The following is a 144179-nucleotide window of genomic DNA, read 5'->3' as shown; positions in this document are numbered from 1 at the left end:
AAAGACTCCCTTCGCTTGTCTATAAAGACTCCCCCCGCTCGTCTATAAAGACTCCCTTTGCTCGTCTATAAGACTCCCTTCGGCTCATCTATAAAGACTCCCTTCGGCTCATCTATAAAGACTCCCTTCGGCTCGTCTATAAAGACTCCCTTCAGCTCGTCTATAAAGACTCCCTTCAGCTCGTCTATAAAGACTCCCTTCAGCTCGTCTATAAAGACTCCCTTCAGCTCGTCTATAAAGACTCCCTTCAGCTCGTCTATAAAGACTCCCTTCAGCTCGTCTATAAAGACTCCCTTCAGCTCGTCTATAAAGACTCCCTTCAGCTCGTCTATAAAGACTCCCTTCAGCTCGTCTATAAAGACTCCCTTCGGCTCGTCTATAAAGACGACCATCAGCTCATCTATAAAGACTCCCTTCGGCTCATCTATAAAGACTCCCTTCGGCTCATCTATAAAGACTCCCTTCAGCTCGTCTATTAAGACTCCCTTCGGCTCATCTATTAAAACTCCCTTTGCTCGTCTATAAGACTCCCTTCGGCTCGTCTATAAAGACTCCCTTCGGCTCGTCTATAAAGACTCCCTTCGGCTCGTCTATAAAGACTCCCTTCGGCTCGTCTATAAAGACTCCCTACGCTCGTCTAAAAAGACTCCCTACGCTGGTCTATAAGGACTCCCTACGCTCGTCTATAAAGACTCCCGCCGCTCGTCCATAAAGACCATAAAGTCTATAATGACTCCCCACGCTCGTCTATAAAGACTCCCTTCAGCTCGTCTATAAAGACTCCCTTCAGCTCGACTACAAAGACTCCCTTCAGCTCGTCTACAAAGACTCCCTTCAGCTCATCTAAAATGACTCCCTTCTTCTCGTCTTAGACTCCTTCTGCTCTTCCATAAAGACTCCCTTCCGCTCATCTATTGGGTTTTGAAAACATCCAATTTAGTTTATTGTTGTATATATTTATCAATGTTGTTGTTGACACTATTTCTGTGGTTTTCATTTTGAAAAAAAAAAATAACTTAAATATTATTCTATATGAACTATAATAATTATTCACTCTCACTGCCACTACCGCTGCCACTTCCACTGCCAGAACCACCACTTTTACTGGCAGCATCATCACCACTACCACTGTGATCACTGCCACTACCACGTTCAACATCCGACTCACTGTCCGAATCACGTAAAGCCTTAACAACTTTAGTTTTATCAACAACTTTCTTACTGCGCCGACCCTCAAAATCAGAACCATCATCATCATCGGATGAATAAATTGCCGAAGCCTTTTGATCACCTCCACCAGCCGATGTTGATGCGGCATTTGTCTTCTTATTGTATTTGTTCTTAATGGCACTCAAGGAGATGGCATTCTCATCATCGCTACCCTCATCCTGATGATAGGCACCATGTGAACCACCACCCAGGGCATCTTGTCCCTTCTTCTTCTTTGGTGGTGGTTTGTGTTGGGCGCGCATTGCTTGCCGCAACTTTTCCTCCTCTTTCTTGAGATTATATAGACGATCTTGGGTGGGATCTTTACCAACTTGAGTGAGGATCTTAATACCGGAGACTTTTTGTGAACGATCGGCCAATGACATGGTCATCTTCTTGTGAGTGAACGATTCGGTAGAATGTGGTCGGAAGGTGAGTTTGGTACGGAATACAGCTTGGCCTTGAAGACCCGTACCCTGGCGAATGAACAAATGATTGTGATCACCATGCAGGGGTTGACGATAGACATCGAATATTTCATTACCCAAATGTAGGGACATACTGCCATCTGACCAGCGAACAAAGCGGGCATTGGACTCTTTAACCATATCGCCATTGTTGTTCATATATTCACGCCACCGTATGGTGTTACTAACTTTCAATTTGATACGTTGACGACCTTCTTCATCCATGGTCTCCTCCTCGTCAATTTCATCTTCATAGGTTTCGGGATCAAAGGGTCTTGTCTCGACGGACAAGAAATTGGGCAATTTTACAAAATGTATTTCTCTACCCAAATCCGTTACAATACGTGGTATTTCAACATCTATACGCGTTTCGGGTATAGGTTCTGGTTCGTCTTCTTTTTGTTGGCCAAACCTTTCCGCGGAACGAGAACGGGCACGAGAACCCGAACGTGAACGAGACCTTGTTCTGGATTTGGAACGTGATTTAGTTCTTGATCTGGCCGAAGCTCTTGATGATGATCGGGATCTTGACCTTTGTGATCCTTTATCCGATTCACTGTCAGATTTTGCCTTGCCACCATCGTCTTCATCTTCAGACATACTAATGTCATCAGCATCACCAAAAATATCCGCGGCATCAACTTTTTTGGTTTGTGCCTCATTGTCACTGTCATCGGAATCTATTATACGAGATTTCTTATTTTTTGAGGGCGATCCCTTGTCACTTCCCTCTGCCTCAGAACCGCTGGAGACTGCTTTGCGTTTCTTTTTTGCCTTATCACCTATGTCGCTGCCCGATTCAGAACCACTACGTGATCTGCGTGACTGTGGTGTACCCGAACGACTACGGGATCCCGATCGGGAACGAGATTTGGATCTTGAGCGGGATCTGGAGGCTGAACGTGACTTTGATGAGCCACCACTTCTGGAACGCGGTGAACCCGATTTAGATCTAGATCTACTGCGAGACTGTCTGTCATCTATTTGAAGATTGGGAGACTGAGACCGCGACTCTTCTTCATTGCCGGCGGCATTTGCATCTTTGGCCGGACTGCCACCACCACCGCCAGATTTCTTTGAAGCTTTTGAATGTTGACTTCCCGCCGAGTTGGAACGCTTGCTGTGCGGTGTTCCCGAACGTGACCGGGAACGGGATTGTGACCTGGATTTATTTCCTGTGTGGCGACTATTTGGTGTGCCAGACCTTGAACGTGATCCTGACCTGGAGCGAGAACGTGAAGAACGTCCCGATGCAGGCGATCCAGACCGTGATCTATCACTGCCACTTCCTCCCGATTTACGTGAAGCTGGTGAGCTAAAATGTGCGCATATTGAGAAAGTGTAAACGTAAGGCTGGAGAGTGTATGCTTACCCGGCATTGCTTTTGGCGTTTGGTGTGTTGCTACGGCTGCTGTGACGACTACTGCTACTAGAATCAGAATCCGAGCCAGACCCTAAAAAATTATGCGAAATTTTATGTGGACTTTATAATAAGCTTCCATCTTGTACTTACCACTATCGTTTTGACTATTATATCCCATGATTCTTTAGAAAATTGAAAAATTAAGCCAACATGCGAAGAAAACACAGAGAAAATAAATTGTTAGAGCGGGCACTGAATCGATGTTATTACCGATAACACTGTTGAACAACTCTTTTATCGAGTTCAACCAAATAAAAAAACGTTCCTCTCATCTCATCAAGAATATATTTATGTCATGTTCACACGAGCCGCAATTAAGAGAAACATATGCTCTGTACCAGAACCTGCAAGAAGCTACTTTTGGTCTGTTCCAGTACTGCAAGAATCTACTAATTTTTACAATTTTGTCCGATAAGATAAAGGAAAAAATGTTATCGTAGTATCATGCAGGTTCTGGAACATAGCATTTATTTTACTACGATAACATTTTTTCCTTTATGTTATCGGAAAAAATAGAAAAAATTAGTAGATTCTTGCAGTTCTGGAAAAGACCAATTATTTATTTTTCACTTTTAGTTTCGTCGTTTTCATGGGAATTTGAACACATAACACGTGTAGCATATGGCCTGTTCCCGTACATTATAAAGTGGTAAAAGTCGTAAACGATTTTCATATAAATTTTGTGTACGGGAACGCAAAATGTGTAAAGCATGGCATAGACTATCAAATTTGATTGCCAAGCCGATGAACCCCTTACGTACGTGTGTGCTTGATAAGTGTGTAGCAAAGCATTCAATCAGCCTTCAATCTGCAATCGAAATCTTCATATTTTCCTCTAAAAATTAATGAAATTAATTTTTTTTATTTCTTCACAAACATAACGTTCTTTTTTACCAGAATTGCTTTTTGACAATTTGAAAATAAACCATATTCATCGGATTGACTGGGTTTAATTTTGAAAATCAAAACTATTTTGATTTTCCTCAATCCATAAAATTCACACACACATTCTCATGTTTTGGAAAATTTACACATACTACTACAAATGTTGACATCAAATGCTCTGTTCCAGAACCTGCAAGAAGCTACTATTTTTTACTACGATAACATTTTTTCCTTTATGTTATCGGAAAAAATAGTAAAAATTAGTAGATTCTTGCAGTTCTGGAACGGACCAAAAATTTGATAGTGTATGGGGCGCTTAAAAGTGGTACAAATTTTAAAAACTTTTTAGTTCTGGGACAGAGTTATATATTAAATGAGCAGGAAAAACACTAACATTTCCTGCGAATGTATATTTTACATTTAATTGCACACTTTTCATTCATGGTAGAACAAATATAAGGTAAAGTTAATACTACAACAAATACAACTCGAACAACAACCACAAAGGAATTTGTTTTTGTTTGTAAACCTTAGTGTCAACGTAAATGTAAACAAAAAAAGGAAAAGGGGTTCGAACCCACGTCCTTGAAAAACACATGGAAAAAAGTGTTGTCACGGCGTGTTAGTGTTCAGAACCAAACTCATAACTTTCAAAGGCTACGCTAAGCGTTTGTCATGAAAGCCATACAAAGATTTGAACAAAAAATTCAACTTTGTAAAAAAACAACTTGCATTTGAAAGAGGAAATAAGTTAGAGGATAGCGAAGCCGCCCCACAGTCGATGTGTCTGAGGAGCCTTCCTAAACCAAAGGCGAAACATGCATGTCACACAGTGGTGATTGTGTGGGTTCGTATCGTCGGCTTTCCTTTTTCAAAAAGCATCTTGGTCAGTAAGCTCGTCTCTAACGAGAAATTAATTAAAAAAAAAATTAATAAAATATGACCTTCGCCTAAATAGGCAAAATTTTCAAATAAAAAAAAAAAAAAAAAAAGGAAATGTCTATAAATTATTGGAATTTAAAAAACTAATAATTTTTCACATTTGATTGAATATTTTGGAAAACATGAATGAAAACTGGTTAGATTTTCAATTTGAATGTTTCCATATCATTCCACTAAATGCATAATTTCTCGCAGAAAGTAGAATACTTGCAAAAATGTTTCGGGTCGCTGGTAATTCATTGAAAAAAGAGCTGTTTCAATCATTTGCTTTTGAAAACAAAAAAACACATGTTTATTAGGGCTTTATTCTTTTCAAGTTTAACAAAATACCACACATATTAACAAATATTGTACCGCCTCTATAAGCGGTGTTTTAGTGTGCGGCATGTCGTTCGGACCTGGAGGAGGTTACATGTCAATGATATGAAGCCGTCTTTATGGGAAATAGTTTTTTTTCTGATGAATAAATTTGTTCTTCAAAAATATATATCCCTAATATACAGTCAGGGACAAAAGTTTACATACACCCCCTAAATCTCGGGTATTAGGGTTAGTAGTGATTTTCATGAAATTCCAAGTATGCAGTTTTATTTCTTCTCAATAATAAACAATATTTAATAGAAGAAAAGTATATTCCATAAAAAAAATTACGGTAAATTTTACAAAAACCTAAAAATGATGGGGACAAAAGTTTACATACACCCCAAGGAAATATGCGTATTGCCGTGCAATTTATAGAATTAACAGCAAAATTTATACATTTTATTGTTTTGGCGAATGCCTCTGGGTGTTTGAGATATATTTTAGAGAAAAGAAAATAATTTTTGGGGGTCAAATGCCGTTATTTAAGGTCAAACTTCTTGTACAGCTTGTTAAAGCCGACCCTCGCTTAATTCTTTGCGTTTTTAGGTAATGTACTTAAAAAAAAAAAAAAAACACACACAAAATTAGTGTCAGTTTGCAAATTTTGAGACCCTATCAAGCTTTGGAGTTGTTCTTGTGCAAAATATTGCTTCTTGGCCGTCGATAAATGCCCGCTTTTCATCAGATTTCTCAGGAAATTAATAGATTCCGCGGAATTCTTGGTGCAAATTACATATAGAAGGCCTTGAAATGCCTTGTAATATGGTCTGATACAATCCTCTGGCATCAATTGAATCAGAAATGTGAAATATTCTGTTACAAACCTGTTCCCGAAGCTTCCAAAGCATCAAAATGTAAGCACTACCAAAAAAGCATGAAATTTGTACTGTAAACAACGTCGTTTTCGTATTATGATCATTACCCTACATTTCTGAGTTAATTGATGCCAGAGGATTGTATCAGACCATATAACAAGACAATTCAAGGCCTTCTATATGTAATTTGCACCAAGAATTCCGCGGAATCTATTTACTTCCTGAGAAATCTGATGAAAAGCGGGCATTTATCGACGTCCAAGAAGTAATATTTTGCACAAGAACAACTCCAAAGCTTTCTAGGGTCTCAAAATTTGTAATCTGACACTAATTTTGTGGTTTTTTTTTAAGTACATTACCTAAAAACGCAAAGAATTAAGCAAGGGTGAGCTTTAACAAGCTATACAAGAAGTTTGACCTTAAATAACGGCATTTGGCCCCCAAAAATTATTTTCTTTTCGCTAAAATATATCTCAGACACCCAGAGGCATTCGCCAAAACAATAAAATGTATAAATTTTGCTGTTAATTCTATAAATTGCACGGCAATACGCATATTTCCTTGGGGTGTATGTAAACTTTTGTCCCCATCATTTTTAGGTATTTGTAAAATTTACCGTTATTTGTTTTATGGAATACACTTTTGTTCTATTAAATATTGTTTATTAGTGAGACGAAATAAAACTGCTTACTTGGAATTGGAATAAAAATCACTACTAATACCCGGGATTTAGGGGTGTATGTAAACTTTTGTCCCTGACTGTACATCGAACATAGAAATAAATACATAAAATGTCGAATGGAATTTGACACTAACACTACAACCCAGTTCAGTCAGCTGGGTATTGCTGCTACCTTTTCTTGTTCTACCATGCTTTTCATTCATATTTTCCATTAATTCTGAAAATATTGGTATTTTCTGTACATTTTTATAATGATTCTATTTTCAAAATTTATGAGAGAGACATGTCAAAACAATATTTGTGTGTACAGAATTTCTAGATTTATACGCGAATTTGAAACAATGGGCAAAAAATGTAACAATTTTGTTTTTGTATTTTTGAACGCACACGCAACACGCAGAGCTATAGGTTTGGCCCTTTAAGAGAATTTGTTAAATTACTTCGAAACAAGACGTGATAAATTTCCTTCCAATAATTTGATTCCTCTAAGGTCTGCGTAATAAATTCACCTGACTGAATATACCCAAGATCTATTTACCAGGTCAAGTAAGTAGCGCGACAACTCTATTTTGACCGAAAATTCTTCAATATGCCAATATGTTTGTTTACGTTTTCATATAATTTATTCACAATAACAAACAAATTGACAGATTTAAACCACGAAGCTGGCGTTTTACGCCAACTTATAATTTCATAATGAATATAACAGGGGAAAGTAATAGCCCGGGGGAAAGTAATACACCAGACAGTTTGTCTTCAAATACAACTCTGATTTACTAACACATACATACATTTGTCGCTTGTCTTCCAGCTGTCCATCATTTTTTCACAGACAGTCGGGTCGACAAATTTTTGACAGTTTAGTGAAAAAGAAGTGAGATGATAATTCAAATGTGCTGAAAACAGAAGAATATGTACAAAAACAAAATATTAATTAATTAATATTAATCCATTAATTTGGAAATGAAAATGGCGGAAATGTCAGTGCTTTTCTTGACATATTCTACAATTAGTTCACAGAAATGTAAAGGAGAATAAACAATTGCTTTTATTTTATAAAAATAATAACAAAATGCATTTTATAGCCCGTTTCCACGGTACGTCGTTTGTTCTCTATTCGTTGTTCGACCCATAACTACGAATAAATTACTTATTTCCCCACACAAAATTCTATGGACGAACGACGATTTTTCTACGTTGTTCGATTAGAAATACTATCTGAACGACGAATAAGTATGTCCCATCCCTAACAAATGAGAAAATTTATCGAAAAAATAATTATGACATGTCTAAATTCAAAATTGATAAATTTGTTGAAAACACAAAAATTTTTAGAAAAAAGGAAAAAGATGAATGAAAATTAATGAACTAAACATTTTATATAGATGCAGAAGGAAGATGGTTGTGTTTCCTTCTTAATTCCACACACATTTCTTGTCCATTAGTTCAAAATCGCGTAAAAAATCAGAAACAAAAAGTAAACAAATAACTGAAAGTCTGTATACACAAACATTGTTTTGACATGTCTCTCTCTCTCTTTTGTTTATGTTTCTGTTAATTACGAATGGTGTCGTGGAAACGGGTTAATTCGTGTACGTCGTTCGACAGGCGAACAACGTAATTCAAACGCTCGTGTGAACGTGACATTACTTTTCCGAAAAATATGTACGTGTGGCTACGGACTTACTTTCTCACACACACAAAACCGAAAAGCAGCGAAATTTCTATTTATTTCAATGAATTTTAGGTTGTGGGTTTTTGTTCCGATAATATCGATAGGCAAAACTATCTATCGATATTTAATTTTTTAAAAACAATCGATTTTATCGATAATGCCATCGATTTTTTGCCAGCTCTAAGGCAAAGCCCTACAAGTGTAAAGGCCCCCACTCATTTATCAGTCTGTGCCGTCAGTCCGATGAACCCTTTCTGTATGTGTGACTGACAAGTGTGTAGCACGAACCATCAGTCAAGTCCACAAATCTTGAATTTCTCCTCCAAAAATGAATGAATTCCACATTTTTTGTGTTCCTACACCAATATTATGTTCTGTTTTTCAAAATTGTATATTGACAATTTGAAAATAAATACAATTCACCCAGACTGATGGGGGTTCATTTTGAAATCAAAACTATTTTGATTTTCTTCAGTCTTGAAAAACTCGTACATACATTCTCAAATTTTCGAAAATTTACACATACTACCATAAATGCTGGCAGTCCCCAGTCAGCATTTTTTGAAAATTTTAATCAAATTCGAGTTTTTTTTGATCCGACTGCACGATTAAAAAGCTAGAATATGAGCTCATTTTCTGATCATAAATGACTCCTTTGTCGGTAGGAAAACATAACCTCAGGCGACTCTTCTAAACAAATCACAAATGAGTCTTTTTCGAGTCGTATTTCAATCATTTATTGGTGTTTTGTTGATTAATTTCGGACCCTTTTTCGAGTCTTTTTAGAGTCATGTTTATAATCATTTATAAGTCTTTAGGGAGTCATTTATGAGTCTTTTTGTTAGACGAAATAATTAAAAAAAAATTTTCTTTTTATTCTTCTTTGTTTCTTTCCTTTGTTTTATAGTCTTTTCCGCTTTGTTATGTCTTTTAATTATCCTTTATGTTGCTTGCTTATTATACTGCTTCTTCATTTCACTTGGCAAAACCTGTTGTGTTGTGTTTGTCTGTACCTTTAACATTAGGTGTGTCTTTTTACGTGATAATTTGTAATAATTATTACGAAATGTTACTAAATGCTGTCTTTTTACACAAAAGTTCAGTAAATGAGAGAAAAATTTTGACAGTAGTTTGCTGAGAACTTGCTAAAGGTTGCTAGAAGATTTTTTCCCAGCAACATTTAGCAAGGTCGATCAGCTGATTTTCAATCACCTGTTAATGGTCAGATGTTCAATGTTTATGTGATATTTGTGGAAAAATACTGGAAACAATGCGTTTCAGATATATTTATTAATTATTTTATTAATCTTGTAACTATTTCTTATTTATTTTACTTAGAATTGAAGAAGTTTTTTTCTGATTTAGATTTAGTTTTTCTTTCATACATTGTAGAAAGTGTATATGAGAATTTTATTTTTTATTCACAACCAAATAAAAATAAAACAAAGCAATCAGTTTTTAATCACCTAACTGTTCAAAATATGATCAGAGTATACATAATTATAATCACTTTTCAAACACCTGTATGACCCTTTTTTGATTAAGCATTTTTCAATCTTCCAGATGATCAAAACGTGACAATAAATAACAAAAAATTGTCACATTTTAAACACCTCAATGATTTATTTGTGATTGCTACACATTTGTTGTTGTATTTTAAATTGAACTCTTTTTAATCATTACAGGGAGTCACTTCCGAGTCCCTTTCTGATCACACAAGCGACTTAATCAATTTTTGATCACCAAAAGGACTCTAAAAAGACTCCTCAATGTGATTTTGGAAAAAACAGTCTTCTAAATGCTATCTGGGTCAGACTGACTAATGAGTGGGGGCCTTAAATCAAAATTCTTAACGGTTTGAAAAAATTATCCCTTTTGACATAAAGGTTTCAAGTAACCTTATCCAAAAAAGTGTATGTTAAGGGGCAATACGCTATTTTGGTCTTCTGTCACGTTGCGGTGTTAAAATATCGTTAATTTTCCATAACTCAAAAAATTACAAAGAGTGTTACCGGTCAGTAATTATGGTAATTTGGTATTTCAAGTCAAATTCGGAAAATTGTAAATATACTCGTCCGTCGGTTTTTAGGTAGAGGAACCTTGTAACGATACCGTCCGATTGCAGTTGCTTTGAAGGGTTTTGCTACATGTTCTGAAGTGTGAAGTATGCTGAAGTGCTTGTTACTTTGTATTCCGTATTGTCAACGAGAAAAAAAAACGAACAATATAGGTATATGTTTTGGTATCCTCCCAATGTAATGTATCTTGAAAGTTGAAACTGAAATGACCGTAATTTAAGTTGTGAATTTAATTTTAGCTCTGTTCCAGAACTAAAAAGTTTTTACAATTTTTACCACTTTTACACATTTTGCGTTCCCGTACACAAAATTTATATGAAAATCGTTTACGACTTTTACATGTTTTACGACTTTTACCACTTTATAAAGTACGGGAACAGGCCATTTATCTATTTTAATGGCTCGACTCCGAAGCCCTGGTTTCCAGCTTATACTATGTTTAGAGGTAGTTTACACTATCTATCAGTGTCATATGACACGAAATAAAAACATTCCATATTTACCCACGGAGGCAATGTGGAGACGTAGTTTTTTTACATTTTTGCTGGTGTGGGCGCACAGAGTAAATGGCGTAAGGAAAATCTCCAATATTACACATATTATCGAATATATAACGATGGAAAATTTCATGTGATATGACATTTACATATAGTGTAAACTACCCCTTACATTTACGAAATCCACTCGATTTCATCTGTCAATTCCTTTGTGTATACGTCAAATGAAAACTCATTTGAAATCGATTGGATTTCATTTGACGTTCGAGCAATGGAATTGACAGTTGAAATCGAGTGGATTTCGTAAATGTAAACATAGTATTAAGATATTTTCAGGGAGTTTTGTGTAAAAAATAAAGGGCCTGTTTCACTCAGCCAAATCATGAATATTCTTGCGGAATGCAGGACATTCCTCCAATCATGAATAGTTAGAGAAAAATAATCGTTGAATTTGCCAGCACTGAAGGTTCTTTTTCATACCTTGTGTGCCCTAGTTGTTGTGAAAACAAAGAGAAAATGTTAAAGCCCTCGGCACATACGGTCCGTTTAGTGACACGTTGGGACACGCCTTGTCCCAAAACAGTTAAATAATAGATTTGTTCCTTTACTTTTTAAATGGTAAGAGTGGTAAAAGAGACAAGTGTCAAAATTGCTCTCTCATGAACATTTTTACCAGAAAAGTAAAGGAACGGGAAAAATTGTAGATCTGGCAGCAATGTCAAAAAGAAACATAAAAAATAAATTTTCGTCTTTTATTTCACAGTTTTTAATTTAGTTTTGTCAGCGTATGACTTTTTCTTCTGTTTTTCGTCCATTTTCTTCTTCATTGTGAAATAATCGTCAAACAAAAGTCGAAAAATCAATTCTGCCATTTTTACCTGCAGAAATTTGTCTGGTAGCCTGTGGTAGAAGAGAAAGCCATTTTCGACTCTCTCCTCTCTCACTCTCTTAAAAATTGCTTCCAGTTTTGCCACTTTTCGGGGTTAAGGAACGCTTTGCAGTTTAAAAATGGTAACAAATGGTAACCTCAGGTAAGTAAAGGAACACAGCTTTTATGTTTGCTTTAAAAAAAAGTACAAAATATAAAAATCATACACGAGTTTAGTTGTTTTCTTTCGTTCGATGTAGTGAAACAGCCTGTAAATGCTCTCTCATCATAGGCAAAAACACCACATTACGACTTTACTAATTGCACTACTACCTTCATTGAAAAGTGTGACATAGACTGAACATACCCGCACATATATTTTGCTAATTGATGTACATCAACTGAACATACCCGCATGACTTGTGTTTGTTATTTCAATTTATTTATAATTTTGTCAATTCGAAACAGGTTGTAGCCAAAAGATTTAATAAATATTTAAACGAAATGGGTTGTCCAATGGGTTTTGGTGAACTTAACATTCCTTCCTCTAGAGCTTTTTGGGATGATTGTGATGAAGATGAGTGTCCAAAGGTAGAAGCAAAAAAGTAAGTTAAAATCAAAACCCTACATTCCAGTGAATTAATAACAAATTCCCTCACAGATTACAATTAGCGTATGAAACATATCCGGAAGAGGCTGAATGGAAAAATAAATGCAAACGAATGCTGATTTTTGAAGGACCCTCAATTAGTAGTTTTGCTGAAGCCACATTACTTGTAAATGGTAGTAAAAAAATTGCTGCAATACCTAGTAAAAAATCCTCATTGCATTACGTGCCGGCTAAGGAACTAGTGATTGCAATAGTGGATGAAGATTTAACGCCTAGTGGAGAGATATGTCAACTTTTGTTGGAGCTTTGTAAACCGGAAGAGGTGATTACTATAACAATCAAGGCCAAAGTGGAGTATAAAACAGAAAATGTTGCTGCTGTAAGGGATGAGATTACATTTCTAAGATCTATTGATGGCTCCCTAAATCACATTGAGGCCCTGGAGGCTCCCAATTTTATTGCTGGTGTGGCAGCTGGAAGTAAGTTTTGCACTTGTAACCATATCGACCTATATTTGTTTTTATTTTTATTCCTTCCCTAGTATCCTCTTGGCGTTGTAATGAGGGCCTCAAGACTCAATCCTATGTGGCCTATACCGACAACTTGGCATTGGATCCTTTGGCCGCCAAGCCAATATTGGCTCTTCTAAAAGACTTGAATATTGAATATTCATCATCATATAAACCTAAGAAACGTGATGACTCCCATTTGTATATGTAACAGAAATGTCTTTTTAAGCATTCAACTATAATTTTATGTAACTTGGTAAAATGTTAAGGTTTAGGGTAGTCTTTTTTGCATTTTGTATATAAATTTCAACTTAATGCTGCGGTTTTTATTAAATAAAGAAAATCATCAAAAAACTTACTTTTCTAAATCGAAAATACTTAAATTGAGACCCTTGGATCTTTGTTCCAAATGCGCCTTTGATATGGCTATAAATTGAGGACGTTGTAAAAGCGAATATGCCTGGACCAAAAGGCTACTGATAAGCATATGTAATTGAGTATAACCGCTACAAAACAGATCTATACCCAATTCTAGGGCTGTACCAAAATCACATTCATCAACCGCAATACTGGCGGCTGTGGCAATGGGTTGTAATTTCTCCATTACTGCAGTCTTTACCTCATCATTTTTGTCTTGGGCATCAGAACCGGCAGTATCGAATAGTTTCAGAATTCTTTTTAGCTCAGCATCACTTTCCAGCAAAGGTCTATAACCTAATTGCGTCTTCGATTCATAGGGTACAACTATGCCAGCACGATGAAAGGTTTTACACACAACCTTGGAACTGCGAGCACGACGTATCTTATCCAAAGGATCCAACTGTACCTCACATGTGCCAATGAATTTTTGCAAGGACTTTTTCGTGCTGGCCACATTGGCTGCGGTGAATGGAGTGCCTTGAAAATCCTTTTCCAAATAATGTAGAAAAGCGTCGAATATATTTGCAGCAATGAATTCAAATTCACAGCTCTTTGTTGAATCATTGCGTGCCACCAACAACGACTCCTTGTCATGGGGATCATCCCGCCAATAACCATAATGTATACCGCTACCCTTGCGCACAAAAACCGTTTGAAATTCGGGTGGATCATAAAAGAAACGCCAATGTCTCAAATAGTCCCCAGGTTCATGAAGTTTGGCTTGATTAAATTTTCCCGCCAAAAATTCAAATGGTCCAACTGCCAGCAGCTGAAATTGATTTTCAATATATTTGAGAATTTCCTCGCCTTTTAGATTGGGTTTCAATTGTTCTAAAAATTTCCAAAATGCATAAAAGTCAGGCGGCATTTCAACAAGAAATTTATGACGTATAAATTCATGACTCTTCAACAAGTTGTCATATTCTTGTTGTTCAGATAATTTGATGCGTTTTTGAAGCAAGGCCATATAATCTTTACCACTGATATTCGATAAGGCTTCCTTCCTTAGCTCTTCAGTTTCATATTTATCTTTTTCATCATGGTTGGTGGTATCCTTTGATGTAGTTTCGCTTGGTGTGGCGGTTTCCATTTCAGATGATCGGCGTTTTGCTGGGTTCTTTTTGGGTGATTTATCTTTTTCTTCATCGGTTGTATTTACCGTCGTTTTTTCAGGATGATTATATTTTTGTAAATGCAATTCATTTTTCTGATAGCACTTATCCCAATATTTGCAGTCTTCCTTGGGCATTTCTGCTTTACTTTATTCCTTTTCAGAGAGTGTCAAACTGATGAAATAAAAATTCGCACAAAAATGCAATTGCATTGCAAAAAACAGCTGATTGTTTTTATAAGAAGAAGACATATACTATGTTTACATCATGGTACAATAATACAGGTAGCATTATCATGCCAGCTGATGGTAACATAATGTGTCAACTGCATTGAATTGATGTCAAATTTTGACACCTTATGTTACCAACAATTGCCGATGCGGCTACCTGTGTATTTGTACCATGATCAGAAGCAAGCAAGAGGTCTGTACCAAGGCGAATTTAACAAGGTGATCCAATAGTTGACGTTAGGTTGTAGTCTTCATTTGCTGTCAAATTTTTTTTGCGCGAAATATCCACAAAAGTTAGAAGAAAACGTTAAAATATTATTCGCGAAGCTTAAACAAAGATGTTGTACACAGATATTTTTTATAGAAGCGAAATATTTGTTATTTATTTTTGATTAAAAATATGTTTTGACAGCAAATGAAGACATAGGTTGCTATTATTGTGTCACCTTCTTTCTTACACCATGGTCTGTACGATAACTTCGCAAGTGAAAAGTACTTGTATTTGTGTATTTGTACCATGGTTTACATCAAGGCAAATTTATATAAGGTATATGCATGAATTACAACAACTAACAAATTTACAAAAACAACATTGTTGTTATTGAAAATTAATTGTCAAAAAAATATTGAATAATAGGGTCGTTCCAAAAATTTTCTCAGGAAAAACACAAATACATTTTGAAAATCCTTTAAAATAGAATAAATTTGAATCCGTTGCGCGTCGCGTCACGCGTTAAAAACAACAACCACATTAAAAAAGGGTAAGTGATGCCAAGTTTGTTGTTGACGCTCAACGCGCCGTATGTGCAGAGACCTTAAAGCATTCAGAACTGTCATAGGGCATTTTTATTACATGTTTAGGATGAAAAGCAGTATTTTATGGTAGCAAATTTAGAAATTTCAAATTTCATGAGTAGACCCTATACATTTTGAAAACTAAATTTACAAAAAAAAGTAAGAGTACAGCTGATTGTCACTTCTACCTTATATAAATATGCCTTGGTTTACATTTACGAAATCCACTCGATTTCAACTGTCAATTCCATTGCTTAAACGTCAATTGAAATCCAATCGATTTAAGATGAGTTTTCATTTGACGTATACACAAAGGAATTGACAGATGAAATCGAGTGGATTTTGTAAATGTAAACATAGCATTAAACGCATATTACGTTTAACATGTTTTATAAAACATGCATAATTAGGTTGTCAATTCCATACAATATCTGTCAAATAAATGACGTAAACTCCCAAAACACATGTTTTGAGTACAAGTGTAAAATGCATTTTAAGATAGACTTACTAAAATGGAGGGAATACGGACGAGGAATAAACATACAATTGTTTTTAAGTTTTAAGCCTTTACCTAACTGCGTGTTGCGTGTGCGTTCAAAAAAACAAAATACATGTATTTGTTTTTTTTTTCAATTTGAAATACATGTATTTTGTTTTTGTATTTTTAATAGAAACAAAATAAAAACAATAAATAAAAGAGAATATTAAGACAAATAGAAATAAGTCCCAATTTACATTAGGCGAGTTTACTTGCGGCAATTGTCAGTTTGTAGGTGAGAGAGGGTGCTGAGAGGCAAAGGGTTACCATATGCCTCACCTCTCTCTCCTACAAAATGACAATTGCCGCAAGTAAACTCGCCCAATGTAAATTGGGACTAACCCGTTCACTTTTCTATGTCCCTGTTTATACTGGGAAAGTTGATGGGAAAGAAAATTGAGTTTATGGGCGAGGGAGTAGAGAGGAATAAGAGGGGGTATAGACACCTCTGTACTGGCAAATTCTGTTTTGTTTCGTTTTTCTTCGTATACAACCTGAAGTTGGCTGCAGATTTGTTTTTGCATTTTCTTTCATTTTATTTTCTCTGTCGAGAAACAAACAACAGCGGAGACAATTGAAAAAAAAAACCATTTGGAGGAAAAACTATTTTTTAAGCAAAAACTATTCGAAATAAGTGGAAATATCAAAATTAAAATGCAATTCAAGGGTTCCTTCAATAATTAATGGCCTGTTCCCGTACTTTAAAAAGTGGTAAAAGTCGTAAAAGTTGTAAAAGTCGTAAACGATTTTCATATAAATTTTGTGTACGGGAACGCAAAATGTGTAAAAGTGGTAAAAATTGTAAAAACTTTTTAGTTCTGGAACAGAGCTTAATTGTTTATCACACACGTCCATTTTTACTTTTCATTACAATTTTTGCCTTGGCTTTGTTTTTGAACGGCGCACTGAGAAAATGAGTGTGAAGAAGAATAAGAAAAATTATAAAATTGACACAAACATGATTTCCGTGTCTAAACAACAAGGAAATTTTAAAAGAAATTGAGAAGAAAAATTTTCTTTCCAGTTTGAATGTCTAATAGGGCGTTTATACTATTAAAGGTTAACCCTGTGGGATTTAAAGATCCAGTGGGTTAATCTTAACCGTTTATATATGCCTTCATGAGGATATAAATGACAGCTGATTTTTGTTTGTGTATACATACAAAACAGCAAATCAACAAACAAATATCTAATTATTTAAATTTAAAAAAAAAACTGGAAAATAAATATGTCTATATCGCGAAACGCGTCTCAACGGAATTAGGATGTGAAAGTATTGCCAGTTTCCTGAATACTGTGTGTAGAGGATCGTAATAAAAACAAACGGAAACGTGTTAACTGCAGAAACATGGTAGAAATATTCATTTTATTTTGTGTATTAATACGCTCGATATTGGGGCAGTTATTCATTATAATATGCTAAGGAATTTGCAGGAGGTTGGTCGTGCTGGTCGCGACAATAAGGTGTCGATCGTATTGTCATTTAAAATTGTGGTGATAAGCCAATTCATTGGATAACGTTCATGAATGTGATAAATGTGTTTTCTGATAAAAACCTCAAGGAGTGAGTATAGAATCCAAAAGCATTTCGTTATTAATGCTGGCTGGATTTTTTAGTTGTGTTGAAATAATATTGTAAAGAATCCAGCTCAGAAGATGTAAATACAGATGCCATATGTCCTGGTGATGATATTGGGGTTGCTATTGAGCAGACCATTGAAGATTTGGATATAATAACGGAAAGTATTTCCACCTTATTGTGTTACATGAAATTGGAAATCGCTGATGTATGAATGTCCTTAGCAATGGCTTTATTAAGGCGAAAATTTTATATTATGGTGGAGTATCTGAAGTAAGTGAAAATATTTCCAACATATCTATTAATGAGACTAATCAACTCTTCTATAATGTTCTATACAAGTTGCCAAAGATATGCACCCTTGTAAAGTTGCAACGGCGGAAAGACAAATTCACGGGAAATTTCATTCATGATAGCCCCCAATATATTTTTACAAGGCAGTGAGAACATTCCTCATGATAGATCGGATCAACTGAAGGCCATTATACGTGACTGATGATTATTCCAAAGATTTGAAATTGCGAGTTGAGGTATGTGGACTCAACATAGGCTCTTTTTTACAATTGTCATAATGTATTTTTTTCAGGAATCAAATGTCTCGGATGGTGGTATTAAATCAGATGTTAAATATCTTTTCTAATATGTACCCCGAAAATAATTTCACTGGAAGTAATATGGCTGGCGATAATCATGGCGCATTTGAAGTCCCAACTATTCAGTTATTATTTAATTGAATGTCATCTATTATATTGGGTCGTTGTACATTTTGGCGGTAAATCGTATTGTATGATTGGATAATAGTGTGATTGTAAAAAGGGCGCATGTAATATGTGTCTGTGTGTTTTTTTTTGTTTTTTGAAAATGTAATATCGCTGCTAATTGTACCCTCGCACTATTTATTTGCGATTCAAATTGTAATATAAAAGCGTGCAAAGTTGACCAATGATTTTAGCGCAATTGTGTGTGTGTTTGTTTATTCATAATATAATATATAATTTATGCGCTCAGATATCTGTGTTTCATATTTCTTGAATTTTGCAGGTCTACTGGTATAGTCTCCATCAGAATTCAAATTTGCACTTACTCAATATACTGCTCGTATCAATCGGTTAATGTTGTACTTACCATAGCAACGCAAATATTTTTGTTCGTTTATTATTTCGGTTATCAGATTCGTACAACGTACATGTGTTGGTTATCGTGCATCAACTTGGGCCCAATAGGAATTGAGGCGGCAGCATCGTCTGGATCTTAACTGCCTAACACCACTCGTGTTAATACCCAAGCAGGTACTTCATCGACAACATCCTGTGGTGCTGATGCACCGGTAAAACCTTCGTTTCTTCATGAATATGGTTCACTGGTTTCATAAGAAAGCACACTGATGCAGACCTCACAGCGGCATTCTAGCAAGTCTGTCCATCTAAACCTTTTTTATTACGCTACAGGTCTCAATTTGTGGGTTATTTTGTCATTATTAGATAATCGGGTATGTGATGGAAAACGATCCCACTCGTTTTGCCATAAATCGAAATCGTATATCTCTAATTTTTGTGAATATTTTAATGAAATTGAAAATGGATTTTACAAATATTATTCAAATAAGGGGCTTTTGCGAAGAAAAACTATATATATCATCAACGGCACTCCGATTATATACCATTTCGATTCTGCAAATCGAGTCGATTCGGTTTTCATCACATACCCGAATATGTAGAAGTCGAAATGGGCAAAAACTTCTGTGAGGAAATACTCAAGTTTTTATTCTAATGCGAATATCTCCGTCTTTAGTAAGGGGTATACCAAACAAAAGCCTGACAATGATGCAAAGTTGGTGGGCATAGGTGGTCAGACAACGAAGATGTTGGAATAATCGTTCGCATTTTTTGGATTTTAATTGCAACGATGAATATTCCAGCTTTGGATGGAGACATTTCAACAAAAGTGGCCAGTATTAAATAAACTTTCTGGGCTTTAAATTGGTCCCGATTGTGTTACTTAAAGTGGTCAAATACTAGAAAGTAAGAAAGTATCAGTCAACTGTGCCGACAGAGATATAACTCGGACCTAATGAAAAGAGGTGAAGGTGTTCTTTGAGTTTGGGCCAATTTCTCAGGAAGTATGGACTTGCCCCCGTAAAAAATTGTACCGTCCTAACTAGGGCCGCATATGTTGCGAGTCCTTAAACTGCACTCTTTACAAATTTTGTGTGGGAGGTTCCCGAAGGAGTGGATCGATCTCCCAACTTTAACTAAATTTGCACAAAATATTACGATACTAAAAATTTGAACCAAATCGTGCGCACTAGTAAGACAGAGGAATATGACTAATTCAACTCCAATTTGTCGTCCCAACATACGAGGGGCACAACTTTGGCCGTAAAGACAATTTCTAATTTGTGGAATTGTTTCAATAGTTGTTGTTGTAGCAACGCGTGTATGTTCGCTGGTTTATTTAATTTCAGTACATTATTATTTTATTCAGTTATCTGGTCCAGATTCAAAAATTCTACAAATTCTACTCGCTGCCGTCATAAAGAATCAGGAGACACGTGAGTGGTCGTACCATCAATTCGGGCCCAGTATGGAATGAGGTGGCGGCATCGTTCGGATTATAACAAGGCTAAAAGCACTCGTTCTCGCTTGTAACTTTGGACCTCTCTTTCCAGATCCTGACGTGCCTGACCACTATATCGTGACAATATCTTGTTGTGTAAAATCTGTTGCAGTCCTCAGATTGACATTCTGGCAGGTTTGAATATTTTTCCACAGCGTAGCGTTAGCTTTTGCATTCCACACTGGCGCTACATTGCTCACCACAGACCGGCCTATTGCAGATATCAACAAGGTTTCTTTGTCAGCCGGCCAGCTACTTGAGAACCTTCTTCCTACTTCGCATACAGCTGTTGCTTGCAGCTGTTGACGTTACACCCAATGTCTTGAAGGAGTTAGTGGTCGGAATCAGGGCACCATCGACCAGTATGTTCTGGCTCCCTGCTCCCATTTCTGACGAGCCTGGGTGGGGAAGCCTTTCCACTAGATCACGACGGTAACACACAAGCAGGTATTGCATCGCCAACATTTTGTTGTTAGTGGTCAAAATCAGGACACCATCGTGTTCGTATATGGGTCCTTGATCGAATTTTTCAGCAAGCCTTTAGCTTTTGTGATCTGCGAATGGCGTTTCCTTCTTGCTTTAGATTTATACTTTTCCTGTGAAAAATAGAAGCGCTAATTTATTTGTTACTCAAATAAATATTTATTTACTTACGTCTTTTCGAATTCATCACATAATTTTCTCTTTTTGGAAATTTTCTTTTTGGCAAATAAAATGTAAACAAAACAAATGAAAACAAACGATTGCAACTTTTCGTAAGAGGGGAAATGAGTTGCATTTTTCAGTACAAAAGCAGTGTTGTATTATGTTAGTATGCAGATTTCGTGCAGGATCTCAAACAAATCCAGTCATGAAAAGATTTAAATTTGTGTGGTAAATCTTCATAAATTTGATGAGATTAGGCAAACAAATCCTGATAATGAAGGTTAACCCTGCAAAAAGCTATAATATAAACAGCATATAAACACGGTCTATCAAGAGAAAACAAATGATGTGCTCGTGTCAACAATCCACTTTGTGTGCCATGATGAAGAAGAATTTGCTTTGCATAATCAATTGTATGGTTTTTAAAGTAAAGAAACGCTTTTGAGTAAAAAGTGGCGAAACTTGCAGGCTTTTACGGTTGAATTCAACCTAGGGGTCGATTATGAATAGCAACCCAACTCCAGTTGCGTTGCTGACAGCAAATTTTATAATAGAAATTTTTATTTCCGCATTGAAATTCATACTTTTTTTTACAATTAAATTAATAGCTGAAGGTTCAAAATACTGATATTGAATGAATTTAACAAAAATTATGTCGTTTCCGTTATTTTAATTGTATGATTTTCTCATCTGGCAACGCAACTACACTTAAGTTGCTATCCATAATCGACCCCCTATTCAGATTATTTGCGACCAATACATCCGAAGAAATTCTGGCTATAGGCTGACTTCCGTATTGTCAGTTGCTTTGTATTCGTGCATGAAACTAGGGGTTCTTAAATCGAGTTCCATACTAGAGTAATACTATGTTTACATTTACGAAATCCACTCGATTTCAACTGTCAATTCCATTGCCCAAACGTCAAATGAAATCCAATCGATTTCAGATGACTTTTCATTTGACGTATACACAAAGGAATTGACAGATGAAATCGAGTGGATTTCGTAAATGTAAACATACAGGTATGTGATGAATTTCGAATCGATTTGGTATGAAAACGATTTGTCCAAAACGAGTGAATTGTATTTAGATGTGATGGGAACCTCATCGAATTTCAATTTCACGTTGTTTCAATTTCATTAAATTCCCCCATACAAAAAACGGACTAGTGATCCCGAATCTCCAGCTGAAAGCGACATAAAATACTTTTTGGCAAAAGCCCATGGTACAATTACTTAGGTAGATGCCTCAGAACAGCTGATCGAATCTAAAACGTCAAAAAACTATAAATTCGCCATGAAAAATCAAAACAAAAAACCATATGATTCGGTAAGTAAGAGATAGCATGTGTTCACTTCACTGTACAAACACAAGCGATAAAAAGAGACAACAAGAAACCATTTGGCGAAAATTTTGACAGTTTACATTACAAAAAAAGTTGCTTTGTTGTAGCAATTCGCCGATGTTTCTACCTAAGTAATTGTACCATGCAAAAGCCGAAATAAAATTTAATGGCTGCCTTCAGCTTTTGCATTATTAAGTAAATAAAATGAAATGAAATAAATAGCTGTGTCTGGTTACCCTAAAATTTGTAACAATTTGTACCAATTGTTGCTGGAAGTCGTCTGTTAACACAAAAAACCAGCAAAAGAGAGCGATTCGAGAGAGACATTTTGACAGTTCTTTCACTGAGAGCTTGCAAATTCTTGCTGGACAAATTTCTTCTAGCAAGCACTTGCAAGCTCTTCTTCTTCCTGAAAACAATCAATCAGCTGTTGTTAGTTTTTTTGTTGATTTATGTTTGTGAACATTAAAAACAATTTTATTGTGGAAATAACATAGTCTAATTGTATTGTTTTATGGAGAACAAATTTGTAAAGTGGAAAAATACATTTTTGTTTCATTTTCTTTTTTATTTTTAATAAAATACAACGTGTTTGCTTCCTTTGTTGGCGGACAAATTGTTCTGTTTTGGCAAGTCAGCTGATTGCTTGCTGGTTTTTGCTGGGAAGGTGTCTGTTTACTTTTTAAAATTTTCTAGCAAAAGAGAATAAAAACCCCTTACTCTCTGAGAAAGTTCTTGCTGGACAATTCTTGCTGGGAAAGTAACCAGACAGACTTAATGTGTGTTCTTATTTAAATTGGCCTATATGAGCGTTTAGTGAGGAAATGTTTGTGCTATTACATGATGAGAACTACAAACAGCGCATAACAACATATTAAGCGGGTGTCTTCACCAATTTGAAGATGTTACAAGTAGATTTTTTGTTCTGTGCTTTTTTTTTATCAAAATCTCAAATATTTTGTTAACAAAATATTCCAAAAATAAGGAAAATAAATGTTAATTTATCATTTTAGTCCTGTAGGCCTATTCTGTAACTTTTTAACAACTTTACTCATTGTTTATTTTACAACAATTTCATTTGTTTGTTTTGTAGTTGTTACAAAAACAAAAGAAATTTTAACCACTTTTCAATCGATAAAAGTTACAGAATAGACCTACTGTTCTTACATTTTAAACTCTCATAAAAAATCTAACCAAATTTATTACATCGTTTTTCAATCGACCACAAAAATATGGCCGTTTTCAAAACGAGGAAAATAAACGATTATCGGATTGCATCACACGTCTCTTTGATCAATTTTACCCATAGAACAAAATGGAATATGAAACCGATATCGAAAACAATTCGATGTCGGAAATGTACATGCATCACACCTACAGTCGTTTTTTACTCGTTTTGAGATCGAAATCGATTTTCATCACATACCTGGGGCCTAATTATGTGATTCGATATCGAGTTGTTTCGACCTGAGTACTCAAAGTTGGGATGACAACATTCGTTATCGAGTAAAATTATGGAGTAATTGAGCATAAATTTGCGAGTAATTTATCGAGGCCAAATTGCCTATCGTAAACAAATAAAATTAAAGATTTCTTATTGTCTTTTTGTTTAAAATGTAAAAATTGTTGTTTGTTGTCGTTTTATAGAAGAAAAACGATGTTAGTAAATAATTGGCAGCATTTTTTAGACAATATAACAAGAGAAATTGGGAAAAGTCCTTTGCAGTCGTTTTTAGAAATTGTGATAAATTTAGAATCAAAATGCAAGCAATCATTAAACAAAAACTAGTTTTGCAGTCGTTAAAAAATAAGTTGAAAAATAAGCATTTCTGCAAAACAGAAAAAAATATTTAATATTAATAGCCTTTATTTTATAAGTGAAGTACATTTTAAACATTTCATCCCCCGTTGTTTACCAAAGGAAATATTCTCTCAGAGAGGCTAATGCAAAACACCCACCAAACTCTCTCTCATTTATTTTGAGAGAGGATTATTAAGGTAGATGTATTAGCAATCCCTTACAACAATAACAAAAAGATTTTGCAAGAATTAATAATTTTCTTAGCACAACTTCATACCGAAATTATTATTCAATGTATTGTTCAAAAAATTCCACAAATATTTACATTTTTCATTCATAATTTTGTTTTTTTTTTTGGTTCTTGCTTTCAAAAAAAAAACACCTTTTTTACATCTACCTTCATAATATTCCCTATAGTATACATAGGTTTTCATAGTTCGACTACCGGTTACTCTCGAAACATTCGATCAATGATTTCGATCGAATCTCGTCATGCCGCTTTTTTATCGTGTCGAAATCTTTTTCACGAGCAAATACTCGATCGAATCGAATCACGTAATTAGGCCCCTGGGGCCTAATTATGTGATTCGATATCGAGTTGTTTCGACCTGAGTACTCAAAGTTGGGATGACAACATTCGTTATCGAGTAATTGAGCATAAATTTGCGAGTAATTTCTCGAGTCCAAATTACCTATCGTAAACAAATAAAATGAAAGATTTTCTTATTGTCTTTTTGTTTCAAATGTAAAAATTGTTGTTTGTTGTCGTTTTATAGAAGAAAAACGATGTTAGTAAATAATTGGCAGCATTTTTTAGACAATATAACAAGAGAAATTGGGAAAAGTCCTTTGCAGTCGTTTTGAGAAATTGTGATAAATTTAGAATTAAAATGCATGCAATCATTAACCAAAAATTACTTCTGCAGTCGTTAAAAAATAAGTTGAAAAATAAGCATTTCTGGAAAAAAGAAAAAAAAATATTTAATATTAATAGCCTTTATTGTATAAGGGAAGTACATTTTAAACATTTCATCCCCCGTTGTTTACCAAGGAAATATTCTCTCAGAGAGGCTAATGCAAAACATCCACCAAACTCTCCCTCATTTATTTTGAGAGAGGATTATTAAGGTAGATGTATCAGCAATCCGTTACAACAATGTCAAAAAGATTTTGCAAGAATTAATAATTTTCTTATTTTCATAGCACAACTTCATTCCTAAATTATTATTGAATGTATTGTTCAACAAATTCCACAAATATTTACATTTTTCATTCATAATTTTGTTTTTTTTTTTTGTTCTTGCTTTCAAAAAACATCTTTTTTACATCTACCTTCATAATATTCCCTATAGTATACATAGGTTTTCATAGTTCGATTACCGGTTACTCTCGAAACATTCGATCAACGATTTCGATCGAATCTCGTCATGCCGCTTTTTTATCGTGTCGAAATCTTTTTCACGAGCAAATACTCGATCGAATCGAATCACGTAATTAGGCCCCTGATAGTATAATATTATAAAATTGCAGTAGTGGTAGTATATCAGTCATGCTATCGGGCCGATGAACACTTTTTGTATGTGTGTGCATGACAAGTGTGTAGCAAAGGCTTCAGTCCATTCTCGAAATCTTGAAATTTTCTTTCACAAACATATTATGCCTGTCTGCGTACTCGATAATTTGTAATAATTATTACAAATGTTTCAAATTTTGACAGTTGTATAAAGGAAAAGTTGCTGAAAAATGTGTTTCTGCAACATTTAGTAAGTAAAAACCCAGCAAACCAAAATCGGAAAAAACATCAGAGTTCGGACCGAATTCGGTCCGAAAGTCGGATGAAACGTCCGAATTCGGTCCGAACTCTGATGAACTATCGTATAACTTTCTGATTTATTTACCGACTTTCGGACAGCTATCGGTCCGAATTCGGAAGTAAAATCTTATGAAATTCGAAAGTGTTTTAGTTAAGAAATATCCAAATCCTATAAAAGTTTATCTACTATAAACATATTAAAGGTTTTAATATCATCTTATGCTGTGTTAAATGCGGAAAACAAACTGTGGAGAACAACAAATTCGTCAACACGATCTGTGGAAATACATGTCTTCACATGCAAAAAATGTTCATACACATAAAAGTGTTAAGAAACTTAACTTTGGCCATATACAAATATAAAACATAGTGTTGAAGTTTGACGAAGAAAATCTTTACTTTTATGAACTTCACAAAAATAAAGAAATATGTATATGAATAACATTTAAACACTATCATGCATCAACAAGCATAACAAAAATAAACCAAATTTGTTCTCCGATACAGAAATTAAAACCCGAGCACACAATTGTTCTTCGTACTGCATCAATGTCGGCACATCAACAATTACACATTTACAATGTGCGAGCGAAACATGTACAATTCTTTTCTCTCTGCTTATTTACACTTAATTTTGCCAAAGCAGCACAAGAGAAAATAGAAAAATTTCCTTCAGAGAGGGAGATAGAGGACAGGAAAAAGTTCGTCAGACTAGTCGGACAGGGTTCGGACCGAAGTCGGTCAGACGCCTCGGAAAAAACTTCCGACTTTGAGCAGACGCGTCGGACGCCCGACATTGTGTTTGCTGGGAAGACACACCAATTATATTATTACTTTTATATTAGATTTTTATACGTGATAATTTGTAATAATTATTACTAATGTTGCAGATTTTGACAGTTGTATAAAGGAAAAGTTGCTGAAAAAATTGTTTCAACAACATTTAGTAAGAAAAAGACACCCCTATTATTTGTTTTTGAAAATTGTATATTGACAATAGGGGTGTCTTTTTACTTACTAAATGTTGCTGAAACATTTTTTTCAGCTACTTTTCCTTTATACAACTGTCAAAATCTGCGACATTAGTAATAATTATTACAAATTATCACGTAAAAAGACACAGCTAAATTGAAAATAAACACAATTCACCAAGTCTGATGGGGGTTCATTTTGAAATCAAAACTATTTTGATTTTCATCAGTCTTGAAAAACTCACACACACACATTCTCAAATTTTCGAAAATTTACACATCCTATCACAAATGCTGAGTGGAGGCCTTAACCCAGCCAGCATTTGGAAGACTATTTTTTCAAAAATCACATTGAGGAGTCTTTTTAGAGTCCTTTTGGTGATCAAAAACTGATTGTCGCTTGTATGATCAGAAAGGGACTCGAAAGTGACTCCCTGTAGTGATTAAAAAGAGTTCAATTTAAAATACAACAATAAATGTGTAGCAATCACAAATTAGTCATTGACGTGTTTAAAATGTGACCATTTTTTGTTATTTATTGTCACATTTTGATCATCTGGAAGATTGAAAAGTGCTTAATCAAAAAAGGGTCATGCTGGTGTTTGAAAAGTGATTATAATTATGTATCTTCTGATCATATTTTGAACAGTTAGGTGATTAAAAACGGATTGCTTTGTTTTATTTTTGTTTGGTTGTAAATAAAAAAATAAAATTCTCATATACACTTTCTACAAAACTTTGATATAAATGTAACGTATAATATTAAGTGTATAGACAAACACATGGTCAGGTTTTGCCAAGTGAAATGAAGAAGCAGTCCAACATAAAGGATAATTAAAAATCATAATAAAGCAGAAAATAAAACAAAACAAAGGAAAGAAAAAGAGAATAACGGGAAAATTCTTTTAATTAATTTCGTTTAAAAAAAGACTCATAAATGACTCCCTAAAGACTCAAAAACGATTATTAACATGACCCAAAAAAGACTCGAAAACGAGTCCCAAATTATTCAACAAATCACCAATAAATGATTGAAATGCGAATCGAAAAAGACTTTATATATTATCAGAAAATGGGCAAAAATAACTCGAAACTAATGCAGAGGAAGACTCATTTGTGATTTGCTTAGACGAGTCGCCTGAGGTTGTGTTTTTCTACCGACAAAGGAGTCATTTATGATCAGAAAATGAGCTCATATTCTAGCTTTTTAATCGTGCAGTCGGATCAAAAAAGACTCGAATTTGATTAAAATTTTCAAAAAATGCTGGCTGGGAAGAACCCCTAGTTTCATGCACGAATACAAAGCAACTGACAATACGGAAGTCGGCCATATTTTTAAATTTTAAAAGAATTTGTTGTTGTTGTATATCATTCAATGAATACGACGTTTATGTTGCAAAAAAACATTAGAAAAAAATTTTACGACAATTTAAATTACATTTGAAACTTTGAAATGTGTGATTTGTTTTGTATGGTAGTTGTTTTTGTTATTGATAAGAACTAAACAGAGCTTAATGATACTAGGAGAGAGATAGATACATAGCTTATAAAAAGGCCCATGCGGGGGCAAAATGATAATGCTGCTGCAAAAAGCCATATAGACTCTCTAATCCTCCACTGTTATTCCCTTGACGGAATGAACACATTCTTCTTTGTTTATCAAATGACATGTTTTGTTAACCAATGACATTAGCTGGCTAACATCTTTGGACCAGGCATTCAATATATCCGATGGACTCTTCTTAACGGTGAAGTATATTATCTCGGCAGGTCGGTCAATTTTAACACGTATAGTATCGCTGTTTGCCAATTTCGAGAGATATTCCTCACAACGATTTGTGGGTAAATTCAACAATTCACTCATACGGGTTAAATGCAAACGGGAATAGTACATGGCAATAATGCGTATGTTCTGGAATAAGGAGATAAATATTACATAATATTTTTAAGAATTTAAAAACAAAATCAGGCATTATCTTACATGTTCTATCAAACGATCCTTCAGTTCGGCAATGCATTTTTTACCATGCTTGGTGTTCTCCTGGAACATTTCATTTTCGGCCAAAACGGTACCAAAATCAGTGTTAAATGAATCGAAATTTATCAATTCGTTTGACATGAATAAGCGTAAAATTTCCCTACAATAAAAAACAAATTGATTAATACCTTTCCACGGTCTGGGATAAACCTTCATCATACTTATACACTGGTATCTCCTCCAACTTTTTGTTCTTTGACAAATGAGCCATCATATCGCTTTGTTCATTGTCATAGGGAGCCAAAATACAATACAAAACAGCGCAGATTAATTTCTCCTTAAGTTCCTTCTCTTGTTCCGGTGTTAGCTCTACTGGTGGCAAGGGTTCTGGTTTCTTCACTTCTTCTTCTTTGTCCTTTTTCTTTTTATCTTCGTCACCCTTCTTTTTGTCTTCATCCATTGGCTCCGGTTTGGCTACCACAGGCTTTGGTGGCTCTGCAATGGCCTGGTAATGTCTTGAAGTTTTCAAATATGAGGTATCGCGATCCAAACTAATCATTAAATTATAAAATTTCAATTTAAGATCATGTTGGGCAGGATCATCGAAGAATTTGATACTGATTTTCTTAGCAATAATTTGTGTGGAAACAAAATCTTCTTTAAGCAGGCAGAGGCGCATTTGTTCCAATATCAATTCCACCTAAGAGACAACATAAAGACACACATTTGTAAACAAATGATTAAGGGTTCCCGGAAACATCATCCTTACCTTTTCTCTCTTATCCATGGAACCATATGTTTCCACTTGCAGTTCCTCCATTACGGAAGCAGCACCAGCTATATCACCATCTGCCTCCTTGATGTCAGCCAAAATCTTGGTCAATCTGGCCCTTTCAATTTCAACATAAATTTTACCCTCAGTCACTGACCTCAAGGTATCAATCAATTTCAATTTTGTCTCTTTATCTGGTGTCTTATCGACATAAGTGCAACATTCTTGGATCATTTTTGACACAGCCTGTTTCAATTGGGAACGTCTACGCACCAACAAGCTAACATATTCATTTAGGGCATTCCAATTACCGGCCTCAAAACATATTTGACAAATGGCTACCAACACCCTTGAACAAGATACCATATCGGCGCCCAAGCGGGTTTGTTTTTCTAAAGACAACAGCATTTCAATTGCCTCATGAAAGGAGTCGGGATTCTTTTTTGCCAACTCCTTGGCAATGGGAATTTTTTCATCACAAGCCGGAGCATAGTCGACCTCCATTTTCTGGATACGACCTCCATCAAATAAGTAATTATCCATTCTGTATCTGTAAATTGGAATTATAAGGTTGTAAATAATGTCAAATGAGTTGCAATTTTATTAATTTTCTATACATACTTGTTTTTTAAAAGTTAAATACAATTTGCAAGTTTGCGATGCGGTTCGGGCCTTATTTTTGCTTTAATCATTCCACAGTTGTATATTTTGGGCAGAGTACACTTTGTTGTGAGTGTTGCCAATGTGATTCGTGTTGCATCTTTTGTAATGCCGTATGGCGTTTGTCAATATTTTCACTGTATCTTTTTTGCTAACTCAAAAGTTATACGTTGAAGCTTTCATACGAAACTTTCAAAGTTTTCGGGAGAGGGCGGAGGTGAAAGAGCTCCTTCATCTCTCTCCCAAAGGCTGTGAAAGTTTGGTATGAAAGTTTCAATGTGTGGCTTAAGAGTAACTACAGGTTTTTTCGGCAGTTTGGCTAGAATGAGTCATAATTTTTTAACTCTATTTGTCCCGGTCTACACTAAAGTGATATCATTCAAAAATTTCTATGAAATTAGAGGTTCTTAGATCGGGTTCCCCACTACAGAAATTTAAGCTTTGTTCCTGTACTTTTTAATAGTAAAACTCGTAAAAGAGAGAAAGAGAGAAAAAATGTTGCCACACAAAAGTTTTTTCAAAAAGTTCGGGAACGCAAAAATGGAAAAAACGTCAAAAAAGCTGGAACAAATGTCAAAGTCGGCGCACCAGCCAATCAGACGCCGGCATCCATGTTACTATATTTTACACGCTTAAATTTGTCGACTAAAAAGTTTTTAAAGAGAGCGTCATTCAGCGCCATTTTTGTTCAAAGAGAAGTGAACATTTTACAACTTTTTTGTGTACGGGAACGGGTTTTCGGGTAAAAATGTGTACAAGTGGTAAAAATTTTAAAAATTTTTTGGTCTTGAACAAAGCTTTAATGACATTTCTCTACTATGGAACTCGATCTAGGGACGCATAATTTCATAATTTTTTTCAATGAAATCGCTCTAGTGTGGACTGGGACTTTTTTTAGCTTTGTTCCTTTACTTTTTTAATGGTAAAATTGGTAAAAGTGAAAAGTGTCAAAATTGTTCAAAATAGCTCTCTCATGAACATTTTTACCAGAAAAGTAAAGGACGGAAAAATGGTAGATCTTCTGTTTTTCGTCCATTTTTTTCTTCATTGTGAAATAATCGTCAAACAAAAGTCGAAAAATCAGTTCTGCAATTTTTTACCTACAGAAATTTGTCTGGTAGCCTGTGGTAGAAGAGAAAGGCATATGTGCTCTCTCTCCTCTCCTACTCTCTTAAAAATTGCTACCAGTTTTACCACTTTTTGGGGTTAAGGAACGCTTTGCAGGTTAAAAATGGTATCAAATGCTAATGCCCGCAATTTCTAGCTCTAGGTAAACGGGTAGGTAGCTATCTATTAGTTATCTTTACCTACGCGTTTGGTAATTTCTACGTGTCATTTACCGAGGCGAGTAAATTTTGAAAGCATGTGGTAACATTGGTAATTTTCATTCATGATTTCGTAAAAACATTGCCACATATAAGTGTTTTACAATTTTTAAGACATTGGCAACGATCAACCAGGCAAAATCCTTGGTGTAAGTAACGCGGCCGTTTTCGACCCGGTAACGTTACCTATGGATTGAAATTATGAAATTTTGCTTACACGGGGATATCTATGAACTCATAGATAACTAGGCGTAGAAATTACGGTCATAAAAACGGTAACCTCAGGTAAGTAAAGGAACACAGCTTTTATAAGTATAACCATTAAACTTTCCATTTCGGACACTGTTAAAGCCCTCGGCGCTTAAGCTGTAAACAGATAAAACGTTTGATTAAAGTTTTGCGTTGGGCGTCGAGAACAAAACAACAACAACAGGGCGACGACGATACCAAAGTCCAGCGTTTATCTGTTTGTCGGCATATATTTCAAATGAATTTGAATTTTTCGGCATCATGCCCAACAGTGTAAAAACGGCCAAAACGACACAAAACTTTACCCAAACGTTGTATCTGTTTACAGCTTTAAGCGCTCGGCACATACGATGCGTTGAGCGTCGCGGTCCGTTTAGTGACACGTTGGGACACGCGTTGTCCCAAAACAGTTAAATTATGTTTAACTTTAATGCGTCAGCCACATTGTTGTTTTTCAAAAAACTTGGCATAACTTACACTTTTTTCATGTGGTTGTTGTACCGCGACGCTCAACGCATCGTATGTGCCGAGCGCTTAAGGCCTCTGCACATACGGCGCTTTGAGCGTCGCGATACAACAACCACATGAAAACTTCAAGAACAAACTTGGCATCACTTACACATTTTTCATATGTTTGTTGTTTTCAACGCGCAACGCGTCACACAACGGACCGTATGTGCCGCGGCCTTTACATGTTTACATTAAAGCTTTCACCGGGATATCTGTTTTATGAGGATTTATGTGACGTGTACGCAATTGAATTGACATTTGCTCTGTTCCTTTACTTTAGTAAATGGTAAAACCGGCATAACTAGTAAAAGTTGTAAACAGCTCACATATGAATTGTATGGTGTCTTAAGTAAAGGAACGCTTTTCAAGTAAAAAGTAGTAAAACTTGGAGATTCTTGCACGTAAAGGAACAAAGCTATTTAAAATCCAGTGGGTTTATTTAATCCTGTTATATTTGTTTTGTTGTTACGACAATCCTATTGTCAACTCAAAGTAACACTGGCCAGTTTGAACTTAATCGAAAAACATCATTTAATTAAATTACAAAATCTTTTTTGAACATTTGTTTCCGATTCTCAAGAAAAATTCTCCTAAAAATGTATCAAAAATTATCACAAAATCCTCTCAGAGCGACAACTCAGGCAACTCTGTGCTAACAGTTGATTTTGCATTGCCACTCTGTGTTATCAAGTCCCCGTGAATGACATTTGCAAACTTTTTTTGGCACACAAATTATTGTTTTCGTTAGTCGCAGAATAGTTTATGCTCGTTTTTTACATTGTAAATTAAGGAAAAATAATTTTAAATTATCGTTGCTGTTTTTTGAAGTGTGTCTTTAGCATTAATAGACTGTGACAGTTTACAAAACGTTTCATAGGGAAAAATAATTGCCGGAAAATAAAACATTTTTTCGCGCCAATTTTTCATAGCTTTCTAGCTTTCTTTCTTTGCGTCGTGTCCAACGAAAACAACTAGGAAATTATGGCTCATATTCAAGAATATCAGGATTTGGTATTGGATGCCGTGGAAGTTGTGGAATTTAAGTTGAGTAAGTATTATGTGGGAGGGATATGGACGATTGGAAAGGGCCTGCAATTAAAAGAAAAATGTTTGATATCCAGTAGAAGCAATTCCAAGTGACTCTTCTTTGTGTCTGTCATATAGAAAAAACAAGGAAAACCTAACTAGCCTGCTTTTCTGAAACATACGCAAGATTTCATTTCTAAGTAGGTAGATAAGGAAGTAGGTAGATTTGTAATCTTAAGGCCTCGGCACATACGGCGCGTTGAGCGTTGTGTTACAACAACCACATGAAAACTTCAAGAACAAACTTGGCATCACTTACACATTTTTCATGTGGTTGTTGTTTTCAACGCGCAACGCGTCGCACAACGTACCGTATGTGCCGGGGGCTTTAGTCTTTGGACTGAATTTGTTTGTCCTTTAACTAACCTATAAGTGTGCCTACTGCATCTTAATGGACGAATAGAAATGAAGTGTAGTATTTGTAAAGACGATGATAATGGCGTCTTTATATGTAACTAGAATGGCGTCCTTATAGACGACAAGAAAGCGTCGTTTAAGATGGACAGATGAAAGACTTTACAGACGACCAGAAAGCCGTCTAAATAGAAGATCAGAAGGGAGTCTTTGTAGACGACTAGAAGGGCGTTTTTATAGGTAACAAGAATGACGTCCTTATAGACGACAAGAGGGCGTCGTTATAGATTGTCAGATGGAAGTCTACAGACGACCAGAAGGTCATCTTTATAGACGTCCAGTTGTGCGTCTTTATTACCGTCTTTGTAAACGATTTCTAGACAACAATAAGGATCCATCCATTCAGAATGTCATCCTTTACTAATCCTTTTTTCTTTATAGTACGCTCAAAAAACGACTTGGAAAAAGATGATATGGCTTTTCATCCCTTGATGGCACATCAAATATTTGGTGAATCGGAAAGTATATTTGGTTATCGTGGTTTGAAGGTGCGAATTTTATATACGGCCGGCCCGTTACATATATATCTGGGTCTCGAATATGACAAGAAAGTCGATGAGTTGTCAAATGGTGAAATTAAAGCCGATGATGTGGTTGCAACCATTGCCGAGAAATTACCAGATGGTTGTTATTTTGTAAATATGGATGAGTTCCTCAAGACCCTCGATAAGGCTGATAAATTTCAACCGTTTGGTGAAAAACTGACAGAATACAAGACCAAAGATGAAGAGAGCGGAAATGAACGGCATTTTGAAGTTTATTATTGCAATTATAAATGTCCATCATTTTTGAAATTCTTTTCACGTTTACAAACATTTGTTTTGTGGTTTGTTGATGCTGCCTCGTACATAGATGTTGATGATCCACAGTGGTCGTATTTTATATGGTAAGTTCTCAACGCTTTCAAATGGTAATTGAAAATAATCTAATTTCTTTGTTTTTCTTTTTAGTTATGAAAAATATAAAAATGATAATGGTGAAGAACTCTTTGCCACCGTTGGCTATTCCACCATCTATGAGTATTATGCCTACCCGCAAAATATAAGGCCACGCATTAGTCAAATGTTAATATTGCCTCCATTCCAAAAACTGGGTATTGGTACCAAAATGATTGAGACCATCTACAAGTATTATCATACCCAAAAAAATGTCATCGATATTACGGTGGAAGATCCTTCCGAAGAGTTTCAACGTATGCGTAATTTTGTTGATTGTCGTTTGTGCATGGAATTGAAAACCTTTCACAAGGATGAAATTAAAAAAGGTTTCACCAAAGATATGATCAAAGAGGCCAGGGAAACGTATAAGGTAATTAGTACGCTTTCATTACTTGACCCTTGTTCATTTTCAATAAATAATATATTTGTTGTTTCCCCTAGTTAAATCCTCGTCAATGTCGCAAGGTATATGAAATTTTACGTCTTTATCACACCAATATCCATGATAAGGACGATTACACCGCCTATCGTTTGGATGTCAAGAAACGTCTCAATGCTGTCTATCACAAGCAGTTATGTGATATCAAGAAAATGGAAAAGGCCAAAATGGATACGGAATGGTTGAGAGCTCGTTTGCCTACAATTAAACAACGCATTGAACAATTGAAAGAAGAATACGAACAGGTGGAAAAGGAGTATAAACAAATAATACAAAAATTACGTGATGCCTAAATGTTGTACTTGTTTTGAGTCGAGTCGTCTTCGTATTATTTTTTCTTCTATTCGAAATATAATTGTACTTTTTAGAATTTTTATTGTTCTTTATTTTTTCATATTTTTAATTATTCTAAATAAAATAGAGATTTATTTATTGCCTTTTTCACGAAAATGGGAGAGTTGTAATTTGATGAATGGTCATAATGCTGATGCAAATCATAAGTCATGCAGGCGTTTGAAGTCTCAACAAGTTAATATGTAAACATGTGTAAATTATTTTGTATTTTCAACTTTCTGGAACTAAATGCAATGTATTTTCAAAGCCTTTATGGAGCAAATCTTCAATTGATTTTGTCAAAGGAAACTGACGAGATATATTTATTTAAAACAGTAGAGCAAAAAGCATTCAATTTATATACGGTCGAACGGAGAATGTCACGGCGTTTTATTGGGTAAATAGGGTCATAAATATTTAAAACGGTTGTGTTATTTGGTGTGTCTTTTTACTTACTAAAGTCCCAATTTACATTAGGCGAGTTTACTTGCGGCAATTGTCAGTTTGTTGGTGAGAGGGTGCTGAGAGGCAAAGGGTTGTCATATGCCTCACCTCTCTCTCCTACAAAATGACAATTGCAGCAAGTAAACTCGCCCAATGTAAATTGGGACAAATGTTGCTGAAACAATTTTTTCAGCAACTTTTCCTTTATACAACTGTCAAAATTTGAAACATTTGTAATAATTTGGTGTGTCTTTTTACTTACTAAATGTTTATGAAACATTATTTTCAGCAACTTTTCCTTTATACAACTGTCAAAATCTGCAACATTAGTAATAATTATGACTAATTATCACGTAAAAAGACACACCTATTATAGGTTTGTCCTTTTACGTACTGAACTTTACTGAACATTGTTTCTTCAGTAATGTTTAGCAACATTTCAATTATACAATTGTCAAAACTTTACTGAAGAAAAAATGTTCAGTAAAGTTCAGTACGTAAAAAGACAAACCATATTACAAATTATCGAGTACGCAGACAGGCATATTGTATCACAGACCTTGTCATTTCCTATGTAAAGGCCCCCACTCATTAGTCAGTCTTACTGCCAGCATTTATGGTAGTATGTGTAAATTTTTGAAATTTTGAGAATGTATGTGTGAGTTTTCCAAGACTGATGAAAATCAAAATAGTTTTGATTTCAAAATGAACCCCCATCAGTCTGGGTGAATTGTGTTTATTTTCAAATTGTCAATAAATAATTTTGAAAAACAGAAAATAATGTTGGTGTTGGAACACAAAAAACGTAGAATTCATTCATTTTTGGAGGAGAAATTCAAGATTTTTAGACTTGACTGATGGTTCGTGCTACACACTTGTCAGTCACACATACAGAAAGGGTTCATCGGACTGACGGCACAGACTGATAAATGAGTGGGGGCTTTAAGTCAATAATGCGTGCACAGAGAACAAAACAACAACAGTCCCGGCCCTCACAGCAGTCGGATTTATGTTCCTGAACCGATACAAGAATCAACTTGCTCAAGGACTGCTACCTCCTTACACCACTATTCTATCGTTTTTCTCCTAACTGAGCAGGTAACACCCATAATATTACCCAAAATCCCCAACCACTTGCACGCTCCAGAGCTGAAAGAAGTACGGGCACAACACTTAGGAGTGAACATCCAGCATAATGGGGGGACTCAACAGTCTACTACCTCACAAAAGAACAATCCTTGTGACACTGGATCTGTCGAAAGCATTCGATACGGTTTTTCATACCACTCTTTAAAGAGATATTGTGCCGAGAACACTCTCAAACAATCATAAGAGATGGTTGACTAACTATATGGCTGGTAGACAATCCAATTAAGGACACATCGCCCCCAAAGGAAAAACAAACAATGATTGCCCCAAGGAAGTGTTCTTTCTGTCCTATAGTACGTATCCCAAGTCCCCTCCCCACACCCTCACATAAACCTAGTGTCATACGCAGATGACTGTCAACTGTCAGAGACATCAAGGTATTAGAGAACAATCTCAATAAATACATCCTTTTGCCAAATGATTTATTCTCAAACAGACAACAAATATATGGCTACCATAATAATGTCTTGGACAAAGGAAGCACCAAAACAACTAACAAAACCAAAATTTAGGTGTCACATTTGACAATCTTCACTTCTTCAGCAAACACGCTGAGGCGGTAGCTGAAAATACGGGGAAACGTAATAAAATCCTCAATGCCGGGTAGCACTTGGAAACTATCCTCACCATTTACAAAGAGCCATTGGGAGTCCCCTAATGAACTATACGACACCAATCTGGACCACTAGCATTAACGATACACAATGGAGGAATCTCCAAATAATATAAAATAGCCATAGCTTGCCACTCGAATGCACCAGGAACACTCCACGACCAGACTAAGGGCTCGATTATCGACAGCAATTGTCGTTGAGTGGCGTTGCCAGTTGCCAAAATTACTTTTTGTATTGCAATCAAAATACGCCTTAAACCTAAAATAATTTACTGATTATACAGATAAACGAGCATCACCTTACAGTGCAGATGGCAATTCCAGTGGAATCGACTTGCCCTTCAAATTTCTTCTAATAGATGCAATGTCTTGTACATTTTCTTCATCATCAAAAAATAATTCCACTGAACTTTTTTTTCCTTTATTATTCCACTTGGGAACATAGGGCTTCTACAAGATTGTTCCAACTTATTCTATCGTTACATAATATTTTGATATCATCTAAAGTTGTGTTTGCTTTCATCAGCTCATTGAGTATGGTTCTGCGCCACGTAATTTTTGGGCGGCCAGGGCGTCTGCTTCCTTGTGGGTTCCATTCCAAAGCCATCCTGGAAATGCTATTGTGGGGTTTTCGCAACGTATGCCCTATCCATTTCCATTTTCTCCTTGCAATCTGCCGGGCGATTGGTTCTTCATTTGCCATCTGGTATAGTGCAGGGTTTGAGATTTTGTTGGGCCAAAATATTTTGCTTATTAGCCGGAGGCATTTGTTGACGCATACCTGGAGTTTTTGTGTTATGGCGTTTGTTACGGGCCAAGTTTCGCTTCCGTAAAGCTATGTGGATTTCACACATGCATTAAACAAACGCAGTTTTGTTTTATACGATATTCGGTTTGATCGCCAAGTTTTGCTGAGTCTGCCGAATGCGGATCTAGCTTTCTTAAGTCTATTGTCAACATCCTCTTCTACACCATTTTCTGATGACAGAGTAAACCCGAGGTAGCAAAAATTGTCTACATATTTTAAGGTTTTGTTTTTGATATTAAATGCGTTGTTGTTGTAGCAGCACGAAACCTACATTGAAGCATAGGTTTGATGCTGGGTTGGCAGCCGCTGGCCGAAACACTATGGTTTCGGGTCAATCCGGTACGTAAGAACCCGCTGCCGTGGGATTGATTAAATGCGTTGTCGCTGGTGGTGTTTATTCGCATTGCCTCTGTTTTATCAATGTTTATTTCCAGTCCAGCTTTGTTTGCGAGCACAGTCAGGTCGTCCAGTTTACTTTGCATATCGCTGAATTTATGGGACAAGAGACATATGCGAAGTCCAGGTCTTCAAGGCGATTGTTGAAACCCCATACAATGCCACGTTTCTTTTCGCATATTTTAATCATAATTTCATCGAGAACTACTGCAACTAAGAGTGGTGAGAGAGGGCATCCTTGTTTAACCCCTGCATTGGTATAAAAGGATTCGCTTTTTCTGCCTCTGTGTAGAACGCAAGTTTCTGCATTATTGTATAGGCCTTGGATTATATTAATTAATTTCATAGGCACGCCTTTCGCTTTTAGTGCGTTCCATATTTCAGACCTTCTTATCGAGTCAAAGGCTTTTTTGAAGTCTACCAAAACTAAATAAAGAGGTGTTCTCCATTCTAGCGTCTGTTGAATAATTATTCATAGAGTGTTTGTTTGGTCCAGGCAGCTTCTATGGGGGCGAAATCCGGCTTGTTCGTCTCTGAGCGTTTTTTCGATGACATGCAGTCTATCGTTTAATATGATTGCCATTATTTTGTAGATGGTGTTGAGTAGTGTGATACGTCTCCAGTTGTCACATTCAGATAGGTAATTTTTCTTGGGCAGTTTAGTTATAAGGCCTTTGTTCCACGAGTTGGGTAGTTGCTCGTTTATCCATGCGTTTCGAATATCTCTATCTCTGCTGAAGTTGCTGGATTAGCTTGTAGCAGTTCTGGTGGGATTCCATCTTCACCTGGTGCCTTGTTTCTTTTCAGTCTTAAAATGGCTTGTTTTATTTCGTTCGGATTTGGTGTTTCTGTGGATATTGAAATGGTTAATTTGGTGCTCCATTAACGGTTCTGGGTTCGATAGATTATCTTCGTTTACGTTGCTTATAAACAAAGTGTTGTTTCTATCGGTACGTTTGTTCCTCAATTTGGGTGATGGGTTGGCTATTTTTATCTTTCACAATGTGATCGCAATTTCTATTTTTTTAGTGCCCTGTTAAACCCACAAACCTTACACCTGAATCACAATGGACACACCTAGTCGAGGCAGCCCGCTTCCTTGGGCTGGCTGTGGATGCTTAAATGTCCTTTAATTTATCTTTTTCTCTTTTATATTTTTCTTTCTCTTCCACTCAACGTTACATACCAAACTGTAGGGGACAGAACAAGAGTAGACGACAGAACAATTCCTACCGTTCAGGCATTGTAAAAGGAAAATAAAGAAAGAGCAAGGGAGTCTTTATAGACGTGCCCAAGATAGTCTTTATATACTGTCTGGAGAGAGTCATTAAAGACGAGCGAAAGGGTGTCTTTATAGACGGGCCGAAGTGAGTCTTTATGGACGATCCAAAGTGAGTCTTTATAGACGATCCAAAGTGATTCTTTATAGACGAGGTAAAGGGAGTTTTTATTGACGAGCTCAAGGGAGTATTTTATGGACGAGCAAAAGGGAGTCTCTATAGACGAGCTTAAGGTCGTTATTATAGACGAGAGAAAGGGAGTCTTCATAGACGAGCTGAAGGTAGTATTTATCGACGAGCAAAAGGGAGTCTCTATAGACGAGCTTAAGGTCGTTATTATAGACGAGAGAAAGGGAGTCTTCATAGACGAGCTGAAGGTCGTCTTTATGGTCGAGCTGAAGGTCATCTTTATAGACGAACTGAAGGTCGTCTCTATAGACGAGCTGAAGGTCATCTTCATGGACGAACTGAAGGTCGTCTCTATAGACGAGCTGAAGGTCGTCTCTATAGACGAGCTGAAGGTCGTTGTACAAATTATTTGTACATGATTTAGTAATGGTTGTGTTATTGGGGAACTTCGTGTAATATTTTAATCAGTCAGTTTTCCAGCAGCAACATTTTCTATTAATATGTTCGATCATAAAATATTTAAGTACAATGGGCATTAAAAAATCTATGTATTTTAGATAAGTAGATCATAAGAGATAGCAGTTTATGTGAACAGCTGGGGTGCATTGATAATAAAGGCATCGCCCAAGAGATAATGCCCTCAGCAAGGGAGCAGGTTCTTGTAGTGATAAGAGCATAGAATAAGAGAAGATAGGCTAAGAATTATTTTGTAACTTAGTTCTTAAGATTCATTTTATCATGAATAAAATAGAATAGAATTTACAACCCAACGAGACGGTTGTAGTTTTATTACTCAAACAGTCGTCTCTATAGACGAGCTGAAGGTCGTCTCTATAGACGAACTGAAGGTCATCTCTATAGACGAGCTGAAGGTCGTCTCTATAGACGAGCTGAAGGTCGTCTCTATAGACGAGCTGAAGGTCGTCTCTATAGACGAGCTGAAGGTCGTCTCTATAGACGAGCTGAATGTCGTCTCTATAGACGAGCTGAATGTCGTCTCTATAGACGAGCTGAAGGTCGTCTCTATAGACGAGCTGAAGGTCGTCTCTATAGACGAGCTGAAGGTCGTCTCTATAGACGAGCTGAATGTCGTCTCTATAGACGAGCTGAAGGTCGTCTCTATAGACGAGCTGAAGGTCGTCTCTATAGACGAGCGAAAGGTAGACTTTATAAATAGATGAGCGAAAGGGAGACTTTATAGACGAGCGAAAGGCAGACTTTATAGACAAGCGAAAGGGAGACTTTATAGACGAGCTGAAGGTCGTCTCTATAGACTAGCTGAAGGTCGTCTCTATAGACGAGCTGAAGGCGGTCTGGTTTGGATGTAGGATCAACAAATATTTTTTTAAAAAATCCATGTTTCGATTATAGACAAAAAATATTTTTTAAAAACTCCACGTTTGGATGTAGTATCAAAAAATATTTTTTAAAATATTCACGTTTGGATGTAGGGTCAAAAAATATATATTTTTTAAATCCATGTTTGGATGTAGGATGAAAAAATATATATTTTTAAAAAATCCACGTTTGGATGTAGGGTCGAAAAAGATTTTTTTTAATCCACGTTTGGATGTAGTGTCAAAAAAATATTTTTTTTAAATCCACGTTTGGATGTAGGGTCAAGAAATATTTTTTAAACAATCCACGTTTGAATGTAGTGTTAAAAAATATTTTTTTAAAAATCCACATTTACATGTAGGGTCAAAAAATATTTTTTTAAAAAAACCACGTTTGAATGTAGGGTCAAAAAATATTTTTTTTAAAAAATCCACTTTTGGATGTAGGTAGGGTCAAAAAATATTTTTTAAAATATTCACGTTTAGAAGAGGGGCAAAAAATATATATTTTTTTAAATCCACGTTTAGATTTGGGATAAAAAAATATATATTTTTTCTAAATCCACGTTTAGATTTGGGATAAAAAAATATTTATTTAAAGATCCACGTTTGGATGTAGGGTTAAAAATGTTTTTTTAAAAATCCACATTTACATGTAGGGTCAAAAACTATTTTTTTAAAAAATGCACTTTTGGATGTAGGGTCAAAAAATATTTTTTAAAATATTCACGTTTAGAAGAGGGGCAAAAAAAATATTTTTTTTTTAAATCCACGTTTAGATTTTGGGTAAAAAATATTTATTTAAAGATCCACGTTTGGATGTAGGGTTAAAAATATTTTTTTAAAAATCCACATTTACATGTAGGGTCAAAAAATAATTTTTAAAAGATCCACGTTTGGATGTAGGTTCAAACAATTATTTTTAAAAGATCCACTTTTGGAGTTAGGGTCAAAAAATATTTCTTAAAATATTCACGTTTAGACGTAGGGTCAAATAATATTTTTTAAACAATCAACGATTGAATGTAGGATTAAAAAATATTTTTTTAAAAATCCACGTATGGATGTAGGGTCAAAAAATATTTTTTTAAAAAATCCACATTACATGTAGGGTCAAAAAAAAAATATATTTTTTTTAAATCCACGTCTGGATGTAGGGTCAAAAAATAATTTTTAAAAGATCCACGTTTGGAGTGAAGACCAAAAAATATTTTTTAAAATATTCATATTTGGATGTAGGGTAAAAAATATTTTTTTAAAAATCCACTTTTGAATGTAGGGTAAAAAAATATTTATTTAAAGATCCACTTTGGATGTAGGATCAAAAAATATATATTACAAAATCCATGTTCGGATGTAGGGTCAAAAAATGTTTTATTTAAAAAATCCACTTTTGTGATCGATGGGAGGCAAGCGACAGTTTGAGAACTTTAGAGAGATACTCGCATCCTGCTGTTTCAGCATTTCCATAGAGATTCAATCAGGGCCCAACCAGGCAATTCCTGATGGCATGTCAACAGCCTGAACGGCCTAATTATTCCATTCTACAGGAAGCCTCTCCACCTTGACACATCCGAAGAGACTTCAGACGCTACCTAATGGCAATTCATCACGCTATACCACCGGACTTGTCAAATCGTTCGCTGAAGGTAGCCATAATACAGTTGGACACAGAGGTAGAACTCTTAGCTCGAAAAAGGTCTTGAATGAACATCCACCGGAGATTTCGGTCAATGTGGCATTCCAAACTAGGCACACAAGAACGATTTAGGGGGCACCCACTCCTATTAGGTGGGTCAAACATGAAGACCTTGTAGAACTTACAACAACAATCCGGTCTACATTACTTATCATCTATAGATGTATACAAAAACAACAAAATATTGGGTTTTAATATAAAATGATTTATTTCTTAATAGAGGCTGCTTATATATTCTCTAAAGGGGTTTACAGGATATTGTGCAAAAAAATACAAGTTAATATTAGAGAGGATCGATCATATGTTGTCTTATATAGCACTATGGAAGTCTAATAAGAAATTATTTAATAGAAAATTCACAAAAATACAAACGTTTCAAAACGACAACCAAAACAAGCAACAAAAATCACAACTTATTTTCTAAATTTGAATTCAGTAGCGGTTGAGCAACTCCTCAAATAAAATGTTTATAAGAGTGGGTGGTAAGATCTTGAATTCAAATTATCTTAGAGAGATATAGATTTTAAAACCATCTTTTAAATTTTCAATATCTTTAATTATTTGAAACTTTAAACACGCCTTTCTTTTTGAGATTTCTTTTCGAATATTTCAGCTGAGTTATTAATGAGTAGGAGTTGTAACAATGGCTTTCCGCGCTACCATAATTTCGTAATCATTTTATAAAACGCAACATTTCTAATGTTCCAAAATTGCAATAGTAAGTTAGAAAAATTCCAGCATTTCAAAATTCAAACAAACTAAACATAACCTTTTGGTCTTGTTATATAAACGTATGTATGTATCTATGTGTGTGTATATGTGTGAGCAATATTCTTTTCCATGTTGATATATGTATGTGTATTTGACGTTTATCATCCTTTTAACATGAACCATATTCTTCCATCCATTTTTCAAAACGATTAACATCATCTATGGACACGGTTTTCTTGGTACGCTGCATGGCATCCTGGAAATCTTGTAAAGTGATTGGGAGATCAACATCTTCACGGCGTATTTGACGTATTTCATCAGGGGTGCGGCCAAATATTTGACGGCGCATAGGCATCATGGCAGCATCACGACAAACATTGCTGATATCAAAACCCGAATAACCCTTCATTTGATCGGCAATCATATTGGTGTCCAGGGAGGGACTTAGATTGACATCTTTCAGGCATAGTTTCAACAAAGCCGAGCGAGTGTCCTCTACAAAACAAGAAGAAGAAAAAAAAATCAAATTTTAGAATCCACGCCTTAACGAAAAATTCTTAAAAAATCCACGCCTTAGGGCCTTGGTTATATTGACAAAAAATTCTTAAAAAATCCACGCCTTAAGGCCTTGGTTATATTGACAAAAAATTCTTAAAAAATCCACGCCTTAAGGCCTTGGTTATATTGACAAAAAATTCTTAAAAAATCCACGCCTTAAGGCCTTGGTTATATTGACAAAAAATTCTTAAAAAATCCACGCCTTAAGGCCTTGGTTATATTGACAAAAAATTCTTAAAAAATCCACGCCTTAAGGCCTTGGTTATATTGACAAAAAATTCTTAAAAAATCCACGCCTTAAGGCCTTGGTTATATTGACAAAAAATTCTTAAAAAATCCAAGCCTTAAGGCCTTGGTTATATTGACAAAAAATTCTTAAAAAATCTACGCCTTAAGGCCTTGGTTATATTGACAAAAAATTCTTAAAAAATCCACGCCTTAAGGCCTTGGTTATATTGACAAAAAATTCTTAAAAAATCCACGCCTTAAGGCCTTGGTTATATTGACAAAAAATTCTTAAAAAATCCACGCCTTAAGGCCTTGGTTATATTGACAAAAAATTCTTAAAAAATCCACGTCTTAAGGCCTTGGTTATATTGACAAAAAATTCTTAAAAAATCCACGCCTTAAGGCCTTGGTTATATTGACAAAAAATTCTTAAAAAATCCACGCCTTAAGGCCTTGGTTATATTGAAAAAAAATTCTTAAAAAATCCACGCCTTAAGGCCTTGGTTATATTGACAAAAAATTCTTAAAAAATCCACGCCTTAAGGCCTTGGTTATATTGACAAAAAATTCTTAAAAAATCCACGCCTTAAGGCCTTGGTTATATTGACAAAAAATTCTTAAAAAATCCAAGCCTTAAGGCCTTGGTTATATTGACAAAAAATTCTTAAAAAATCCACGCCTTAAGGCCTTGGTTATATTGACAAAAAATTCTTAAAAAATCCACGCCTTAAGGCCTTGGTTATATTGATAAAAAATTCTTAAAAAATCCACGCCTTAAGGCCTTGGTTATATTGACAAAAAATTCTTAAAAAATCCACGCCTTAAGGCCTTGGTTATATTGAGAAAAAATTCTTAAAAAATCCACGCCTTAAGGCCTTGGTTATATTGACAAAAAATTCTTAAAAAATCCACGCCTTAAGGCCTTGGTTATATTGAGAAAAAACAATCCAAGCTTTAAGGCCTTGGTTATTCTTAAAAAATCCACGCCCTTAGGCCTTGGCTATATTGACAAAAAATTCTTAAAAAATCCACGCCTTAAGGCCTTGGCTATATTGACAAAAAACTCTTAAAAAATCCACGCATTAAGGCCTTGGTTATATTGACAAAAAATTCTTAAACAATCCAAGCTTTAAGGCCTTGGTTATTCTTAAAAAATCCACGCCTTAATGCCTTGGCTATATTGACAAAAAATTCTTAAAAAATCCACGCCTTAAGGCCTTGGTTATATTGACAAAAAATTCTTAAAAAATCCACGCCTTAAGACCTTGGTTATATTGACAAAAAAATTCTTAAAAAATCCACGCCTTAAGGCCTTGGTTATATTGACAAAAAATTCTTAAAAAATCCACGCCTTAAGGCCTTGGTTATATTGACAAAAAATTCTTAAAAAATCCACGCCTTAAGACCTTGGTTATATTGACAAAAAAATTCTTAAAAAATCCACGCCTTAAGGCCTTGGTTATATTGACAAAAATTTTTAAAAAATCCACGCCTTAAGGCCTTGGTTATATTGACAAAAATTTTTAAAAAATCCACGCCTTAAGGCCTTGGTTATATTGACAAAAAATCCTTAAAAAATCCACGACTTAAGGCCTTGGTTATATTGACAAAAAATTCTTAAAAAATCCACGCCTTAAGGCCTTGGTTATATTGACAAAAAATTCTTAAAAAATCCACGCCTTAAGGCCTTGGTTATATTGACAAAAAATTCTTAAAAAATCCACGCTTTAAGGCCTTGGTTATATTGAAAAAAATGCTTAAAAAATCCACGCCTTAAGGCCTTGGTTATATTGACAAAAAAATTCTTAAAAAATCCACGCCTTAAGGCCTTGGTTATATTGACAAAAAATTCTTAAAAAATCCACGCCTTAAGGCCTTGGTTATATTGAAAAAAAAAATCTTAAAAAATCCACGCCTTAAGGCCTTGGTTATATTGACAAAAATTTCTTATTGCTCCACCCCAACTCACCATTAGGCAATGAAATATAAATCCTTTTCTCAAATCTCCTGCGAAATGCCTCATCAATATCCCATGGATGATTGGTGGCTGCCAAGACCATTATAATCTTTTCCTCCTGCATGGTGACATTTAAGCCATCCATTTGTATCAACAGTTCCGCCTTGAAACGTCGACTTGCCTCATGCTCTGAATCACTGCGTCTTGCCGAGCACAGGGCATCAATTTCATCAATGAATATTGTACTGGGAGCATAAAATCGTGCCATCTCAAAGAGTAACCTCACCAATTTCTCACTCTCCCCACGATACTTGGAAGTCAATGTGGAGGAGGATACATTAAAGAATGTCGTACCACATTCCGTGGCCACAGCCTTTGCCAACATGGTTTTACCCGTTCCCGGGGGACCAACCATCAACACTCCACGCCATGGTCTACGTATACCCTTAAAGAAATCCGGCATTATAATGGGCAATACCACAGCCTCTTGTAATATTGATTTTGCCTCATTCAGCCCAGCCACATCGGTCCACTTCACCCCCGGATTCTTTTGTAAAATATCCTTTTCCAAGGTGTCCACCAAATGTGGTTCATAACCAGCCGGGGAAAATGTTTTCGCTTTTGTGGAAGTTTTCGGTGAATTCTTGGGAGTACTTTGTGATGTGGAATTCTCTTCTAATGAGGTAGCTTCTTGATCATCCGAATTTGAGTTTTCATCAATGGAATTCTTCTTGATTTTCTCCTTGGGTTTTATTTGAGAGCTAACCATAAGTTTGCGTGCTCGTACCCGCTCCACTGATCTGCTTTTACGATTTGGCATAGTGGCAGTTTTCAATGAACGTGAATTGCGCTTCTCCGCACGATCGGTTAGGCCAGCTGTGGCCACATTATGGGAGCTGCCATGGTGGCTGAGATTTATTGAGGGCAACGTGGGCTGTAATTCGGGATCACGGCGCCGCAACGAAGATATCCAGCGATTATCGTTGTGTGTATTAAATGTTGTGGAATTTGCATGTTGCAAAGGATTCGGGTTGCCTGCCGCTGCCGCCGCACCATTAGCTGGAGGCAGATTTGTATTTGTTCTCGGTTGTGGTGATACTTCTGAGAGAAAGGGAGAAAGAGAGAGTGACTATGTGTCAGCCATTAAAGAAGACAGTGAATGAGTTGTTACCTTGTGTGGGTATACGACTCTTGAGTCGCATTGTTCCAATACTTGTTGAAGACTGAGACGGCACCAATCCACTCATAGATGTTGTCCTTGTAGTTTCGGTTTTCTTGCCTGTTTTTGTCGGCCGGTGTGTGGTAGTGATTTTCGTAAAGGCAAATGGAGGATATTGATCCAATATCAGAGAATCCATCATGCGTGCCATGTGTGAGAGGCCAGTGGGAGGGGCTGAAGAGGTGCTGGAATAAAATAGGGGAAAAATACTTTATTATTGGAGAGGTAAATAAAGAGAACAATAGCATTGTTAAAGGAGAATAAAGAGAGAGCAAGGGAGTCTTTATAGACGTGCCCAAGATAGTCTTTATAGACGAGCTGGAGGGAGTCTTTAAAGATGAGCGAAAGAGAGCCTTTATAGACGAGCGAAAGGGTGTCTTTATAGACAGGTCGAGGTAAAGGGAGTTTATTGACGAGCTGAAGGTCGTCTCTATAGACGAACTGAAGATCGTCTTTATAGACGAGCTAAATGTCGTCTTTATAGACGAGCTAATGAAGGTCGTCTTCATAGACGAGCTGATGAAGGTCGTCTTTATAGACGAGCTGATGAAGGTCGTCTTTATAGACGAGCTAATGAAGGTCGTCATTTTAGACGAGCTAATGAAGGTCGTCTTTATAGACGAGCTGAAGAAGGTCGTCTTTATAGACGAGCTGATGAAGGCCGTCTTTATAGACGAGCTGATGAAGGTCATCTTTATAGACGAGCTGATGAAGGTCGTCTTTATAGACGAGCTGATGAAGGTCGTCTTTATGACGAGCTGAAGGTCGCCTTCAAATTCGAGCTGGAGGTCGTCTTTATAGACGAGCTGAAGGTCTTCTTTATAGACGAGCGAAAGGGAGTTTTTACAGACGAACTGAAGGTTGTCTTTATAGACAATCTGAAGGTTGTCTTTATAGGCAAGCTGAAGATCGTTTTATAGACGAGCTGAAAGTCGTCTTTATAGACGAACTGAAGGTCGTCTTTATAGACGAGCTGATGAAGGTCGTCTTTATAGACGAGCTGATGAAGGTCGTCTTTATAGACGAGCTGATGAAGATCGTCTTTATAGACAAGCTGATGAAGGTCGTCTTTATAGACAAGCTGATGAAGGTCGTCTTTATAGACGAGCTGATGAAGGTCATCTTTATAGACGAGCTGATGAAGGTCGTCTTTATAGACGAGCTGATGAAGGTCGTCTTTATAGACGAGCTGATGAAGGTCGTCTTTATAGACCAGCTGAAGATCGTCTTTATAGACGAGCTGAAGATCGTCTTTATAGACGAGCTGAAGATCGTCTTTATAGACGAGCTGAAGATCGTCTTTATAGACGAGCTGATGAAGGTCGTCTTTATAGACGAGCTGATGAAGGTCGTCTTTATAGACGAGCTTCCGTTAATGCTTCATTAAGCTAACCTAAAATGTTCCCAACTTTACGTTAAAAAATTGATAAATATTTTCTAATAGTAGAAGTCATTCAACCATAGTGGAATTAAAGTTCATTGGCTGTTCTCTCATTTTCGTAATATTGCATGATGACTTGTTGACATTCTTTCATAATCTGTTGGTGGAGGTTTTGTGTTATCTAAAATACCATTTGAGCTAACAAAAACGAGTTGATTAAAAGTGATATTTTTATGTGGCTTATGTATAATAAGACAAAAGTTAGGTTACATGTTGATATGTAGTATCCTTGACAGCTGCTTCCCAGCAATTTGTTACAATAATGCTCAAGAATGATAGGCGCAATCAATAAGTATTACATTACGTCCTTAAAAGAAAATATATTATTGTTTTTATTTTTTGTCCTAGACTCTCTACACCAAGGTTTTGCCAAGTATTTCCTTTAATAAAGTTATGGCTTTTAACCTAAAAATTAAAATTTGTTAGGTTATAAATCATGGTTATATTCTTTATTCCATTTTGCTTTTTAGAATACCGCTACATGACATGAACATACATTCATGTCATACATACTCGTGTGAACAATCATTCTATCAGACATTAGAAAAAAATCATACACACAGTTTGCATTTTGGTTTGTAGCAAAACACCCTAAGGACCCCAAACGCTCCTGTTACAATTTAGCTAACGACCACATATTAAGTGGCCATATTATATGGAGCTTAAAGGGTTTGGGGAATGGCCCATCGTTATTGCTTGTGTTGCAGACAACAACCTACCGCAAAGGATAATAAAAACAAAATAAGAAAGAAAAAAATAACAACAACTAACATTTTCCTAATAGACAAAGTCAAAGCCAACGACATTAAAACACGAAATGGCGACCTTATACTCCCGTCTTCACTGATGAAATATGAATATTCCTGCCATTTCAATTACATACAGACATTTGTATGCCTTTGGCTGCCAAATGCCCCTTCGGATATACATATGTATGTGATTTAATTGAATTCACTGTGGGTTTAAATATTTTTTAAACTTATTTTTAGTACTTTCCCTCCGTTATTAAAACGAATGAATGTTGTTGGTGTTCATTGTTAAGAGCTAAAGTGTTGCCTATTGTTAGGCGCCGCTGTTGTTATAGTTCAATGAACTTGTCACCGAGTGTCGTGGTATATTTTGTTGTTGTTTTTCTTATAGTTGGCAAAAATTGATTATTATTACATTATAGGTAGTATAAAATAATTTGAACTATAGAGAGGATATACGAGTAAAATATAAATACATATGTAGGTATGTGCGAAGCTAATGAGATTTTAATACAATATAATTGATTTAGACAGGTAAATTTGTATGCACACATTGAGTGAATTTGTTTATAAATATCAATTCAGTATTAAATTAATAAATATTTATATTGACGAAATTAAGATATACACACTAATTAAGTAAACGGCATAAAGTATACACTAAGGGGAGTTTATATAGATGATCAATGGAGAGAGACCACTGAAGACCGGGAGTCCTTTTAGACGACCAGAAGGTGGTCTTTATAGACGGCCGAAAGGAGCTTAAATATACGACAAGAAGGCAGTTTTAATATACAATCAAAAGGGAGTCTTTATAGACGGCAAGAAGGGAGTTTTTATAGACGAGCTGAGAAGTCTTTATAGGCGAGCGAAAGGGAGACTTTATAGAAGAACGAAAGGGAGACTTTATAGAAGAACGAAAGGGACTCTTTTAGACGAGCGAAATGGATTCTTAATAGACGAGCAAAAGGTATTCTTTATAGACGTGCAGAATGAAGTATTTATATACGTGCCGAAGGGAGTCTTTATAGACGAGCTTTAAAGACGATCGAAAGGGAGCTTTAAAGACGAACAAAGTGAGTCTTTATGGAGGTGGTAAAGGGAGTTTTTATTAACGAGCTGAAGGGAGTATTTTATGGAAGACCTGAAGGGAGTCTTTAAAAACGAACTGAAGGTCGTCTTTATAGACGAGCTGAAGGGAGTCTTTATCGAAGAGAGGAAATGAGTCTTTATAGACGACCAAAAGGGAGTCTTTATAGACGACCACAAGGGAGTCTTTATAGACGACCACAAGGGAGTCTTTATAGGCGACCAAAAGGGGGTCTTTATAGACGACTATAGATGACCAGAAGGGAGTGTTTAGCAACGACAAGAAGAGAGCCTAGCGACGACGAGAAGGGAGTCTTAATAGACGAGCGAAGGATAGTATTTATAGTCGATCGAAAGGGAGTCCTTATAGTCGATCAGGAGTCTTTATAGACGACCAAAAGACTGTCTTTATAGACTACCAGAAGGCGGTTTTTATAGACGAACAGAAATAAGTCTTTATATACGGCCAGAAGGCAGTCATAATAGACGACCAGAAGGAATGCCGCAGGGGCAACGTAAACGGAGGTTGCTTGCAGGCCTGATAAGTCGAAGCACAAAAAACATATTATCAACGAAACAGCGCAAATAATTAGAAATGGATTAGTAAATTGGATTTCACACACGGCCACAATTCGGATCATGGAATGTAAGGACGCTACTGGAACCATCTCGGCTGGCTCAAACATGTCGCGAAATGAGTCGATATAGATTAGACCTCCTAGGCTTATGTGAAGTGAGATGGAAGAACAATGGTGAAATGAGAACATCAACGGGCCATCACTTTCTTTTCAGTGGAAATCAGAACAACCACGTTAACGGAGTCGCTCTGCTGCTCACTGATAAAATGCGAAAGGCTATGCTGGACTTCAGACCAATTTCGGAACGATTAATGGCAGTTCGTTTGCGCACTAAATATCGAAACCTTACCATAATCCAGTGTTACGCTCCCACAAAAGTATCGGACAATGAAGACAAAAAATACCTTTTATGAGCAACTCAATGCCGAAATGAAGAACATACCGAAAAGCGATATTAAGATAGTAATGGGAGACTTCAATGCTAAGGTTGGGTCTGACAACACAAACTTACTAGCAATCATGGGTAACCCTGCGTTTACAAATGCCAGTATTGGCAAGACAATAGCAAAAATACAAACCTTTTTCACAAATACATTTATAAAAATTTTAAATATGTATAGAGAAAAGTATGAATGTATTGGTGAAAATGGTTTGTAACTTTGCTATTGTCTTGCCAATACTGTCTGTGTGTAAACGCCTAGTAAAGAAGGCCTAGGCAATGCTATTAATGACAATGGTAACCGTCTTCTAGATCTGTGTATGGGCAATCAACTCTACGTCGGTGGAACTAGATTCCCTCATCGAGACATCCATAAGTACACGTGGGAATCACCAGACGGTGTCACTAGAAACCAAATAGACCACATACTGATTAGCAGAAAATTCTTAGGGTGCCTATTAGACGTAAAGACCATAAGGGGCGCTGATATATACTCTGACCACCAACTACTGGTCGGTATTATAAAATTTCGGCCCATGGCGAACTATAAGCATTCGAATGCAAGGAAAAGATTTAATGTACATCGCCTACAACATCCTACAACTGCAAATGAATTCAGTGCCACATTGAATACAAAACTGAACCAGTCAGACCACCTCAATTGGAGAAACATAAAAGATACCTTTATCCAAGTGGTACATGAGACATTAGATGTTAGTAAACACCACACAACACCGTGGATCAGAGACTCCACCTGGTTAATAATTGAAGAACGGCAAAAAGCCAAAGTAGACCTTCTTTCAGCAAAATCTGTCGAACAAATCAGACAAATAAAAAACAACTACAACAATCTCGAAACACAGATTAAAAAATGGTTCGCTCTGAGACATCGCGAGACAGGCTGAGAATGCGGCAGCTCTTGGCAAAACACGTGAAGCATATGCAGCGATCAAAAAATTGAACGGTACAAAGCTAACAATTAAAGCAAATATCAAAGACAGCAATGGTAATTTGATAACAAATACCGACGCCCAATTGGAAAGATGGAAAGAGTTTTTAAAACTTAGGGGGCGTTTAGTCCGCTTTCGATTTCAACCAGAAGAAATCCCAGGCGGGATATAAGGACGTCACCACCTACACTCACTGAGATTATACACGCTATGTCAAAGTTAAAAAATGGTAAAGCATCTGGATCAGACATGCTCCCACCCGAAATCTTTAAGAATATTCCATCCATAGCCAACCCTGTTCTACCCCTTATAGTTGAGGCATGGAACTCATGCAGATTCCCAGATGAGTGGAAAGAAGGAACTATCATAACTCTACCGAAGAAAGGCGACCTGACAGAATGCCGCAATTGGAGAGGCATCACCCTTCTTAACACCATTAACAAAGTGGTCGCATTGGTTTTACTGAACAGGATATCTCCAACCATCGGGTCATCCCTCCGCAACGAACAAAGCGGCTTTCGACCGAACCGCTCATGTATAGACCACATAAACACCTTACGTATAATTATAGAGCAGTCATCCGAGTTCAACTCTCCACTTTTTCTACTCTTTGTTGACTTCGAGAGAGCATTTGACACTATAAACAGGCACGCCATCTGGTCAGCATTACATAACATCGGCATCCCGGCGCAGCTAATATCGCTAATAAAGGAATTATACCGCGGTGCACCATGCAAAGTCCGCTTCAACGGACAAGAGAGCAAGCCATTTACTATAAAAACCGGCGTTAGACAGGGCTGCACCCTCTCACCTGTTCTTTTTTTAATCGTACTGGATATGGTCCTAAAGCTTACAAACGAGGAAGCGTCATCAGGCATACAATGGCATCTTAACCAAAGACTTCACGATTTGGACTACGCCGATGACATCTGCTTAATGTCACACTCGCTTGAAGGGCTTCAGCGCAAACTGGACAGGCTGTATGAAAATGGTCGTAGAGTCGGCCTAAAAATAAATGCCTCAAAGACGAGATCAATGCGAATCAGAACGTCGAACATATCTCCTTTAATCCTAAATGGGCCTGAAATTGCTGACGTCAATAGCTTTTTATACCTTGGTAGCAACATTTCAACTGACGGTGGTACGGATGCAGACGTGGCAAATCGTATAAACAAAGCACACGGCGCATATGCTTCCCTTGCTAAAGTATGGGATTCATCGCAAATTTCAAAGCGGCATAAAATGCAAATATTCAATTCTAGCGTTAAATCTGTTCTTTTATATGGCTGCGAATCATGGAAGGTAACAACTGCAGTAACAACGAAGCTCCAAGTACTCGTAAACAAATGCCTTAGAAAAATAAACAGAATATTTTGGCCCGACCGCATTACCAACAGCGACTTGCTTACGATAAGTAACCAGAGGCCAATAGCACAAGAAATTCGACAGCGGAAGTGGTCATGGATCGGACACACTCTACGTAAAAGTGTCAACGACATCGATCACAATCCCACGGCAGCGGGTTCTTTCGTACCGGATTGACCCGAAACCATTGTGTTTCGGCCAGCGGCTGCCAACCCAGCAAAAAACCTATGCTTATACGTAGGTTTCTAGCTGCTACAACAACAACAACGACATCGCTAAAACCAGTCTGCAATGGAACCCGCAAGGTAAACGAAATGTAGGCAGACAAAAAAGCACTTGGCATAGATCAGTGGAAACTGAACACCGAAACCGTGGTCTATCCTGGTCCCAAATACGGCACATGGCGCAGGATAGAGTCAATTGGAGATTTTTTGTAGATTCCTTATAATGAAGTATGAAAAATGTAATGTAAACTAAATGTATTATAATATTTGTGTTTGCTAGAAGCTCCATCTATGGAGTAGCACGACCGTAGTGCAACTAAATAAAAAAAGAAGGAATTTTTTATAGGTAACCAGAAGGAGTCTGTATAAACGACAAGAAGGGAGTTTTCATAGTCGATCAGAAGGGAGTATTTATAAACGAGCGGAATTGAGATTTTCTAGTCTTTATAGACAACCAGAAGAGAGAATTCATAGACTAGCGGAAATAGGCTTTACTGACGAGCGGAATAAGTCCTTATAGACGACCAAAAAGTGGTATCAATAAAAAAAAAGCAGATGGGAGTCTTTATAGACGAGCTGAAGGGAGACTTAATATAGACGACCACGAAAGAGTATTCCTGGACGACTTAAAGGTGATTTTGTAGACGTGCTGAAATTTATCTTTTTAGGCCACTCCCATTATAGATGAACTTCCCTGCTGTTCCTGGGCTTTATAGATTGTTAGAAGATAGACTATATAGACATGCTTCACTGAGGCTGGCTATAATGACCCGTACATGGAATGTATGGGGATTGCAGTCAGGTGTGGAACTGTCGAGATAGAGTTACTGAACGTGTACGTACCAGAGATCAGATTGAGATGATTCGTCTTTTGTATGCATTCATTCTTTCGTTGCTATTGACATGCATTCATTCGCAAATATCAACTGATGTTATTGCTTAACGTGCATTCATTATTTTTGATGATTGCCTTCTTTCGACACTATTTTTCTAGTGCCGTTACATGTCAAGCAACAAAATTGCAGTACATATAACAAATCATTCACTGTATTCGCTATACTTTCGTTGCCTTTTTATTGCACTATAATGCAATGTGCGTATCTAATTAATAGACTGGTCAACACAAATTGTCTTTCATGTGATTTTATAGTGTTTCTAACACATATTGGCGAGTAATTTTATACCCTCCTCTATACTATATACTCCTCGAAATAATCATTTTGGTTCCAACAAAGTATATATATTTTTGATCAGCGAACAATTCTACGTCCGCCCATCTGTGTTAATCACTTTAGATGGATACAATTTTTATTGAAATCTATTGTAGGTATGTCTGCAGAACTTTTTGTAATGAAACAGGGCTATAAAGATCAACGTTTTCGTATAGTTCCCTTACAAAGACACGCGTCGACGCTTTAATGAAATTTGAAGGTATTAGCCCCATATGCCCCGAAATTTATTTGAAATTTGGTATTTTGTGTTTATTAAGAGCTAAGAAAACATTCTCATAAAAAATCGGTGTATATAGGTCCACGTTTGTGTATAGCCCCCATATAACAGTACCAGCAGATTTCATTTATTTTAAAGTTTTTATTTACATTTTCGATCTAAATTGGCTGTAATAAGGTTATGGGGTTCCGTTGAAGTTGAAAAGGGCAAGTTGATAGGAGGAAGTTCGGAAGAGGATGTTAGGAAATTCGGAAATTGTTTTTCGGAGGTTCGGTGGATGTTGTTCGGAAATTTGATGGAGTATGTTCTGAAGTTCGGGGTAGGTTGTTCGGAAGTTCGGAGGGGTTGTTCAAATGTTCGGAGGAGGTTGTTCGAAATAGTAAGATCTATTTACTAAACATTTAGAAATAAACAAATAATTTAAATAATTAAGTTAATTAACTGCAATAAAAACTTGAAAATAATTTTTCTCTTAGACTCAATAACTATATTCTTCTTCATGATGGGATCTCTCAAATAACAATATATTCTGCGGAAACCTTTTCCAACATTATTTATGGTGGAGGGTATATAAAGTTCGGTCCGACCAAACTTGACGCCATTTTCACTTATTAAATCTGACAATAGTTTTTATCTATCAGTTTTTGGTTTCGAATACAAGTATTTTTTAAGTGGCCTGTTTCACTGAGGCTATTGGAATTTAAATTCGTTCGAATTACTACCAAATTTCTGGTTTTTGAAAAATATATGAATCATTTCATCAAAAGGAAAAAATTGAAATATCCTTGCTCACAACTGTATTTAAGAGAAATCTATATTTTCGTCTTTCATGAGTTTACGTTAGATATTTTATATTTTTTTTTGTAAATAATAGTAATTCTAAAAATTTTCTAAGATAAATGAATTCAAAGATTACAACAAACTTCGGTGTGTAGCTGTATTAACAACACTTAAAATAATCTTGCATTTACGGCAGCGTAAAGACGCGAGCAACAATGTCTTAGATAAACTGGTCATTAAATCGTAAATTTTTGTCTTATACTATATCTAAAAAAAGCTATATCCTAGTTACTTCAGTTATTTTTTTTGTAACATGTTAAGTAAATACTTTCTATTAAACAGAATATCGTTCATTTACTCAAAAAGTGCCACATCTCAAAAATGGAGTTTCGAAAAAAACGCATTTTAAGTTACCGATTGAAATTTGGCTTTCCAATTTAGGAAGACTATTACACAAAAAATAAAAAAACTACTTGCACCATATTTTGCAAGCATCTAGCCAGATATCAGATATAAACTTCAGTGCAAGATCGACCATGATTTGAAGTCTTTTAGTGCTTCATAAACTCAAGACAATGTTTGTTGAATTATGCCAAACTCGTAGTAAATGAGCTGTATCTCGTTGAGTTTTAGAGATATAGGCATGGAAATTTGTAAAGTAAAGTCTTACAAAAAATAGAAATTGTTAACTCAGAAACCGCATTTTTTAGTTATGTCACTTTTTGAGTAAATGAGCGATATGGTTTAACGTTTTTATTATATGCATTAATACTATTTTTTCTTAAATAATCTTGAATTACATATCAGTCCCCATATTATGCAATACAAGAAAAACCTGTAATAAAATAATCGATAAGAAAGTCTCCTATGTTTCTTTCAATCAACAATGTTGACCATTCACACCATTCGCTGCCATTTAGGTGTGTTAGGTGTGATTGAGAGAAGGCAAGCAATGCAGTGCACTGTTTTCGTCTTACACTCTTGTGATGAATGGTGTAGTGTGCTGTTGTTTTAAAGTGATGTGAACTGTCGACAATAGGCAATGGTTTCTGTGAATGCATTCAAAGGCAATGAAATCGCCATTCAAACCGTACTCTGGTACGTACCGCCAATAAATAGCTGTACTCCAGGTTATAGCCCCAACATTAGCCCGATTTTGGAAGGTTATGAGTTATGGTTATGGTATTCGGTCCTCGGAAACGACCAGAGGGGTATAGTACTGGCTGAGCAGATTGATAGCTCTACGTTCAGACTTAGCGAAGAGTGTCACAGTTCGCCAGACATAACTATCGTATCACCTGGTCTGACAAATGACCTAACCTGGCAATGCATATTTTCTCTTGGATCAGATCATCTACCCACAATTGCTGACGGAGAGCAGACCTCTTGATTTCATCACATCTGAACACCGCACTTTCATCAATTATGGAAAAGATAATTGGCCGAGTTTCAGAGAATTCACTAATCACCGCTTTAGAGATCTGCCCAACCCTTCTGATGTTCGGATAGCAGAAAGGAGGTTCTGCTACACTGCTACAGCTTCTCGCCATATAGCTGCTGATGGAATACCCGAATTGAGACCAATCTTCCCAGTGGAGACGACGGGATTAATAAATAAACGTGATGACCTTTGTCGTGCCAACCCCGGTGACCGCAGAGTAAGGGAGCTGACACTAAAAGTTAACAGGTTGATCGGTGAGCATAAGCGGAACAAGTGGTTAAATCATTTGTAGAGTTCCAACACTGGAGCCGGAACAAGTGAATTTTGGGCAACGGTTAAGTCACTCTCGCACCCCGGAAAGTAGGAAGATACGACCACAGTCACGTTTGGCGACGTTACGCTGACTTATCCGAAGAGGTGTGCAATTTATTTCAACTGACAGTTTGTCGAGCACCCCGGGAGTGATAGGGCGAAGGGAAGAGAACTACGTCGCGTTATATCTCTTCCTGTCGAAGATGAACCACCACAATTTACAATGGATGATGTTGCGAATGTTGTCATCAGGAACGCTAAATCATCCAAAGAATTTCAATGGTAGTGCTGAAACAGCTGGATATTCGCCGGGAGTTGAGTATCTCACTAAAATTATCAAACTGTCGCTAGCCACCCACATCGTTCCCGATGTCTGGAAAATGGGCAGAGTGGTCTCGCTACTGAAGCTAGGCAAGAATGCCAGCAAAGGTGAATCGTTCAGACCGATTTCGACCTTTGAGGATTTAGTTATCCTCAGGGTCAGAGCATTGGTTCCGTAAGCGGCACAACACGACAACAGCGCTGCACGCCGTCTCCACGAGGACTCAACCAGAGCAAGCCGTGTGATAGAACAGAGATGGTGGCGCTTGACTTACTAAAAGCCTTTGATCAGGTCAAAAACTCCATGCTGTTTGAGGACATCGAGCAGACAACCTTCCGGTCAAGTTTGAAACGGAATTCAGGAACAAGGTTTCCCCAAGGGTGAAATCTTAGGAACAGTTTAACCTCTACCTCTTCTGTATTCTGCCCCCACCATGCGGCATTGAGATTGTAACGTTCTGCGGATGACTGTACGATCTTGGTGTCAGGTACCTTCCCAAATGTCATTTGTGAAAGGCTGAAATCCTATTTGACTGATATTACCACCTTTTCCAGGCGAGGAATATACAAATATCCGCCACTAAATCTACGGCCACTCTGTTCACCTCATGGAGGGCAGAGATGAGAACTGAGTTGAATGTCATTGTTGATGGTAACAGAATTCCTATCACAAACTACCCCAAAATTCTAGAGGTCACATTCGATAGTATGTTGATGTCGTCCGCTCATGCAACATATCTGCGAGTAGCTGAGATGTAGATGTAGGAACAAGAGCCTCAAATCTCTAGCCTGTAGCACTTGTGATGCAGATAAAGAGGCTTTGTTTACCACATACATATAACGCGATAGATCAGTCTGTGGTAAGATATGCGGCGCCAGTTTGCCCCGCGAATATAACTACAACGCGATGGAAGAATATTGAAACCTGTCGAAATGCCGCCTTAAGAACTGCAATTGGGTGCCTCCTCATGTCTTCAGTGGACCATGCCTTCGTTGCAGTACTGCCTCGGGTGTTATCGTGAGAGCCATCCTAATCACTATGCTCGGCATGGATAAGCCGTCTGAATTACTATAGGGCAAGGGTCGATGATACCGTGTAAAACATCTGTCCGGCTTATGGCACGGGCCCACACGATATACCGCTCCTGTTCGACTGTCCTGCTAAACCTACACAACTAACTCTAGCAGATCTGTGGTTACATCCCATCGAAGTAGTCACATTCCTAGAACTGACGATAGCCCCAGAGCTATATTAAGCAGAAAATGAACTTACAGACATAAAATAAAAGCACTGTTACAACAACAACACTTGGTGAGAGTATTTTTTTGACTACGCGTTCATTTGCCTATGGTAGCGTATACTTAACGATAACTTTTCTTCATATTGTAATATTTATACATCCAATCCGAAGAGAGTCTGAAAAAGCTTTGAGAATTCTGTTTATTTTTAGTGGGTCGTTGTAGCATTTTTTGGAAAATTGTCCCAACTTCCAAAAAATCGAAAAAAGTTATTTTTAAAGTAAATCTGAAAAATTAATCTGAAATATTAAGATGAAATCATTTTTTCGGATCCACCTTACAGACTAATTGAAAATTTTCTTGACATACATATTCAAATTCAATATTCCCCCTTGTTTTCTTAGTTTCAGATCCCGGCATTTTTAATGTGTTTGTTTATTCACATTAAAAATACATTATCAAAAAAAAAGTATTTCAAATTATAGAAAATAGATTTAGATTATGTGAAATTGGCCTTCATGGCTAATGTTATGACTTCTCAGACTCACGTTCTGTACCTTTTGAAGAACATCAAAAATATCGCATTGAATTTAGGTTAATTAACTAATTATTGACCTCAATTTTCCATTCCATTGCTGCCGCTATGTGTTTCAGGGTCATTTGCCTAATAATTTAGTCATATTTATTTATGAAATATAGTTCAGCGGCCCCTCTTTAGATCTCTCCCCTTCATGCTGAGCTGTCTTTTTTATTTCATGTTCTCTCTCCTCACTTTCTCGTTAAAGGAGGCAAAAAATAAAGGTAATTGATGGTATTTTGAATTGAGTTCATCGTTCAATACTTTAGCTAAAACACATTGCTGTTGTTTTTCTAATAGACTTGTTATAGTTATTTTGTCGTTTGTTGTTGTTCTTAGTATTTTTTGTATTTGGTTCGGTATTGCCTCTGCTTCTTCTATTCAATTTTAATTTATTCTTAGTAAAAACGGATACCCTACTTTTGTTTAATAATCGAGTACACATGTTATGACTTGTCCACAATTAAAGAGAATGAGAATGAAAAACAACAGCAACAAGAAAACTAGAGTGGAATAATAACAACAATGACATCCTTCCTTTAGAAAAGAAGGAGGTGAATGCCTTATAGGCTGTTTATTTATTATGTGTTAAAGACACACACACATAGATGTGTGTGGCGGCCGGCCGGCCGCATGAAAAGGATGTCAGTTTAAAGTCGAAACATAAAATTGAGGTAAAGTATCACCATACTGGTGATAGATTGTTTGGGGAAATCAATTAATTTGCACGTGAAAAATAGTGTGGGTCTTATATGAGAAAAAAGATTCAACAAAAGAAACGGCTTATGGACTTTGTACGGTAAAACCCAATAAAACGTTGAAGAAGGGCATCTTTACAGACGACCAGAAGAGAGTTTTTAAAGTCGTCAAGAAGAGAGTCTTTAGAGACGACCCGAAGGAAATTTTTATAGACGATCGGAAGGATGTCTTTATAGAAGAGCGGAAGACGAGCGGAAGGATACCTTTATAGAAGAGTGGAACGGAGTTTTTATAGACGAGCGAAATGGACTCTTTATAGACGAGTGGAGGGGAGTATTTATAGACCAGTGGAGGGCAGTCTGTATATACGAGTGAAATGGAGTCTTTATAGACAAGCAGAAGGGAGTCTTTATAGATGCGTGGAAGGGAGTTTTTATAGACGAGTTTAAGGGAGTCTTTATAGACCAGTGGAAGTGTGTCTTTATAGACAAGTGGAAGGGAGTATTTATATACTAATGGAAGGGATTCTTTATAGGCGATTGGAAGGCAGTCATTATAGACGAGTGGAGGATAGTCTTTATAGACGAGTAGAAGGCAGTCTTTATAGACCAGTGGAGGGCAGTCTTTATAGACGAGTGAAAGGTAGTCTTTATAGACAAGTGGAAGGAAATATTTATAGACGAGTGGAAGGCAGTCTTTATAGACGAGTGGTGAGGAGTCTTTATAGATGAGTAGAAGGCAGTCTCTATAGATCAGTGGAGGGCAGTCTTTATAGACGTGTGGAAGGGAGTCTTTATAGACGAGTGGAAGGGGGCATTTTAGACGAGTGGAAGGGAAACTATAGAAAAGTGGAAGGGAATATTTATAGACGAGTGGAAGGGAAAAGGACGAGTGGAAGGGAAAAAGACGAGTGAAAGGCAGTCTTTATAGACGAGTGGAAGGGTGCTTTTTAGACGAGTGGAAGGGAGACTTTATAGAAAAGTGGAAGGGAATATTTATAGACGAGTGGAAGGGAAAAAGACGAGTGGAAGGCAGTCTTAATAGACGAATGGAAGGCAGTCTTTATAGACGAGTGGTGGGAAGTCTTTATAGATGAGTAGAAGGCAGTCTTTATAGAACAGTGGAGGGTAGTCTTTATAGACGAGTGAAAGGGTGTCTTTATAGACGAGTGGAAGGGAATCTTTACAGACGAGTGGAAGGGAGTCTTTATAGACGAGCAGATGTAGTCTTTATAGGCGAGTGAAAGGGAATCTTTATAGAAGGGAAGGGACTCTTTATAGACGAGTGGAAGGGAGTCTTTATAGATGACCAGAAGGGAGTTTTCATAGTCAACCAGAGTGAGTTTTCAGAGACGACCAGAAGGGAGTCTTTATAGATGGTCAGAAGGAATTTTTATGTACGATCAGATGGGAGTCTTTATAGACGACCAGAAGGGACTTTTTATAGACGAAGTTTTTATAGAACACCATAAGAGAGTCTTTATAGAAAACCAGGAGGGAGTTTTTATGAACGACTGGTATGGGATAGTTATGGCTTCATGAAAGGGGGGGATCCGTGGTGGCCGTCGATCCTCAGGCCAGGCAACATAATATTTTTTTAACGGTGACAAAATAGGCTTCTCAGTGTAATGTTATTCCAGCCATGTATAACTTCTTTACAAGTGGTATCGTCACCTTCATATTGCACCATTATCTTCACTAAAATCTCTCACTCCCATTAGACTTGTTCACTTTTAACAGTTTTTCATGTAGACGGTAGGGTGATCCGCAAATGTTTTGAGAATCACCGTACCTTGCAAAAGATTTCGAGACCTTGTTCAACTTCGTCATATTGGTCTTTTCAGGTAAAAAATAAGGACGGCAGACCTAAATTCTTTTTTAGTATTTTAGCAGATATAACGTAAGCAATAATTTTATGCATATTGTGTACCGAGGCCTTTAAAGTCTAAATTCGACATCTGTGTCAGCTTCGCAAATTTGCCTTGGTAAAGTTCATTACGTTCATTGGGAGCCACCGTGGTGCAGTGGTCCGGCACATCCGCCTTGCTCTCAGAAGATCTGAGGTTCAATTTCTGACCAGACCATAAAACAATTTCGGCGGTGCAAATCCCCTCAATGTAATGTTGGCCTAAATTTCTTGAGTATTTCGTGCCATGAAAACTTTCTCTACAAGTGGTTTTGTAAGACACGACGTTTGGACTCAACGATAAAAAGTAGGTTTCATATCACTGAACCAATTTGAACCGATGTGAATAAGAGTCTTTCCCCTCTCTCTTCTGGAATGTTCATGGAAAATAGTTTTGTTTCGTTAGTTGTTCAACAACATGTTTGTCTAAAATATTCCCAAAACTTGCAGTTCTACGATCTATAATCTAAATGCCTGAATCTACTGCGGCTACAATGAGATTTTTAGGGAAGTTGTTGTTGTTGTTGTAACACTATTTTATATGTTTGTAAGTTCGTTTTCTGCTCAATCTGGCTCTGGGTCTATCTCCAGTTCTATTATTCTATTAACAACAAATCTACTTAAGTTAGTTGAGTAGGTTTGGCAGAACAGTTGCAGTGTGTCGTGCCGTATGCTGGGCAGATGTGTTGCACGGTGTCATCGATATTTTACCTATAGGAAGTCTGACTGCTGCACCATCTCAAGCGTAGTTGAGCCAAAACTACTCTGAGTTGTCGTGTCAGCTGGCGCTCCTCAGTTGCGATAGATGGGGGATGGACCGCATTCACACGATAGTTGTTTACATCATCTGCTACTGCATCCGTTTGAATGCTACTTAAATCAACTTGATAGGCTTTTTAATCTAGAGGTTCTCTATCGTAACGTTGGACCTCTATTTCTATATCATGAAAATCCCTCCTGACATTCCACCATATGGTGATTAGTTAGGATGGCTCTCACGATAACACCCAAAAGTACCGCAACGAAAGCTTGCCATTGTGTTGCTGTAACGGAAGAATCTATGTCTCCTCATGTAGATGGTCCACTGAAGACATCAGTAGGCACTTGGTTGCAGTTAGCAGGTCGGCAGTCTGCCAGGTTTGACCATTTTTCCATAGCGTTGCACTTATATTCGCGGACCATACTGGAGCCGCATAGTTACCATAAATCGACATATCGCGTTATATGTGATCAACAATGTTTCTTTATCTCGATCCCTAGGGCTTCCGGCTAGGGCTGACGACATGAACATGCTGTCGAATATGACACCTAGAATTATGGGGTAATTTGTAGTCGGAATTCTGTAAACATCGATCATGACATTTAACTCAGTTCTCACCTCTGCCGTCTATGTGGTGAACAGAGTGGCCGTAGATATAGTGGCGGATATTTGCATATTCCTCGCGTGGAATATCAGTCAAATAGGAGTTCAGCCTTTCACAAATGACATCAGGGAAGGTACCTGAGGCCAAGATCGTACAATCAAACCGCAAACGTTATGATCCCATTGTCGTCTAGAGTGGGCGGAATACAGAAGAGGTTGGGGTTAAACAGTTCGGGAGATATCACCCCCCCCCCCCCCCCCACCATCCCCCTTGGGGTACTCCGTGTTTCACTCAACGAGAATTGGATTTTTCTTCAGGAATTCCACTTACGACTGGCATCCACACTTATAACTGATTATACAACGTTTCAAACTTGGCCAGAGTGTTGTCTGCTCGATGTCCCTCAAACAGCGTATAAAAAGGATTTTGATAAGTCAAGCGCCACCATCACACGGCTTGGCTTGGTTGAGTCCTCGACTAATATGTGTGGAGATGGCGTGCAGCGCTCTTGTCGTCCTGTGCTGATGATCGGCAACTGGATAGCTGGTGTGGACTAAAGGCCTCAACACATAAGAAGCATGGCATTCTTGCTGAAGTCATGTCTGATAAAAGACTAAAGACCAAGTTCGACCTAATAAAAAGATTTCAGAAGCACATTATAATTAGGTCGAACTTGGTCTTTAGTCATTTACCAGATATGACTTAAGCAGAAATACCATGCTACTTATGTGTCGAGGCCTTAAGGCCTGCGTACATAAGCTGCCTCACCTGGTTGCCTTGCTTGCTTCTGATAAAAGAATAAAAAAGAAAAGGGCAAACCAGTTCGAAATTTGCTCTGCCTCCTTTATTCTTTTATTTTTATTATGTCAAAAATGAAGCAGGAAAGCAAGGCAACCAGGCAAAGCAGCTTATGTACGCAGGCCTTTAAAGCCTCAAAGGTTTTTTCTACGGGCGACAAAAGCGAAATCGGTCTGTAGCGGGAACACCCTGGCCATTTTCCAGACTTCGTGAACGATGTGGGTAGCTAACGACAGGTTGAGAACTTTAGTGAGATACTCAACTCCCGGCGCACATTCTGCTGTTTCAGCATTACCATGGAGATTCAATCAGGGTCCAACGCTTTGGATGATTTAGCGTTCCTGATGACATTCGCAACATCATCCATTGGAAATTGTGGTGTTTACTCCTCAGTAGGAAGAGATATAATGTGACATTAAACTCTTCTGTTCGCCCTGCCACACCCGGAGTACTCAAAAAACTGTCGTTTAAAATTGATTGAGGTTCTATCTTACTTCTTTCCAGGGTGCAAGAGTGACTTAACCGTTGCCCCAACTTCACTTAGTCCAGCTCCAATGTTACAACTCTTCAGCTGATTTAACCACTTGTTCCGTTTGTGCTCACCGACAAAACTGTTAATTTCCAGTGTCAGCTCATTAACTCACTGCAGTTGGCACGACGAACCTTATCTCGCTCATTTGCTAGACCCGTCGTCTCTGCTTGGAAGTTTGGTTTCACATCGAGTGTTCGACTGCCAGGTATGTGACGATGTCTCGGAACGTGCTTTCCTCTACCCGAAAGAAGGATTAGGCAGATCTCTGAAGCGGTGATTAGAGAACTCTCTGAAACTCGGCCAATTAGCTTTCCCATGATTGACGAATGTGCGGCGTTCAGAGATGACGAAATCGGGTGGTCTGCTAATGGAGACAATTATTGGGAGATGGTCTGATCCAAGCGAAATGAGGGGTTACCAGGTGACGTCATTTGTCAGACCAGGTGACACGATGGTTATGTTTGGCGAACTGTGAAACTCCTCTAATTCTGGTAGGGGGTCCACATTGACCGGGTGGTCTGCTAATGGAGACAATTATGTGGAGATGGTCTGATCCAAGGGATCCAGGTGACGTCATTTGTCAGACCAGGTGACACGATGGTTATGTCTGGCGAACTGTGACACTCCTCTAATTCTGGTAGGGGCGTCCTCATTGACCGTGCAAAACTTAGAACTATCAATCTGTTCAGCTAGCACTATAACCCTCTAGTCATTGCCGAGGACCGAATGCCACAACTCATGATGAGCATTTAAGTCCCCTAAGACCAAACGGTTTCATAACCTTTTAGAAGCGGGCTAATGTTAGGCTCGAAACCTGAGATACAGCGATTTATCTTCGGTATGCGAGGTAGGTCTGCATTGAACAGACTGCTGCAAAAGGAATTATAATCCCCCACCTCCACTTCTTGTGCGATCCTTCCTCAGCACGTTGTAACCATCATAACGCTGTAAGCTGCAGTTGTTGTTGAGCCTGATTTCTTGCACCACCGCGACCTTGATATTCTTCCGACTCATGATGTCCACTATTTCCTCGGAGTTCATTGCAATTAAATTGCAAAAAGGATGCATTGTCTTGGATTGGAATGACAACGGCTGGTGTTAAATGCTGCGTGTGCGGTTGCTGTTGAAGGGACTGCGGGGGAGTTTCGTAATCCGACGACAAGGGAGTTTCGTAATCAGACGACAACGACTCACTGGGTGCAGTGTTCACGCAGCATGCAGCAACATAGTCCCTGTCGTAGTCCCTCACGTGGACAAGTCCAGCGCAACCCCTTAGATGCACCCACTCCTGACATCTGTTGCATTTTACGGAAGGTTGGATGTGGTTGAAGATGCGAATGTGACAAACCGAGCACAAATATACAAACATATGTACACGAAAAAAATAACGGGTATTTTTTTACAGGTTTGTTTTTCGAATAGAGATAAAACTGGCATTTTGTGGTCAAATCTGGCAACTCTAATGTCATTTATGTTCAGTTTGTTTGCCATTTCATCATGAACAGGTTGACAAGAGAACAACGCTTGCAAATCGTGCAAATTTATTTCGAAAATAATGGTTCAGTTCGCGAAGTTTACCGCAAGCTCCGTCCATTTTATGGTCGACATAATCGTCCATCGGAGCAATTAATTCGGTTAACCATGGATCGTTTTCGCACTACGTTTACTCTATATGATAATACGCATCCGCAGAGACGTCGAACAGTGCACACCGAAGAAACAATTGCCGCTGCAGAGCAAAGTGTTGAAGAGGACCCGAATGAATCGATTCGCCACCGTGCACAGCAATTGGAGCTTTGTCCATCAACTTTATGGAAGATTTTGCGCAAAGATCTTGGCTTGCGACCTTACAAGATCCAGCTTGTGCAAGAATTAAAGCCGCGAGACCATGCAATGCGTCATGATTTTGGTGTATGGGCCGAAAATAAGATTGATCTCGATGCTGATTTTCATCGCAAAATTTTGTTCAGTGATGAGGCTCATTTTTGGTTGAATGGCTACGTCAACAAGCAAAATTGCCGCATTTGGAGTGAAGAGAATCCACATAAGACCCTTGAGACACCATTACATCCACAAAAACTGACTGTTTGGTGTGCTCTATGGGCTGGTGGAGTCCATACTTCTGGGCCATACTTCTTCCGAAATAATGCTGGAGAGGCAGTTACCATTAATGGAGACCGGTATAGAGCCATGATAACCGACTATTTTGTTCCCGAATTGGATGGCATGAATGTGGATGAGTTGTGGTTCCAACAAGACGACGCTACATGCCACACAGCGCACGTCACAATCGATTTATTGAAGGAAACATTCGATGAGCGCATAATTTCGCGGAATGGACCTGTCAATTGGCCACCAAGATCGTGTGATTTGACACCATTGGATTATTTTCTTTGGGGATATGTGAAATGGGGATTTGTCGCTCGTCTACGCCAACAAACCAGAAACGTTAGGGGAATTCGAATCCAACATTCGTGGCGTTATTGCCGACATACGGCCGAAAAAGTGGTTGAAAATTGGACCTCTAGAATTTGCTTTATTCGAGCCAGCCGCGGCGGCCACATGCCCGAAATCATATTTAAACATTAATGACATAAAATTATCCTTCCAATAAATCCAAAATGATGGACATTAAAACGATTTTCTTGTGTTTTATTTCAATTCGAAGTTCTATACCACTAAAAAAAACACCCGATACAAACATAATTGTACTAATGGTGTGTGGTTCTGGGTCAATCCGGTACTAGAGAACCCGCTGCCGTGGGAAAGACTTTCTTTAGCTCGTCTATAAAGACGACCTTCCGTTCGTCTATAAAGACGGCCTTTAACACGTCTATAAAAACGACCTCCGGCACGTCTATAAAGACGACTTTCCGTTCGTCTAAAAAAACGACCTTCGACACGTCTATAAAAACGACCTTCGGCACGTCTGTAAAGACGACCATCAACCCGTCTACAAAGACGACATTTAACTCGTCTATAAAGACGACCTCTTCAACTCGCCTATAAAGACGACCTCTTCAGCTCGTCTATAAAGACGACCTCTTCAGCTCGTCTATAAAGACGACCTCTTCAGCTCGTCTATAAAGACGACCTCTTCAGCTCGTCTATAAAGACGACCTCTTCAGCTCGTCTATAAAGACGACCTCTTCAGCTCGTCTATAAAGACGACCTCTTCAGCTCGTCTATAAAGACGACCTCTTCAGCTCGTCTATAAAGACGACCTCTTCAGCTCGTCTATAAAGACGACCTCTTCAGCTCGTCTATAAAGACGACCTCTTCAGCTCGTCTATAAAGACGACCTCTTCAGCTCGTCTATAAAGACGACCTCTTCAGCTCGTCTATAAAGACGACCTCTTCAGCTCATCTATAAAGACGACCTCTACAGCTCGTCTATAAAGACGACCTTCGGGATGTATAAAAACTACATTCGGCACGACTATAAAGAACACCTTCGGCAGGCCTCTAAAGACGACATTCGTCATGTCTATAAAAACGACCTTCAGATCGTTTATAAAGACCCCCTTCATCTTGTCTATAAACACTCCCTTCAGCTCGTCTATAAAGACGACCATAAGCTCGCCTATAAATACTCCCTTCACCTCGTTTATAAAGTCTTTATAGACGAGATAAAGGGTATCTCGTCTAGAAAGACTCCCTTCACCTCGTCTATAAAGACGCCCTTTAGGTCCTCTATAAAGACTCCCCTCAGTTCATCTATAAAGATTCACTTCAATTCGGTTTTTAAGATTCCCTTCGTCTCGTCTATGTATGTATGTGTATGTTGGGGCGTTACCATCCATAAACTTTCCATGTGAAAGAAAGTTCTTTTCCAACTAAGTTTTTTTCTTTCTCAAATAGTTTTTCCTAACGTTTATAATTTATTAACAGCAACAACATGTAACTTATAAGACGTCTACAATTTTTCTTTAGAATTCTTGTCGTGTCGGTACATGAGAAAGAAGCCACTTCTTTATAAAGATGTGTCGGTGTGTGTGTGTGTGTGTGCGTGTATGTGTTGTTATGCCGGCAAATGTAATATTAAATGCTGACTTCACACGCTAATTACCTTACCATTCATGTAAATCCCACAGCGAGTGATATGGGGTATGACGATATGCCGAAACCAATGGCACCGCCACTTCATATTCCACTTGAAAATCCGATGGAGCTGAAGCTCCTGCTGCTGCTGCTCCTGAATTGGTGTTTGTGGCTGCTGCCATTGCATTAGAAGGTGGTATACGATCCAAGGCAGGATTAGAATTTGAAACTAAGGAACGTTTGCGTAAATACATATTTGAAGATTGTTGGGATGTAAGTGGCTGGTGGGCAGGTGGTGCATGCATTTGCTGCTGTTGTGCAGGATGATGATGGTAGCCATGCTGCTGCTGATATTGTGTATGTGGATGGACATGATTGCCATTGAGTTGATGTAAATTATTTGTAGCTGTCAAATTGCCGCCGCCGCCACCGCCATGACTGACCAATGCCGTGTCATGATGATTCAAACCGAACCAATTTTGGGTATTGGCATTGAACATTTTTATTTTTTTAATAATTCTTTTTTCTTCAAACACTTTTCACATTGATATAATTTTATTTTGTTTTATTTAATTGTATTTTATTTCCCTTTTGTAGCACCCGTTTTAAACTTTTTGTTGTGCCGTTTTGCACTAAACGTCCGTTATTTGTGAGGGTAGTTTCTAAACTGACCAGCGACTGCTGACTGATGTTTGAAGTCCAACGCATAAGTCTAGGATGTTTTGGCTGTTGCCTTTGTTCTCAGCTGCAGAGAGTGTGTGTTTTGTTTCAATATTATTTCTATATTATCGCGAGTGGTAACATGAGAATTATTTAGGGTTGACAGAGGAGGGTGGCAATCCACGTTACTAGCCACGATAGTTTAACTTTAGTTGGCTTACAATATCCTTTTGTGGTCATCGTGGAAACCAAAGCCAACAGTGGGAAAATAAAAAAGAGCTCTTTAAAAGAGACAAAGGGTGTAAAAGAGATTCTTTATAGACGACCGGAGACAGTTTTTATAGATCACCTGAAAGAGTATTTAAAAACGACATGAATTTAAATAGGTGATCTATAAAACATCAAAGAGTCTTAATAGACCACCAGAGGGAAGAGAGTTTTATAGATGACACAAGAGAGTCTTTATAAACAAACCCTTTAGCTTTATAGATCACCTTAGGAAGTCTTTATATACGACCTGAAGGGAGTCTTTATACACGAGCTGATGGTTGTCTTTATAGAAGAGGTGAATGGAGTCTTTATAGATGAGAGGAAGCGAGTTTTATAGGCGAACTGAAGGTCGTCTTTATAGACGAGCTGAAGGGAGTCTTTTTAGACGAGCTGAAGGTCGTCTTTATAGACGAGCCGAAGGTCGTCTTTATAAACGTGCCGAAGGTCGTCTTTAATGACGTGCCGAAGGTCGTCTTTATAGACGTGCCGAAGGTCGTCTTTATAGACGTGCCGAAGGTCGTCTTTATAGACGTGCCGAAGGTCGTCTTTATAGACGTGCCGAAGGTCGTCTTTATAGACGTGCCGAAGGTCGTCTTTATAGACGTGCCGAAGGTCGTCTTTATAGACGTGCCGAAGGTCGTCTTTATAGACGTGCCGAAGGTCGTCTTTACAGACGAGCTGAAGATCGTCTTTATCGACGAGCTGAAGGTCGTCTTTATAGACGTGCAGAAGGTCGTCTTTATAGACGTGCCGAAGGTCGTCTTTATAGACGTGCCGAAGGTCGTCTCTATAGACGAGCTGAAGGTCGTCTCTATAGACGAGCTGAAGGTCGTCTCTATAGACGAGCTAAAGGTCGTCTCTATAGACGAGCTGAAGGTCGTCTCTATAGACGATCTGAAGGTCGCCTCTATAAACGAGCTGAAGGTCGTCCTCGTGCCGAATGACGTCTTTATAGACGTGCCGAAGGTCGTCTTTATAGACGTGCCGAAGGTCGTCTTTATAGACGTGCCGAAGGTCGTCTTTATAGACGAGCTGAAGGTCGTCTCTATAGACGAGCTGAAGGTCGTCTTTATAGACGAGCTGAAGGTCGTCTTTATAGACGTGCCGAAGGTCGTCTTTATAGACGTGCCGAAGGTCGTCTTTATAGACGTACCGAAGGACGTCTTTATAGACGTGCCGAAGGACGTCTTTATAGACGAGCTGATGGCCGTCTTTATAGACGAGCTGATGGTCGTCCTTATAGACGAGCTGATGGTCGTCCTTATAGACGTAAGGAAGTCGTCTTTATAGACGAGCTGAAGTTCGTCTTTATAGACGAGCTGAAGGACGTGGCGAAGCTTCTCTTTATAGACGTGCCGAAGGTCGTCTTTATAGACGTGCTGAAGGGCGTCTTTATATACGACCTGAAGGTCGTCTTTATAGACGAGCTGAAGGTCGTCCTCGTGCCGAAGGACGTCTTTATAGACGTGCCGAAGGACGTCTTTATAGACGTGCCGAAGGACGTCTTTATAGACGTGCCGAAGGACGTCTTTTATAGACGTGCCGAAGGACGTCTTTATAGACGTGCCGAAGGTCGTCTTTATAGACGTGCCGAAGGTCGTCTTTATAGACGTGCCGAAGGACGTCTTTATAGACGTGCTGAAGGACGTCTTTATAGACGAGCTGAAGGTCGTCTTTATAGACGAGCTGATGGCCGTCTTTATAGACGTAAGGAAGTCGTCTTTATAGACGAGCTGAAGTTCGTCTTTATAGACGAGCTGAAGGACGTTGCGAAGCTTCTCTTTATAGACGCGCCGAAGGTCGTCTTTATAGACGTGCTGAAGGTCGTCTTTATATACGACTTGAAGGTCGTCTTTATAGACGTGCTGAAGATCGTCCTCGTGCCGAAGGACGTCTTTATAGCGTGCCGAAGGACGTCTTTATAGACGTGCCGAAGGACGTCTTTATAGACGTGCCGAAGGACGTCTTTATAGACGTGCCGAAGGTCGTCTTTATAGACGTGCCGAAGGTCGTCTTTATAGACGTGCCGAAGGACGTCTTTATAGACGTGCCGAAGGACGTCTTTATAGACGTGCCGAAGGACGTCTTTATAGACGAGCTGATGGTCGTCTTTATAGACGTAAGGAAGTCGTCTTTATAGACGAGCTGAAGGACGTGGCGAAGCTTCTCTTTATAGACGTGCCGAAGGTCGTCTTTATAGGCGTGCTGAAGGTCGTCTTTATATACGACCTGAAGGTCGTCTTTATAGACGAGCTGATGGTCGTCTTTATAGACGAGCTGATGGTCGTCTTTATAGACGTAAGGATGTCGTCTTTATAGACGAGCTGAAGTTCGTCTTTATAGACGAGCTGAAGGACGTGGCGAAGCTTCTCTTTATAGACGAGCCGAAGGTCGTCTTTATAGACGTGGCGAAGGTCGTCATTATAGACGAGCTGAAGGTCGTCATTATAGACGAGCTGAAGGTCGTCATTATAGACGAGCTGAAGGTCGTCATTATAGACGAGCTGAAGGTCGTCATTATAGACGAGCTGAATGTCGTCATTATAGACGAGCTGAAGGTCGTCATTATAGACGAGCTGAAGGTCGTCATTATAGACGAGCTGAAGGTCGTCATTATAGACGAGCTGAAGGTCGTCATTATAGACGAGCTGAAGGTCGTCATTATAGACGAGCTGAAGGTCGTCATTATAGACGAGCTGAAGGTCGTCATTATAGACGAGCTGAAGGTCGTCATTATAGACGAGCTGATGGTCGTCTTTATAGACGTAAGGATGTCGTCTTTATAGACGAGCTGAAGTTCGTCTTTATAGACGAGCTGAAGGACGTGGCGAAGCTTCTCTTTATAGACGAGCCGAAGGTCGTCTTTATAGACGTGGCGAAGGTCGTCATTATAGACGAGCTGAAGGTCGTCATTATAGACGAGCTGAAGGTAGTCATTATAGACGAGCTGAAGGTAGTCATTATAGACGAGCTGAAGGTCGTCATTATAGACGAGCTGAAGGTCGTCATTATAGACGAGCTGAAGGTCGTCATTATAGACGAGCTGAAGGTCGTCATTATAGACGAGCTGAAGGTCGTCATTATAGACGAGCTGAAGGTCGTCATTATAGACGAGCTGAAGGTCGTCATTATAGACGAGCTGAAGGTCGTCATTATAGACGAGCTGAAGGTCGTCATTATAGACGAGCTGAAGGTCGTCATTATAGACGAGCTGAAGGTCGTCATTATAGACGAGCTGAAGGTCGTCATTATAGACGAGCTGAAGGTCGTCATTATAGACGAGCTGAAGGTCGTCATTATAGACGAGCTGAAAGTCGTCATTATAGACGAGCTGAAGGTCGTCATTATAGACGAGCTGAAGGTCGTCATTATAGACGAGCTGAAGGTCGTCATTATAGACGAACTGAAGGTCGTCATTATAGACGAACTGAAGGTCGTCTTTATAGACGAGCTGAAGGTCGTCATTATAGACGAGCTGAAGGTCGTCATTATAGACGAGCTGAAGGTCGTCATTATAGACGAGCTGAAGGTCGTCTTTATAGACGAGCTGAAGGTCGTCTTTATAGACGAGCTGAAGGTCGTCTTTATAGACGAGCTGAAGGTCGTCTTTATAGACGAGCTGAAGGTCGTCTTTATAGACGAGCTGAAGGTCGTCTTTATAGACGAGCTGAAGGTCGTCTTTATAGACGAGCTGAAGGTCGTCATTATAGACGAGCTGAAGGTCGTCATTATAGACGAGCTGAAGGTCGTCATTATAGACGAGCTGAAGGTCGTCATTATAGACGAGCTGAAGGTCGTCATTATAGACGAACTGAAGGTCGTCATTATAGACGAACTGAAGGTCGTCATTATAGACGAACTGAAGGTCGTCTTTATAGACGAGCTGAAGGTCGTCATTATAGACGAGCTGAAGGTCGTCATTATAGACGAGCTGAAGGTCGTCATTATAGACGAGCTGAAGGTCGTCATTATAGACGAGCTGAAGGTCGTCATTATAGACGAGCTGAAGGTCGTCATTATAGACGAGCTGAAGGTCGTCATTATAGACGAGCTGAAGGTCGTCATTATAGACGAGCTGAAGGTCGTCATTATAGACGAGCTGAAGGTCGTCATTATAGACGAGCTGAAGGTCGTCATTATAGACGAGCTGAAGGTCGTCATTATAGACGAGCTGAAGGTCGTCATTATAGACGAGCTGAAGGTCGTCATTATAGACGAGCTGAAGGTCGTCATTATAGACGAGCTGAAGGTCGTCATTATAGACGAGCTGAAGGTCGTCATTATAGACGAGCTGAAGGTCGTCATTATAGACGAGCTGAAGGTCGTCATTATAGACGAGCTGAAGGTCGTCATTATAGACGAGCTGAAGGTCGTCATTATAGACGAGCTGAAGGTCGTCATTATAGACGAGCTGAAGGTCGTCATTATAGACGAGCTGAAGGTCGTCATTATAGACGAGCTGAAGGTCGTCATTATAGACGAGCTGAAGGTCGTCATTATAGACGAGCTGAAGGTCGTCATTATAGACGAGCTGAAGGTCGTCATTATAGACGAGCTGAAGGTCGTCATTATAGACGAGCTGAAGGTCGTCATTATAGACGAGCTGAAGGTCGTCATTATAGACGAGCTGAAGGTCGTCATTATAGACGAGCTGAAGGTCGTCATTATAGACGAGCTGAAGGTCGTCATTATAGACGAGCTGAAGGTCGTCATTATAGACGAGCTGAAGGTCGTCATTATAGACGAGCTGAAGGTCGTCATTATAGACGAGCTGAAGGTCGTCATTATAGACGAGCTGAAGGTCGTCATTATAGACGAGCTGAAGGTCGTCATTATAGACGAGCTGAAGGTCGTCATTATAGACGAGCTGAAGGTCGTCATTATAGACGAGCTGAAGGTCGTCATTATAGACGAGCTGAAGGTCGTCATTATAGACGAGCTGAAGGTCGTCATTATAGACGAGCTGAAGGTCGTCATTATAGACGAGCTGAAGGTCGTCATTATAGACGAGCTGAAGGTCGTCATTATAGACGAGCTGAAGGTCGTCATTATAGACGAGCTGAAGGTCGTCATTATAGACGAGCTGAAGGTCGTCATTATAGACGAGCTGAAGGTCGTCATTATAGACGAGCTGAAGGTCGTCATTATAGACGAACTGAAGGTCGTCATTATAGACGAACTGAAGGTCGTCTTTATAGACGAGCTGAAGGTCGTCATTATAGACGAGCTGAAGGTCGTCATTATAGACGAGCTGAAGGTCGTCATTATAGACGAGCTGAAGGTCGTCTTTATAGACGAGCTGAAGGTCGTCTTTATAGACGAGCTGAAGGTCGTCTTTATAGACGAGCTGAAGGTCGTCTTTATAGACGAGCTGAAGGTCGTCATTATAGACGAGCTGAAGGTCGTCATTATAGACGAGCTGAAGGTCGTCATTATAGACGAGCTGAAGGTCGTCATTATAGACGAACTGAAGGTCGTCATTATAGACGAACTGAAGGTCGTCATTATAGACGAACTGAAGGTCGTCTTTATAGACGAGCTGAAGGTCGTCATTATAGACGAGCTGAAGGTCGTCATTATAGACGAGCTGAAGGTCGTCATTATAGACGAGCTGAAGGTCGTCATTATAGACGAGCTGAAGGTCGTCATTATAGACGAGCTGAAGGTCGTCATTATAGACGAGCTGAAGGTCGTCATTATAGACGAGCTGAAGGTCGTCATTATAGACGAGCTGAAGGTCGTCATTATAGACGAGCTGAAGGTCGTCATTATAGACGAGCTGAAGGTCGTCATTATAGACGAGCTGAAGGTCGTCATTATAGACGAGCTGAAGGTCGTCATTATAGACGAGCTGAAGGTCGTCATTATAGACGAGCTGAAGGTCGTCATTATAGACGAGCTGAAGGTCGTCATTATAGACGAGCTGAAGGTCGTCATTATAGACGAGCTGAAGGTCGTCATTATAGACGAGCTGAAGGTCGTCATTATAGACGAGCTGAAGGTCGTCATTATAGACGAGCTGAAGGTCGTCATTATAGACGAGCTGAAGGTCGTCATTATAGACGAGCTGAAGGTCGTCATTATAGACGAGCTGAAGGTCGTCATTATAGACGAGCTGAAGGTCGTCATTATAGACGAGCTGAAGGTCGTCATTATAGACGAGCTGAAGGTCGTCATTATAGACGAGCTGAAGGTCGTCTTTATAGACGAGCTGAAGGTCGTCTTTATAGACGAGCTGAAGGTCGTCTTTATAGACGAGCTGAAGGTCGTGTTTATAGACGAACTGACGCTGGGGAGGACTAAAGCCTCAAGAGTCGTTGTTACGGGCGACAAAAGCAAAATGGGTTTGTACGATTCACATTTGCTAGCATCCTTGCATGGATTCAGTAGCGGGACCACCCTGTCCATTTTCCAGTCGATTTCCATCGATATGGTTGGCTAGCGAAATGTGGAGAACGTTAGTGAGATAGTTGACTCACGGCTCATCCAACTGTTTCAGCATTACCATGGAGATTTCATCAGGGCCCGACGATTTGGTTGATTTAGCGTTCCCGATATTTCCATTGTAAGTAGAAGCGGTTCATCATCAGGAAGCAGGAAGATCTCTAATCCGACGTAGTATTCGTCACTACGCCCTGTCACTCCAGGGGTCCTCAATAAATTGTCGATTGAAATAACTTGCACACCTCTTCCGATCAGTCAGTCAGTGACAGAGGTTCTATCTTCCTCTTTTCCAAGCTCCGAAAGTGACTTAACCGTTGTCTACATTTCACTTATTCCGGCACCAATGTTCCAACTCTTCAGATGATTTAACCACTTGCTCCGTTTATGCTCACCAACCCACCTGTTAATTTCCAGTGTCAGCTTCCTGACTCTGGGGTCACTAGGGTTGGTATGACGAAGCTCATCACGCTCGTTTGCTAATCCCGTCGCCTCTGTTGGGAAGTTTGGTCTCACTTCGGGTATTCGACCAACAGATATATGGCGAGCGGATACAGCAGTGATGTTGTCTCGGTACGTCATTTCTGCTACCCGAACATCAGAAGGGTTGGGCAGATCTCTGAAGCGGTGATAAGTGAACTCTCTGAAACTAGGCCAATTAGCTTTTCAATGATCGATAATGAACCGCTGATGAATACATTTATGGGGAGATGGTCTGAGCCAAGAGAAACTACGGGTTGCCAGGCGATATCATTTGTCACACCAGGTAACATGATGGCTATGTCTGGCGAACTGTGACACTTTCTCCTAATTCTGGTAGGGGCGTCCTCTTTGATTGTGCAAATCGTAGAGCTATCAATCTGCTCAGCCGAGGACCGAATGCCACAACTAATGATAAGCATTAAAGTCACCCAAAACCAGACGTTTATGACCTTCAAAAAGGAGTCTAATGTTGGGAGTACAGCTATTTATCGGCGGGATGTATACGTTAAGCAACTCTATCTCGCACTCTAGTTTCGCACCTGACTGATACCAGCATACATTCGTATACAAGACTCTCATATGGTCGTCTATGAAGACTTCCCTTGGTTCGTCTATAAAGACCCTTTTCTATGTGTCTTTGAAGACTCTCTTCTACTTATGTTTTACTACATATCCTCGCGTCACCGTGGTGCAATGGTTAGCACGTCCGCCTTGCACTCAGAAGGTCTGCGGTTCGAATCCCAGGCCAAGCAAACATCAAAATCTTCAACGGTGGCAAAATTCCCCCTCAGTAATGCTGGCGACATTTCCTGAGTATTTAAGCCATGAAAAACTTCTCTACAAGTGGTGTCGTAAGACACGCCGTTCGGACTCGGCAATAAAAAGTAGGTCCCATATCATTGAGCCAATATGAATCGGCGTGCACTCATTGATATGAGAGAAGTCTCCCTTGTCCCATCTGGGATGTTTGTGGAACAATTATTACATATCCTCGCGTCTGCTAGTCCCCTTTTTTGCCCCACTGTATTTTTTTATTTTTATTTTTTTTTTTTGTAGTCATTCATAACTTACTCACTTACTATTTGACCACTACTCGCATTCCCCTCCCCTTCCCACTGCTCGTTGCCTTGGTACTTTGCTGACATTTCGTGGTGGTCAAGTATTTGGTGTGTTTGTGTGTATGTCGGAGAATTATAGGTATGTTGTATTGGGAGAAACCACTTGTTCATTTGTTTGTTGCATTCATTGGCTTTTGTTCTCTTCGGAGGCCAAATAGTAAAAAAGCAACAATAACAATAAGAACATCATCATTATCCGTCGCTATTAATATGAAATGAGGTTAAAGGAAGTTGGGTTTTGGTACGCTACTCATGTTACACACACACCAACACATACATAATATAAACACATAGATGTAGCGGCATATACCGGGTTTTTCTCACTACTCTTTCTTGACGTTTACGTTATTTGTTTGAGCTATAATCCTTTGACAGGTCGTACTAGTTCATTGAAGGTTTTGTTACGTAGAATGGACCTTATTTAGAGTAAGTTTTTACATTTACATGGGGGCCACCGTGGTGCAATGGTTAGCACGTCCGCCTTGCACTCAGAAGGTCTGCAGTTCGAATCCCAGGCCAAGCAACATCAAATTTTCAACGGTGGCAAAATTCCCCCTCAGTAATGCTGGCGACATTTCCTTAGTATTTAAGCCATGAAAAACTTCTCTAAATGTGGTGTCGTAAGACACGCCGTTCGGACTCGGCAATAAAAAGTAGGTCCCATATCATTGAGCCAATATGAATCGGCGTGATATGAGAGAAGTCTCCCTTGTCCCATCTGGGATGTTTGTGGAAAAATTATATTTTACATTTACGAAATGCAGTGGACTTCAATTGTCAGTTGATTATACTTCAAATGAAATCCACTGGATTTCAGATTTGTTTTTTTGGACGAATGTAACTGACAGTTGAAATCCGATGAATTTCATAAATATAAACATGTGTTTATAGTAGAATTAGGTATTTCATAAAGGGGTTTATTCTGAACGTAAATTTCCCGTGAGTTTTCTCACTTTCTCCTTTTACTTGAAACGGCGAAAAAATGGGGAGTTTTCGTTCAGAGTAACCCCCAAAAAGTCATGTTCTGATCAATGGCGTAAATTAGCGGGTGATATTTAATGAGATATTTTAGGGATCAACGCAGATTCTTTATAAAATCTTCATAAAGGGTTTCTTCTAAGTGCTCGTTTATAAAGAGTATCTTTTGGTCGCTTAATGTTTGTCTTTCTAGTTCAATTATGCATTTTTAGTTGTCTTTAACGCCATCTTACTGTTGTAGTATTCTTTCCCCTTATCAATATTTTCTGTCCCATCCACCTTTCAGCTCAATGAGGCCTTAAGGTCTTTGTACTGTACTTTGAATGGTATTCCTGTACTGCGATTAATTTGTTGAGTTACCGACAATTGTCGGAAAAAATAAAATGCTTATAATTTCGGTAATTACCGATGTTTATGGGTAAGTTAGCGTCGAATAAAAAGCAGTCGTAAAGTCCCGCCGATAGCAATAGTGTTGTCAACTTTTATTTGAACTTTTCATTCATAATTTTGCGTTTTAATTTTACCAATTTTACTCAAAAAAATGTGTTAGAGAATCGCATTACTGATTCGACTTTGCCTTCCATAGAGCAGAGGCTTCCTTTCTTCATCGTTTTTTGTTTTTTTTTTCATTTATGCTCCTGTGTTAAACAATTATTTTTCACGTCTTTTTTTCTCCTTGCCTTTTCTTGGTGGTGGTGGTGCTTAGAATGGAACGCACAACATGGCACGCCATCTCTTAAGCATGAATCGATTTTATCAAAACTTCATTTTATTTAACTAAATAAATCGGGGGTAATGATAATAAATTAAAACGAAAACAGTTTTAGTTTTTTTCTCTCCTTTGGCAAAGTGGATACCGAAGAAAAATTGGTTACAAAGTAATAAACCTATATTAGCAAAACTGTAGTGCTTCTCATTAGCCTAGATGGGTAGAAAGCAAAACACGTGAGCTCTTCATATTGCGCAATTAAATTATAGTGGACTTAAGGGGTCGTCTTCGGGTCGATTCATTATTAAGACACTCTTCTGTTTGTCTATAAATAATCAATTTAGCTCTCTTCTATATAAACACTGTTCTATGGTCATCCAATAGAACTCCCTTTTGATCATCTATAAAGACTCCATTTTGGTAATCTGAAAAGATTCCCTTTTGGTCGTGTATAAACCCTCTCTTTAGGTCATCGATAAAACTCCTTTTGGTCATCTATAAATACACGCTTTTGACTCCCTTTTGGTCGTATATAAAGACTCCCTTTTGGTCGTCTTTTAAAACTCCCTTTTGGTCGACTATAAAGGCTCTCTTTGGTCGCCTATAAAGGCACCCTTTTGTTCATCGATAACGATTCCCATTTGGTCGTCTTTTAAAACTACCTTTTGGTCGTGTATAAACCCTCTCTTTAGGTCATCGATAAAACTCCTTTTGGTCATCTACAAAGACTCCCTTTTGGTCGTCTTTTAAAACTACCGTTTGGTCGTCTATAAAGACTCCCTTTTGGTCGTCTATAAAGATCCCCTTTTGAGCATCTATAAAGACTCCGTTTTGTTCGTCGATAAAGAATCCCTTTTGGTCGTCTTTTAAAACTACCTTTTGGTCGTCTATAAAGACTCCCTTTTGGTCGTCTTTTAAAACTACCTTCTGGTCGTCCATAAAAACTCCCTTTTGGTCGTCTTTTAAAACTCCCTTTTGGTCGCCTATAAAGACTCCCTTTTGGTCGTCCATAATGACTCCCTTTTGGTCGTCCATAATGACTCCCTTTTGGTCGTCTATAAAGACTCCCTTTTGGTCGCCCTTAAAACTCCCTTTTGGTCGTCTAAAAAACTTCCTTTTGGTCGTCTTTTAAAACTCTCTTTTGGTCGCCTATAAAGACTCCCTTTTGGTCGTTTTTTAAAACTCCCTTTTGGTCGTCTTTTAAAACTCCCTTTTGGTCGCCTATAAAGACTCCCTTTTGGTCGTCTTTTAAAACTCCCTTTTGGTCGCCTATAAAGACTCCCTCTTGGTCGCCTATAAAGACTCCCTTTTGGTCGTCTATAAAGACTCCCTTTTGGTCATCTATAAAGACTCCATTTTGGTCTTCTTTTAAAACTTCCTTTTGTTCGTCGATAAAGATACCCTTTTGGTCGTCGATAAAACTCCTTTTGGCCGTCTATAAGTACCCGCTTTTGGTAATCTGTAAATAATCCCTTTTGGTCGTCTTTTAAAACTCCCTTTTGGTCGTCTATAAAGACTCCCTTTTGTTTGTCGATAAAGATTTCTTTTTGGTCGTCGATAAAACTTCTTTTGGTCGTCTATAAGTATCCGATTTTGGTAATCTATAAAGACTCCCTTTTGGTCGTCTTTTAAAACTCCCGTTTGGTCGCCTATAAAGACTCCCTTTTGGTCGGCTATAAAGACTATCTTTGGTCGTCTTTTAAAACTCCCTTTTGGTCGCCTATAAAGATTCCCTTTTGGTCGTCTATAAAGACTATCTTTGGTCGTCTTTTAAAACTACCTTTTGGTCGTCTATAAAGACTGCCTTTTGGTCGTCTATAAATATCCCCTTTTGGGCATCTATAAAGACTCCCTTGTGGTCGTCTTTAAAACTACCTTCTGGTCGTCTATAAAAACTCCCTTTTGGTCGTCTTTTAAAACTACCTTTTGGTCGTCTATAAAGACTCCCTTTTGGTCGTCTTTTAAAACTCCCTTTTGGTCGCCTATAAAGACTTCCATTTGGTAGTTTTTTAAAACTACCTTTTGGTCGTCTTTTAAAACTCCCATTTGGTCGTCTTTAAAGACTCCTTTTGGCCGCCTATAAAGACTCCCTTTTGGTCGTCTTTTAAAACTCCCTTTTGGTCGCCTATAAAGACTCTCTCTTGGTCGCCTATAAAGACTCCCTTTTGGTCATCTATAAAGACTCCATTTTGGTCATCTATAAAGACTCCATTTTGGTCGTCTTTTAAAACTTCCTTTTGTTCGTCGATAAAGATTCCCTTTTGGTCGTCGATAAAACTCCTTTTGGCCGTCTATAAGTACCCGCTTTTGGTAATCTGTAAATACTCCCTTTTGGTCGTCTTTTAAAACTCCCTTTTGGTCGTCTATAAAGACTCCCTTTTGGTCATCTATAAAGACTCCCTTTTGTTTGTCGATAAAGATTTCCCTATGGTCGTCGATAAAACTCCTTTTGGTCGTCTATAAGTATCCGATTTTGGTAATCTATAAAGACTCCCTTTTGGTCGTCTTTTAAAACTCCCGTTTGGTCGGCTATAAAGACTCCCTTTTGGTCGTCTATAAAGACTTTCTTTGGTCGTCTTTTAAAACTCCCTTTTGGTCGCCTATAAAGACTCCCTTTTGGTCGTCTATAAAGACTCCATTTTGGTCGTCTTTTAAAACTTCCTTTTGTTCGTCGATAAAGATTCCCTTTTGGTCGTCGATAGAACTCCTTTTGGCCGTCTATAAGTACCCGCTTTTGGTAATCTGTAAATACTCCCTTTTGGTCGTCTTTCAAAACTCCCTTTTGGTCGCCTATAAAGACTCCCTTTTGGTCGTCTATAAAGACTCCATTTTGGTCGTATTTTAAAACTTCCTTTTGTTCGTCGATAAAGATTCCCTTTTGGTCGTCGATAAAACTCCTTTTGGCCGTCTATAAGTACCCGCTTTTGGTAATCTGTAAATACTCCCTTTTGGTCGTCTTTTAAAACTCCCTTTTGGTCGTCTATAAAGACTCCCTTTTGGTCATCTATAAAGACTCCCTTTTGTTTGTCGATAAAGATTTCCTTTTGGTCGTCGATAAAACTCCTTTTGGTCGTCTATAAGTATCCGATTTTGGTAATCTATAAAGACTCCCTTTTGGTCGTATTTTAAAACTCCCGTTTGGTCGCCTATAAAGACTCCCTTTTGCTCGTCTTTTAAAACTCCCTTTTGGTCATCTATAAAGACTCCCTTTTGGTCGTCGTTTAAAATTCCCATTTGGACGTCTTTAAAGACTCCCTTTTGGTCGTCTTTTAAAACTTCTTTTGGTCGCATATAAAGACTCTCTTTGGTCGTCTTTTAAAACTCCCGTTTGATCGCCTATAAAGACTCCCTTTTGGTCATCGATAAATACTAGGTTTTGGTCGTCGATAAAACTTTTTTTGGTCGTCTATAAGTACCCGCTTTTGGTAATCTGTAAATACTCCCTTTTGGTCGTCTTTTAAAACTCCCTTTTGATCGTCTAAAAATACTCACTTTTGGTCATCTATAAATACTCCCTTTTGATCATCTATAAAATCTCCCTATTGGTCGTCTTTTGGTGACCTATAAAGACTCCCTTTCGGTCGTCTTTTAAAACTCCCTTTTGTTCGTCGATAAAGATTCCCTTTTGGTCTGCATTCTGCTCATCGTCTTTAAAAACTTCCTTCCCCTCTTCTATAATGACTGACTTCCGCTCGTCTATCAACATTCCAAAAAAGAATTGCAGCTGTTTATACATTCTTATAGTATGTTTAGACTATGGTGGGTTTAACAAATCCAGTCGATTTAAGTTGTCATTTTCATACAATATATGTCAAATAAATCGAGATAATGGTCTTAAACATGTTATAAGTGTATAGACTAACTATGCACGTGTCATCATTGACCTTTACATTAGGGCCTGAATTGTTTGTGAGTAGTTACATCCTCATGTAATTTTGACAAGGTCATGTTTATCAAAAATAAAAACCAAAATCTCAAAATAGTTTCCGGCAATATCAACACATACAATTACAAAAATCTAAATCCTTCATTATAACCTTCACATCAGTAGATGATGACCCTTTCGCAATTTACTTTAAACTGGCATCGATTTTTCACCAAAGTCCAACGAATTGCTTGGCTAGACAAACCAAAAAAATTATGATTTTTTTCTACATAAATATTCAACTTACCCTGGCATAACAGGTAGATATGAAGTGGTCGAATCCAATGTCCGAATGGTGGTATTACCACGCACCACCAACTTTTCACGCGTAACACGGCGAAAGGTTTCTTCTTGACGCATTTTGTTGTTTTATTAGAAAAATATTAAAAATCACAATTTTTAAACTTAATTTTTTCTAAGCTTTTATTTCATCATTTGCACTCGTCTTTGTTTTATTTCTTATTTTTTGTTATTCTTCCGTTTTCTGCGGTGTTTTCTTCTCCGCAACTTATTTCACACTATACCCATAGATGGGCATGGATGGGGTTGGATGCTGTGTATAGCATTGGTGTTGTTGCAAAATTTGTAGGAGGATAACAGATGCTTTGGGGGTTTTTTAGGCTGCTGCCACCGTACCAGTGCGCAGGATTGTAATTTTTTGTCTCAAGTCGTCTTTAAGATTTCGTTTTGATGCTAACACTTTTCCATTTGTTTTATTTTGTTAATTATTTGAAAATGTGTAGAACGAACAATTTTCCACTTTTATTACACAACTGCATTCTATCAAGGATATTTTTGCATTGTTTGGTATTGCCCGGTGGCTAGTTTTGTCTCTTGTATGCTTCGTGTCGTGTGGAAACGTCATCATCATTTTGACCACTAGCCAGTATCTAATGGGTATTAGGTGGAAACGAAGTTTAATGTCAATATACGATCGGTCACATTGCCGTGCAAGAAGCGTCAGATGTGTGTGCCTATAAAGTTTATCTTTCGTTCCATAAGGACTCTCTTTTGCTTCAGTTCGTCTATATAGATTACCATCATGTATCGAGTGTTCCCTGTCACAATTGCACCATCGTCCACATACACACATATGGGGTTCTTGCATGGTCCTTATTATTTTTATGGGCGACTTCAAACTTCCTGTAATTTATTTCCATTCCACACTAATACTAGATTCTATAGCTTTGGTCAATATTCTAATGCGGCACGTTTTTTTCGTATTGTTTCTTGTTTTTGTTTTTACCGTTTAACTGTTAGGGGTGGATATGGTGCACTTTTTTGTCAGCTTTTTTACTAACCGAATGGAATGTAACGGATAATGACACGATAGAAATAGGTGAAATGGCAGAGAATTTTAGCATAAAAACGCCGTGCAACCAAATCAAATCAACAATAGTTTGCTTCTCTAGTCCTACTTAACATTGAGGTTAGTTTTGGCAAAAGTTTCAATCGTTCAAATGCCCAATGATGCATTATTCTTCAATAAAATCTTCTAGACATTCAGCTCGTCTATTAAGACGACCTTCAGCTCGTCGATAAAGTCTCCTTTCAGCTCGTCTACAAAGACTGCCTTCAGCTCATCGATAAAGCCTGTCTTCAGCTTGTCTAAAAATACTCCCTTCAGCTAGTGTATAAAGACGACACTCAGCTCGTCTATAAAGACGACCTTCAGCTAGTCTATAAAGACGACCTTCAGCTAGTCTATAAAGACGACCTTCAGCTAGTCTATAAAGACGACCTTCAGCTCGTCTATAAAGACGACCTTCAGCTCGTCTATAAAGACGACTTTCAGCTCGTCTATAAAGACTATAAAGACGACCTTCAGCTCGTCTATAAAGACTATAAAGACGACCTTCAGCTCGTCTATAAAGACGACCTTCAGCTCGTCTATAAAGACGACCTTCAGCTCGTCTATAAAGACGACCTTCAGCTCGTCTATAAAGACGACCTTCAGCTCGACTATAAAGACGACCTTCAGCTCGTCAATAAAGACGACCTTCAGCTCGTCTATAAAGACGACCTTCAGCTCGTCTATAAAGACTATAAAGACGACCTTCAGCTCGTCAATAAAGACGACCTTCAGCTCGTCTATAAAGACGACCTTCAGCTCGTCTATAAAGACGACCTACAGCTCGTCTATAAAGACGACCTTCAGCTCGTCTATAAAGACGACCTTCAGCTCGTCTATAAAGACGACCTTCAGCTCGTCTATAAAGACGACCTTCAGCTCGTCTATAAAGACGACCTTCAGCTCGTCTATAAAGACGACCTTCAGCTCGTCTATAAAGACGACCTTCAGCTCGTCTATAAAGACGACCTTCAGCTCGTCTATAAAGACGACCTTCAGCTCGTCTATAAAGACGACCTTCAGCTCGTCTATAAAGACTATAAAGACGACCTTCAGCTCGTCTATAAAGACTATAAAGACGACCTTCAGCTCGTCTATAAAGACGACCTTCAGCTCGTCTATAAAGACGACCTTCAGCTCGTCTATAAAGACGACTTTCAGCTCGTCTATAAAGACTATAAAGACGACCTTCAGCTCGTCTATAAAGACTATAAAGACGACCTTCAGCTCGTCTATAAAGACGACCTTCAGCTCGTCTATAAAGACGACCTTCAGCTCGTCTATAAAGACGACCTTCAGCTCGTCTATAAAGACGACCTTCAGCTCGTCTATAAAGACGACCTTCAGCTCGTCTATAAAGACGACCTTCAGCTCGTCTATAAAGACGACCTTCAGCTCGTCTATAAAGACGACCTTCAGCTCGTCTATAAAGACGACCTTCAGCTCGTCTATAAAGACGACCTTCAGCTCGTCTATAAAGACTATAAAGACGACCTTCAGCTCGTCAATAAAGACGACCTTCAGCTCGTCAATAAAGACGACCTTCAGCTCGTCTATAAAGACGACCTTCAGCTCGTCTATAAAGACGACCTTCAGCTCGTCTATAAAGACTATAAAGACGACCTTCAGCTCGTCTATAAAGACTATAGAGACGACCTTCAGCTCGTCTATAAAGACGACCTTCAGCTCGTCTATAAAGACGACCTTCAGCTCGTCTATAAAGACTATAAAGACGACCTTCAGCTCGTCTATAAAGACTATAAAGACAACCTTCAGCTCGTCTATAAAGACGACCTTCAGCTCGTCTATAAAGACGACCTTCAGCTCGTCTATAAAGACGACCTTCAGCTCGTCTATAAAGACGACCTTCAGCTCGTCTATAAAGACGACCTTCAGCTCGTCTATAAAGACTATAAAGACGACCTTCAGCTCGTTTATAAAGACGACCTTCAGCTCGTCTATAAAGACGACCACCTTCAGCTCGTCTATAAAGACGACCTTCAGCTCGTCTATAAAGACGACCTTCAGCTCGTCTATAAAGACGACCTTCAGCTCGTCTATAAAGACGACCTTCAGCTCGTCTATAAAGACGACCTTCAGCTCGTCTATAAAGACGACCTTCAGCTCGTCTATAAAGACGACCTTCAGCTCGTCTATAAAGACGACCTTCAGCTCGTCTATAAAGACGACCTTCAGCTCGTCTATAAAGACGACCTTCAGCTCGTCTATAAAGACGACCTTCAGCTCGTCTATAAAGACGACCTTCAGCTCGTCTATAAAGACGACCTTTAGAGCTCGTCTATAAAGACTATAAAGACGACCTTCAGCTCGTCTATAAAGACTATAAAGACGACCTTCAGCTCGTTTATGAAGACGACCTTCAACTCGTCTATAAAGTCGACCTTCAGCTCGTTTATAAAGACGACTTTCAGCTCGTCTATAAAGACTATAAAGACGACCTTCAGCTCGTCTATAAAGACGACCCTTAGAGCTCGTCTATAAAGACGACCTTCAGCTCGTCTATAAAGACGACCTTTAGAGCTCGTCTATAAAGACTATAAAGACTATAAAGACGACCTTCACCTCGTCTATAAAGACGACCTTTAGAGCTCGTCTATAAAGACGACCTTTAGAGCTCGTCTATAAAGACGACCTTCAGCTCGTTTATAAAGACGACCTTCAGCTTGTTTATAAAGACGACCTTCAGCTCGTCTATAAAGACGACCTTCAGCTCGTCTATAAAGACGACCTTCAGCTCGTCTATAAAGACGACCTTCAGCTCGTCTATAAAGACGACCTTCAGCTCGTCTATAAAGACGACCTTCAGCTCGTCTATATAAAGACGACCTTCAGCTCGTCTATATAAAGACGACCTTCAGCTCGTCTATATAAAGACGACCTTCAGCTCGTCTATATAAAGACGACCTTCAGCTCGTCTATATAAAGACGACCTTCAGCTCGTCTATATAAAGACGACCTTCAGCTCGTCTATATAAAGACGACCTTCAGCTCGTCTATATAAAGACGACCTTCAGCTCGTCTATATAAAGACGACCTTCAGCTCGTCTATAAAGACTATAAAGACGACCTTCAGCTCGTTTATAAAGACGACCTTCAGCTCGTCTGTAAAGACGACCTTCAACTCGTCTATAAAGACGACCTTCAGCTTGTCTATAAAGACGACCTTCAGCTCGTCTATAAAGACGACCTTCAGCTCGTCTATAAAGACGACCTTTTGAGCTCGTCTATAAAGACGACCTTTTGAGCTCGTCTATAAAGACGACCTTTTGAGCTCGTCTATAAAGACGACCTTTTGAGCTCGTCTATAAAGACGGCCTTTAGACCTCGTCTATAAAAACGACCTTTAGAGCTCTTCTATAAAGACGACCTTTAGAGCTCGTCTATAAAGACGACCTTTAGAGCTCGTCTATAAAGACGACCTTTTGAGCTCGTCTATAAAGACGGCCTTTAGACCTCGTCTATAAAAACGACCTTTAGAGCTCTTCTATAAAGACGACCTTTAGAGCTCGTCTATAAAGACGACCTTTGGAGCTCGTCTATAAAGACGACCTTCAGAGCTTGTCTATAATGACGACCTTTAGAGCTGTCTATAAAGACGACCTTTAGAGCTCGTCTATAAAGACGACCTTTAGAGCTCGTCTATAAAGACGACCTTTAGAGCTGTCTATAAAGACGACCTTTAGAGCTCGACTATAAAGACGACCTTTAGAGCTCGACTATAAAGACGAACTTTTAGAGCTCGTCTATAAAGACGACTGTTGTGTATTTAAATTGAAAGTAAGCACGCGTTGATTAATGTTTAAATAATAATGCTTTATTTAATAAATAAGTAACAACAAAGAATTAAGGTTGATTATAAAAATGGAGTCGAACGTTTGATGAGTTAGATGGTTGAAATCGAAGTGAACAAGCTAATCATAACTAGTAAGTAAAATGGCTGTTACTAAAAATGTAGCGAATAGTTAATTAGTACAAAAGATACATTGATAGAATAGAAAAAGCATAACATAGAATCAGTGTTGCCATGTCTTTGAAATAACTATTGAAATACACCACAACGACCTTTAGAGCTCGTCTATAAAGACGACCTTTAGAGCTCGTCTATAAAGACGACCTTTAGAGCTCGTCTATAAAGACGACCTTTAGAGCTCGTCTATAAAGACGACCTTTAGAGCTCGTCTATAAAGACGACCTTTAGAGCTCGTCTATAAAGACGACCTTTAGAGCTCGTCTATAAAGACGACCTTTAGAGCTCGTCAATAAAGACGACCTTTAGAGCTCGTCTATAAAGACGACCTTTAGAGCTCGTCTATAAAGACGACCTTTAGAGCTCGTCTATAAAGACGACCTTTAGAGCTCGTCTATAAAGACGACCTTTAGAGCTCGTCTATAAAGACGACCTTCAGCTCGTCTATAAAGACGACGTTCAGCTTGTCTATAAAGACGACCTTCAGCTCGTCTATAAAGACGACCTTCAGCTCGTCTATAAAGACGACCTTCAGCTCGTCTATACAGACGACCTTCAGTTCGTCTATAAAGACAACCTTCAGCTCGACTATAAGGACGATCTTCAGCTCGTCTATAAAGAAGACCTTCAGCTAATCTTTAAAGACGACCTTCAGTTCGTCTATAAAGACGACCTTCAGCTCGTCTATAAAGACGATCTTCAGCTCGTCTATAAAGACGACCTTCAGCTCATCTATAAAAAATCTAACTATGACCATCAGATTTTTGGAATAAAACCACTGTATTGTAAATTTCTAACCCACTGAGAGCAATAATTAATTTATTTAACATTTAAAAATTTACAATTTATTAATAAAAAATATTTTATATTTGTCTTCTAATAAAAATAAGAATAAAACGAAACTAATTTATTTAAAACTACACCATTTTCACATGTAATTCGAATAATTTCAGTTGTAATTCGAAGAATTTCAGTTGTTATTTGATTATTTCATTTGAAATTCGAAACATTTCACTTGTTATTTGAGAATTCCAATTGAATTTCGAATTATTTCATTTGTAATTTGAGAATTCCAATTGAAATTCGAATTATTTCATTTGTAATTTGAGAATTCCAATTGAAATTCGAATTATTTCATTTGTAATTCGAATTATTTCATTTGTAATTCGAAATTTTCCATTTGTAATTCGAATTATTACATTTGAAATTCGAATTATTACATTTGAAAATCAAAGCATCTGAAATATTTTTAAATTAAGGGTGGTGGCAACGATGATCCATTTTTAAGTTTTTTTAAGGTTGTGGATCATCCCAGATGGTTGAGAGGGTGTTGGAAGCGTACACTTAAAACGTCGACACAATGATGTGGAAAAGTATTATAAATAATAATAATTTAAATATGCGATAAAAATTTAATAATTTGTTAGGAATATAGTAAGAGTATTTTCCCAATCAAAAACCAAGGGATTGGCATGTAAGGATACACCTATATTACCCTTCAAAGTTTTTGGAACTTTTAAAAGAATACCCGATTGCAGGAAAACTATACGTTTTAGAGAAAAAAGTTAATTATTACAAAATGCTTAAAAAGTCTCAAAAATATAATTTTCATAAAAAATTTTAAGTTAAGATGAATACGATCCTTTATTGATTTAAGCGTTATGGTTGGATTATCTTCACCTTAGTATAAAGAAGAAATGAGAGTATTTTTGTTTTTATTACAAATAAAATAATTCGATTTTCAAATGGAAATATTCAAATTACAAATGTAATAATTCGAATTTCAAATGTAATAATACGAATTTCAAATGACAAAATTTAAATTACAAATGGAATAATTCGAATTACAAATGGAAAAATTCGAATTACAAATCAAATAATTCGAATTTCAATTGGAATTCTCAAATTACAAATGAAATAATTCGAATTTCAATTGGAATTCTCAAATTACAAATGAAATAATTCGAAATTCAATTGGAATTCTCAAATTACAAGTGAAATGTTTCGAATTTCAAATGAAATAATCAAATTACAACTGAAATTCTTCGAATTACATGTGAAAATGGTGTAGGTATTAATAGTTTCTCTTTATTTCTTGCTTAGCATCCGTCCATCATTCATAAAAGGGGGCATTTGAGAATTGTGTCATTATCCTCTCTAAGGAGGAAAATGACATCAAGCTCAGCTAACCCTAAGGCAAAGAAAATAAATACGAAAACCAAACTTAAGAACAGGGCAGTTTTTTTTTAAAGATTAGTTAACTTTTTTGCTTTTCGTTTAGGAAAATTGTCACTTTAAAAAGGACCACAACAAGGGTCCTTTTACTTTATAAGAGTTAGGCACAGCTTATGAAACATAAAAGTAATAGCGCTTAAGTACATATGTTTTTAAAATACACTAACAAAATATATTTATTTATATGTATGTAATTTGAAAAATCTTTGTAAGTTTATTTTTTCATTTTGTTTTTGTTACAACAATATGCATAAACATTTAGGAAAGTAAATTTGTGTCCACTGTGACAACAGGTAGTAGTTTTTTGTTGTTCTTCTTCCGATGTACAAATCAATTATATTGATACATATCTGTATCTGTATGATGTTGTTGTTTTTTTTATTTAACCTCTAACTTTAAACAAAATAATTGTGCAATTATGAAAAGTTTGCAAATTTTTGGGTAATAGTGTGTCAATTTAAAACAGAATAATGAATTTATTTATTTTCTCCGTATTGTATAGAAACATCAAAAAATAGTCGTAACAATTCATTCTCTTAGGTGTTAATTCGTAATTTGTATATTGTTTGTTTGGTTTACAACAAAGAGAGTATTTCAAAAATATGTTGATATATAGGTAGTATAGAGTATAAATATGCATGTTTTGCACATATTTATTGATATTTACGGGCAGAACGTGCCTTCCAGGCTTTTATCAAATTATAGGAGAAATACAAAGTGAAACCATGAATTTGGAAACCCACAAAACAGAAGGCATACCACAGGAGACCATAAGGCAAACCCTAAAAAGAAAAAAAAAGAACATTAACCAAAATTTCTCAAACCTTGATATGAACTTACCCTCCACAGGAAAATATCGGTACCATCTAAATCAGATTTATCCTCCAGACTGAGATAATCCAAAACATCACCAAAATAGTACACGAAACAATAGAGCAGAGGTAAAACACCAAACAAACCCAAGCTGATCATGTATTTTTGCATGTCCCGTATTTTATTGCCACGGGCCGCTGACAGGCCCACAAATGATGTCAAAAGCGAAGCCAGCCATATATATTCCCACCATAGTGGTGCTGGTACTTCCAACTCTTCAATTTCTAACACAAAAATATCCAAACGGTCCAAAATATCTGATGTTAGCTTAGCCAACATTACAAAGAATAGCAATGCATGAAAGAAAATGCAATATTTCAGTCGGGATTTGTTTAACAAGCTGCAAGGAAAGAAAAAAAATAATATTAGTTATTAATATTTATATATAACGTGTCTTTATAGACTTTAAAAACCACCAAAAATTGGAATCTTAAAAACGACCAAAAAGGAGTATTTATGGACAACCAAAAGAGGGTGTTTGTTTACCAACAGAGGCCAAAATCGAGTCTTATATAGTCCTTATAAACGCCCAAAATCGAAGTTTTATGAACGACCAAAATTAAGTCAATTTAGGCGACCAAAAAAGAGTCTTAATAGAGTTGAAGGGGGTCTTTCTAGACGAGCTGAAGGGAGTCTTTATAGACGAGCTGAGAGGAGTTTTTATAGACGACCAAAAATGAATCTTTATAGGACACCAAAACGGAGACATTACAAGCGACCAAAACGGAGTCATTATAAGCGACCAAAACGAAGTCTTTGTGAACGAATACAAGAGGGTTATATACGACCAGAAAGGAGTCATTATTGAGGACTACAAGGGAGATTTTAAAGGCGACCAGAACGGAATCTTTATAGGCGACCAAAAGATACCAAATCGAGTCTCGTATAGTCGACTTTATGGACGAGCTGAAGGGAGTCTTTATAGACGAGCTGAAGGGAGTCTTTATAGACGAGCTGAAGGGAGTCTTTATAGACAAGCTGAAGGGAGTCTTTATAGACGAGCTGAAGGGAGTCTTTATAGACGAGCTGAAGGGAGTTTTTATAGACGAGCTGAAGGGAGTCTTCATAGACGAGCTGAAGGGAGTCTTAATAGGCGAACTGAAGGGAGTCTTTATAGACGAACTGAGGGAGTCTTTATAGACGAGCTGAAGGGAGTCTTTATGGACGAGCTGAAGGTCGTCTTTATGGACGAGCTGAAGGTCGTCTTTATAGACGAGCTGAAGGGAGTCTTTATAGACGAGCCGAAGGGAGTCTTTATAGACGAGCCGAAGGAAGGCTTTATAGACGAGCTGAAGGTCGTCTTTATAGACGAGCTGAAGGTCGTCTTTATAGACAAGCTGAAGGTCGTCTTTATAGACGAGCTTAAGGTCGTCTTTATAGACGAGCTGAAGGTCGTCTTTATAGACGAGCTGAAGGTCGTCTTTATAGACGAGTCGAAGGGAGTCTTTATAGACGAGACGAAGGAAGACTTTATAGAAGAGCTGAAGGGAGCCTTTAAAGACGAGCTGAAGGGAGTCTTTATAGACGAGCTGAAGGGGGTCTTTATAGACGAGCCGAAGGGAGTCTTTATAGACGAGCTGAAGGGAGTATTTAAAGAGAGCTGAAGGGAGTATTTATAGAGAGCTGAAGGGAGTCTTTATAGACGAGCTGAAGGGAGTCTTTATAGACGATCTGAAGGGAGTCTTTATAGACGAGCTGAAGGGAGTACTAATAGACCAGCTGAAGGGGGTTTTATAGACGAGCCGAAGGGAGTCTTTATAGACGAGACGAAGGGATACTTTATAGACTAGCTGAACAGATTCTTTATAGACGAGCTGAAGGGATTCTTTATAGACGATCTGAACGGAGTCTTTTTAGACGATCTGAAGGGAGTCTTTATAGACGAGCTGAAGGGAGTCTTTATAGACGAGCTGAAGGGAGTATTAATAGACGAGCTGAAGGGATTTTTTATAGACGAGACGAAGAAAGACTTTATAGACTAGACGAAGGAAGACTTTATAGACGAGCTGAAGGGAGTCTTTATAGACGATCTGAAGGGAGTCTTTATAGACGAGCAGAAGGGAGTCTTTATAGACGAGCAGAAGGGAGTCTTTATAGACGAGCAGAAGGGAGTCTTTATAGAAGAGCTGAAGGGGGTCTTTATAGACGAGCTGAAGGGAGTATTAATAGACGAGCTGAAGGGATTTTTTATAGACTAGACGAAGAAAGACTTTATAGACTAGACGAAGGAAGACTTTATAGACGAGCTGAAGGGAGTCTTTATAGACGATCTGAAGGGAGTCTTTATAGACGAGCTGAAGGGAGTCTTTATAGACGAGCTGAAGGGAGTCTTTATAGACGATCTGAATGGAGTCTTTATAGACGAGCTGAAGGGAGTCTTTATAGACGAGCTGAAGGGAGTCTTTATTGACGTGCTGAAGGGAGTCTCTATAGACGCGTTGAAGAGAGTCTTATAAGGAGCTGAAGGGAGTATTTATAGAAGTGCTAAAGGGAGTATTTATAGAAGTGCTGAAGGGAGACATTATAGCTGAAGAGTCGTTTTAGACGACTTAAAGGTGGTTTATAGGGGACTTGAAAGGAGTCACTATTGCAGACTACAAGTGAGTTTTTAAGGGCGACCAAAAGGGAGTCTTTGTAGACGTACAAAAGGGCGCCTTTGTAGACGTCCAAAAGGGGGTCTTTATAAACGACCCAAAGGGAGTCTTTGTGGACGTACAAAAGGGAGTCATTGTAGACGTCCAAAAGGGTTTTAATAGACGACCAAAAGGTAATCTTTATTGACGTCCAAAAGGGGCCCTTTAAAGACGCCCAAAAGAAGGCTCTTTCTAGACGAACACAAGGGAGTCTTTCGCGTCTTTTTAGAAGACAAAATGAGAGTCTTTATACAAGATCAAAATCGGGTATTTATAGACGACCAAAAGGGGGCCTTTCTAGACTACTAAAAGGGAGTCTTTATAGCCGACCAAAAGGGAGTTTTTATAGACGACCAAAAACGAAGTCGTTCATTCTAATTATTTCTAGTCGACCAAAACGCGAGTTCTTATAGATGACTAAAAGGGATTTCTTATAATCGGCCAAAAGAATATTCTTATAGACTACCAAAATCGTATTTATACACGACCAAAATCGGATAAGTGGTTCTTTCTAGACGACCAAAAGGCAATCTTTATATTCGAGCAAAAGGGAGTCTTTATATTCGAGCAAAAGGGACTTCTCACAGACAAACACGATCAAGTCTTTATAGACGACGTAAGTCTTAATACATGACAAAAATCGGGTATTTATAGCCAAACAAAAGGAAATCTATAAACAACCAAAGAGTCTTTATAGACCAACAGACCACTAAAAATCCTGACAGACGATCAAAGGGAGTCATTATTGAGAACCCCAAGGGAGTATTTATAGACAAAATGAAGACTTTATATACGACTAAAATAGAGTTTCTATATACGATCAAACGACCAAATTTGAAAATTTGGGTATTAAATAGACGGCCAAAAATTGAGTTTTTATGGACGACCAAAATGAAGCCTTTATATGTATATGACCAAAGGAGGTCTTTCTAGAAGACCAAAAGTCTTTATAGGTCATCAAAAGGTGGTCTTTATAGATGACAAAAAATCGGGTATTTATAGACGACCAAAATGAAAGTCATTATAGGGCCTCCTATACGACCAAAAGTGAACATAGACGATAAAATGAGACTAAATGGGAGACGTTATACGGGATCAAAATCGGGTATTTATGGACAACCAAAATAGAGCCTTTATAGAGAACCAAAATGAATACTTTTCGAATTAATTATTCATTTACTAACCATTCGTTATAATGCCAATAAGTCTTTTAGTACACATTCAGAAAGACTTACTGTTCGCCTATATCGAGATGCTTGGACTTCTCCCCCGAAAAAGGACTACCTTTGGTAAAATTTTCAATTTTCATTTAAAACAATTATAAAAGGTTTATAGCCACCGAATTCGAAACAATTTCCTAGCAAACCAACAAAACTTGTCCCGAGTAGCGGGTCTTGAGCAAACAATAGAGACGCCCCAATGGAATATAATATCATAATAATGTTCTTACAACAGCAAAAGAAGATTCTTTACCCACTTACTAAAAGTGTAGAAAGTTTCAAATATACATCAAAAGATTAGTTTGAAGTGCACAATTCCGGCACGATTTCGAAAACACCAGCCAATGAAATGTGCCAGGAAATATCTATGTTCTATAGAAAATTAGACAACAAATAGTTTTTTTTTACAATAACATGCTTCTGCTTGCCATTGATCTTTGTTACCTTCTCAACTAAACATCACATTACATTGTTTATTTATGTTCAAATTTGAACTGATTACCTTTTGGCTACTAAACGCCTAAGCCTCGTTATCTCAAAAAGAACACGTTGCACATGCCACGTCTTCACACGATTGTGTGGTGAAACATTAACATTTGTTTTTCATGTTGCTGTTGTTGCATTTAAAATGCATCAGGTCGATGATACTGCCAGCCAAATACAATTATTTTGGTCACCCACCATCATAGGCAGAACTTTTCTTGTTTCTGCAGTAATAAAAATAATGGGAAAACAACATAATCGCAAAAACAAAACACACTGACCACATAGCGCAAAAAACAACAATTGTAAACAAATTCTGGCATATTGCCCAGAGTTCGGCGGTGTCGCGTCGGCAGAGGCTACAACAATATACATATTGTATTTGTTAGCTAGGTACAAAGTATAGTAGATGAAGGAAAAGAAGGAAAAAAAACAGCAACCAGCTCAACAATATATTGGTAAAAATGAAATAAATTGTGGAGCCCTAAAAAAACAAAAAAGCAAGAAATATTTAGAGACAGTAATTTATCTACGACAACAATAACAATCATAGCTACACATAAATCCACAAGACACAGAGAAATGCAAATGATTTTTTGGATTATACACTTTGAGATGCGTGTTGTTGTTGTTCTTCAATTGGTGGTCAAACACAATTATGCAAAACACCACTCACTCATCCCTCATCTTCGTCTAGAAAAAAGGCCAAATGACAATTGTCTAATTGGAAAAATATTTCTCCTCAATGCAAGCAAAAAAGAGAGTACATCTTATAAAAAATCATTAAATACATTCAATAAATATATTATATCTATTAACCTAATTTGATGCGGTGCAGCTACTCGCTGTCTATATTCGAAATCAGTGCCATCCGTCCCAGCTACCACTGGCCCAACGCCTCGAGATGCCATTTTTTGTTGTAGTTTTTTTCGTTTTTTAGTTTAGTTTTAGTGGTTTTGTTTAATTCAATTTTATTCTTTTTCTTAATTTTATCAATCACAAAAACATTGCACTTTTGTTTGTTTTTTACGTTCACACGTTAATTGAACGGTCGTAGATTTTTCGTTAAAAAATAATAAATTTTCAAAAAAGTTGGCCGTAATCGGTGGTTATATCCAAAAAAAGAAAAATAAATTTGACTGAAGGAATGTCAAAAAATAGAAAATGACATTTCTTCATTACCGGCGTTACCAACTCTGCAATGAGGTGACAATAGAAAGTTGTTAAGTGATTCGGCAATATGTTAATTTGTGAGACACGAAACCCTGCGTTTACACACGACAGGACAGTTGAGTTCAGAGGCTAGATTCTTGTTCTATGAAAATTTGAAATAAAAAATATTTCCTTTATAATTTTTTTCATTTGACAGTTTTCTCCTTTATAAAAGTTTTCATTTCAAATTTTCATAGAAACAGAATTGAGCCCCTGGTATTGATTGTCAAAAACCGAAAACTTGCCTGTGTGACGTAGGCGTCCGGCAACTGCAAAAATAGTTGTAAAATTATGAATGAAAATCATCGATTTCTTTTCGTTTTCCGTTCGCATATTATGTTTTTGTACATATTCTTTTGTTTTCAGCACATTTGAATTACCATCTCACTTCTTTTTCACAAAAATGTCAAAAATTTGTTAACCAGACTGTCTGTGAAAAAATTGGTCTGTTCCTTTACTTTTAAAAATGGTAACAGTGGCAGAAAATGGTAAAAGTGGTAAACTGCTATCATAAAAATTGTATGCTATTAAAAGTAAGGGAACACTTTACAGGTTAAAAATGGTAACCTCAGGCACGTAAAGGAACAGAGCAAATGATGGACAGCTGGAAGACAGGCGACAAAAGTATGTATGCGTTAGTAAATCAGAGTTGTATTTTAAGACAAACTGTCTGGTGTAAACGCCAAGAAACATATGAGGTAGTGATGCCAGTCGTAACGCCTGGGAACTAGAGTTGTATAGTTCATGAACGAACTAGTTTTCTATGAATGGAATAAAAATATCTAAGGGCAAAACCTAAAACTTTGCGTGTTGCGTGTGCGTATAAAAAAACAAAATACATATATTTCAATTTGAAATACATGTATTTTGTTTTTGTTATTTTGAACGCACACGCAACACGCAAAGTTTTAGGTTTTGGCCTAAATGTAATATTTTTGTAGTTTAATTAGTCCCAATTTACATTGGGCGAGTTTACTTGCGGCAATTGTCATTTTGTAGGAGAGAGAGGTGAGGCATATGGTAACCCTTTGCCTCTCAGCACCCTCTCTCACCTACAATCTGACAATTGCCGCAAGTAAACTCGCCTAATGTAAATTGGGACTTACAAACAAAAACAAAAAGACAAAAAACTAAAAAGACAATAATAACCCTGTAGGAAATGTCAATAGTGAATCTATACTGACTTACTACTGACATTGTCAACAGTACTACTGACAAACTGTAGACAACTAATGTAATTTCCTATAGACATTTTGTATGAACGTGTCATTCGAAAGTCAGTACTGACAATGGAACTAGTATGTCAATAGTAAGTCAGTAGTTCCTGCGGAACCATGTGTTGACATTGGAGGTAGTGAGTCAGTATAGACATTGGAGGTAGTAAGTCAGTAGAGACATTGGAAGTAGTGAGTCAATAGAGACATTGGAGGTAGTGAGTCAATAGTACATAAAGGGTCATATGGTACCAAATTGTTCACTATTAAGTTTTTTGGCGTATTTGAAACTTTTTATAGATTAAAAAGCTATATAACGTGTTTTATAAGACGAACTTATACTTTTGTTTAAGTAGTATATTTTATTAAAGAAAAACATATAATTATGAAAATACTAAAAAGTACAAATTGCGTATTACAGACTTTTTATCTTTATAAACGCAAGATTCCACATAAGCACAAAATTAGTAAATAAAGCCAATGTTTTCAAGGTTGACTAACCAATAATAAAAAAATCGTTTTCATTGTCAGAAATAGCATCGCCTAAGAAATGGTGTTTCTTGGCCATAAGAATTGGTGTGATTTATCTGCTTAAAATATTTCTTCTTCTGCTGCACTTAGCTTTTTATCAGGCGATTCGCTGAATATTGATATAACATCTAGGAATTGAAGAATAAACATGTATAAATAAGCACAAATAAACAAAATGTCCTTAAATTTTCTTACAATACAGCTGTATAAACATTGCAAAAATCTCGCAATCAATTTTTGCCAAATAACCCTTCAACATTCTAACCCATTATTATGCCATGCCCAAATATCAGATGAAAGTTGCGTTCATCACTTCCAGCGAGACGGGATAATATTCGTCATCTTCTCTAAAGATTCCATAAAATTTCTAATAGTCGAAGTTTCACCACAAATTTTGTCAGCCGCCTCAGAACCTGCATTTTGATATAGAATTGTCTATTTTTTTCACTTTTCTGTTATTTTCCTTTCCTAATTTCCTTTGCTCATACTTGTTGTTATTAAAATTATATATATTATTGATTTTTCACAAAAACACAGTACTTTATGCCAAACAATTAAGAAAATGAAGAAAAACTAAGAAGATGCTTCGTTGGGCTATCAGTTTTTACTATAAACAATGCTTCTTCTTATTAAGGTAAAAGTATCAATTGTTGACAACCTGTTGACAAAGTGTTGACTTTGTCACCATAATAGTAGACAAAGTGGTGACATGTCGACACATGTCCCCATGCTTCCTACAGGGAAATAAAAAACAAATTCCTTTGTGGTTGTTGTTCGAGTTGTATTTGTTGTAGTATTAACTTTACCTTGTATTTGTTCTACCATGACAATAGGTGTGTACGATAACTTTCCCAGCAATAATTACTCAGTCAGTTCCAGCAACCTCTCTCAGTGAATTTTACTCTCACAAGCAAGAAAAATTGCAGAAAGTTATCGAACAGCATTTTGCAAAAACTTGCAAGAAAGTCAGCTGTTTCCGAAAATGTATGAAATTTGTTTTTGTTTCTTTTGATATTTTAAACCAAACGGAACAAAAACATAAATTTTAACATTGCAGTTGACTTATTTAATGCTATAATCCTATCCAGAACGCTTTAGAATAGGTCTGTACGATAACCCAAAAGTTTGTGCAAATTTGCACAAACTTTTACAAAATGCTGTTCGATAACAAATTTGCAAAGTAAAAGAGACTTTTGTTACTGAGAACACAAACATTTGGTTATTAAAATAATTACAAGAAAAAAGGAGAAGAGAACTAAATAAATTATGGAAAACGACTTATTTTGTAAAATATCTTATTTTGTAGTTTGTGATGATTGTTTTATTTCTAATAAGTCCTTGGTCACACTAGATGGTTTCATTGAAACAATTTCATGAAATCCAGGGTTCCTAGGTACCGGACCACACTAGCGTGAGTTTCATTAAAAAATTTCATGAAAGTAGGTGTTCTTAAATCGATTTCCCCACTACAGCAATTTTATGATTTTACTCTACTATGGACGTCGATCTAGAGACGCATAAATTCATATCAAAATTTCAATGAAATTACTGTAGTGTGGCCCGGGACTAGGTCGATTTCCATACTAGAGTAAAATCATGAAGTTACTGTAGTGGGGAACTCGATTTAAGAAACCCTAAAAGTTTCAATGAAACCACTCTAGTGTGACCTTCGACTAAGGTATAAAATCCCACCCAAAAGCGGCGCATCCATGGAGTAGGAGGAACACTAACTGGACGGCAAGCCGTTAATTTATGATATGGAAAGAGAATTATTTTTGTAGCAATGGTTAATCAAATAATTTTCGTAAACAACCTTCGATTCTTAAATTAAATCTTATCCGCCAAACTTTTTGTTTGTCAAATCAGCTGATTTCTTACAAGTTTTTGCAAATTGTTGTTCGATAACATTCTGCAAAATTTTAGCTTCGAGAAAGTAAAATTAGTGGAGAGAAGTTACTGAGAACTTGTTGAGTACTTGCAAGTACTCTTTACTTGCGAAGTTATCGTACAGACCTCTTATACTATGCTGTTCCTATTTGGTGTATGTATGTGTTTTCATAAAGCGAACTATGAACTAGATTATTGAAATATTTCAGTTAAAAAATCTGAGCTATTGAACTAGATCTTTCGAATGAACTGGCTTCATTTCTGACATAATGAAAATAATAGAATAAAGAAGACCGAGCCAATTTCGAACTACGTTGCCCTTTTCTTCTTTATTATTTTATTTTTGTTATGTCAGAAATGAAGCAGGAAAGCTAGGCCATCTGCTTGTCTGCTTCATTTCTGACATAATTTATTTCTTTATTCTTTTAATTTTATTATGTCAGAAATGAAGCAGGCGACCTAGCTTTCCTGCTTCATTTCTGACATAAGAAAAATAAAAGAATAAAGTAGAAAAGGGCAAACTAGACTCGGACTTCTTTATTCTTTTATTTTATGCTACGTCAGAAATGAAACAGGAAAGCAAGGCAACAAGGCGAAGCAGCTTATGTATCTAGGCCTTTGCTTGGCGTTTACACAAGACAGACTGTCTGCAAATACAACTCTGATTTACTAATACATACAAACATGTGGCTAGTTGCCTCGATACTGTCTGGTAATTTTCGTAGACAGTAAACATGGACATTTTTGAATAAATGAACACAAAACTGTTTCAAATAAGAAAAAACATAGGCCTATAAGGCTTCCTTTGTATTGACGTTAATAAAAAAAAAAAAAAAAAAAACAGCAGGACTGGGATGAAACAACAAACACAAAATATGTGAACGGAAAACAAAAAGAAATCGACGATTTTCATTCATAATTTTACAACCGTTTTTACAGTTGTCTGGACGCCTACGTCACACAGGCAAGTTTTGGGTTTTTGACAATCAATACATGAACTCAACTGTCCTGTCATGTGTAAACGCAGGGTTAATGCAGAAAACAACAGTAGTGAAGGCCGAGACACAATGGCTCATATTCAGTGCGCGTTACAACAACAAAATTTCATGAAATTAGGCGTCCTTAGATCGAATTCCCACTACAGCAATGTCATGATTTTACTCTACTATGTTCCGGTTCACACTAGAGTGATTTCATTGAAAAAATTTAATGAAATTGCTCGTTCTTAGATCGAGTTTCCCACTACAGCAATTTCACGATATTACTCTACTATGTCCCGGTCCACACTAGAGTAAATTTCATTAAAAATTTTCATGAAATTAGGTGTTCTTAGGCCGAATTCCCCATTACAGAAATTTCATGATTTTACTCTACTATGGAACTCAATCTATAGACTCATAATTTCATGTTAAAATTACAGTGAAATTTTTCTAGTGTGGCCCGGGACTAAGGATGCATAATTTCATGAAATTATTTCATTGAAATCAGATTAGTGTAGAGCGGGACTAGAGTAAAAATTATTAAGATCGATGTATTGGAGGACTCGATCCAAGTACGCATAAATTAACACAACTTGCTTCAGGAAGCCACTACCTTCGACATACAAAATGCTCATCCCGAACTTTAAATTTCAACGAAATTGCATTTGTTTGTCGACACTAACAAGCTATCGACAGGATGAGAACTTTAGTGAGATGATCGACATGGAGATTTCATCAGGGCCCAACACTTTGGATGATTTAAGCTGAAAACACATCCAACATTTGAATAAAGTTTTGTGTCATTTCTGGTAGAAGAATAAAGAAAAATTGAAACTTGGTAGCACTTTGTCTTGTATTCTTCTACCAGAAATGACACAAAACTTTAAGGGGTGTTTACACTATCTATCAATGTCATATGAGCTGTCACTTCTTTTATCCATTCTACATCCTTTATGTTTGTCAAAGTCCATACCACTTTTAGCTTTTGCGTTCACACTAGCATACAATTTTATATGACCACAAAATATAAATCACGCAAATAACACAATTTATAGCTATGTTCCAGAACTAAAATGTTTTTACAATTTTTACCACTTTTACACATTTTGCGTTCCCGTACACAAAATTTATATGAAAATCGTTTACGACTTTTACAACTTTTACGACTTTTACCACTTTATAAAGTACGGAAACAGCCCATATATTGTTAAAAACTTTAATCGCACTTACATTTTCGTTTTCTTTAACTATTTCCTGCATTTTTTGGTAAAATTGTTTTCTTCTAACAATTAATTTCTCAACTGCATACGAAAATACTTGGCCGAATAGAACGCTCCCTAAATGAAAAATGTACATATGAGTTGCCACATCATTTTGATAGATGAAAATTTTCATAGTGGTCACACATGGCAGAACTACCAGGTAGTGGTATCACACCAGCTGATCGAATATGAAAAGTCAAATCCCTTTATAAAAAAAATTATTTTTGTTGTAATTTCCCCAACAACATAAAGGAAGTTTTGACATAACATATTCAAAATTTTACGATGCCACTACCTGGGTAATTGTGCCATGGTGGTCACACTATGTGTACAACATTCACAGGTAGCATATTTTACATTTCATATGACATTCATAGATAGTGTAAACACCCCTTTACTCAAACATTGGATGTGTTTTCAGCTTTAAAGCGCTCGGCACATACGGTCCGTTTAATGACACGTTGGGACACGTGACATTTTTTTCATGTGGTTGTTGTAACGCGACGCTTAAATGCGAGGGCTTAAATTCCTGGGTACATAAGCTGCCTAGCCTGCTTACCTTGCTTGCTTCTGATAAAAGAATAAAAAAGGGCAACCCAGTTCGAAATTTGCTCGGCCTTCTTTATTCTTTTATTTTTTTATGTCAGAAATGAAGCAGAAAAGCAAGGCAAGGCAACTTATGTACCTAGGCCTTAAGGTAGAGCTGGCAAAAAATCGATGGCACTATCGATAATATCGATTGTTATTTAAAAATGCAATATCGATAGTTTTGCCTATCGATATTATCGGAATAAAAACCCCTAACCTGAAATCCATTGAAATAAATAGAAATTTCACTGCTTTTCGGTTATGTGTATGTAAGAAAGTAGGTCCGTAGTCACACGTACACATTTTTCGGTAAAATAAAATGTATTTTTTTACATTTTTTATAAAATAAAAGCATTTGTTTGTTCTCCTGTACATTTCTGTGAACTACTTTTGCATAATTTCAAGAAAATCATTGACATTTCCGCCATTTTCATCTCCAAATTAATGGTGATGACAACTTAACGATAATATCGATAGCAATCGATATCTTAAAACATTATATCGAAAATATCGAATGTTGGGAATATCGATGGTTTGCCAGCTCTACCTTAACTAGGCGTTTACACCAGACAGTTTGTCTTGAAATACAACTCTGATTTACAAACACATACATAATTTGTCGTTTGTCTCCCAGCTGTCCATCTTTTTTCACAGATAGTTGGGTTAACAAATTTTTGACATTTTTGTGAAAAAGAAGTTAGATGATAATTCAAATGTGCTGAAAACAAAAGAATACGTACAAAAACAAAATATGTGAACGAAAAACGAAAAGGAATCGATGGTTTTTATTCATAATTTTACAACTGTTTTTGCAGTCTGGACGCCTACGTCACACAGGCAAGTTTTGGGTTTTTGACAATCAATACATGAACTCAACTGTCCTGTCATGTGTAAACGTAGGGTAAGGGCCAAATACATACGCTCCGTTGTGTGACGCGTTGAAAACAACAACCACATGAAAAATGTGTAAGTGATGCCAAGTTTGTTATTGAAGTTCTCATGTGGTTGTTGTAACGCGACGCTCAACGGACCGTATGTGCCGCGGCATTTGCACAATGGCTCCGTTGAGCAAAGTTTACAACTATAGCTTCGTTCCAGAACTAAAAAGTTTTTACACATTTAACACTTTTTGAACATTTTTCCCCGAAATGCGTTCCCGTACACCAAAAATGTTGCAAAATGTTCACTTCTCTTTGAACAAAAATGGCGCTAAATGGCTCTCTCTTTAGAAACTTTTTACACGACAAATTTGAGCGAGCAAAAATGTGCACCATGTTTGCCGGCTTCCGATTCGCTAACACGCCGACTTTGACATTTGTTCCAGATTTTTTTGACATTTCTGCCATTTTTCCGTTCCCGTACATGTTGGAAAAATGTGTGCGTTGAACTCATTTTTGACAGTTTTCTCTTTTGAACATTTTACCATTAAAAAAGTACTGGAACGAAGCTTATATGAAAATTTCAAGAAAAAACTTGGCATCACTTACATTTTTTCATGTAGTTGTTTTTGGTTGTCACACAATGAACCGACAGTTTGACATGTTTACAAGCCACTTCACTTATACATTCTCTGTTATAACTTGGCAATCCTACTCACTGTGATTTCTCGAATTATCGAAGACTTCCTTTACTTGTCACTAACTCGATTTTAGATCCCTGAACGAAAACAAAACAAAAACTTTACTAAAACATGTTCGACAAAAAAGTTGATAAAAACAAACAGGAGCAAAAGCCACGAGATGATGGAGTTGAACTGGAGAATCAATATATACTGCGGCTACCAGAAGAGGTTGCCAAGGCGGTGAGGGAAGCCATCAATTCACCAAATTCCAATTTGAAAGATCGAATGACCATACAACTGGACAATGATTTACGCTATGGAGAGGTGAGATTCGATCATTGGCTACTGCATGCTAAACTTGTGGATCTGCCGACCATTATAGAATGTCTCAAGACCATTGATAATAAAAGTTTTTACAAATCGGCCGATATATGTCAAATGGTAAGTGAATTCATACTTTAACAAGTAATCTTCCTTCCTAATAATTACCCTCTCACCTTGTTGACCATTTTGTTATTTAGATGATTTGCAAAGAGGAACCCCATGATTTGGATAAAGAAGAATCGCCCAATAAGGGCAAGAAAAAAGATCCCAATAAGGTTGATAAGAAATTCTTGTGGGCCCATGGCATTACGCCACCATGTAAAAATGTGCGCAAGCGTCGTTTCCGTAAAACCTTGAAGAAGAAAAATGTTGAAGTGCCCGAAATTGAAAAAGAAGTAAAACGTTTGTTGCGCATAGACAATGATGCGGTTAAAGTTGAATTTGAAATTATCAATGAAGATCTCTCGAAGTCAACAGATTCTCAGCTAAAAGACAGCATGGAAGGTGAGGAGGAGTTCATGGATGATACTATGAATGAGGGTGACAAGGGTAACAATGATTCATCATCACAAAAAGACATTAATGTTGAATCGGATGGTGATGACGAAGATGGTCCATCTGCGCCATCTGGTCATTTGGGTGTGGGAGAACATGATATTTTTGGCGAAGAAGTCTCCTCTTCAGATGATGATGAAGATATGGAACGCCATGGCAACAATCGTATGCAAGATTTAGATGAAACATCACGTCTCTCAGCCGATGATTCCCGTATGTCCTACTTCTCGGTGGGCGGTGGTAATAACACCAATATGAGTGCCAAGACGGGTGGCCTTAATACCTCTAAAGATGATTTGAATGATTATAGTAAATCAATATTTGGCAGCCCCAAACAGGGTGATGATGACAACTCGAAATTTGGTGGTTCAAATTCGAATTTGGCTGGTGCTGGCTACTTTGATGATCGCAAACGTACCTTATCGGATGATGATTCTTCCAATGATGCCACTCCACAAATGAGTGTTGATCAAATACAAGCAAAAATTTCCGAATTACGTGGACAACTGGATGACATCAAGGCTCAACATTCACAAAAGGCCAAAGAAATATCGTCAATACAAAATCCAACTTTACGTCAAAGAATGCAAGACACGCTGGATAATTTGGCGAGTCAAATGGTTGAAAAGGAACTGGAGATAAAAGATTATGAAAATATGCTGTAAAAATGGGAATGGGGGAGGAGAAAGAGGGAAATAAATACATATGATTAAAATTAAATTTTTTAAATAAAATTATTTATAAATAAATGTAAATTAATTTCATTTTATATTCTCAGTCACAAAAGGGTATACTAGGGTAGGAACGAGCCTGGGTAGACGAGTTTTTTATGGTATTTATAGGAGATTAGAAACTAGGCTTTATAGACGAGTAAACGGGTAGAAACGAGTCTTTCAAGATGAGCAGAAAAGAGTCTTTATAGACTAGAGTTGGGCAATTGAATGACCTAGTTCAAAAACGTATAAGTAACGTCATACAAACTAACGTGTGGCATTACGAATACGCAGTTTGTTTATACAAACGACCGGTGTCCATTGAACTATATAATGAACTAGATCGCTCAATATAGTTCAATTGGCACAACTCTATTATAGACGAGCAGAAACGAGTTATTATAGACGCGAAGAATCGAATCTTTACAGACGAGTAGAACACGAGGTTTTATAGACGAGTAGAAAACGAGGTTTTATAGACGAGTACAAACAAGTCTTTATAGACGAGTAGAAACGAGTTTTTCTAGACGAGTGGAAACGAGTCTTTATAGTCGAACTGAAGGGAGTCTGTATAGACGAGCTGAAGGGAGTCTGTATAGAAGAGCTGAAGGGAGTCTGTATAGAAGAGCTGAAGGCAGTCTGTATAGACGAGCTGAAGGGAGTCTGTATAGACGAGCTGAAGGGAGTCTGTATAGACGAGCTGAAGGGAGTCTGTATAGACGAGCTGAAGGGAGTCTGTATAGACGAGCTGAAGGGAGTCTGTATAGACGAGCTGAAGGGAGTCTGTATAGACGAGCTGAAGGGAGTCTGTATAGACGAGCTGAAGGGAGTCTGTATAGACGAGCTGAAGGGAGTCTGTATAGACGAGCTGAAGGGAGTCTGTATAGACGAGCTGAAGGGAGTCTGTATAGACGAGCTGAAGGGAGTCTGTATAGACGAGCTGAAGGGAGTCTGTATAGACGAGCTGAAGGGAGTCTGTATAGACGAGCTGAAGGGAGTCTGTATAGACGAGCTGAAGGGAGTCTGTATAGACGAGCTGAAGGGAGTCTGTATAGACGAGCTGAAGGGAGTCTGTATAGACGAGCTGAAGGGAGTCTGTATAGACGAGCTGAAGGGAGTCTGTATAGACGAGCTGAAGGGAGTCTGTATAGACGAGCTGAAGGGAGTCTGTATAGACGAGCTGAAGGGAGTCTGTATAGACGAGCTGAAGGGAGTCTGTATAGACGAGCTGAAGGGAGTCTGTATAGACGAGCTGAAGGGAGTCTGTATAGACGAGCTGAAGGGAGTCTGTATAGACGAGCTGAAGGGAGTCTGTATAGACGAGCTGAAGGGAGTCTGTATAGACGAGCTGAAGGGAGTCTGTATAGACGAGCTGAACTAACCAAGCACTGTCGGTTTGGGACTGTTGGTGCCTTGTTGCTACTTCTTAGGTAGTTCGATTTTTGGCAGATTGTAATTTTGCCGCGTTAATAAAAAGTTTGTCTTTTGAGCCATAGGGTTGGGAGGTCTAAAAGCCTCGACACAACTATTTTAGGAGATGGTAACTTACCCGCATTACCTATAGGTCTTCTATCTATAGAGGACCTATAGGTCTTTGATCTATAGAGGACCTATAGGTTTTCTACCTATAGAGCAGGGACGCGCTTTTTGCAAAGATAGTATAGTGAGGGCGCCCACTGAGTTGTTTTTGCATTTGCTTATCTCTCTTTCACTTACAGTGTAAGTGAATGAAAAAAAAAAAAAACTATAAACATGTTATGTTCTTACGGAGGTGGTCGATTGAATGAAAGACGGTGTTTAAACATAACAATCAATTCATTTATTGAATAAAACTTTAAGTTGTTTTATGAGTTGAAATAAAGTATCAATTATGAAGAACAATGAAATATATGACGAAATATGTACAGATGAGATGTCTATTAATTGGTGGTTGCGAAGTAACTAACTGACTGTGTACTGACAATGAGTAGAGAGAGATAATAACTTAAAACTACTGATGCATGCAACACTGCTATGATGATGCCAGATTGTTGCATTTTATGTGGTAGTACTAGGGTTACCCTAATATCTCCCCTTTTAAGTTTGAACCTGGGTTCTGGATATTACTTCAACTGGTTGTCGTCTGTGGATGATTCTGGTTGATATGCTGTAGAATCTGTATACGGCAATTTAATGTTGAATTCTCGAAGTAATATGTCCAAAGGTGATAATTTGTTTGATGAAGCAGAAGTATCGCCTATTTTTGTTTGAAGTTGATCTGCATGTACCTTGATGCGACTTCCGTGTTTGGAATTATACTGACTTTCCTTTTTCTGATTTCTGTCCATGACTGATGAACATAGATTTTTATGAACGTTGAATACGTTGTGAGTTTTTCTTCTTGAAGATGCTTTTGCGGTCGCTCCTTCCTCTTCCCTTTTTTTGAGTGCTTTTTTTACTTGGCTATTTGGGCTGGGATGAAAGTGAGCATTGAGTACTTGATAAACATTGTTCAATGACTTAGTTCCTGTGAACTTGATCTGATGACACCATTTTGCTATTGGAATATCCCAAAGATTAAATTTCTCAATCCAATCTATGCCTAGGACATTTAATGATTCCAAATTTGAAATGTAACAATCCACAATTTTTGATTTTCCTGCAACTGACACTTCTATTGGAAAAAGTTTTGCAAAAAATGTGAGTTTATTGCCACCTGCATCTTCGGCGGTGTCTGTGGTTTCAAATGCATCCGGCTTTCCGATTCTGTTCCACGTTGATTTGGAAATTATGGTAATGTCTGATGCCGTGTCCAACTGTAGTTTCACTTGCTTTTAATTAATACTCACTGTAGCATATTTTCTTGCCTGCTTGATTTTGACTGGATCTGTTGTAGATACTGTTTTTGTGCTGAATTTTGTTTTGTTGTTGTTAAAATTCTGATGACTCACATTGTTCTGTTCTGAGTTTTGATCATGATTGGTTTTGCTTTGTTGATGTTTGTCGTTGTTGTGTTTTGATTTGCTCTGCATGTGCATGCTGTTGCAAAATCCTTCTTTGTGACCAATCTGTTGACACTTGGTACACTTGTGCTTGGAGTAGGGGCAATGTTTTGCATAATGCATATCGCCACAATACCAACATGCTGTTTTTGGTATCTTTTGTTTTTGTTGAGGCTTACCAATTTTGTTGCACTGTTTTTGGCTTCCCTCAATTAGTGCTGTGTCACTTTTCAAATCCAAAATGCTTTGTGTTTCATCAACAAGCTTTTCTAAGTTGACTACTTCCTTACTTTCATTAAGATGCCTTAATAAACGGATTCTGATGTCACTGTCTTGTGATGATTTAAGACCAAGTATGAAAATTAAACACTTGAACTGGTCTGTAGTTAAGTCATCCAGCTTAAAAAGTTCACACTGAAGATTGACACGACTGGCGTATTCTTTAAAATCTTCATTTTCCATCTTTGTGATTTGAAGACACTTGTATCGTAGACTTACTTGTGTTTCTGTTCTGCCAAATAGTCTTGTAAGATGCTTGATTGTGTCTGCCAATGAAAGTTCTTGAGGTTGTTTTGGTAACACGAAATTCTTGAATCGTTCATGAATGTGATTGGACATTTTTCTCCACAAAAGTCCTACTTTGTCTGCATCGTCCAGTGCACTTGCTTCCCTTTCGAAGATGTGTTTGAAACGATTGTACCACGATTCAAATAATAAACCACTGTCAGGCTCATAGTGAAAATCCGTCATGGAATTAGCTAAAGATTCCATGAGGTGGGCTTTTGCCACTGATGATTCTCCACCTGGAACTGATGATGAAACTGCGTTTGCACCTTGTTGTCCAGCGATGATTTGTGTGAGTTTATTTAGTAATTCCTGTTGTTGCGCAAATTGTTCCTGCTGCTTTGCTATTTGCTCTTGCTGCTGTGCAAGTAATTTTACAATATTCGCTTGTTCCGACATGTCTAGATTTTTCTAGTGTCTGTGGTTTTCAGCCGTTACAATTTTGTTAGAGACGCTGCCGTTGTATGTCTGTATGTGTGTACAGCAAAAATGATGAAATTCCCAACGTTGTAGTGGTGTGTGTGTTGAGCTGACAAAAATTTATGTATATGTGAGACTGCAACCTGTTGTTTGTGTGAGTGTTGATCGCTGAAGATTTCTTGAAAATTCTTGTTAGAATATTCCTGATGAACTTGCGCCTGTGCGTTTTGATGTTTTCCTTGAAAATCTTCCTGCCACAACTTTTATTGTGTGCGATGTCTTGATATTATTACGCAGCCTTGTTGAAAGTTCTGATGAAATTGTGAAATTCCTTTTGTTCCAAAATCCTCGTCGCCAAATTGTTAGCGAGAATGATACATCTTTGTTCCAAAATCCTCGTCGCCAAATTGTTAGCGAGAATGATACATATTTGTTCCAAAATCCTCGTCGCCAAATTGTTATGTTCTTACGGAGGTGGTCGATTGAATGAAAGACGGTGTTTAAACATAACAATCAATTCATTTATTGAATAAAACTTTAAGTTGTTTTATGAGTTGAAATAAAGTATCAATTATGAAGAACAATGAAATATATGACGAAATATGTACAGATGAGATGTCTATTAATTGGTGGTTGCGAAGTAACTAACTGACTGTGTACTGACAATGAGTAGAGAGAGATAATAACTTAAAACTACTGATGCATGCAACACTGCTATGATGATGCCAGATTGTTGCATTTTATGTGGTAGTACTAGGGTTACCCTAATAAAACATGATGTGGTTGTTGTTTTCTTCACTCATACATACACACATACTAAAACATTGATGGAAATTCTTGGACGACGCTGCTATAGATAGAAGACCTATAAGTCCTCTATTGGTCATCTATATGTAGAAGACCCTATATATATCCAGTACATATAGAAGAACTTCTTCTATCTATAGAGAACTTATATGTCTTTTGGAATATATATGTATGGGCCTATTATATAAAGAGGACTTATTGGTTTTCTACATATACATGAGCTAAAGGTCTTATATATAGGAACTACAGTATGTGTTATCTAATACATTGTTGTTTTTGTCTGTAGTTGTAACTCTGCATGAATATGTCGCAACCATATTAAATTCTTCCAAGCAATCCAACAAATAAAACAACATAAAACTCCCTTTTTGATGGGGTCTATTTTTATTGGTTTTTTCGTTTGTTTATTTAGGTAATATGAGAAAAAAGATAATAAATGTTGTAAACAAAATCTGTTAGCGTGTGTGTGTGTGAATGGGTTCTTTAATTATATCTATAAAACTATGATACCTACAATATATATAATGGCAAAAAAAGAAACGAAGACCATTTCAATATTCGCAAAATATGTTGTTAGTAATAAAGAAAAAAGTTTACAAAGTAATATTTGAATAAAATTAAACTCTCTTAATAAAAATGATGTATTTTACATATATGTATTTATTAAATATATATTTATATTTGTGTTAATAGAATTTATGTAGGTACCTTGTCATACATTTTCATCACTTTTTTATTTAATAAAAAGTTTTTTTTTATTGAATTTTCGTTGTTTATAAATTATGAACTTTTGTTAATAAAAATATGAAAAAAAATGTTCTTATAATTATTTGTTTTAATTGTTTCACATACATTTAAATTGTGTTTCATCATAATATCTATTATTATATATGCATTATTTTATTTATACAAAATTTATTATTGTTTGTATAGTTCCAAAAATATAGTTTCATGTTTCTTATGTAAATGCAGAAATTTTGTTTTGAGGTATTTTTTTCATACGTAAAATGCTTTATATTCCTTGAGATAAATTTCAATGCAAATAAAACTGCTGATCACATTCCATTCCTCATCGATAATAACAACAACACACAACACTTTTGGCATAAATATGGCAATCGAGTTTATTGTGCAAAATGACTCCGCAATTCATATTGTTTACATGTTTTATGGACCCTCCCTTTGAAGACTCTCATTGAACAACTCCATTTAGTGTCATTTTATATTTTAGTTGATGTAAACATCATCATTTCCATAGTAATACTTGGTGGTGTTGCAACAAACTGTTGTCCTTAACTTATCTTTAATTAAAATAATCGTTTTATTATGGGACTATTCGCGTTTGTATTAATCATGGCACCAATTATATGACTTGACATTAACATAATCGATGAGAGTAACGGAGAATTACACTTGTAACTATCATTCCTCTGTAAATAGTCCACACATTGGCAGCAAAAGCAAAAACATACATATTTTATTTTTTGTACTTCACATATTTAAAAAATAATGTTTCTTCCGCTAATCATCAATTAAATTAATCATTTAATTGTAATAATATTCGTTTGTTTACACTAACATAACCGATAAGAGAGTAACGGACAATGAGAATTGTAACTATCATTTTGATCAAGGTGACAGTGAGGCCAATGGTTTTTTAATGGTAAAAACGCCAAAATAACTCATATGATTAAAAGAAAGGAGGAAAGCAAGAAACATAACTTTACTTCAATTGTTTATATAAAAGAAAAACTACTTCTCCTATCAAAAAATAATGATTTAGTTATCTTCAATTAAATTAATAATTTATTTTTACACTAACATAACCGTTTAATTGCAGCATGGTGTCAACAAATATGATTTACGTAAAAACGCCAATACAACTCCATAAACTGTTTATTTTCATTGCCGTTTGTCGTGACTGTCTGGTAAATACAACTTATCGCCATGGTAATCAGATAGGCGTTTTATTAACAAATTGTTATGTTCCACTTATCTCCAATTAATAATTAATAATTTGTTTGTGTATAACTGTTTACATTAACATAAACCCAATAAGGTAAAGAAGACTCACGGAATTGTGTGAAATTATGTTGCGATTATCGTTACCATGCTCTCAGCCCATTTTATTTGCATTTAACTTCAGTGTTTCGTGTTTCCTTTCTCTTTTAAGAAAATGTCAAATGAACAAAAAGAAAATACTGCCTACTCCATCCATAGTAAATTAATAATTTAGATATACTTTTAATCCATTATAGATACAAATACCTCCTCTCTTTATCTACCAACTTAATTCATCTGGCAAGCCGCCTGGATATTCTCCCGTCAAACATGCAGTACAATGACCATTTTCACCTTCCTTCACATCTTTACGATTCAAATTTACGGCCGCCCTAAGGCCCTCCACCGATAAATAGGCCAAACTGTCAGCACCCACATGTCTGGCCAATTGTTCAGCATTTAACTTATTGGCAATCAATTCCTCATGTGTCGGTATATTTATACCCATGTAACAGGGATGTTGTAAGGGAGGACTGGCAACCCGTACATGCACCTCCAAGGCACCAGCATCACGTAGCAGTTTAATAATGGGACCAATTGTATTACCCCTTACAATAGAATCATCAACAAGTACCAAACGTTTGCCTGCCACATTTTCAGAGAGGGCTCCGAATTTCTTTGCCACACCAAGTTTCCTGAGACGTGTTGAAGGCTGTATAAAAGTACGTCCCACATAACGATTTTTACACAAAACTTCAGCAAACTCCAAACCCGACTCCTTGGCATAACCATGGGCAGCAGCTGTTCCCGATTCAGGTACAGAACTAACAATATCCGCCTTAATGGGCGCCTCCCTGGCCAATTGGCGTCCACATTGCATACGCACCGAGTAAACCATTTGACCCTCAAATATTGAATCACCACGAGCAAAATACACATATTCGAATATACAGAAGGCCATTTTCTTGTATTCGGGTCTCTCAACAATATCCACAGTGCGACAGCCATTGCGTGTCATTTCAATAATTTCTCCTGGCTGTACTTCGCGCACATAACGAGCTCCAATCGAAAGGAAACCACATGATTCACTGGAAACTACCCAACCATCGGCGGGCAAATCTTCAACTTTTTCACCACTGGCGTTCATGGGTATGATTTTTCCCAAACACAATGGACGATTTCCGTAGGCATCACGAACAGCATAGATTTTGTCCTTGACCATTATGACCAGAGAATATGACAAATGTGCCAATTGCATAAAGTGGCGTATACGTGCCGGCCAATCGGGACCATCAACTTCGGACACACCCTCCGGACAACAGCATAGACTTTGAGCAATCAATTCACTGTCACTGTGTGTCGAGAGGCCAACACCACGTCCCAATACTTCACGACGCAATGACTCACTGTTTACCAATTCTCCATTGTGGGCCAGGGCCATGGCTCCATGGGCAGTGTGAACCACAAATGGCTGGCAATTCACCACCTCCGATGCTCCCGATGTGGAATAACGGGTATGGCCAATACCCAAATTGCCTTTCAATTTCTTCATTGATTCATCGTTGAAGAGTTGACTAATCATGCCCATGCCCTTGTGCATATTGAATTGTTTGGTACATTTTCCTTCGCTGGTCACAATACCAGCTGATTCTTGACCACGATGTTGCAATGCCACTAATCCCAGGCATATCACGTGTGCAATATCAATTTGTGTGGGCCAGTCACCACAAGCAATAGCACCGAAAACCCCACACTCATGTGTGAGACCGGTTACCTCTTTACCTTCTTCGAACGGCTGAAGTAGCTGTTGTTTGTTCGCAGACGACGACGACGCTGATGATCGACACGATAATGATGTTGTTGTACATGGCGGCTGTTCTTCCTCCACTCCACAATTAACAACACAACTGTTATCGTTATTCATTCTACAGGTGTTTGTTGTTGTATTATTTATGTGTTCCATGTGTTTTGAGTTGTTGTTGCTGTTCTTGATGTTTGTACCAGACGAACGACGGGAACGAGGGGGTAAAGTTGTATTGTGCCTTCAAATTTAATTATATTTTTTTTTTTGCAAAATAACGTAGAATTTCGTTACGCACTTTCGGACTTGGTTCGTTACAACATGTAGGACCAGTTTTGACTAAAAGAATTTCCAATATTTATGCAATATCCAAGTTTCGTAATTTCTGGCTTTGGCCTTCTCACTCCAGTCACACACAGTTTTTTATGTTATTTTTATAATTTTCATAAAAGAACTTATGGGTCTTGTCTTTTTTGCGGATATCGTTCGTCGGTCGTTGTATGATACACACTGACACACTCTTTGCACGTTTCTTGCTCGCACACACGCAGCACAATACCACCGAAAAATAAAATATCCAATTCAAAATCTTAACCAAAATGTGCGAACCGAATTAACCGACAGCGAGCAAGCGACGACGGACGGCTATGACAACAACCTCCGACCAACAAACAAAACATACTAAACAATTCTCAACATAAATAGGAGACCTAAACATAGAGCAGTGCGAGATGGAGAGTGTTGGCTCTGCAAATATTGCGGATTTTGTAGTTTTGTAGCAGCCAAGAATATAATTTATACCGCCAAGAATATATCGTCACCTGAAATGCCCAAAGACGTAACCCTCAAAGGGTTACGTTGAGGGTTACGTCTTTGGGCATTTCAGGTGACTATATGGCAAATTGAAAGTTTGGTTAGTGGTTTTATCTTTTGTTCCAAAGTTGTTGTATGTGCTGTTCAATAAGAAAATTTATGTTAGAAACATGTAAATGGTTACATTTGGATAGGAAGGCGTTTTGCTTGCAATCACAATTACCTGTATTTTGCATAAAGTGCGGCTGCGCACAATTTATCTTATAAGATGTTCGCACATGCACATTTATTGTCCAATTCGAAAGCTCTATATATTCTTGTAAAACAGATGCAAAGAGCATTTCGGCTTATCTTTCCTTTATGGTGCACCTGGAGGAGAAATTTGGCATTTTCACCACAGGTAACCCTTTAGGTCCTTTGTCCCGGAAATTTGTTACAGGTATGTTTTGACCCTCCGAACACACGAGTATACTAGCCGAAAACAGGCTTATTAGAAAAAATTTACAATTTAAAAAATACCTATTTCTCGGGAAGTGTTGGGACTTTCTCCACACACGTTGTATACTGACTGACTTACAAGACTTACCTGTATTAAAATTTTGTCACGATTTGAGTTTAGTAAATGCGTTTAACTTAAGGCCAAGTTAGGGTTTTGTAGAACTTTCGAGGCCGATATCTCGGGAAGTTTATATTTCCGGGACAAAAGTTATACACCGGTGAAATCAGGACGGAAATCTGATTCAGGAATTTCTCCGCCAGGTGAACTGTAAGGAAAGCACTTCCGAGACCGGTTCTGATTTAGGCATATCCCCATATTCAACTTCTGACCCACAAGATGGTCACAGCATCACCAAATGTCCACAAAAAGGAGTCAATAGTTTAAAATATTTCTCAAATTCACACTGAAGAAATGGGCGCCACTTTTTCGATAGTAAACAAACTCAGCTGATCAAACAACCTACGCTGCAAGCATGACACAATTACCAAGGTAGATGCATCAGCCAACAGCTACAACAGAAACCAGTTCAGGGGCTCAATTCTGTTGTTATGAAAATGTGAAATGAAAACTTTTATAAAGGAGAAAGCTGTCAAATGAAAAAAATTAAAAGGGAAATATTTTTCATTTCAAATTTTCATAGAACAAGAATCCAGCCCCAGTACTGTGAAATGTCAAAAATGCTTTCCAAAAATAAAGGCCGCGTCACATACGGTCCGTTGAGCGTCGTATTACAACAACCACATGAAAACTTCAAGATCAAACTTGGCATCACTTACACATTTTTCATGTGGTTGTTGTTTCTAACGTGTGACGCGACGCACAACGGATCGTATGTGCCGCGGACTTTAAGCTTTTCACACCATTTTTTCAAAAATATTTCATTAGGCAGTTATTAACAATTTTTCAAATAAAGTTTTGTTGGTACAATTACCCAGGTAGTGGGTAGCAACGTAAAATTTTGAATATGTTATGTCAAAACTTTCTTTATCCTGTTGGGGAAATTATAACAAAAATATTTTTTTATAAAGGGATTTGACCATGGCCCAATTATAGGTCCTCCATCAAGCTAATTCAAAGAAAAACAAAGATTTTAAATGTCAAAATTTATAAACAAGGCGAACAAATTTTTGAGGCGAATTTCTTTTTCGTCAATTCAGGTAGATACATACCATGGTACAATAAGAAAGGTAGATGCATCGGCGAATTGCTACAACAAAGCAACTTTTTTTGTAATGTAAACTGTCAAAATTTTCGCCAAATGGTCTCTTGTTGTCTCTTTTTATCGCTTGTGTTTGTCTATAAAGTGTAGACATGATACCATCGTACAATTACTTAGGTAGATGCCTCAGCCCAGCTGATCGAATCTAAAACGTCAAAAAACTAGGAATTCGCTATGAAAAATCAAAACCATGGTACAATTAGAAAGGTAGATGCATCGGCGAATTGCTACAACGAAGCAACTTTTTTGTAATGTAAACTGTCAAAATTTTCGCCAAATGGTCTCTTGTTGTCTCTTTTTAAGACATTGTAAATTAAATGCTCATACAAAACACAACAAATGCTGACTTTTTACATGTATAACATTAGGTTTATTTGTTTTCTGTTTCGAGATACATCTACCTGTTTCTGTACAGTTTGACATTTCTATACCTCACAGCGAATTCAAATGACAAATACGAATTTTGACAGCTCAAATCGAAATCATCTGATTTAGCTGGAGGACCTATAATTGGGCCATGGATTTGACTTTTCATATTCGAACAGCTGGTGTGATACCACTACCTGTAGTGCAACAGGTTGCCATGGATTTGACTTTTCATATTCGAACAGCTGGTGTGATACCACTACCTGTAGTGGGATTCTGTAACTCATTTTTGCTGTTATCGATAATTGTCGGTAAAATTAAAATGCTTATAATTTCGATAATTAACGAACATTTTCGGTAAGTTAACGATGAATAAAAAGTAGTCGCTAGCCTCTACCCACACAAACAATGATGTCAACTTTTCTTTATGTTTTTAGTCATAATTTTGCGATTTAATTTTACCGATTTTTGTCGATAACAGCAAAAATGAGTTATGGCCCCGGCATATACGGTCCGTTAAGCGTTGCGCTACAACAACCACATGAAAACTTCAAGAACAAACATGGCATCACTTACACATTTTTCATGTGGTTGTTGTTTTTAACGCGTGACGCGACTCACAACGTACAGTATGTGCTGGGGCCATTACGGAATTGAATAATAGGGTCGTTCTTAAAATGTTCTCAGAAAAAACATAAATACATTTTGAAAATCCTCTAAATGGAACAAATTTGAATCAAAATGTAGAGTTGCCGCATCTCTATGCGGCTGAATGTGTGCTGAAACGCGATTTTCGGATTCTTTGACTTTTGACTTAAAGCCGGAAGAACATGCAGGCAAGGCAGCTTATGTACCCAGGCCCATGGTACAATAAGGAAGGTAGAACAGGTTCGAAAAAACGATAGAAATTCAACCCTACACGTATGCCCGCTTCCTGTCAGAATTGTTATACTGGCATATGCAACAGGTTGCCTTTGTATGTTTGATATTTTTTGTCATTTTATCCAATTCGTTAAAACAGCGCGAAAGTGAAAGAAACATAAATATTTGTTTTCACATATATGTACATCGAAACATGGTCAAAAACTAATTTTCAAATTAAGTTTGATAAATATATTCTACAACTGCTCCGTAAATAACGATTTCATTGCAATTCATATTAAAAACATTTTTAATATTTTTAAAAACAAACACATACACACACAAAATTGGTTTGTTCCAGTACTGCAAGAATCTACTAATTTTAACAATTTTTTCCGATAACATAAAAGAAAAAATGTTATCGTAGTAAAATTTAGTAGCTTCTTGCAGGTTCTGGAACAAAGCAAATATAAACTTCACATTGACAAAAGTCGGTCACACTCAGAAAAAAATTGAAATCAGATGTGAGCTCTGTTATACCTTTCTATTTATACCATGCCCAGGCCTTAATGCATGTATATGCATTTATCCATTTATCTGACTTATATTTACTGGTAAATTTTGACTATAATTTCTGACTACCGAATTGGGTTTCCCAAGACTATGGAATTGTCTGGTTACTGGTAATAAAATGAAGGGACAATTGGGTTTCCCAAGACTATCGATTTGATTGGTTACTGGTAATGCAATGAATGGACAATTGCCTTCCACGCGACTATCGAATTGGGTAGTTACTGGTAATGCAGTAGGGGACAATAGACCCCTTCCTATGACATCTCAATGTTAAATTCACCAGTCTATAGCATTGCGAGTAGATTGGGCTGTAACTAGTTGTGTTTACCAGTAGCCAGCAAAATTGCTAGTTATTGCCTAGTTACCCGAAAAACTGGGATACGCACACAACACACGTACACAATCATTTGAATTCGGAAAAAATAGGAATTTCACAACATAGACGTTTATGAACTAATTTGACTTTATTTAATAAATGACACAGCTATCGTCATTTATTTTTGTATGGTAAATGACGAAAAATGTTGCCTGCTTTAGCAAATAAATGACGAAACAAACCCAAAACCTTATTTTTGTTCAAATGAAAAAAGTAAAAAACATATAAAGCTGAAAATACATCCGACGCTTGAGTAAAGTTTTGTGTCATTTCTGGTAGATGTGTTTTCAGCTTTATAGTACGGTTTTTGCCGGGTTAACCCACTTTGAGAGGATTTATTTGACGTTTGCCCTATGGAATTGACATTTAAAATCCAAACCCACTGGGTTAATCCGGTTAAGTGTAATCGGGGTATTAGTGTGTCACCTTATACAATATGTGTTCCCGTGCTTTTTTAATGGTAAACGTAGTAAAAGAGCGAGCTATGGAAAATGAGATATACACACAACATTATTCAAAAAGTACTTGAACGGAAAAATGAAAAAACTTAAAAAAACAGGAACAAATGTCAAAGTCGGCATACCAACCAATTACTATTTTGTACACGCTCAAATTTGTCTTGTAAAGAGTTTTTTAAGAAAGCGTCATTCAGCGCCATTTTTGTTTAAAGAGAAGTGAACATTTTACAACTTTTTTTGTGTGCAGGAACGGTTTTTGTGGTAAAATGTGTAAAAGTGGTAAAAATATAAAATTTTTTTAGTTGTGGAACAAAGCTAAAATCAGCAAATCACAAAGCATTATAAGTTCTATATTAAATGATCTTGCGGTTGTACCATCATGCAAATTAAATATACTTTTATGTGTCTTTCCCTTTAGTCAGCAGATATTACCTTTTAGTCAACAGCAACTTGGATACTTGACTCATAAATGTTTTTTTTTCTTTGTGTTAATGCCAATGTTCTTTAAAAAACCACAGCCTCAGAAGAAAACCAACATCGTCTTTTAAAAAATGTCATCTAAAATGATCCTGCACTGATGCGCCAACCACAATCGGTCCGTTGAGTGTTATGGCCCCGGCACATACCGTACGTTGTGCGTCGCGTTACTACAACCACATGAAAACTTCAAGAACAAACTTGGTATCACTTACATTTTTTTATGTGGTTGTTGTTTTTAACGCTTGACGCAACGCACAATGTACCGTATGTGCCGGGGCCATTAAAAACCACATGAGAACTTCAAAAAACTTGGCATCACTTGTCGCAAAACTACACGGACCCAGTGGGTTTGGGTTTTAAATGTCAATTTAATAGCGCAATCGTCAAATAGATCCTCATGAAGTGGGTTAACCCAGCAAAAAACTCTAATGTAACCGTACTATAAAGGCATCGGCACATACGGTCCGTTGTGCGTCGCGTCACGCGTTAGAAACAAAAAACACATAAAAAATGTGTAATAGTACGTTAATATTTTTAATTAATTCTCTTTCGAGTTGAGCTTATTATAGCCCATGGTTTAATAAGAAAGGTTAGCCAAAGCTTTATGTCAATTTAAATTTTTTCATTCGAGTATGCCTAAAACTTCAAAACAATATAAACAAACTGTGTATGTGTGTGTGGTGTTTGAATAATATGCCAAACAATTTTAAAAACATTCGAATTCAATGAATTTTTTTAGACCATTTGTATGGAAGAAATTGGTGAGATTTGCATTGAAACAATCCTTTTATCATATTCACAACTCGATTATGTGGAGAAAACTTAACTCTTCATTCATTTTTCGCGTTTTTTATAAAATGCTCAAAAAATGGATTGTAAACAAACCCACTTGTTGCTTTTATTTTGAAGTTTTAGGAATTCAAGAAAAACAAGGGTTCTATAGATTTTTTTCATTTAAATCTACCTCTTTACTTATACCATGTTATAGCCCATTTAGATATGACTTCATTAGCCGGATTTAGCTCATTATAAGGTTTTATTTGCTAAATCCACCCAAAATCTAACAGATTTCCTATACAAAAATAAATCCTCGTATTGAGTGGATTGGTTTTAAATCTGGCATAAATCCTCGTATACAACTCTGTTTTTTGCAACATGTTGCTAGAAAATACAAAAAGTTGCAAGCTGGCACAAGAAACAAGGTAGATGCATCGGTGAATTGCTACACTAAAAATAATTTAAAATGTAAAAATTTGTAAACAAGGCCGAAAAATTAAATTTGTTTTGATGTACAAAGTTGGTTTTAATCAACCAAGACTAATATATACGATGTCTAAATGATAAAATAAATTGTTTATTTATTTTAGATGTGCAAACTGCAATAAAATAATTCTTTATTTGCTCTTTAGTTAGCATTAGTAGCATAACATGCTAACATTTTCAGTATTAAACAATAAATTTGTAATATGACGTATGTTTTTTGAGACGAATTCAATTTACAATAAATTCTTTTGACGTTTCAAATTCGATCAGATGGGCTGATGCATCTACCTTGGTAATTGTGCTATGAACAAAAATCAGCTGACTGACATTTAAATCCTCCAAAATATATATCTAAATGCAATGAGATTTGTACTGGATTTATTAAATCCAGTCGAGGATTTATGGCTAGTCTAAATGAGCTATTTCTACTTTCCATATGTTTTTGTAAAACGGACTAACTATGCAGATACATCTACCTTTATTAGGGTTGTATTTTTCAGCGATTTGCATACTTGGCCTACTCCTACTTTAGCTTTGTTCCTTTACTTTTTTAATGGTAAGAGTGGTAAAAGAGAAAAGTGTCAAAATTGTTTAAAATTGCTCTCTCATGAACAGAAAAGTAAAGGAACGGAAAAATGGTAGATCCGGCAGCAATAGCTGTGTCTGGTTACCCTAAAATTTGTAACAATTTGTACCAATTGTTGCTAGAAGTCGTCTGTTAACACAAAAAACCAGCAAAAGAGAGCGATTCGAGAGAGACATTTTGACAGTTCTTTCACTGAGAGCTTGCAAATTCTTGCTGGACAAATTTCTTCTACTCGAAGGTCACACTAGAGTGTTTCATTGAAACAATTTCATGAAAACAAGGGTTCCTAGGTCGAGTTTCACAGTAGACTGATATCATAAAGTTGCTGTAGTGGGGAACTCGATCTATAAATACCTAAAAGTTTCAATGAAACCACTCTAGTGTGACCTTCGACCTAGCAAGCACTTGCAAGCTCTTCTTCTTCCTGAAAACAATCAATCAGCCGTTTTTAGTTTTCTGTTGATTTATGTTTGTGAACATTAAAAACAATTTTATTGTGGAAATAACATAGTCTAATTGTATTGTTTTATGGAGAACAAATTTGTAAAGTGGAAAAATACTTTTTTGTTTTATTTTCTTTTTTATTTTTAATAAAATACAACGTGTTTGCTTCCTTTGTTGGCGGACAAATTGTTCTGTTTTGGCAAGTCAGCTGATTGCTTGCTGGTTTTTGCTGGGAAGGTGTCTGTTTACTTTTTAAAATGTTCTAGCAAAAGAGAATAAACACCCCTTACTCTCTGAGAAAGTTCTTGCTGGGCAATTCTTGCTGGGAAAGTAACCAGACAGACTTAATGTCAGAAAAAAACATAAAAAAAATCAATTTTTGTCTTTTATTTCACAGTTTTTAATTTAAGGTGTGTACGATAACCCAATAATTTGTACAAATTCGTACAAATTTTTACTGAATGCTGTTCGATAACAAAATTATCCAGTAAAAGAGAGCGAGTTTGGAGAGATTTTTGGAGAGTTTTGTGACTGACATGGCACAATCACCAGGTAGATGCATCAGCCGACAACTACAACAAAAACCAGTTCAGTACTGCGAAATGTCAAAAATGTTTTCCAAAAATAAAGCGATTCACACAATTTTTTCAACAAAATTTTGTTAGGCTGGTATTAATAATCGCATTATTACAAAATTCCACCAAAAATTCACAATTTTTCTTTTAAATTTTTGTTTTTTTATTTTTGTGTTTTCAATTACAACAACGTTTTTGACAGCTCGCAGTACATCAGCTGGGCTGATGCAGGTACCTGTATGATTGTGCCATGGTGACTGAGAACTTACAAATTTTTGCTGGGAAAATTTGTCCCGCAAAAATTTGCAAGTCTGATCAGCTGACTTTTAATCACCTGTTCAATGTAAACAAATCGAAATGTTAACATTTTTGACCAAGAAAATTTCACAATTGCACATTTTTTTAGATTCTAAAGCGTTGTGGATAGTATTAAAGCATTAAATAAGTAAAGTGCAATTTTAAAATTTATGTTTTTGTTCCGTTTGGTTTAAAATATCAAAAGAAACAAAAACAAATTTCATACATTTTCGGAAACAGCTGACTTTCTTGCAAGTTTTTGCAAAATGCTGTTCGATAACTTTCTGCAATTTTTCTTGCTTGAGAGAGTAAAATTCACTGAGAGAGGTTGCTGGAACTGACTGAGTAATTATTGCTGGGAAAGTTATCGTACACACCTTTAAGGCCTGAGTACATAAGCTGCTTTGCCTGATTGCCTTGCTTTGCTGCTTCAATAAAAAATAAAAGAACAAAGAAGGCCGACCCAATTTCCAACTGATGGCAACCCAGTTCGAAATTTCGTCTTTATTCTATTATTTTTATTACGTCAGAAATGAAGCAGGTAAGCAAGGCAATCAGGCAGAGCAGCTTATGTACGCAGGCCTTTAGTGTTGTCAGGGTTCGACTTTTTCTTCGGTTTTTCGTCCATTTTGTGAAACAAAAGTCGAAAAATCAGTTCTGCCATTTTCTACCTGCAGAAATTTTGCTGGTAGCCTGTGGTAGAAGAGAAAGCCATTTTCGCTTTCTCTCCCCTCTCACTCTCTTAAAAATTGCTTCCAGTTTTGCCACTTTTCGTGGTTAAGGAACGCTTTGCAGGTTAAAAATGGTAACAAATGGTTAAAATGGTAACCTCAGGTAAGTAAAGGAACACAGCTTTTAAGGCCTGCGTACATAAGCTGCTCTGCCTGATTGCCTTGCTTTGCTGCTTCAATAAAAAAATAAAAGAACAAAGAAGGCCGACCCAATTTCCAACTGATGGCAACCCAGTTCGAAATTTCGTCTTTATTCTATTATTTTTATTACGTCAGAAATGAAGCAGGTAAGCAAGGCAATCAGGCAGAGCAGCTTATGTACGCAGGCCTTTATTGTACCATGGCTTTGCAACTGACTGCAAATGTGTGAAGTATTACATGGTATAAGTAAAGAGGTAGATTTAAATGAAAAAATCTATAGAAACCTTGTTTTTGCTGAATTCCTAAAACTTCAAAATTAAGCAACAAGTGGGTTTGTAACCAATGCAATTTTTGAGCATTTTATAAAAAAACGCGAAAAATGAATGAAATGTTAAGTTTTCTCCACATAATCGAGTTGTGAATATGATAGAATGATTGTTTCAATGCAAATCTGACGAATTTCTTCCATACAAATGGTCTAAAAACAATATTCAAAATCATTGAATTCTATTGTTTTTAAAATTGTATGGCATATTATCCAAACACCACACACACATACACAGTTTGTTTATATTGTTTTGAAGTTTTAGGAATACTCGAATGAAAAAAATTAAATAGACATAAAGCTTTGGCTAACCTTTCTTATTAAACCATGAAGTATTATGTTTCTTAACGCCGTTGTACTTAACAACTGCCGAGCTATGTGTTTCAAACTGTCAAAAATACGAATTTTTAACGCAGGTAAAAAGCAAACATGTATAATTGTCAAGATGCATGAGTGTGCAACTCAAATCTTTTGACGAAGTTTAAACAACACAAAGCAACTGACGATACGAAAGTCAGCCCAAGTTACGACTCGGCAAGAGGTTAAGGCCTAGGTACATAAGCTGCCTCGCCTGCTTGCCTTGCTTGCTTCTGATAAAAAATAAAAATGAAAAAGGCAACCCAGTTCGAAATTTGTTCGGCCTTCTTTATTCTTTTATTTTTGTTATGTCAGAAATGAAGCAGAAAAGCAAGGCAACCCGGCGAGGCAGCTTATGTACACAGGCCTTAAAGGCCTGCGTACATAAGCTGCCTTGCCTGCTTACCTTGCTTACTTCTGATAAAAGAATAAAAAAGAAAAGGGCAACCCAGGTCGAAATTTCCTCGGCCTTCTTTATTGTTTTATTTTTATTATGTCAAAAATGAAGCAGGAAAGCAAGGCAATCAGGCAGAGCAGCTTATGTACGCAGGCCTTTACATCTCCATATACCGTAAAATAAAAATAAACCTTATAGCACGGTTACACTACAACTTTTTGCCGGGTTAACCCACTTCATGAGGATTTATTGCTTAATCTGGTCAAATTTGACCAGATTTGCCATACAAAAATTAAATCCTCTCACGGCTGGGTTTATTTTAAATCCGGTACAAATCCACCAAAAATACAGTGTTGTATTCGGTATTTGTGCAAAAAAATCCAACTCTACTCAAAAAGTACCAAAAGTTGCAACTGTTTTTGCAACAGCGTTTGTCGTGTTTTACACCTTTACGATTGGTCGCATGAGATGTTATGGTGTTAATAAATCTTAAGTTATTTGAAAATCATAAAATTATTTATTTTTTTACATTACACACTTTTTTAATAAAAAGTACGCTTGATACCAAGTTACAAAAAATGTATCCCTGCATGTAAAATATACCAATGTGAGCAAAGAGGGGACGATATCTCATACGAGAAATCGTAAAAGTGTAAAACACGACTTTATTAGTTATTTTGTATGTATACGTAAACAAACAACAGCTGACAGTTTATATCCTCGAAAAGCTAAGTGTAACCAGCAAAGATTAACCCACTGGATCTATTAAACCCAGTGGGTTAACCTTCAATAGTGTAACCGGGGTATTAGTAGTACGTTTATATATAACCGGATTTAACAAACCCACTGGGTTGTAAATGTCAATTCCTTTGCGTATACGTCAAATAAATCATCATTAAGAAGGTTAACCCTGCAAAAGGCTATAATATAAACAAGGCCTAAGTTGCTAAAAATGAGTAATTAATAAGACAAGCAATCAGTGCAATCAGTAGTGGGATTCTCTAAAGGACGGGGCACATACGGTCCGCTGAACGTCACGTTACAACAACCACATGAAAACTTCAAGAACAAACATGGCATCACTTACACTTTTTTCATGTGGTTGTTGTTATTAACACGTGACGCGACGCACAACGGACCGTATGTGCCGGGGCCATAAAGCATTTTTTGGTTACCGACAAAAATCGATCAATTTAAAACGGAAAATTATGAATGAAAAGAACCAATAAAAGATGACAACAATGTTAATGCTGCTATCGGTAGTACCTAGCAACATCTTTATTTTGGTCGCTAATATGCTGTTTATATTAGAGCTTTTTGCAGGGTTAACCTTCTTTGAGAGGATTTGTTTGAAATATAAGTAAAGGAATTGACATTTAAAACCCAGTAGGTTTGTTAAATACGGTTATATATAAACGGGGTATAACTTGCCGACAAATTTGGTTAATTACCGAAATTGTAATCATTATAATTCCCACTACAGGCCTTAAACCTGATTTAAGCCAACACTTCTATCTCACGATCGTACACAATTTACGACCGAAAACAAACAATTGCAATAACCAGTTAATTATATGAGTCATAAGTTTGTATCAAAGTACATACATATTCATTCCAAAAATAAGGAAAATAAATGTTAATTTATCTTTTTATTCCCGTTCTTGCATTTCAAACTCTTTCTCATAAAAAATCTAACCAAATTTATTACATCGTTTTTCAATCGAGCACAAAAATATGACCGTTTTCAAAACGAGAAAAATAAACGATTTTCGGATTGCATCACACGTTGTTTTGATAAAGTTTTCCATAGAACAAAATGGAATATGAAACCGATATCGAAAACAATTCGATGTCGGAAAATGTACATGCATCACACCTACAGTCGTTTTTGACTCGTTTTGAGATCGAAATCGATTTTCATCACATACCTGATAGACAGATTAAAAAATCAGTGATAATCAAATGTTAGTTCTTAATTAGTAACTATCTCAAGTGAGTACTCATGAAATCTCTTTCATAAATCTCTATTAGATAAAAATGACTTTTATCTATGTAGGTAGATATTGGGAATATGTCTACATGACACATTGTGCGTTGTGCCCTTGATCTTGTGTTTATTCGTTTCATGAATATATTTATAAATCAGTGTTCCCTGAAACAAATCCAAACAATACATACATACATATGTATATGGGTTACAACGTTCATTAAAGTGGGTACTTAAGAATTTTATTTGTCATTATTGTTAACTTTGCTGTTGAGAGTTATTGTTTTATACGAAATATAGGAATTAATTTTAAAGAAATTTTTTTGGTCACTTACCCCCCGTTTACACATGCAAGTGACAGTTCGAAAAATACCAATACACTCACACATATTCACTGCCACACCAACTAACAACCTCACTGCCGACAAAATTTCCTTGTCAGTAATCAATGTAAGTGCTTTGAAAGTAACTTCAATTTTTTTCCGAACGTTTACACATGCAAGTGTTAGTTCGAAAAAAATTGAAGTTTCGACATTAATATGTATACACAACTGTCTGCAAGTGCATGTGTAATCATTGGGTTAGGGAGAGTGTGATGAAAATGAATAAACATATTATTTTAAAACAAACAGTGGATCATAGATTGAAATAAAGGTCATAATTAAAAAAAAAGATTTGGAAATAAAATTGATTATGCTGCAAACATTTCGAGTCGATCGAACAAAAACGAGCTGAGATATGACTGTTAGAAAGAGAAAATTCATTGTGATTTGTATGTTTGTATGTAACATCGAAGTTTTAAAAGCGGTTTTCTCGAAATGACGTTTTTGAATGAAAAGATTATTATTGTTTTAAAAAATACAGTGGGTACCGCAAACTGCATTAGTAAAAAAGGTGATCCGTAGACAGTAATTTTTCAGAACACTGTGCAATATTTTTGCCACAAAAAAGTTCCAAAAGTAGCTCAATTTGTGATCTATCAGATGAAGACAAAACCTTCTAAAAATGTGGTAGATTTCTTGTAAAAAATTCATGAAAAATGAAAATTTTAAGTAATATTAAAATTATTGTAAAAGTAGCGAACGCTAAATATATCAATTGCATTATCAAATAAATTTCAATTTATTAGCTTCTTCTTTTATTATCTAAACTATAAACTTTATTATTATTGTTATTTTTGTAATCACAATATTAGCACATACCACTAAACCAGACTATTTCATATTCGTACATAATAAAAATAAATTTTAATACATATATAGGAGGGATATATTATACACATGGAAAAAATTTGTACATCATAAAAAAGTTGCATTCAAAGGGAAAACTAAGTAAGGTAAGTCCTTATTAAATAATAAGTAGATGATGATGGGTTTTAAGGGGGGTTTCTTTTTCTATACGTAAAACAATATTCAAAATATTGAGGTAACATTTAAAAAGTAAAATTTTAAGTACTAGTATTAACAAATTACTAAATTGTTTGTAACTAATTTTTACCATTTCGTAAGTTATTTAGAGAGCAATTGCTATTCGTTGTAAAATAGTCATGATATTGTAATTGTCTATTCGTTTCATTTGTTTCCAACAGCTCTTCAGCATCGGCAATGTCTTGTTTGATGCGGGCAATTAAATCATCTAAACTTTTGAAATTTTCTTCAGGTCTCAAATAGCCGGCAATGCAAACTTTTAATAGACTGCCATAGAGATCACCATCGAATTTGTGTAATATATGGGTTTCCTAGAAGAAAGATGGTGAGGTGAGAGATAAGTTGGGGGGTAAAACGTAAAAAATTAACAATACTTAAGATTAATCTATGTTATTAAATAACGGGTTCTTTATGTATTTATAGACATGATTTCAAGATGGACCCATGGAATCGATTTCTTTGAAAGTGGGAATTGTTTAACCGCGATCTGGTCATACTGTAACCTTTTCGTATCCACAGGTAAGTAATATATGAGGTAATGAATATTTGCTCATTTTATTCGACTAGAAATGAACTTAACCTTTTACAAACATAAACAAATGGACAGGAGGCCACATTGACATACAAAACATTTGGCGACCTGTAGAAGGCAAAACTACTGATGATAAAAACTACTGAAATATTTGACTTGAAATGTGCCTGAACATTCCATGTTTACACACATCAATGCTAGTATTTGGATGATTAGACGTTTCAAAACGTATTTTGGGTTTTTTGTTGCAATGTTGAGCTTGCAAAAACGGGTAGAAACAAAACATTCAATAAACACCATTGTTGTCTGATATACACGCCAATTTATTAACTATCCATTATTCATTCCATACACCTTCCTATATTTTCTTCTCATTCGCCTCTCCTATTACATACATGCAATTCTAGAAAAATTCCCCACTAAAATCATGCTTACAAATTACAATTGCTCGCTCATCAATACTTACCATACTCTTTTCTTTATTGTCATAGAATGGATTCCAGCCAATACTCATGACCATTTTATAGACGGGTCCATCATCAACATTGGCCCAGCCATAATAGACACCCGGATTTATAGCTTCAGGTAATGATTTAACAACATCCAAAGGGAAATTAGCTACAGAAAAATACAATAAACTTTATTTTTAACAACAAACATTTTACAATACAATTTTACTGACCTGTGGGAATGCCTAAATCTTTGGATCCCCTACCAAAGCCTGATACTATTTTACCACACGCAAAAAAAGGCAAATTATTTAACATTTTCTCGAGAGATAACGTCGAGTAGCAGCGTGTATTAAACAAGTTACGGGAGGTGGTAGTGATGGTGCAAAAATAACGACGACCTCTAAGCAATAAAACCATCAGATAAAAATGAAACGTAAATTGCAATGTGCCACTGACTGTTATGATGGCTGGCTGGTTGGTTGGGTTGAATGGCGAACGAACTGACTAAATGATAGTTGTTAAATGATTTTTAATAAACCCAGTAATTGATTGTGATTCGTCGTGTTGTGTGTATTGGTGTTTTGATTTGTTATTGTTGTATTTGTCTGAAGACGATTTTATGTATGAATGTTATACACTTACATATCACAGCACATACAATTGATTTACTAATTTAACATAACATAAGGTAAACTATATTTTTTGTATTTCTTTGGTTATTTTTCTTCACGTATATATCCTATAATTTGTTAATATTTTAGCACAATACATATATTTCTCTTATCAGACAATAACTTCACCTGTGACGTCAGAAATGTCACATAAAACATATGTTAAATGTAGGGTTAGGTAGATTGACACAATATTATATTAGGGATATTCTCAAAGGAATGAGAAAAGGTGATGCCAAGTTTATATTAACTGCTCTCACATAAAAAATTGGTGAAAATGTTCGGCAAAGGATAATATAAATGTCAAAAATAATATTAGAAATAATAAAATTATGTAACTTAATTTAGCCTAGTAGTGTAAATAGATTGTTGTTGTAAAGACCTGGTTGCCTTGCTTTCCTGCTTCATTTCTGACATAATAAAAATAAAAGAATAAAGAAGGCCGAGCAAATTTCAAACTGGGTTGCCCTTTTCTTTTTTATTATTTTATCAGAAGTAATGCTTGGTTTACATTTACGAAATTCACTCGATTTCAACTGTCAATTCCTTTGCGTATACGTCAAATGAAAACTCATCTGAAATCGATTGGATTTCATTTGACGTTTAAGCAAAGGAATTGACAGTTGAAATCAAGTGGATTTCGTAAATGTAAACCAAGCATAAGAATGGTAAGCAGGCAAGGCAGCTTATGTACGCAGGCCCAGCAAAAAAGTTTGGAAGTAGTGCAATGCAGAGTTATGATTTCAATACATCTTTCGATGCAGTCCACAGGGAGTGATGAAAATGCACTGCGCTCGATACATTTTGGAAGCACTCGCTTAAAGATCCCTAGCCAAGCAAACCACAGTCCCTACAGTCGCAGTCTTTTTTTCTGAACACAAGAAAGAGTGTGAAAATTCTAAGAATTTGTTTTATAAAAAATAAAGAAATACAAACTAAAGTTATGAACATTACTGTAATTCACGAGACGCAAACTATTTTTGAAGTAGAGTTGGAGTTTTTTGGAAATCTGAACTGAAGTAGGAGGAAAAATGAAAAACCATTTGGATGATGAAGCAGTATCAATTTCGATGTCATAAAAAACAGAGTAGAGGAAGTAAACTTAGTTACGATCAAATTTAATGGAGAGTTTTTATAATTTGTGGTAATGTAATAAAGTTAATATTCTTTTTTTAAACGAATAAGCAATGTATTTTATTTATTTTGGGATATTTGCAATGGCTTGCATTTTATAGCATCTTTAGACTGCATTTAAATTCAATCCAAAGCACTACATCAAGGGCTGTGATTTGGATCGAAAATGGAGTGCATCCTAGCTGTGTTCCGTGGAAGCAAAATGGAGTGCATCCTAGCTGCGCGCTCTCTTGTAAAATTCATAGAAAAAGATGTACTCCAGCGGCAATTGTTCTAGTGATTTAACTGCATCCGTGGATGCAAACTTTTTGCTGGGTAAATAATAAACTTACGTAACTTAATTTAGCCTAGTAGTGGTGTAGTAAATTGTTGTTGTAACATTATTTGATATGTTCGTTTTTCTGCTTAATATAGCTCTGGGCATATTAAAATTTGAAAATTTGCAGTGTGTCTCTGAATAACGCATTCACACGATACTTGTTAAAGGGGTACACCACACCATATGTTTTTTCACATGTATGACATCAGCTGGGGCTGGATTCCTGTTCTATGAAAATTTGAAATGAAAAATATTTGCTTTATAATTTCCTTCATTTGACAGTTTTCTCCTTTATAAAAGTTTTCATTTCACATTTTTGTTCCTGAATTCCACGTAAGACTTTGTGTGGACAAATAATTTATTATCCACCGTTTCAAACTCGGCCGTAGTGTTGTCTGCTCGATGCCCTCAAACAGCGTGGAGTACTTGACATTATAAAAGACTTTTGATAAGGTGGTTGCGCTCACCTTATCAAAAGTCTGTTCTATCACACAGCTTGCTCTGGTTGAGTCCTCGGCTAATATGTGTGGAGATGGCGTGCAGCGATGTTGTGCTGTGCTGATTACAGAACCCGTGCTGATGATCGGCAACTGGATATCTATTTCAGACGCTGGGGAGAACATTTAAATCGGTCTAGAGTGGTCTGGGACTTTTGACCCCGGCACATACGGCCCGTTGTGCTCAAAAAGTAAATGGCGTAAGGAAAACCCCAATATTGCGCACATTAGCGACTCTTTAAGGATGGAAAATATCAGGTCATATGACATTGATGGCGGGTGCCACCGTGGTGCAATGGTATGCACACCCGCCTTGCACGCAGAAGGTCGTGGGTTCGATTCCCCGGCCAGGCAACATCAAAAATTTCAACGGTGGCAAAATACCCCTCAGTAATGTTGGCGACATTTCCTGAGTATTTCAGCCATGTAAAACTTCTCTATAAAGTGGTGTCGTAAGGCATGCCGTTCGGACTCGGCGATAAACAGTAGGTCCCATATCATTGAGCTAATATGAATCGGGGTGCACTCATTGATATGAGAGAAGTCTCCCCTGTCCCGTCTGGGATGTTTGTGGAACAATTATTATTATTATATGACATTGATGGCTAGTGTAATCACCCCTTTAGAGCCCGCTCTATTCTCGTCTGTAAACATAAAGGGAACAGCTGTTTTGTTTGGCAAAGCTGTTGTTTACATTTTTAGGTTATGTCATACAAGAAAATGTAACCAGGGGCTGGATTCTTCTTCTATGAAAATTTGAAATGAAAAATATTTGCTTTCTAAAATTTTTCATTCGACATTTATTTCCTTTATAAAAGTTTTCATTTCACATTTTCATAGAAAGAGAATTGAGCCCCAGGTATGATAACAAAAATCATAAACTGTATGTAAAATGACAATTTTGTTGTACACAGTCTTACATAAGTTTACGTACGCCCCATAAATCTTGGGTTTTAGGATAAGTAATGATATTTATGAAATTCCAAGTACACAGTTTTATTTCTTCTCACTAAAGCCCTCGGCACATACGGTCCGTTTAGTGACACGTTGGGACATGCGTTGTCCCAAAACAGTTAAATTATGTTTAACTTTAATGCGTCAGCCATATTGTTGTTTTTCAAAAAACTTGGCTTCACCTACACTTTTTTCATGTGGTTGTTGTAACGCAACGCACAACGCACCGTATGTGCCGAGCGCTTAATAAACCATATTTAATAAATACAACAAAAGTTTATTCCATAATATAATACCCCGGTTACACTATTGAAGGTTAACCCACTGGGTTTAATAGATCCAGTGGGTTAATCTTTGCTGGTTACACTTAGCTTTTCGGGGGATATAAACTGTCAGCTGATGTTTGTTTACGTATACATACAAAATAACTAATAAAGTCTGTTACGTGTCCCTTTTTGTCTCGGCTAGGAGATGTCCTGACAAACGCCGACTAACTCTGCCGACTCTCTGAGGGCAGGTTCCATCCCGACATCTCAAGCCCAGGAACGTAAACAATCAAAAATAAACAGGGATAACTGCTACAAACTACATCTAACATTAACCTATCCCATCACAACACCAAAAACCCCAAATATCGAGGTCCTTTAGCCGCCCACCCTACCATGATCATCAGCTCCAATTCCATTTCCGATGACCCCTATTTCCGCTTTTTACCACACCACTTACCTTTCCTTCACCACCTCCTTAATAATGCTTTAACACCTCATATTTTCTATCATCATAACATCAAGTCATATTTTATTTTTAATAGTGTAAAATTAATATTATTCTAAAAGCTAACAATTTTCTTATTTTATATTTCGCAGATCAAGTAATCTCTAAGTGGACTATAAAAAAATTAAAATAAATAAAAATGTGTTATTAAAATAAATCAATCTCTCTTTTTTTTCTAAGGCCTTATGCCTATTTTTTGTCAAAACATTTAATTAATTAAACGATCGGTCTATTGACCAGTTAACAGATCACTTTAATGTCTTTAATCGTCCTTAGGACCAAATCAAAATCAATATCCAAAAAGGATTACTTAAAACAAAAGACTCAACAGACAAGCACAATGTTTCTGAGTACCTAACCCACCCTAATGTCGCAAAAAAAAAGAGCTCTTTTCTATCAAGGGACCATGGTACAAATACACAGGTAGCCGCATCGGCAATTGTTGGTAACATAAGGTGTCAAAATTTGACATCAATTCAATGCACTTGACACATTATGTTACCATCAGCTGGCATGATAATGCTACCTGTATTATTGTACCATGCAAGGGACTACTAAGGGGGTCTAACAATCAGATTCACGAAAGCTTGCTCTATAGCAAATTATGAAATAATGTCCAAATAAGGATCAACTAAACATTAAATTGACGTACCTATTTAGCTTGAAAAGTTGAAACAATTAACAAATAAATATAAATATGTCTATAAAAATATATAAAGATATAGGATAAAAATTTAAAATAAACTAAATATACTAATAAAGTCAAATATAAATTGATTAATAGTTGATTAAAATTTAGGTCCAATAGCTTTTTCTCATGATGGACAAAAATCATTAGTTAATTCTGGCCGGATATCTCCGTCACCAGGTTTTTTTTTTGTAATTAAAAGTAGTTTCTTCTTCGATCAATCAATTTTCACCGTCAATTGGGACCTTTTTTGGATTAGTATATGTGCACATAATTTTCTTATCTTTTTGAAGCAATTCCAGAACACTGTGGTGGTAATAAACGGTGTGGAGACTTCTTTGTATAAGATGAGATTTGTTGTCTCCAATAAATTATTTGGTGCTGAGCTTGGATGCGACGAGTGGAGACTCAATTTGTCGTTCCGGATTTTGCCCATAGATGGTACTGGCAAATATAGGTAATGCAGTATCTTACCTTATTTTTCCCCGGATTATTTGGGTGTGTGGTTGTAGTGTCACTATCGCCTACAAGATATCGCTATCTGTCCACGAACCTGGCTTCGACCTGGCAAACCCAAAAAGGTTTAATTAAATAAACTGCCAAATACTCTTTAATAACAACAATTTTTGTATACCTTCTGAGTTTGTCGAAGTATATTTAATATACTGGCTCGCTTAGACTTTCACCACTCAAAAAAAATGGATTATCCCACACTCGTAACCTACGTTAAACACTCATTAATCACTTTTATGTCACATTTTGTATTCTTGTATTTTGGAATCTTTACCTTTATTCTCAATAAAACAGTCTTTAGATATATAATATTTTCTTCACTGCTAAACTGTTCAAAGCTGTTGACTTTATTACGGAATAAAAACGCTTACTAGCTCAACACCACTGAAAAACTAACCTTTTTTCCCATTTTTACTCTCTTTTATAGGTTCGTGAGAGAAAATGGCCTCTTTTCAAGTCGCGACATATTTAAATTACCCTAGATTTGTCCTTTTTTTTTCTACCATTAGTCATCCCCTTCTCGGTTTGCCTGCAAAAAAAAACCTTTGCAACATTTGAACCTTAACATTAGAACTTTATTTAAGAGAAACTTGCCCTTAGAGAACCCTCCTGTTAATGATAATATCGTACTTTTTACATTTTGGTTGGCAACGCGGAATCAGCTGCTCGTCTGAACACTTCCCAATTTTTGGAGACTATAGATTCCCCATATGATCGAAATGTCAAACTAACATAAAACAAAAACACACGCACAACACGCTGGCGGTATCGTTCCAATTTTTTAGTTTGTTTCATTTTTATTAATTAATATCATTTTTTTCTTTTTCAGGCGCCACTATGGGGATACTCTGGATTATCATTTGCAGTTGTGAAACACATCTTGGGGACATTATGCTTCCAATTTGCTGTTTCAGTATTGCAGACGATATCCATTGCATCGGCCATACATGCAAACCAGCCCAATATCCGCATCCACAACAATTCTTGGCATGGCTATCCATGGCCCGCATACCCATGGTTACCCTTAACAAGTGCCACCAATCGGCATGGCTATCCATGGCTCGCATTCCCATGGATACCCTTATCAAGTGCCACCTGATAAAAATTTATAAAAATACGAAAACAAAAACATTGAATCGACGTCAGTGGGCACGGCGGACCATTACAGGCATTACCGTGGTCTGCCACTCGGGAGTGCTCGCTCTAGCTACCTCCAGCTCTCCCAACTTTAATGCATCACGAGAGCTGGTGGAATTTCGTGGTTATGTGGCTGCCACGGAGGCGTCAAAAGCCACCCCCTAAGGTCCCTCCACGCAAAATTTTTTTTTTGCTTGGCGATTGGGACTTAACATTTATGATGCCCCGCAACAAGTCGTGTTTTACACTTTTACAATTTCTCGTATGAGATATCGTCCCCTCTTTGCTCATACTGGTATATTTTACACACAGGGATACATTTTCGTATCATGGTATCAAGCGTACTTTTTGTTAAAAAAAAGTGTCTAATGTAAAAAAATAAATACTTTTATGATTTTCAAATAACTTTAGATTTATTAACTCCATAAAAACTCATGCGACCAATCGTAAACGTATAAAACACGACAAACTCTGTTGCAAAAACAGTTGCAAGTTTTGGTACTTTTTGAGTAGAATTGGATTTTTTTGCACAAATACCAAATACAACACTGTATTTTTGGTGGATTTGTGCCGGATTTAAAATAAACCCAGTCGCGAGAGGATTTAATTTTTGTATAGCAAATCTGTAGTGCGATTCTCTAACACATTTTTTGAGTTACCGACAAAAATCGATAAAATTAAAACGCAAAATTATGAATGAAAAGTTCAAATAAAAGTTGACAACACTCTTACTATCGGTAGAACTTTACGACTACTTTTTATCAGAGTTCGAAAATAAACAGTACACTAACATAGTGTACCGCTCCGAGAACAGTATCACTAAAATATTTTTAGCGTTAGTGTTCCGGAACACAAACACTAAAAAATATTTTAGTGATACTGTTCCGGAGCACAACGAAAAACGTAGTCTACCACATTTTGGTACACTAAAAACGTTGGGTACCGCAGTCGGAACACTAAAAATCGTAGTGCTCCGCAGTTGGAGCACTAAAAATCGTAGTGCTCCGCAGTCGGAACACTAAAAATCGTAGTGCTCCGCAGTCGGAACACTAAAAATCGTAGTGCTCCGCAGTCGGAACACTAAAAATCGTAGTGTTCCGCAGTCGGAGCACTAAAAAATCGTAGTGTACCACATGTCGGAACACTAAAAAATAACGTAATGATAATGTGTGTGGTAGAGTTTATTATGATTTGGGAGGAAAATTAAATATTTATAATTTTTGAATTAAGTACAAATTAAGACATAAAAACACAGATACACCTGTTATATCCATGTATGTATGTATACATATTAATTAATAACGTTGGGAACTTAAGCAGAAAATATGACAAACTTTAATTCGGTTCTTGTACAATGGCGCACTAAAAAATGTAGTGTTCTGACTGTGGATACATAGAAAATACCACAAAGGAGTTTATTATGATTGGTGAGGAAAATTTAATATTTTATAATTTTTTTTTAATAAATACAAATTAAGAAATAAACTATAATAGAACACGTGAAAAACGTCTGATTTGATTTTTGGAGAATGGATCAATAAATATCGTAGTGTTCGGCTGCGGAGCACTAAAAATCGTAGTGTTCCGACTGCCAGATCACTAAAAATCGTAGTGTTCCGACTGCGGATCTCTAAAAATCGAAACAATGGATCAATAAAAATCGTAGTGTTCGACTGCGGAGCACTAAAAATCGTAGTGTTCCGACTGCCGGATCTCAAAAATCGAAACAATGGATCAATAAAAATCGTAGTGTTCGACTGCGGAGCACAAAAATCGTAGTGTTCCGACTGCCGGATCACTAAAAATGTTAGTGTTCCGACTGCCGGATCTCTAAAAATCGAAACAAAGGATCAATAAAAATCGTAGTGTTCGACTGCGGAGCACCAAAAATCGTAGTGTTCCGACTACCGGATCTCTAAAAATCGAAGCAATGGATCAACAAAAATCGTAGTGTTCGGCTGCGGAGCACTAAAAATCTTAGTGTTCCGACTGCCGGATCACTAAAAATATTAGTGTTCCGACTGCCGGATCTCTAAAAATCGAAACAAAGGATCAATAAAAATCGTAGTGTTCGACTGCGGAGCACAAAAATCGTAGTGTTCCGACTGCCGGATCACTAAAAATGTTAGTGTTCCGACTGCCGGATCTCTAAAAATCGAAACAAAGGATCAATAAAAATCGTAGTGTTCGACTGCGGAGCACCAAAAATCGTAGTGTTCCGACTACCGGATCTCTAAAAATCGAAGCAATGGATCAATAAAAATCGTAGTGTTCGGCTGCGGAGCACTAAAAATCGTAGTGTTCCGACTGCCGGATCTCAAAAATCGAAACAATGGATCAATAAAAATCGTAGTGTTCGACTGCGGAGCACAAAAATCGTAGTGTTCCGACTACCGGATCTCTAAAAATCGAAGCAATGGATCAATAAAAATCGTAGTGTTCGGCTGCGGAGCACTAAAAATCTTAGTGTTCCGACTGCCGGATCACTAAAAATCTTAGTGTTCCGACTGTCGGATCACTAAAAATTTTAGTGTTCCGACTGCCGGATCTCTAAAAATCGAAACAAAGGATCAATAAAAATCGTAGTGTTCGGCTGCGGAGCACTAAAAATTGTAGTGTCTTGACTGCCGGATCACTAAAAATTTTAGTGTTCCGACTGCCGGATCTCTAAAAATCGAAACAAAGGATCAATAAAAATCGTAGTGTTCGGCTGCGGAGCACTAAAAATTGTAGTGTTCCGACTGCCGGATCACTAAAAATTTTAGTGTTCCGACTGCCGGATCTCTAAAAATCGAAACAAAGGATCAATAAAAATCGTAGTGTTCGACTGCGGAGCACCAAAAATCGTAGTGTTCCGACTACCGGATCTCTAAAAATCGAAGCAATGGATCAATAAAAATCGTAGTGTTCGGCTGCGGAGCACTAAAAATCGTAGTGTTCCGACTGCCGGATCACTAAAAATGTTAGTGTTCCGACTGCCGGATCTCTAAAAATCGAAACAAAGGATCAATAAAAATCGTAGTGTTCGGCTGCGGAGCACTAAAAATCGTAGTGTTCCACGAGCCGCAACACTTAACAAATAACGTAAAGGTAATGAACCAAACATATGGTTCTTATGATCTGTGTGAAAATGTTAGATTTTTTGATAGGCATTTTACATGTAAATGTGTCCAAAATTTAGTGGCATAATAATGTTCATTTTTGTTTTCATAATAACACTATCTTGTTATGAATACAAAAATAAACATAATTATGTCGGGTTTTTATATAAGACATAGTAAATTTGCCTGCTACTTTGTGGTACCAATAAAAATATCTAAAATATATAAATAGTTCATCTAAAAATTTAAATAAAAATCCTCTGGGGCACATAATATCTTCAAGTTAAATATTTTTGGTTTTGATTTAGAAAAATTGGAAGTGCGTTTTGATTTTTGGTACATTATACTCATGTTCCTATAATTGTGTCCCAAATGTATAACAGATTTTAAAAAATTTTATTTATTCATATTTAATTCAAATTAATAAATACATATAAAGATTAAAAGTTTAACATAAAAATTATATTATAAATAAACATAATACTACCTCAACAGATAACTTAGTCGTTACTGAACTGGTAATTATAAATACCGTTAACTTTTACCATTAGTATATGCTCAAGATTTAACGCTGATAATCGATTACGCTGATCGGACAGAATGTATTTCATAACTGAAAACAACCGTTCCACACTTACTTGGGTTGATGGTATTGCCAGTACAATTTTAGCAATACCACTAATATTGTTTTTCTGAGAATCCCAATATTCTATAACATTTCCGTTCAGTGGTAATCTAGACTGTTGCTCGTAAATGGAGAATTCGGGTTCAAGATTTGCGAGATTTGAAGAATGCGGCGTATATGTAGTAGAATCTAAAATCTGCAGATATTCGGAAAAAGATTTCGCTGTACTGGCCCTGCTTGTTGACGGCATATCATTTAGTATTGTGTAGACTGTGTTATCTGCGGGGGATTCTGAAATATAAAATGTGATTACAGTAAAATTGTATTGTTTGGCATTCATTTAGCAAACTCACCTTCAATTGAGTTCATGCGTTTATATAACGACACTATGAACTTTTTCGCTCTTTGCTTCTGTTCACTTGTTATGCAGACTTTAACACGTGGATCCAAAAACACGGCTGCATTGAAGAGCTCGTTATCAAATAGCTTATCGGTTCGTGTTTTCAAGGACCCTTTTAGTAGAGTTTTCATTTCCGAGTTTGGCAAAGCGTCAATTTGGAATGTTATATCCATTATAATAATATATAAATCGCTATAACACAGTTGTTCAGTTTGCAGCTTCATTGTAGCTGTATAAATAGGTTTAAATATTCCAACAAATTCATTGGCGAAGGACCAGTCATCACAACAGTTTTTATCATGTTTGATCCATTGTCGGTTGTTATACTCAAAATTTTGCGGGTATCAACTCCATATTCTTTTAGAACTTCCAATATAATCGATTTAAGGTATTCAGCTGTATGCCTGGACTTAAGCTCTTTTACTGCCAACGTTTTAATAACGTTTTTCCCATCTTTGATGTATTGTACATTGATACCGAGCACGCTGAAATCCAATCTGGTTGCCACATCAATCTTTAGAGAGAGTAATATCCCCTTCAAATCATCACATATTTCCGTTTTAATATTTTTGGAAAAAGCTATTATTCTTTCCATTATGTTGTGTTCGTTGACGGTTACCCCAAGCAAACTTAGAACTGGTTCCATTAGAATTTTAAAGGCTCTATCTTCTGCCATGTGCAAAGGTCGTCCATGTTTGGTGAATAGTTCCACTATTGCCAGTTCGATGTTTTTTGGATTCACACTTGTACGTAGTAACATTCTTGGACACTATTTTGAGTAGTTTTTGCACGCTTTTGTTCGATATAGTTTGCATATAGATCAGGGTGCGATCTTTTTAGATGTCTTTCCAAATTTCCGGTATGTACACTTAAAATTTTATTGCTACAACTTTGAATATTACACACTATTTCGTTTGATTCGTTTGTATTAAACATGTCAAAATAGAATACTGTGTTTTGGACTTGGCATTTTCGTATTTATTCACTCGATGTTTGATAGGAACTGAAGAAGACCCACGATTCAC

At 37.1% G+C, this 144179-nt stretch overlaps 12 protein-coding genes and 1 long non-coding RNA gene across 19 annotated transcripts; 4 read left to right on the top strand and 9 right to left on the bottom strand.

The window, feature by feature from the left end:
- Positions 1–935: 935 nt before the first annotated feature.
- On the bottom strand, positions 936–3359 carry Atu (Another transcription unit). Its single transcript, XM_073978241.1, has 3 exons — positions 3190–3359; positions 3049–3130; positions 936–2991 (listed from the first exon to the last, which is right to left on the bottom strand). Exons 1-3 carry the CDS (start codon positions 3215–3217, stop codon positions 1047–1049), a joined length of 2055 nt encoding a protein of 684 aa, XP_073834342.1. The 5' UTR covers positions 3218–3359; the 3' UTR covers positions 936–1046.
- Positions 3360–12294: 8935 nt separating this feature from the next.
- PSMG1 (Proteasome assembly chaperone 1) lies at positions 12295–13381 on the top strand. The gene is made up of 3 exons (XM_073978756.1): positions 12295–12509; positions 12566–12993; positions 13056–13381. Exons 1-3 carry the CDS (start codon positions 12409–12411, stop codon positions 13232–13234), a joined length of 708 nt encoding a protein of 235 aa, XP_073834857.1. The 5' UTR covers positions 12295–12408; the 3' UTR covers positions 13235–13381.
- Hpf1 (Histone PARylation factor 1) lies at positions 13247–14776 on the bottom strand. The gene has a single exon (XM_073978744.1). The coding sequence runs from the start codon at positions 14690–14692 to the stop codon at positions 13379–13381; it is 1314 nt and encodes a 437-aa protein (XP_073834845.1). The 5' UTR covers positions 14693–14776; the 3' UTR covers positions 13247–13378.
- A 13464-nt stretch (positions 14777–28240) lies between these two features.
- On the bottom strand, positions 28241–30385 carry Rpn5 (regulatory particle non-ATPase 5). Of its 2 annotated transcripts, none has more exons than XM_073978217.1 (5): positions 30261–30385; positions 29637–30189; positions 29089–29567; positions 28871–29027; positions 28241–28801 (listed from the first exon to the last, which is right to left on the bottom strand). In XM_073978217.1, exons 2-5 carry the CDS (start codon positions 30180–30182, stop codon positions 28496–28498), a joined length of 1488 nt encoding a protein of 495 aa, XP_073834318.1. In that variant the 5' UTR covers positions 30183–30189; positions 30261–30385; the 3' UTR covers positions 28241–28495. The 2 variants fall into 2 exon arrangements, with proteins under 2 accessions (XP_073834318.1, XP_073834330.1); XM_073978229.1 differs by having other exon boundaries at positions 29637–30183; positions 30261–30357.
- Positions 30386–33055: 2670 nt separating this feature from the next.
- Hat1 (histone acetyltransferase 1) lies at positions 33056–35710 on the top strand. Its single transcript, XM_073963527.1, has 4 exons — positions 33056–33431; positions 34265–34769; positions 34834–35191; positions 35263–35710. The coding sequence occupies exons 1-4, from the start codon at positions 33365–33367 to the stop codon at positions 35551–35553; spliced, it is 1221 nt and encodes a 406-aa protein (XP_073819628.1). The 5' UTR covers positions 33056–33364; the 3' UTR covers positions 35554–35710.
- A 7922-nt stretch (positions 35711–43632) lies between these two features.
- On the bottom strand, positions 43633–85879 carry kat-60L1 (katanin p60 ATPase-containing subunit A-like 1). 4 transcript variants are annotated; one of them, XM_073978192.1, is made up of 4 exons: positions 85246–85879; positions 48074–48306; positions 46915–48003; positions 43633–44654 (listed from the first exon to the last, which is right to left on the bottom strand). In XM_073978192.1, the coding sequence occupies exons 1-4, from the start codon at positions 85356–85358 to the stop codon at positions 44329–44331; spliced, it is 1761 nt and encodes a 586-aa protein (XP_073834293.1). In that variant the 5' UTR covers positions 85359–85879; the 3' UTR covers positions 43633–44328. The 4 variants fall into 4 exon arrangements, with proteins under 4 accessions (XP_073834293.1, XP_073834304.1, XP_073834275.1 ...); XM_073978203.1 differs by having other exon boundaries at positions 46915–48000; positions 85246–85878; XM_073978174.1 differs by lacking the exon at positions 85246–85879 and adding an exon at positions 70448–71128.
- Positions 85880–91123: 5244 nt separating this feature from the next.
- jagn (jagunal) lies at positions 91124–98984 on the bottom strand. Its single transcript, XM_073978732.1, has 3 exons — positions 98601–98984; positions 93413–93785; positions 91124–93354 (listed from the first exon to the last, which is right to left on the bottom strand). Exons 1-3 carry the CDS (start codon positions 98690–98692, stop codon positions 93226–93228), a joined length of 594 nt encoding a protein of 197 aa, XP_073834833.1. The 5' UTR covers positions 98693–98984; the 3' UTR covers positions 91124–93225.
- An 8113-nt stretch (positions 98985–107097) lies between these two features.
- Taf7 (TATA-box binding protein associated factor 7) lies at positions 107098–108650 on the top strand. The gene is made up of 2 exons (XM_073978716.1): positions 107098–107457; positions 107538–108650. The coding sequence occupies exons 1-2, from the start codon at positions 107146–107148 to the stop codon at positions 108558–108560; spliced, it is 1335 nt and encodes a 444-aa protein (XP_073834817.1). The 5' UTR covers positions 107098–107145; the 3' UTR covers positions 108561–108650.
- Positions 108651–113761: 5111 nt separating this feature from the next.
- Positions 113762–118907, bottom strand: Prat (Phosphoribosylamidotransferase). Its single transcript, XM_073978703.1, has 2 exons — positions 118582–118907; positions 113762–118466 (listed from the first exon to the last, which is right to left on the bottom strand). Exon 2 carries the CDS (start codon positions 117342–117344, stop codon positions 115662–115664), a length of 1683 nt encoding a protein of 560 aa, XP_073834804.1. The 5' UTR covers positions 117345–118466; positions 118582–118907; the 3' UTR covers positions 113762–115661.
- A 12159-nt stretch (positions 118908–131066) lies between these two features.
- On the bottom strand, positions 131067–133181 carry Rfk (Riboflavin kinase). 3 transcript variants are annotated; one of them, XM_073978691.1, is made up of 4 exons: positions 132984–133181; positions 132572–132845; positions 132356–132507; positions 131067–131668 (listed from the first exon to the last, which is right to left on the bottom strand). In XM_073978691.1, the coding sequence occupies exons 2-4, from the start codon at positions 132756–132758 to the stop codon at positions 131417–131419; spliced, it is 591 nt and encodes a 196-aa protein (XP_073834792.1). In that variant the 5' UTR covers positions 132759–132845; positions 132984–133181; the 3' UTR covers positions 131067–131416. The 3 variants fall into 3 exon arrangements, with proteins under 3 accessions (XP_073834792.1, XP_073834781.1, XP_073834771.1); XM_073978680.1 differs by having other exon boundaries at positions 132572–132741; positions 132984–133176; XM_073978670.1 differs by lacking the exon at positions 132984–133181 and having other exon boundaries at positions 132572–132900.
- Positions 133182–137692: 4511 nt separating this feature from the next.
- LOC141390576 (uncharacterized) lies at positions 137693–138386 on the bottom strand. The gene is made up of 3 exons (XR_012409408.1): positions 138166–138386; positions 138013–138099; positions 137693–137942 (listed from the first exon to the last, which is right to left on the bottom strand). It is a non-coding gene; the product is annotated as an uncharacterized lncRNA (long non-coding RNA).
- A 249-nt stretch (positions 138387–138635) lies between these two features.
- Positions 138636–139258, top strand: LOC141390575 (uncharacterized). Its single transcript, XM_073963526.1, has 2 exons — positions 138636–138656; positions 138721–139258. Exon 2 carries the CDS (start codon positions 138729–138731, stop codon positions 139191–139193), a length of 465 nt encoding a protein of 154 aa, XP_073819627.1. The 5' UTR covers positions 138636–138656; positions 138721–138728; the 3' UTR covers positions 139194–139258.
- Positions 139259–142629: 3371 nt separating this feature from the next.
- Positions 142630–143327, bottom strand: LOC141389340 (uncharacterized). The gene is made up of 2 exons (XM_073960753.1): positions 143108–143327; positions 142630–143045 (listed from the first exon to the last, which is right to left on the bottom strand). The coding sequence occupies exons 1-2, from the start codon at positions 143325–143327 to the stop codon at positions 142630–142632; spliced, it is 636 nt and encodes a 211-aa protein (XP_073816854.1).
- Between the last annotated feature and the right edge of the window lie 852 nt (positions 143328–144179).

Source organism: Musca autumnalis, unplaced genomic scaffold (genome assembly GCF_047663935.1).
Source record: "Musca autumnalis isolate F117 unplaced genomic scaffold, ASM4766393v1 scaffold_1, whole genome shotgun sequence".
In the NCBI taxonomy this organism is placed as follows: Eukaryota; Metazoa; Arthropoda; class Insecta; order Diptera; family Muscidae; genus Musca; species Musca autumnalis.
This window is presented reverse-complemented; position numbering and strand designations above follow the sequence as displayed.

Coding starts and splice junctions, on each gene's coding strand:
- kat-60L1 (XM_073978174.1), bottom strand. CDS start 70,914: ATGTTCAATGCCAATACCCAAAATTGGTTCGGTTTGAATCATCATGAC. Junction 48,307..70,447: donor CTGTGGGATTTACATGAATG/GTAAGGTAATTA, acceptor ATTTTATTCCAG/CACCTCTTCAGCCCCTCCCA. Junction 44,655..46,914: donor TTATATTTCATTGCCTAATG/GTGAGTTGGGGT, acceptor CTTGTTTTGTAG/AGGACACTCGCTCGGCTTTG.
- PSMG1 (XM_073978756.1), top strand. CDS start 12,409: ATGGGTTGTCCAATGGGTTTTGGTGAACTTAACATTCCTTCCTCTAGA. Junction 12,510..12,565: donor CCAAAGGTAGAAGCAAAAAA/GTAAGTTAAAAT, acceptor ATTCCCTCACAG/ATTACAATTAGCGTATGAAA. Junction 12,994..13,055: donor TGCTGGTGTGGCAGCTGGAA/GTAAGTTTTGCA, acceptor TTCCTTCCCTAG/TATCCTCTTGGCGTTGTAAT.
- Rpn5 (XM_073978217.1), bottom strand. CDS start 30,182: ATGGATAATTACTTATTTGATGGAGGTCGTATCCAGAAAATGGAGGTC. Junction 29,028..29,088: donor GAGGAGATACCAGTGTATAA/GTATGATGAAGG, acceptor TTTTTATTGTAG/GGAAATTTTACGCTTATTCA. Junction 28,802..28,870: donor AGGATCGTTTGATAGAACAT/GTAAGATAATGC, acceptor TCCTTATTCCAG/AACATACGCATTATTGCCAT.
- Hpf1 (XM_073978744.1), bottom strand. CDS start 14,692: ATGCCCAAGGAAGACTGCAAATATTGGGATAAGTGCTATCAGAAAAAT.
- Atu (XM_073978241.1), bottom strand. CDS start 3,217: ATGGGATATAATAGTCAAAACGATAGTG. Junction 3,131..3,189: donor TAATAGTCAAAACGATAGTG/GTAAGTACAAGA, acceptor ATAATTTTTTAG/GGTCTGGCTCGGATTCTGAT. Junction 2,992..3,048: donor AACGCCAAAAGCAATGCCGG/GTAAGCATACAC, acceptor CGCACATTTTAG/CTCACCAGCTTCACGTAAAT.
- LOC141389340 (XM_073960753.1), bottom strand. CDS start 143,327: ATGGATATAACATTCCAAATTGACGCTTTGCCAAACTCGGAAATGAAA. Junction 143,046..143,107: donor ACGCATGAACTCAATTGAAG/GTGAGTTTGCTA, acceptor TTTATATTTCAG/AATCCCCCGCAGATAACACA.
- Hat1 (XM_073963527.1), top strand. CDS start 33,365: ATGGCTCATATTCAAGAATATCAGGATTTGGTATTGGATGCCGTGGAA. Junction 34,770..34,833: donor CAGTGGTCGTATTTTATATG/GTAAGTTCTCAA, acceptor TTTTCTTTTTAG/TTATGAAAAATATAAAAATG. Junction 35,192..35,262: donor AGGCCAGGGAAACGTATAAG/GTAATTAGTACG, acceptor TGTTTCCCCTAG/TTAAATCCTCGTCAATGTCG.
- LOC141390575 (XM_073963526.1), top strand. CDS start 138,729: ATGGGGATACTCTGGATTATCATTTGCAGTTGTGAAACACATCTTGGG.
- Prat (XM_073978703.1), bottom strand. CDS start 117,344: ATGGAACACATAAATAATACAACAACAAACACCTGTAGAATGAATAAC.
- Rfk (XM_073978691.1), bottom strand. CDS start 132,758: ATGGTTTTATTGCTTAGAGGTCGTCGTTATTTTTGCACCATCACTACC. Junction 132,508..132,571: donor AGATTTAGGCATTCCCACAG/GTCAGTAAAATT, acceptor ATTTTTCTGTAG/CTAATTTCCCTTTGGATGTT. Junction 131,669..132,355: donor ACAATAAAGAAAAGAGTATG/GTAAGTATTGAT, acceptor TCTTTCTTCTAG/GAAACCCATATATTACACAA.
- Taf7 (XM_073978716.1), top strand. CDS start 107,146: ATGTTCGACAAAAAAGTTGATAAAAACAAACAGGAGCAAAAGCCACGA. Junction 107,458..107,537: donor CGGCCGATATATGTCAAATG/GTAAGTGAATTC, acceptor TTTGTTATTTAG/ATGATTTGCAAAGAGGAACC.
- jagn (XM_073978732.1), bottom strand. CDS start 98,692: ATGGCATCTCGAGGCGTTGGGCCAGTGGTAGCTGGGACGGATGGCACT. Junction 93,786..98,600: donor GCTGCACCGCATCAAATTAG/GTTAATAGATAT, acceptor CTTTCCTTGCAG/CTTGTTAAACAAATCCCGAC. Junction 93,355..93,412: donor CCGATATTTTCCTGTGGAGG/GTAAGTTCATAT, acceptor TTTTCTTTTTAG/GGTTTGCCTTATGGTCTCCT.